General features: G+C 40.3%; 1 protein-coding gene across 1 annotated transcript; it reads left to right on the forward strand.

Annotated features, from left to right (window-relative positions):
• Positions 1–22278: 22278 nt before the first annotated feature.
• On the forward strand, positions 22279–78258 carry TFAP2D (transcription factor AP-2 delta). Its single transcript, XM_026507272.2, has 8 exons — positions 22279–22317; positions 23330–23827; positions 27392–27452; positions 36857–37022; positions 37174–37292; positions 53226–53367; positions 59072–59185; positions 78039–78258. Exons 1-8 carry the CDS (start codon positions 22279–22281, stop codon positions 78256–78258), a joined length of 1359 nt encoding a protein of 452 aa, XP_026363057.1.
• The last annotated feature ends 40988 nt before the right edge of the window (positions 78259–119246 follow it).

Here is a 119246-nt window from a genome sequence, read left to right on the forward strand (position 1 = left end):
CAGGTTCTCTGCTGTACGTGGGATGCAAATGAATTTCCCTTATCAGATCCTTTCTAATTCATTTTCCTTCCACAGGACATTCTCAGAAATAATTTAAGACTGGACTCTGAAAATTGTTCCAATCTTGAATAACATATGTTTGAAGCATATTGTCTCTCCAGTCAGCAAATCACTCCTGAATCATTATTCAAAAGCAGAAATCCTTGTTACTCTACATGAAAATTAAACATGAAATTTTTCTGACATATTATGTCCACAACTAAGCTGCTCTCTGTGTATTTCAGTGTCAGCTCAAAATGAAATTTAAAAATCCCAGCACTGTCTGCCCTATTCAAAATACACCAGATTTTCTTATTATTGGTATGATTATAGCCAAGATTGCAAGGAGATGGGGGATGTAACTCAAGTTTTGCCTTCTTCAGATAGAGAAAAATAGTACTAGTAATACTTCTCAAATCAAAATGAAAATGAACATTGAAATGGAGTCCAAGTCCTGGTTTCAGTCCCAAATCTGTAAGATAACATCGGAAAAGCTACATCTTTGTAAATTATTTTGAGTTGGAAAACAAATGGAATTTTGCTGCTGTATTGATAATTAGGTCCTTTTAAGAGTCATAGCTGCTGAAATGTGCCATTAAACAGTATGAATTTTACAATGTGTTTAGTCTAAAACTAAATCCATACAGTTGTTGAATCTAATTTGGAGATTTAAGATGAAATTTATAAAGTGTTATTAATCATGTGTGGACTTTCTAAGAAAGCCTTAGGATGCATGATTTGTGTCTCTCTCTTTGCTTAGATGTAGGCACTCATATAATTATTAAATGATTTCATTTACTCTACACCAGTGTTACCTTTTCGATCTTTTAATTAAGTTATCTTATCACTGAAGATCAACATTACATTTCGAGTTGGGAAAACATAGTCAATAATTGTCAGTGTCTTTTCCCCCTAAGACAGAGGGTTTTTTTGATCCAGTCATTTTATCATTATATATATATGTATGTATATAATAGATTTTATTATATATAAGATATAGATGCAAAATGGATAACCAGGTGAAATTAACATGTATGACTCCCAGTATTTTAGTCCTATTTCTAGATTTTAAGAATTCCTTATTTTGTAGGTCCTGGTAGGGAGAAGAATCTCCCCTGGGGTGGGGGGCACAGAGAACTAAAACTCTGGATACTTGCTCTTTTGGCCTCTGTTACAGCTAAGCAGGACACATGAACTAGGACTGGCCAATCAGACATAGCTCTTCCAGGTATGATTCCCAGAGCTTCTAGTAGAACAAAACTCAGGAGTGGTGGCGGATAAATATTGGAGGTAGTAACAGTGGTTCCGTGTTCAATAAGCAAAGTGTCTTGCCCTCAGCAGAGTGGTTCTAAGTCATGATTTATGCCTGAGGTTCACCCTTTTCGGTTTCTTTGCCTCGCCTGTTCTCCAAGTCAATTTATCCAATCTGCTGGCAATTCAGTGAGCCACTCAAAATCTTTTTAATAACTTCCTTTCTACACAATCAGCTAAAATCAGTTTGGGTTGCTTGTTACAAGGAATCTTGACTAGTTGCCCCATTTTGTGAATAATGAAAACTTGGGCTTTGCAGGAAAGAAATCAAGGTATGAAATATGTTAGCTGTGGTGTCTGACAATCTTTGAGGGAACCATGGCATACAATCTCCTAGTTGTAACTACCTTAATAAAATAGTAATAGTTGGTCATCTAACATTAAACTAAATAAGTAGTGGATAGCTCTCCCTTGACGTGCCTCTTCCACCATGACTTACTGAGTTCAATAGGCCACTAGAAGTCTGTGTATCTGTTCTATTCAGTAATGAGGGTTGATTTTAGGTAAAGACTTAAAATAAATTTCTAAAATTATATTCTGTCTATCAACACATATGGTCACTGCCCCACTCCCACCTCTTAAAATAGACTATAAAAATCCTGTACTAGCTTTTCTCAATTAGCTTCCTCTGGGAACAAAAAGATTATTCTCGACCCTTCTATGCCCTTCTCTGTACCCCAGTAGGCTCACCCTGTAATCTGGACTCTGTAGCCATTTATTTTTCCCTTTGGCTCGGTCACTGGGTGGCTACAATGGCACAATGTCTTCAGCAGAAGAAGCTCTGTCTCAGCTCCTACTCAGAGCCCTCTTCTATCTGACTCAGCTCTCACCAGTCTCTAATAACACTATTTCCTTGATTTTCTGCTTCAGTCTTTGCAGTGGTCTCCTACTATTACGTCTACTGATTGTTTTTCCTTGGGTGACTCAACATCCTTCGTTCCTTTAATCCTAGCCACATCTCTACAAACAGTCCCTTCATGAAAGTCTCATTATTTGCATCATCTTAGCTGAATTGCCTTTCCCGCCATTACCCCGACTGACATGGCAGTCCAAAGACAGAGCCTGGATCTTCCTCACCTTTTAATTCCAATGATCAGCAAAATGCCTATCACACACGAAGTTCTCAGAATGTGTTGATGGGTCTGAACTACTTAGTTCCCAGACAGCTTCCATGTGTAGACTGTACATGACTGATTTTCAGTGAGCTCCCAAAATCTATTTCACTGTAGCTCCTAGGATTCTGCCCATTGTGTCTGGCACTGGTATGCTGGAGTAAAACGAGCATGGAATTTGAAGATAGGCAGATAGATCTGTGTAATCTTACAATAATCATTTAATTTCTCTCAATCATTTAATTTCTCAGTAATAAAACTGACCTTAAAAGACTGAACTGATTATTTTATAGGCCAAACCATGGTACCAAATAAATATAAAAATACCATGGCTTTGATGAGAGGAGTTTATTTCACACATAATTGTCCACGTGAAAAGTGGCTCACACTAGCGGAGCAGGTCTGTTCAGTGTGGTCATTCAGACCAAGGTTTTTGCCATCTCGTTGTTCTTTTGCACTTGGGATAGTGTTTTCCTTTGCTTAGTAGAAGCTGAGTGATGACTACCATATGAGTGGTTAAGCAAGAACATGGAAAATGCACAATTTCTTTTTAAAATGTTTTCTTCTTTCTCCATTTTTTTATTGTGGTAAAATATGCATAAGAAGATTTAGGATCTTAACCATTTTCAAGTTTACAGTTCAGTGGTATTAAATGCATTCGTATTGTTGTGCAATCATCATCATCATCTATCTCCAAAATACTTCTCATCTTGAAAAACTAAAACTCTAGACCTGTTAAATCATAACTCCTCATGAACTCGCCACCCAACCCCAAGTAACCATCATTTCTACGCCCTAAAACTATGAGTTCTTCTTCTTTGTTTTTTTTTTTTCCCAGATATCATATGTAAGTGAGATCGTATACTCTTTGTCTTTCCATGCCTGGTTTATTTTACTTAGCATAATGTCCTCCGAGCTTATCATGTTGTCGCAAATAGCAGGATTTCCTTCTTTTTTAGGACTGAATAATACTCTATTATATACATGTTATATTAATATAATAGTCATAATTCATACAACAATGGAATATATACAATAAAATTCCATACACTTTATACACACACACCCCCCACATTTTCTTTATCTATCACCCATTGACAGACATTTCGGTTGTCTCCATATCTTACTACTGTGAATAATACCAAAACATGGAGCTGCATATATCTCCTTGAGGTAGCATTTTATTTCCTTTGGATATATACCCAGAAATGGAATTGCTGGATCATATCATAGTTTTATTTTTACTCTTTTGAGGAACTTCCATGCTATTTTTCATAATGGCTATACCAATGGCTCTGTGTGTATGTGTGTGTTGCTTGACAAGATTCTAAGAAAATGAAACAATCCCACACTCTGGAGTAAGACAGTTAAGTTTAAATCCTGACTCCTGTCCTTACTATACAGGTCACCTTGGACAAGTGACTTAATCTCCTTAAGCCAATTTCCTCATCTATGAATTATGGAAAACAATAATGAATACTTCATAGAATTTGAGTGATAAATAAAAAGATAATATACATAGTTAGCATAGTATTTAGAACATATTATGTACCAAACCAATCATTATTAAGAACTGCATTTCTGTGGGAACTGAGTAAGGCAAAGATAGGTCTATTTATTTCCCAGGAAAGGCAGGTTGGAGTGGGACACCATGACGGTCACCACCTCAGTCAGCTGTTAGACCAAATAGCTTAAAAGTGGTATGAAACCTCATAAAGGTAGTTATATTGTTATGTTCACCTTCGCCTAGGCTGAGGATGGTATAAGGACTTTAATATATCTAGTGGAGGGCACCAAAGGAAAGACAGACCTACAAACACGCAAAAATAGGAAGAAACAAAAAAACGACCACCTTGAACTCTAAATTTTTGTCTGGAGAATATTACAAAACTCTAGCATCACTTATTGCTTCTTCCCCCACTTTAATATTTTTTTAGAATACTCTAGGAATTCTTAGGCTGAACAAGAAAAGAAAAAGTCCAAAGTGGGGCGCCTGGATGGCTCAGTCAGTTAAGCTGAATGACTCTTGATTTCGGCTCAGGTCATGATCTCAGGGTTGTGAGATCAGAGCGAGCCCACCTCAGCTCTCCACTGGGCTGGGCATGGAGCCTGCTTAAGATTTTCTGTTTCTCTCCCCGCAACCCCAACTTTCTAAAAAAAAAAAAAAATGCTCCAAAGCAAGAATCCCAGCCCACAGACCAGGTGGAATCTTTTCCAGTTTTGTAAGTCATGCGATATCTCCTCCACAGCATTCTATTAGCTAAAAAGAATAACTAAAGTCAGCTTAGAATCAAGAATAAGCAACACACACACACACACACACACACACACACACACACACTTCTTGATGGAAAGAGTGTAAAAGATTTTGCAGACAAGTTTTAAAACCTCCATATGATGTACTATTATATTTTTGGACTCAGGTCCTAAGTTGTTATATATGTATTCTGGGCCTATGCTGAACATACCACATATTTTGAAATTTTAAGACTACAGCTCAAACATTGTTTAAACAAAGCCATTCTATAGCACATAATATATATTTTTTAATTATTATGGCATCCGTTACCTTAAAATCTCTTTCCAGAATTTGTAAATATATATCAAATGTAACAGACAGAATATATTAGCAAAAAAGTGTTTGTCATAGCAAGAACTTTCTCAAAATGATTGTTAAAAATACAAATTAGATGTAAATGCTATGTATTTTTGTAGACAACAGATGATATTAAATAGTCTTGTAGATGTTTCCCCGAAACTTCCCTCCCTAGAATTACCAGTGCATTAGAAATGATGCACTTGCTAAAAAGCAGTATCCTTAACTTAAAAGCTCATACAGTCAATTTTATGGTTCACATATTTGAATTGTCATTATTTTAATTAGGAGTTATTCATCTCAATTCACTCCAGATCACATCTAATTTCTGAATTCGTGATACTCTGTTTGCTAGATTATTTTAGGAAAATTCAATTTATTGTTCAGTGACAAGAATAGTATCCTTCTTTTAGGGAGACTAGGTAGTAGAGCTGGCCTGAAAATGATCAGATAGAAGCACAATTCACCAAACTTGACTCTAGCCTCATGCTTTCTTTCGGTTTGATTTGATATGATCCACCCTTCTACCCTAATGTAATGCTCTTGTCCAGTTATCCAAGCAGTCCCATGGGAAGTTGGGGTTTATGCTTTGAATGTGAGTATCATTTCCCTCCTTAGAGCAAAGAAAACATGAGATTTTCCTGGAAAGAGAAAGGCTTAATGTAAAGAACAAAATAGAAATGACACCCATGGTCTAATATAAAAGTGGGAGAAAAAATGATCTGTCAAACGAGAGTTAGATGTTGAAAGTGTGATTTAATTATTATGATTCTGTAAATTTGATTTTTTAATGCCATGTATCAATGCTTAGGCTATGACCATGTTGTTTTAGAAAGCTCCTCTCCACCAAGTCCCAGAAAACTAACCTAAACCATTCTGCACCATGTTATGTCACATTTGTTACATTTTGCCATTCATTTAATTGACTGCCATTCATATAATTGATTTTACTTGTGAGTATTATTTCCTCAACTGGATTGTAAGTTCCGAAAATTCTGAAAATTATGCTTTATACACTTTTTAATGCCTTCCTTACTATCTAATGAGGTATTCAGAATAAATAAAATAGGCATTCACTTAATTTTTTTAATTTAATTAAGTTATTGAGAATTAACACGTTAAACTTACATCTAACAGAGGGCAAAATAGTAGGTTTGCATACCAGAATCAGTTTAGTTTTGTATAATCAGTCTCTTCAAATAAAAACAAAACTTTAATGATAAATAAATTATCATGACCCTGATTAACTATTAAGAAAGCAATAATAATCATTTATGTTTTGATGAAGAATTCATTATTCAGTAATAATACAAGATAAAGGAGATGGAAGTAAAAATAACAGATAAACCATAAATTGTAAGAGAAAATAAGTAAAACCTGAAATAATCTGATGATTTCAGCTCTGATTGTTGACCAAAATTTCCATATCATTTATCTGTATTTGAAATAAACTAAAAAGAGTGGCTTAAAGAAGACACCCTTTTTTAAATATTTTATTTTTAAGTAATCTCTACACCAAGTGTGGGGCTTGAACTCACAACCTGGAGATCAAGAGTTGCGTGCTCCAGGGGCGCCTGGGTGGCTCAGTTGTTGAGTGTCTGCCTTTGGCTCAGGTCATGATCCCAGGGTCCTGGGATTGAGCCCCGCATCGGGCTCCCTGCTCAGGGGGAAGCCTGCTTCTCCCTCTCCCACTCCCCCTGCTGGTGTTCCCTCTCTCACTGTGTCTGTCTCTGTCCAATAAATAAATAAAATCTTTAAAAAAAAAAAAAAAAGGTCACATGCTCCTCCAACTGAGCCAGCCAGACACCCCAAAGAAGAAACCTTTTAACTTAAAAAAGAATGTCATGATAAGACACGGAATGAAAACTTCAGAAGTTGAAGATGTTTACTTAGACTCATAGAAGGTCAGAACATCAAGAAATCTTAAAGATGCCTGATATACCTGCTTAACATAAGAGATGAAGATCAAAGACCAAGAGATTTGGTATGGGTGTGAAAATTAGTGACTGAACTAGGAATAGAAAAAACATCTAACTCTGTAAGTGCACTTTTTACAACAATGTGCCCTTTTTACCACAATAGACAGACTTTCACTCATCTATCATGCGCATTGGCTCAATTATAAATGCTGTTATTTTGAACCCCCTAAAAAACTTCTTCTATTCCAAGGAATGCCTCAAATTGTGCATTTATCTTTTTTTTTCCCATTACCTGAGAATATATCAATAGAGTCTTTACTGCTAACCAATTGTCTATGGCATACAGTACATCATGGACAAAGAAAAAACCTAAATTGAAATGGACTCTTGTCTAAGGCTACTTTTCACCAGTAGATAAAGTTTGGGCAATCAAACATTGACTTCATATTCAAATATCTTATTGAATTCTTAAAAATGAATTCTACTAAAATCGATGCAAACTTTGATTTTTTTAAAGAAATGCATTTAATATATATGATAGCTTGTATTTCATGAGCATTCTGGCAAAAGAAAGCAAGAATTAACCCAAATTAAGGACTTCTTTCATTAATTTGGGATGTGTCCCAAATACGTAAACAAAAAATAATTTCAGAAAATATACTAAGAGTAAAAACCAGCAGAGTGCTCACACAGAGTAGTTAATCAATAAACATGTATTTAATGAATAAAATTATTTTTCTAGATAGTGTTGGGGTTTTGATCCCTTTTGCCTGGGGACTTACTGTCCAATGAAATTACAAGGACTGTGTACAAAAATAAGTAGGAGCACCAAAAGGTAAATTATCAGGGCCAGATGTAGATGCATAATACAGACAGCAGTGCATGCTCCAGTAGTTCAGTGAAAGAAGAAATGTTTGGCAGGGGGTGGGGAAAGGGATGGCTCATCTAACTGGACTGGATGCTGTTGCTACAACAGAAACGTCTCAGAAGAAAGTAAGAATGATTCTGCAATTAAATCCTTTGAAGAGTTGTTTCACTGTTTCCATATAGACAGCTTTTGAATGCAGTATGTAGGACAGCATACCCAACTGAAGTGCAAAAATCCTTTTCAAAAAACGCATTTTCCTTATTACCTGAGGATCAAATAATAAATAATAATAATAAATGCAGCTTGAGGAGGAAAAGCCACACTCCCATTTATTCTTTTTTGTGTTTTACCTTAAAAGAAGCTTTGATATTTTTATACATCAGTCAGCATCCATCTCATTTCCGTGCTGGTGTGTTAACCTTCTCCCTCTGGACACTTGGGATATTAATATTATCCTCTGTAACAATCAGCAGAAGAAATAAAGCATTTACGCAAATACTGCAAATTAGATTAAACTGCAGTTCTGATGTAACCCTGTGACATACAGTTTCTTGCGAATTAAGCCAAATGTACAAGCATTTAATGACTAATCCTTTTAGGTATTTTAATGCCCACATGAAGATTTATTGAGGAGAAAGGGAAAGCATATGCGGTTTTCCGTTAGAGCCTGCCTGCGGGCGGAGGATTGAGCAGATTGGCTTTTTTTAATTAATATTTCAGTTCTTTGTGTTTTGGCGGGCAGGTTGCACGTGGTCCTGGTACTGAACGGACAGCTCCTTTCTCTTAGGCTGTGCGCTGGGGGCTAGCTGTCTATGAGGGCAGTGGCAGACCTTGGAGAGAGGGGAGAGAAAAGAGGGCGGGAGAGTGAAATCAAGTGCTGACTCCCCCTTCTTCCTTATACCCCACACAGCCATAGGCTTGTCTCCTCCAGAAATTAACCTACTGATCTATATTGTTAAAATTAGTTATACTAGAAGCCTTCTCAGTTCAGCCACAAAAGGGGAGGAGAAAGCTTGTCAGACCCTCCTCCCTCCCTTGGGCTTACTACAAACAACTTTTCTGATGCTAGGAGGAAACCTTTGAAGATAAAGGCAAGTTCGCCTGCATTTTAGGAATCCCTCCTGCAGATGGGAGGATTCTAACTAATGAAACCTCAAGGATCACATTTGTTTTTAATGTTATGAAACCTTGTTAAATAAAGTAATACATGCCCGTGTGTATGTACACATATATACATATACGTGTGTACATGTATATATATGTGTGTGCATGTATAGACAAGTAGGTATATGTATATAAAGACAGCTGGAAATAGATGCATAGATATAGATGGACATAGAGCCTGATCAACCAACTTAAAAATATGAATGATCTTGAAAAGTTTTTTCTATTTATTCCAATTGCACACTGCTTTCAAACAAAATTTGAACTTTGTTTTAAAGTTCAACTAGGTCTCTCATCTATGGAACATAAGAACTAGGATGATCGGTAGGGGAAGAAAGGGATAAAGAAAGGGGGGGTAATCAGAAGGGGGAATGAAACATGAGAGACTATGGACTATGAGAAACAAACTGAGGGCCTCAGAGGGGAAGGGGGTGGGGGAATGGGATAGGCTGGTGATGGGTAGTAAGGAGGGCACTTATTGCATGGTGCACTGGGCGTTATACACAACTAATGAATCATCGAGCCTTACATCGGAAACCAGGGATGTACTGTATGGTGACTAACATAATATAATAAAAAATCATTATAAAAATAAAAAAAATAAAAAAAAATAAAGTTCAACTAGGGATAAGAAAAAGATGTAAGGAATTGTGAGCTATTGGTAACCACACATTGCATTCATTTAATATTAAGATGTTTTCACAGAAATATGAGTTGGAAAATTTAAGGATCTTTTTGATGGTATGTTCAATATCAGTGCTGATATTCTCCAAGTCGAAGTCTCCAAAATAAAATACATTAGGCATATACAAATATAAAAACACAGTTTTTATAAACTAAAACCTAGAACATGCATGTCTATTTACATTTCTCCCCTTATGGGAGATGTAACTATCACTCCTCATTTGTAGTTCTTCCCTTCTTCTCAGTATATAGGAAAATTATATTCTCTCCTTGCCCTGCATTTAACCACAGCCATGTGACTAGATCTGGCCTGGAACAAAGAACTTATTTACTTGTGCCAGAACCTCCAGACCCCTCCCCAACATAAACTTGTGATAATGCAGAGATGAAGATCTCACTAGATCCCAGAGCTTCCATATGGAGAATAGCAGCCCTGGTGAGGTGTCCAAATCCACAACTGTATGTTTGAGGGAAATAAACTTTTGTTGTGTTAAGCCACAGAGATTTGGAAGTTGCTTGTTACCACAGTGCAGTATGTCCTAATCTGACTAATAAACTCCTTTAAGGAAAAAAAAAAAAAATCCTTCCCATAGTCAGAATTGCCAAGGATTGACCTTTCTTGGGACGTTATAAACCAGTGCTGTTCAACAGAAATAAAATGCAGGTTACATAAGTCATTTTAAATCTTCTAGTAGTTACAATTTTAAAAGAAAAAAAAAGAGCAAGAAAATTTCCTTTTGATAATGTATCTATCAATATATCAAAATATTATCATTCTGATCAATACAAAAATTATGATATGCTTAAAATTTTCTTTTTCAAATAAGTATGTGAAAATCAGGTGTGTTATTTTATACTTACAGCACATCTCAATTTGGACTAACTTTATTTCAAATTGCCAATACCTCCTAGCCAAAAAAATCACCAAACACCCACTTGTAGTTGAAGAAATTCGGTTTATAACCTGTATGCACCTCATAGGGAATCATAGAACATCTTAAAAAAGGGAGTTAGAAAGGATCAATTATAGGATTTGAACTTTGGTTGTGTTTTTTTTTCAGGAATGGTCCAAGTAAGTAGAGGTTCACATTGGATTGAGTGTTCTCAGAAAGAGGGGGAAAATTCGTGATTAGGTATTGCAATAAACGTTGTACACTGAGGGAAGACTAAAGCAAAAGTTGTAGTTAGTAAAGAAGCAGCAGTCCCTCCCATTAGCCAGGAAAGGAGTATGTTGGGTATTTTCAGGTGGAACAATGTTCATGTCTTGTCTGTGTTCAGACATGACTACAGAGTAGTCTTGTTTTCATCTATTTAGATGAGTGGCCCTGTGTCATGTTGATGTTCTGTGAGATGGTTTGTATTCAACAGAACACCAACACCTGACTATGAGTTAGGCCAACCTGTAGCAACACCGTGGTCTAGCTGATACTACTAGCTCAACTCCTGGATGTCAGAAGCCATTTGGGGGGTAATGGGGGGGGCGGTAGTTTAGTTTTTTTCTCAAAGTGCTTTTATTAGTCGGCTAGGGTCGCCATAGCAAAATATCCCAGACGGTGAGGCTTCAATAACAGAAACTTATTTTCTTACAGTTCTGTTGGCTGGAGTCCAAGATCAAAGGGTCAGCAAGCTTGGTTTCTTCAGAAGCCTCTCTCCTTGGCTTGCAGATAGCCACCTTCTTGCTGTGTCCTCACATGGTCTTTCCTCTGTGGGTACACGTTCCTGGTTCCTATTCCTCTTCTTAGAAGGACATGAGTCATATTGGATTAGAGCCCCACTCTTTTTTTTATTTAAATTCATTTAGCCAACATATAATAAATCATTAGTTTCAGATGTAGTGTTCAATAATTCATCAGTTGCATATAACACCCAGTGCCCATCACATCACATGCCCTCCTTAATGCCCATTACCCAATTACCCCATCCACCCACCCACCTTAAAGCCCTGATCTTATGACCTCATACAACCTTAATTACCTACTTAAAAGCCTCATCTCCAAGTACAGTCACATTGGGGGTTAGGGCTTCTATATATGAATTTTGGAGGCAACAATTCGGTCCATAATGGCACTCCATAGCCACATGTAGCTAGGCATAAAACAGTACAGTTATAGACAATTTGAAATTGATTGTGTCTATTTGCTGGAGACTAACATTGACTGGGGACATTTCTCAGTAGAGTAAAAAGGTTTTGCAAGTTTCACTGCTAAAAGGAACTCTGGATATTTTTGTTCCCTCTTTTTATTATGTCCTTTCCCTATAATGTAATGTACTGACTTCATGGTAAAGAGTTCTGTAATTAGGTGTCAAGATGACCCAATTTTTCACATTAAGGTAGAGTTCCATGAGCAGTTAAATAAAGTGAGTGAAGCATCTCCCTATCCTTTAACTTTTCCTGATTTCCAGCCAATGAATCACTTCTTGAGAATAGATTTTATAGTGTCATAGGAACCCTAACTCTGTCATTCCAAGCCACCAAGTGGCATTCTTCCCAACCTAGCAAGAATCATAAAAAAGCCACTGTCTCATGATAGATATACCACCATGGGAAGGGACAGGATGAAATTTCTATATTTATTTCCTAAGAGGCCAGTAGTCTTACTTTTCTGTGGAAACATGAGTAAGTCCCTTGTTCTACAGAAAGTCACAGATTTTGGAGTGATCTTTAGTTTGTTGATTTTGAAAAGGGAGAAAAAAATGTTAGCATGAACAATGTGAAATCCCAGACCTTTTAAAATAACCCTTTTGGGTTATGTTGGCCACCATAATCTATATAATGATGGTAAATAAGCACATTGTCAAGGTCGATAATTTCTACATCTCAAGGATTTTTAATTTTGCTGCCAACTGTACCTGAGACACACTTGACCTTGTAAATGAAAAGTACATTAAAATGATGTCTCTGTGACATTCCGCATTGCTACTCCTCCTGCACTGCCACAGTGCAGGTAACTCATAGAAGAGCTTCCTCCTCTAAGTCAAAACTGAATGTGCCAGCACAGAGCATCTACAAGTGCTTAGTTTTGTCACCATCTAAATCTTAGCATTCAGATTGGAACACACTCCTGAAAGACTAATGCTGTTTCAACGTATTTAACTAGGGAAAGAAACCTGTTCTCCTTAACTGCTGGCACATAAATATATGAGAAGCAGATAGTGTTCAATCATACAAAGAACCTTACACTGTATTATTTATCAGAATGTCTGCATTCATTACAGATATTTCTAATATGTGGTACATATTTAATACATCATAGTCTATACGTGTTTCCAGTGTCTTATACTAGAGAGAAGTCTCAATGCTAGATTTAGTCTCTAATTTTCCAAAAGGAGGGCTTGAGAGTGTTCTTTTTACATCTGAAGATTCACATTAACCCGTACCATCCCCACTTCACTGAACTTCTTCAAACGGACATTCCATGACATGCCCTCTTCCCAGCCATATTAGCAGGATACTGCCAAGAGGTCAAGACTCCAAGAATCATTAGAGTGGGTTGTCTTCTTTTCTGCAGTAATTTCTTTAGTAAAGATGCTTTATCTGAAGACAAAGCAAGAGAAAGGGAGTGGTTGAGAGCAGGAAAAAATATTAATAGTGAGAGGATGAGCAAAGGGCAGCACTGATGATAGGGTGTTCCTGGGATCGCTACTTCCATCTTTTGCAGAGAACATTGAGAGACAGAGGGGCTTTTGGGAGTATGTCTATAGGTTCCTTCAAGACTTTTCATAACACCAGAATGGGGAAGAAGCCTGGGCAAAGTTGTCCCCTCTGAATCTAAACTTCAAAATGATAGTACTCTGACATGGAAATCAGTTGAAATGTTTACAATGAAGACAGACAAACCAGAATTTAGTGTTGGGAAGGATGGGTCACGGAAGAGAAGCAACATTCTTCATCACTATTAGGATTGATACAAACCCATGAGAAGGGTTGGCCTACAAACAGGAAGGTAATTTGCAGAAATAAATCTTACCTAATCATTTTAAAGTGCATTATCAACTACAAAGTTGATTCATATATATTTACCCTCATTTAATATAAACTGGCCAAGAAAGAGAGCAGAGTGGTTAAGTGACTTGCCTGACATCACAGAGCCATCAGTGGCAGAATCTATACACCCTTCGCCATCCTCCACTTGCTCAAAGGGAAATCAAAAGCGATAAATTCATCCTAGCAATTGTCTAATGCCCATATGATGCCTATAACCAGAAGTGACTTGGGAGGAAGGAGCATTACCTCAGGTGACCAAAAGTGGCAGGGCCAAAGTAGGGGGAAAAAAATTAATGGAATGTCCTGTTAGGTAAGATACATAATAAGGCAGAACTGGTACACATTTCTGGACAACATCCCTGAACATTCCAGGCAGCAGACAGATAGCAGGAAACAAAGGAATAAGGTAAATATGGATGGACCAGGAGTTTCAAAACAAAACTATTCAAGGGTAAGTAAAAGACAGACGTGAGGTCTAAACAGCATGCACAGAGCGTGGAGATTCGGCAAGATTACATAATGAAGTCAAGAAAGTGTAAAGACAAACACTAGCACAGCCAAGTTGAAGAATAAAGGGCGATTGCACCAGAGATTAAGATAAATAAAATAATAAGGCATTGTTCCAGTACATAAGGAAGAAAAGGTCAATGGAAAAATAAACGGGACCTCTGAGAGGCTTGCTGGGGTAATTGACAGAAGAGGAAGACAAAGCTGTTTGGAGGGGGGGGAGTAACTGGAGGCCTTGATTGCCTCAAAGCTCCTCAAGGCTACTAACAGGGAGAAGAGGCAGGGGCTTAGGATCAGCCACCAGACGCATCAACAGGGGTCAGTTAGAAGGTAGACAATGTGATACGTACTAAAGTGACCAGAACTTGAAGTATTACAAATGGAGAAGCACGCACACTCTCCCAGCCCCCATGTTACTGAGAAGATGCCCAAGAGAGACAGAAACCTGTGGACTTTGGAAGGGAGGGAGCCAACCAGAGCAGAATCCCAGGAGGGCGTGTGTATGGAGGCCCTGGGACAAAAGTGGGGGGCGGGGGGAGAGAAGGAGGAAAAGAAGGAAGAAGAGAGAAAGAGGAGAGGGGGACGGAGAAGGAGAGGGAGGGAGGCAAAGGAAGAAAGAGAAGAAGAGAGGAAGAAATTAAACTCAAAAATGTAGAAGACCAAAATGCTCATTAATCCAGGAGGAAATACTGGACATAATTAACCATAAAGGAAAAGGAATCAGGGTCTGCGGAAGGAGGAATGAGCTGTCCATTCCCTGGATCCTGATGAGACTTTGGACCAACTGGATGCAAGCTTCTGCGTTCTAGCCCCAACCCTGGCCTTGTCACTTGCTTAGCTGTGTGACTTCAGCAAAGGGTAGGACCCAATGGCCTCCTACATCTCCCCCAGCTGGATTTTCTTTGGTGCCATCTGTCCAAGGGCTGCAAAAAACCGACTCGAGGGAAGCTAGTATGCCCTGCTAATAATGTCTCTCTTCAATCACCTCCTTAGCAACCCTCCTTATTCCAAATAATAATACCCAACATTTCTTAAGAGCTTCCCTCGGTACAGGCCAATCAAAGGGAGATAGATAGAATATATATAACCTCACAATGTCCTGATAAGCTAAGTGTTCATAGTCTTTTTCCCGTTTTACAGGTGAGAAAATTAAGTAACTGGCTGAGGTAGAATCGGAATTGAAGCCCCAGGCCCTGTGGTTGCAGGGGTTAGGAGGGGTCCCGGAGTCCAGCGCTGGATCCACAGACAGGCACTCGCCATCCTGCCGGGGAGCAGGTGCTGAAGGAGACTGGCGGGATGGTCGGGTTGCCCCGGTGGCCTGGCTCCCGCTGCTGCGCTCCCGCGCTCCCAGAAGGTCTGAGCCACTGACTTCCCGGAGTAGGGCCTCCGAGGCCAACGCTCCGGGGCAGGGGACATACTCCGGAAGCCCGGCACACAGTCGCCACCAGAGAAGAGAGGGGCAATATCAGGGAGGATTTGAGGCCTCCGGAGTCCGGCAGACTTCCGCTGGAAGGCGTCAAGGTGGCACATCTCTTAGGGCAAAGGAAACCTGGACCGGGTCTCCAAGTGAGTGGCTTCTGTCAGGAGTCTAGAACGGAACGTAGAGGAGGGATACAAAGGAGAAAATGAAAACTCTGGAAAAGTTTCCATGCAACAGCACGAGGCCAGAAGATGTAGCAGTAGGACACCTTGGCGATCACTCCTGCCCTTTTAAGCCTCACATTCCGGAGGCTTCCTACCTGCCGGAGGCGGGAGAGTGCTGGGCGATTGCCAAGGGCTTCGGTCTCCCCCGGAGGGCACTTACACCGCATTACCTCCAACTAATATTAGCACACACTCTACCTTCCTCATAGGGTTGTTGTCAGGATAAAACGACCTAATGCTCCCAAACAGCCTACCGATAGTAAGTGCTCAATAAATGCTCGCTCCTGCTATTATGCTATTACTTTGTGCTATTCTTTGCTCCATAAAGACAAAGTAAGAACTATGCGAATCCTTCCTCCTTGCGTTGTGGGGAAGAGAGTGTTCTCAGGATCAAATGAGTCAATACCTGTAAAGGTGCTTAGCAAAGGAAGGCTCCCGACGCGGCCAGAACGCCTCTAACACCCCTAGCGCCCGGCAAGGTGAAACACTGAAGGGAGGAGGAGAGGACAGACGGCGGCCCTTGGTGAACTCACGCAGTTCTTTGCGGAAAGGAGCAAGTGTCCCCAGGGGAAAGCAAGACCTGAGCTGAAGAGCCGGCTCCCCGCCCCAAAGAGCGCAGCCAGCCAAGAAGCCTCCGGGGCGCCGCGCCCTCCCGGGCTCGCGCGGCTGCCAGGGGTGAGCGCCCTCGGAGGCCGCCGGGCTGGCGAGGCTGGCTCCCCCGGCGCCCCGGCCGCGCGGAGACGGTGCGCGAGCCCGTGCCCTGCCTGGGTGCAGCTGGGCAGCCAAGGCAGGAGGCCAAGGAGGCTGGCCTCTCACGTGAGGGCCTCGGCTCCAAGTTGCACTGTTATCAAAGAGAAGACTTCAGACGAGAGTTCCTCTATTTAATTTTCGACTAATACATTCGCAAGGCTTTTTAATTGCTTGCAAATGCATCTTCTCTGTACGATTATGGAATCCGTGTTGCCTGTCGGCTGCGAGGCTGAAGCGGAATACAGATCCGCATTAGGCTTTTGACAAACAGCGCGGAGGGCGGGGTAAGGTCGTGCGGCGAGGAGGTTTAAGGGGGAAAAAGTTAGTAAGAAAAAGGAATTTAGAAAAATCAATGACAGCCCTTAAACTGAAGTGACTGGAGAGTCTGTCAGAAATGTTAATTTCCCCTAAACATCCCAAAGCTCTTTTTAAAAATGGTCTGCCTTTTCTCGTTTGGAATTAGGTAACATTTTACGCAAAGTCGCCCTTCTGTTGTTGAAAGTGCAATCGGGGTCGGGGGGAGAGAATACCAAGAGAAGGTAGAAGAGTTACCACGTCCTGACTGCAAAAAGGTCTGGAGGGACCTTCCCAAAGACATCCAGGGTCAGCATCAGCTCGGGCTCATAGAAGTAGGAAAGGCAGGCAACTCATCCTTGGCTGGGAGGGGGTCTGACCTGGAGTGCCTACGCACGAACACCCCTGCTGCCCAAGCTTTTTCTCTTCAAATATCCTGGCCCTTGTAACGGGGCCAAGTTTTAGCTGCTTGGCTCCTGACCAGAATGTTCCTGGTATTTGGAACACTCTTCTCTCTCCATCTTGCATTCGTTACTAAGGAGGAAAAATGAATGAACCAGGGATTGGAATACTGTGTGGTGGACCCAACAAGTCTGCCTTTCAATAACTTGAAGGATTGTCCCCACCCACCTATCTACCCACAGCATCCCTAGCTGGGAGAGATTAGAGGAATCACACCAGAGCAGGTCCTTGGATAAGATCTTTCTATTGTCACTAAAATCCCAAGAGATTGTGAAACTTGGACCCCTCTCCCCCAGAGGGCCCTGAGACCTCCCTCTCTTTGGCTCTAAGAACCCCAGGCTGAAGTCAGAAGCTTATCCAGCCAGGGTAGAGTCACTCAGAGGGCAGGGGACTCAAGAATAGGTAGAAGGGTGCCTAACAGAGGGTAGAACCAGACACAACTAAGATAGGACGGAGCAGAGGTGCCTGGCTGGCTCAGGTAGTACAGCATGCAACTCTTGGTCCTCAGTTCAAGTCCCATGTTGGGTGTAGAACTTACTTAAAAAGAAAATAAGACAGGACACAGCAGTCATTGGCTTTCTTTCAGCTCTCTAAAGGCCCCTCTGCTCTTTATGTGCATCCAAAAACGTGGAAGGAAAGGATTGGAAAGTTTAGGATATACAGATCTATACCTCTTGTTTTGCTTTGTGGAAAGAAGGTTCGCCTACTGTGTTGGATCTTCGGTGCTCTGCTCTTTCCCCATACTAGTACCCTTCCAAAGCTGGGTCTTTGTAATCATGAAAATTATCTCCTATTGTGCAAACTCATGTCTGGGTTATGGAACTGCATGCCCCACTGGAGCAGAAGACACTAAATTTCATTATTAGATAATGTACACACATGCCCTGATATGGCATAAGTTTAATGGATTCAATCGCTAAAGAAGAAGGAAGGAAAGAAAGAAGGAAGGAGGAAAAGGAGAGAAGGAAGATACTCTAGTTGATTCATGTATATGAATATATCCAAGGAAATAATTTTGGTTAAAAGTGTCCAAATAATTACAATAATTACAATCTTTACTCCATTTCACTTAGCATTGTGCAGGCAATTTTGTGGGGAAAATCTATTTAGGCAACAGGAAAACACACCAAATCTGTTTGGAGGAGCAAAGGAAATCCCAAGTAGGAAAAGGAAAGAATAGGAGGAGTGCTGGGAGGAGGGGGAGGGAGAGGAGGAGGAAAAAGAGAAACATGTGTTTAATAAAGTTGGGGTAGGCACTGTTTGCTGGTAATTGTCCACCAACTTCAAATACACAGTAGGTGGCAGACCCTTTCAGTGGAGATGTTTGGGATTGGATGAAAACTGTGGTGACTTGTATTATAACAGCCCAGAAGCTCAAGAAGAGACCTGAGCTTCCCACACCAGCATCTGAACTGTAGGAAACAGTTCATAAACTCTCTCTCCTAGCTCTGGATCCTAACCAAAACAGTAATGATAGATACAAAGATTGCAGATTCCTAAAGCGACTGCAGTAGAACAATCCCTCCTGGGGTGTGGAGCATGGAATCAGAAGGCAGAACAGAAGCGCTGGGTGCTGAGAGAGACCCTTATTCAGCTTCTAGGGTGCGAGGCTGGTGGGGGTTCTCCTGTGCTTTTATGAACTATCTCTAGTGGGTGGGAGCCGGCCGGCCAGGCTGGGATGCTCACTACCGGTTTCCCGAGGGAGGGAGCCCCAGGCGATTGTCACCGTGTCTCCATCTCGCCGAGGCCAGTTAATTCAATTACGCGCCCGCTGGAGAATGTGTGGCCAATCGCTCTCCCGGAAAGGGGCAAAGCAGAGAAAGAGGAATTAGCTTTGCTGAAAAGCCCAGCCTTTGGGTCAAGCAGGATGGCACTTATTAATTGCTAAGGACTATTAATTGGATGGGAAGGGGAGATGGTGGGGGTTGGGGGGTTGTCTGACAGAAACAAATCCCGCGCGCGCGCACATCACACACACACACACACACACACACACACACACACACACCAAGCACAGCCACACACCTGCCTTGATGAGTTTCTTTAGAAAAGGGGCGCGCCGAGCAACCCCAGAGCAGATGGAAGGGAGCGCTGACCAGTATGTGCATATGGCGCGGATGATTTCCCCAACTTTTCTTTCAGGGACAGACAGCTTTTTTTTTTTTTTCTTTTTGTTGGGATGAGGCGAGAGGGAGCAGTTGGCCAAATGGAGTTTCCCTACAGTTCAGACGCTGGTGTGGGAAGCTGGGACACTGGAGCTTTCCAAGGCAGATGTGGGCCCTGGCAAAGTAGACCCTTAAGCCAAGAGACGCACTTTACCCTCCTGGCTTCGTTTCCTTTAAATACAAATACAAATTTGTTTTTCTCATTCTGAGAGATCTTTAGCTTCTTCTAATTCAGCGGGGGTTCGAGAAACAGTAAATGACCCCTGGACACCTTTTGTCTTGGTATCTAGAAGTCACTCAGGAAAAGGAAATGGAGATAAGGAGTGGAATGGAGAGTTAAGATTGCCCGTTTTTCCGTGAGGTCCAAAAGTGTTTAGAGGGAGAAGACAACTAGAGGTCATTCTGTGGATGTACTCAGCTCCAGGCCAGAGCTCATTATCAAGAGTATCAGCAGTGCGGGGGCTGTGTGTGGATCTTTTCCCGGACGGGGACAAACACATGGGCCAAACGCGCTGGCACAGCAGGCAGAGCCGGCGTCCACCCGGTCCTGAGCCTCCTGGTTGTTCCCAGGGGAGAGGGTTTTGCGTCTGCTGCCTGGACCTAAGCCGGGGAAAGAAGGTCCCTTCGCCTTCAATGAAGACGTATCTGACAGTAGGGCAGTTGGGGGAGGGGTTTGCTGCTTGTCTGAGAAGGGGCCATCCTTTTCCGTTTGAGCTCCGACAGGCAGGGAAACCAACATTATCCACCTAGAAAAGCGCTTCTGGCAATTCCCAAGATAACCTGCGGGCTTTACCCGTTCCCGGGGTGGGGGAGGGGTGTGTGAGAGGGGTGTTACACCTTCGCGGAGGCGGGGGTTCCTAGGGTAAGGTCGTGGGGGCAGGCCCCAGCTCCCACAGACGGTTATTTATTTCCTCTGTGGGTAGAATATAGAGGCCTCACTCAGTCCTGACAAACAAAAGATTCCGCTGCAAGCATTTTGGGATTCAGCCCCTCAGTGCCAAGGGCACTCATCTTACCCCCTCCTACTTAAAGATCAAGTTGGGCATTCTTTCTTTTCATTTTCATTGGGCTCTCATTCTCCTGACTTCGTTAGACCAAAATATAGAATTTCAAGAAGGGGGAGCGCTTGCGCACCTTGAAAAAGAGAGCAAGTGTTGGCTGCTGACCCTTGTGCGGGACTGAAGCATCACGGATCTCCATTTCAGACAGTGCATTTCAATTCTTGTCGTGTGCCTTTGTCCATTTATATAAAGCAAAGAGCGCTGAGTGACAGCCCCAGTTAGCCTGCATGAGCAGATCCTAATAAACCCTCCCAAACCCCGACCTAAAAAAAAAAAAAAAAAAAAAAAAAGCCACATGCCTGTTTGCCTGCGGCTTATTATTAAGACACCTTCTCAGCTTAAACACTTAAAAGCTAACCAAATGAAATGGCAATTAAGACTAAATTACCCCTTCTATCTCTGAGATGAGTTCTTAAGAGATAGACAGGGTTGGAGAGCGGACCTTGCAAAGCCTCAGTATTGCGGGCATGTAGCCACCACTACCCCCTCCAGGTGTTAGAACACTTGGTGCAGGAAGCTGAATTTTGAACGAAGTAAAGCTCAAATACTGTTTGAAAGTCGAGAAATCCACCAAAGAGACAGAGATAGATGTGCACTGCCTCCTTCCTGCCCTCTCTGTATAAGAGAACTTTCAAATATTTAAGGGTTATTTTGGGGTAGTAGTGTTCAAATACCTTGTGTCACTGCTAAATGGTCTAAACCCCCCCCAACCCCCATCCAGCACTGTTTCAGAAAGGGAAGAAGGAAAACACAAAAGAGGGGGAAAATGGGCTGGGTTGGGAAGTGGAAGACAACGTTTTACCTAAATGTAGAATCTTGTCACACATCTTTATTCTCTTGTATTTTTCTTAAATATATTGCCAGTTACACCATTTCTTTATGATGAAAAGTTGGGGCTGTCCACTGTGGCTCTTTATTTTAAAAGCTGCTGAAAGTGTAAGCTACCGCAGGGTGTTGCCTTTCAAAAAAGGGAAAAGAACCCAAATTCGATGTAAATATGGAAAGAGCAGTATTGTTTCCACTTGGGCAAAGGCAGACACCCCAATCTGGGTGAAATTGATTTGGGTGCTTGTTGGAAAAAGCAGCTTTCAGCATCTAGGGAGTGGAACCAATAGGAATGAACACTTACTCATGCAAAAGGAAGCTTTAATTAATATATATTTCTATCTCTAATATACACATATCGGGGCTGGATCTTTATCTTCACAATAAAATGTGTGCAAATGCTCTCTGTAGAGATGAGTCCCCACCTCAGTCGGTATAGAAAAGCATGATAAAGGTTGGAAAAAATGGATAAAAATGTTGAAAGAACCTCCAGTTCCTTATTAGGCGAAGATACAATATTTATTCCTTGTCTCCTGGGATAAATCTCTTCTGCCTATTGTCCTCCCAGTTCTCAGTGCTGATGCTTAATTTTCAAAACTTCTATATTACCAAGGGACCTACGACATCAGCCAAAGAAATACTCAGCAAGTACAAAATCTGTTCCAGGGAGCTGCTTTTGTGCAGAGGGAAAATTTTGTTCCTACAGGTTTTTAAGTGGGTACGAGGCAAGGAGCTATCTGATCCGGGCAAAGCCATTACAATTTAGATCTCTATCTATAGAACATTTTTTTTTTCCTTAAAAAAAATTGGAAAATACAAGAAGTTTGGATTTTTTTCCCGATTCTTTTTTTGGAGGGGGAAATTGCATCGTAAGCTTTCGGAGAAACCCAACATGTCAACTACCTTTCCGGGACTAGTCCACGATGCCGAGGTATTATTACTTTTTTTTTTTTTTTTTTTGAGCGCGCGTGTGTGTGGCGGCGGCGGCGGCGGTGGCGGCGGCGGTGGCAGCTTTCCCTGTCTCTAATCTATATTGGACCGTTACGATTAATTATAATCTGGCTTTCGGGGGAAGTTAAGGAAGGAAAGGGGAGAAAGTTCGTTATGACATCTGTCGCCAGGAAGGGCAACTCTCTGCCACGTTAAGAAACATTTGCCATAATGAGGGGGAAAACATAATCCTAATAATAAAGAAAGGGAGGAGGGGGTGAGGAGAAAAAGATAGAGATGGAAAAAAGATAGAAAGGCAAAGTAAAGAGATTGATGGGGGGGCGGTAGGTGGACAAGGGGGGTGGGGAACAACGCACCCCTTTTGGAATGGGCTTATTCTAGGAAAGTGAAGCAGAAAGAGGGGGGTCGGATTCCTTGCCCCAAATGGTTAAGGAAATGAGCAAGTTGAACGATTTGCACAGACTGGATTTTGTAAATATATGGATAATGATTTTGAGCAGCTCTGGCGGAACAGCTCAGCATGGACAGTCGCGGAATCCCGGTGTTGGGATCTGGTTGCAGTGGCGAGGCGCCGGCCCGCGTTCTGTGCGTGTGGACTCTGGTTCTGCTCCCCGCCGCCCCGGAGTCAGTCGTAAACCTGGCTCCCTGCGCCCAGCTCCCTGTGCAAGTTAGGCAGGGGCCGTGTGTGTGTGTGTGTGTGTGTGTGTGTGTGTGTGTGTGTGTGTGGTGTGTCACCCGCACCTATATAGGGTGGGGGATTTTTTTTCCGCCCTCTCGACTGTGAGGACGAGGCTGCCCACCCCCAGTTCGCCTGCTCGCAAAGGCTCTCTGGCAAAGGCGCTGAGCCGGGGCTGCGGCTCGGCCCCAGCCCTGCGTGCGCGCTCTCCTTAGAGAGCCAGAGAAAGCTCCTGGCTCCGGGAGAGCGGCGCCTCGGTTGCAAAATGACAAACCTCAAGTTTTTCTGCTCTCCCTTTTCCCCCTCTTCCTTCCAGATACGTCACGACGGATCAAACAGCTACCGTTTGATGCAGCTTGGCTGTCTGGAGTCCGTAGCCAATTCCACTGTCGCCTATTCCTCCTCCTCTCCTTTAACTTACTCCACCACCGGTACCGAGTTTGCGTCCCCCTACTTCTCCACTAACCACCAGTACACCCCGCTCCACCACCAGTCCTTCCATTACGAGTTTCAGCACAGCCACCCGGCCGTCACCCCCGACGCCTACTCTCTGAACTCGCTCCACCACTCGCAACAGTACTACCAGCAGATCCACCACGGGGAGCCCACCGACTTTATTAACCTGCACAATGCGCGGGCGCTCAAGTCGTCCTGCCTGGACGAGCAGAGGCGGGAGCTGGGCTGCCTCGATGCCTACCGCCGCCACGACCTGTCCCTCATGAGCCATGGCTCTCAGTATGGAATGCACCCAGATCAAAGACTCCTGCCAGGGCCCAGCCTGGGGCTGGCCGCCGCGGGAGCAGACGACTTGCAGGTAAATAAGCATGCAGCGAATTTGTCTGCGCCCTCCCCTCTTTGCCCTCCCCCTCCCACTCCGTTAAAGCTCTAAATGTAAGCCTCCTCTCCTCTCCTCTCCTCCTCTCCTCTCCTCTCCTCTCCTCTCCTCTCCTCTCCTCTCCTCTCTCTGTCTCTGTCTCTCTCTCTCTCTCTCTCTCTCTCACACACACACACACACCCCACTTATTATGGAAAGTTATCAAAACAATTAGAAGAGGCGTGTGCCATTCTGTCACTCTCATTGGATCAAGGCATTTCACCTGGGCACCAGGGAGTCTGGCTAGCTGCAGGGCCCCACTTTCAGTAGTTCTGCACAGAATTCGGTTGTGAATCCCCATTTCTGTCCCTGAGGGGATGGGGTGGAGGACATCACAGAGGCTGGGTTGAGCCAACTGGACTCAGTGAGACCCAATAAGATGATGACCAATTGTACCTTCCCTCTCTGTGTTTTGCTTGGTCTACCCGTGCGTCCCAGGTGTTTGTCCCAGACTGAGCTTGTGGAAACTAAGAATTGGGGGGCTGGTTTGCCCTGAGACTTTGTTGGGCTCTAGCAAAAGTTTTTCCGAAAATACTAGATTGCTGTGGATAGTAAAGAATTGCAAATGAAAGTCTAAAAATTTATACCCATCAAAGAATCTGCACAATGCACTTCACCAGGCTGTGGGGTCGAGCCTAATTCTCTCTAAGGAGCACTCAGTCCCACCACCCAGTTGGGTAATTCACAACTTTATTTTTCTCAGGTTATTAACTTTTACATAAGATCCAACTTCTTAAAAAGAAGGAAATGAAGAATAAAGGAAGAGAGAGGAGGGAAATGGAAAAGAAATAAGAAGGGAAGAAGAAAGGAGAAAAGGAAAGGAGGGATGAGGGAGAGAGCAAAAAGAGAGAGGAGGAAGGAAGGAAGGAAGGAAGGAAGGAAGGAAGGAAGGAAGGAAGGAAGGGAGGAAGGAAGGAATCCAGATACTATGGAGGTCATCAATCAGATGGTCTCTCTCCTACTTTCTTTCTTAATGTATTTTTGCACATTCTTCACCAACAATAGAATTTATAATTTTGCAAACATATTGTCACAGCCACATTTCAAACAAATAAACCCACAAATTTAAAAAACAACCTCAAAAGACATGAATTTGTAGCTTATTTGGGCTGAAAGGACAGCTGTAGCTGAGTCCGTACTTTTTCAGTCTGCACAAAGCTGGCCACCCTCTCCACAGCCTCCATAACGAAAAGGGAGATACTCCAAGAGCACAAGTTGGAGACATAAGAGACCCCTTGTTGCGCACAGAAAATCTTTGCCCCTCATTTACCTCCGAGCAAGGGAGTATTTTAAAATTAAAGTGAAAGCCCTTCCAGTCCCAACAAAGAGCCGTGGGCACGAGATCGGCACACAAGAAAAAAGATTTGGATCCATAAACCTTGACTTTCTACATTTATATTCACAAAATAATTTTATACGCTCAGAACATTTTTACATTTTTCACAAGGATCCTCTTCTGTCTCAAGGGGGAAAAAATCTGCCATTCAATGCTTAGCTCAACTAAAACCTATTTACTCCTTTTAATAGCCGCGTCTGCTGCTGATTTTTTTGTATCTGTACAAATTTTTTTTCTGTGCTAGGCACAAAGCCGGGCATTTTTCAAAAGAGGGGATTAGAACATTTGCAAGCACCAGACAAAGAGCGAATCCCGTGCAAAAGAACACCGTAGTTTATCCAATTTTCGACTTAGTGCCATTCAACTGGTCATTTATGCAATGTCATCCGACCAAACAACATGTTTTACTTATAAGGGGGGAAAGTTTGTTAAGTGTAGAGACCAAGATTCGTTTCTTCTAAGAAAATAAACATCTTAACAGTGCGCCAGAGAATGAGAGGGAGAGTGGTTCACTCCCTTGGAGAGCTTCGAGGCCCTTTACCTTCTACATTTCAGATATTTTGAGACCTTTTTTTCCCCCAGTCTGTGTCTTTTTTATATTTATAGTCTTTTTTCAGTTTATTGCTCGTACTGAGGGAATATTCATACTGAGAGAAACACTCCAAGATCTTAGAAGAAATTGAAGAGTATGATATGTGATGTATTTATGTATCTATGTCTATATACATAACTATATATGTATATATCATTGTGTATGTGTGTATATATATGCATATATATATATATATATATATATATATATATGAAGCAAGTTGTAAATCTGGCAAGTTATTTTCTTCCACTCCTCCTGGACTTAGTTGGCAGAATGAAAAAGAAAGAGAAAAAAAGTAATAGCTACTTTTAAAAAGAGAAATAGGGAGGGGATGTGTGGGAGAAACCCGTCTCTCTCCTTTTATTTCTTTCTTTTTAAAACATTCATCAGCATATGCCTCATTTCAAATGCAACAAATGTAAATATACTTTTCCCTGCACAGAATTTTAAGTGAAAGTCCAATGGTTTGCAGGGCGGTCTAAGTCTGCCTAACAGATGCAAACAGTCTTGTGGCTTCAGTTCCATCTTTGAGTCCCCTAAAAAGATTTGCTATGGCCAACAAAGGAAACTGTCACACCTTTTCCCATCACCGCTTTAATTTATGCTCAGTCTCCAAGTTTTTTTTTTCATATTGATTTGATAATCACTTTAAGGCAGAACATTTAAAATAAGAAAGAGCTCGTGAGTAGGTTGAAAAGGGGGGTCTTACAGGCCTGCCTCAATATGGTGAAAATGGGGAAGCGAAAGGGAGCCAGGGCTGTAAAGGTTGTTTTGTAAAGTGGGTTTTTATTATGCACCGACTCTCTCCGCATTTACTTAACTCTTCACGGGCTGTTGGGTAGGTTAACACCCTTCAAGGCCTCTTTCATGTCCAATACCTCGTTTGTTTGTAAAGGAAAATGAGCCTTTAACACATTTCAACTCAGGGGAAAAAAGACAGAGAGAAATTTTTATTTTTTCTTAGTCAAAAATCAGCAAACCCTTTCCTTCTTCCCAGCTCAAATGATCCTTCAATCCATTAGGAAGCTTGAGATCTACAGTGAGTGAATCTGATGGTGTTTCCTCTCTAAGGCATATTTTGGGTAGGATACTCCTACTTCTGTGGTAAAGCAGAACCAACATCAGATATCTTGAAGGCTGCACTTGAAATGGCTCCTCTGAGCTCCCAAGAAACCCACAGTGCCAGACTTGACGCTTTTAGTGTAATATGCTCCATGCAGAAAGTGCTGTGGAAACGGTCTGTTATATATGCTACGTGCCTTGATGGGGACTCAAAGGGCTTCTCATTCCCTTATGCCAAGATGAAAGGCACTCAGGTGCTTTGAAGTGTAATATTGTATGGTGCTGCAAAATGCATACCTTAAGATTTATACAACTTTTAGATTGTGGTTTTTCTGGCACTTTTTTCCCTTAAAATCATGTGTGCTGCCAAACTCGCTCCAGCTCAATGATTGCTTTTAAATGCCTACTATGGAGATATGGGGTTCAGGAATGGGGCAGATTGAAAGACTTAACTCACGTGGTCATATCTATTAGTATCTATTTGAGTGCTTTTATTTATTTTTCTTTTATTAAGGGCTCCGTGGAAGCCCAGTGTGGGCTTGTTCTCAATGGTCAAGGTGGAGTGATAAGAAGAGGTAAGTTATATGTTAAAATGAAACATTCTTCTCTCATCTGATACTTTGTTTTGAAGATCTGGTAGTGCTTTTAAGCATCAGATTCCTTGTCTGATGATTTAAAAAACAGTTACTCTTGGTCAGTTACTTTTGTCCCACACAGGCATACTGCCTTCCTTCATTAAAGTTGAACCCAGCTTGTGCCCCAAAGAGCTATGATGGAAGAGATTTGCTGTTTTTCATGGAACAGTGACAGAATCAAAGTTAGAGGGGGGGATAAAGAAAAAAGAAATGAAAGGGAAAAATCCTTGTCACACCTCCTTTCCCCATCAGCACATCCTAAAGCAGAATTTCTGGTCTCTGTTAGCCCTGAATGTGCCAGGCACAGCCTGGGTGATTGAGGTGATGGTGTTAGCTTGAGGCTTTGAGGGATTCTATGAAAGGCTAAGATTCGTTGAGGCTTCAGGGAAGGCTAATGAAACACCAATATTGTAGCTGCCCTTATTTTTCTAAGTGTCCAGAACATTTCTTTCTTTAAGGGAGGTGGGAGGAGGAGGTGGTGTTAACTGTACCGGATAAAGCTTTCTTGTTCCCATCTGTTGAGGAAAACATCTGAATCCAGAGTTACCCATGGAATTGGAAGGTGGGGGGAAGGCAAGAGTCGAGATCTGTTGATTTTGGCTTAGACACGGAAGGGGGCTGCATCTCAGATGTTCCATTTTGACAAAAGGTTTTGAACTATGACATTTTAAGGGCCTCAAGGCAGTGCAGACTTTGCTGGCTTCCCCACTTAACTGTACCCAGAGCCTCTGAAGCTTATTTTCCTAGCAAAGCTGAGTAACCCGAGGAGCACACAGGCAAGGGGACCAGCTGTTATCCCAACTTCATACGAATTAATAAGATGTGGCCTATTCACCAGGACTAATTCCGGCTCCAGGGCCGCAGTTTTCTATAGTAACTGAACTGCTAAGAATGAGTCACTTCTGATGGCACCAAATAAATGTCCTTCAGTTCCTGTCCATCCTTTTCAAAGCTTGTTGAAAGATTCCAGTGCTTTTCCAAAGAAAGCAATGGATTCTTTCATATTTAAACTGCATGTTTTACAACCCAGTGTCCAATGTGAAATTCCGTTTAAATTGAGGAGGAAAGAAAACAAAGACGATTGTCATAGTGGATACTTGGAACTTCCACTAAATGTAAAATAGCTATTCAACTCTGTAGTTTCACTCCATGGGGAGTTGAAACTATTTTTCAAAAAACCACTAGTGTTGCTCCATAAGGATTTTTTTTAAATGAGTAATATTAGGCTTCTCCGCCAGGCTAACATTCAGCCATGTTGAAGTGACATGAGATAGGCCCAAGACTAGTGAAATTGAAATAAAATACACATACTGTTGAAGGGAGGGGTGCACAGTGAAACGGGGGTCAGGTGAGATGTGCTGATCCGGGTCTGTTGGGGCGGTCACACTAAAGGTGAGGCTGAGCACTCAGGGCGCATGGAGATGTCGGTGGTGCTGAAGGACAGCGCCACTAATTAGCGCCCAGAGCCGGCTCCTCCCAGAGCCCGGCCGGCGCTACTGCGGTCGACGCGTTCAGTTCCGCACTTGCTCCGCGATCACCTTCTCAAACGCTTGGAAATTGCATCAGATCTTACAATAGCTGGGCAGAGGGTGGGAATTATCTGAGACCGAGGGCGGGAGCTGGAAGGGAGGTGGCTGTGTAATCAGTTGACGTTTTAGGAGAGAGATTTAGGGGACACCCGCTCAGCATTCCCTCAAGAAAGGCCTACGCTCTTGGGTAACTACAAAATGGGAACTGCGGTCCTGTCCTATTAGAGCCACAGAAATCGTCTTCCTTAGGTGATGTTTTATTGTTCTTGTAGAATTCGGTGTCACTTCGTTTCACCTGAAAATCAGCGTGGAGCCTGTGATTTTAAACCAAATATTGATCTTTTAGGAGAACAGCACAGCTCCAAAGAGAAAGGGGTGGTAACTTGGGGCTTCTATCTGTATTGTTTGACTAAATCCTCGTCCTCCCCACCCCCACCCCTTGCAAAGGAATTCAGAATTTAGCTGCTGAGGTTTTTCCATTTCCACATGTCTTAGAGAAAGGCCAATTAACTTGGTTGAGCCCCGGAGACCAAGTGTGAGTCTGTGCATGTCTGTTACTCTGAAACAATCAATGTTCATAACAATTTACGGATGGATAGCAAGGAAGTCTTGCTTTAAAGGTTTTGTACATCCTCCTGGAACCTGCCCAGCCCCTCATCTCAGGACTCCCCATTTTTGAAGAAAACCTAAGGAAGCCCCTTCTTTCTGTTGTCATTGTAGTGCACCAGATTCTTAATATAAACAGCTCAAGTCACCTTCGTTCATCAAACACCAGGAGGGCACTAAGTCAAGCACTCTGCCATATTGCCATACTGTGTAATGGTTTTGTTTAGATAGGAATGTCTGTTTCTCTTCTAATCCACGTCTACAGGTGAGTCTCCACAGGAAACGTGGTTCCTTGAAAAGCACAACTTTTTGCCATTTTTCCTCCCTTGCTAAGTTCTCTGACAAACTTACATTTCTAGTGATTTTCAGAATTTACTGTAGGAGGAACAAAACAGATTTTACTTCCAAAGACTCCTGAGTGCTCTTCTAGAAGAAAGATCCCTAAGTGCCCCACATGAGTTTACCAGGGAGAGGCTGTCCTGGTTTGCAGGGTGTGTGTGTGTGTGTGTGTGTGTGTGTGTGTGTGTGTGTTGGAGGGGGTGGGGAGAGGCATTCAGTTCTTTAAATTTGGCCCTTTCTATTTGCAAAGAACAAAATACCATTTCTCTGACTCACTTCGGTAAGTGGCAGTTACATTGTTTTTGCCTATAATGAAGGCCGGCTAGCCAAAGAAAGCATGGAAAGGGGGCAGCGGCAAGGTAATTACCACCTAGATAAAATATTTGCCACCGCCTCGGAGGTGCAGCTCCTGCGCGCTCACTCTCGCTTAATGGTGTGCGCGATTTTGCCCGCAGCTCCGCCACTCCAACCATCAGAACCAATAATCTTTACTTTACCCTGTGCTCGCGTATCGATAGCTTCTCTCGCCTCCGGCTTCAGCTTTGATATGTTAATATTTCTGAGTAGCAAATTCTGCAGAGATCATATTAATGTTGTACGTACAGAGTGGAGCTTTGCCTTCGTTGAATATTCAGATACTGGGTTTCAAAAGGCGTCTCTTGAAGAAATGAGGCTTCTATTTACAGGAGTCGTCTGTGTTTTTAATCATTAAAAAAAAGAAAGGAAAACCCACTCTTCTTTTCCCCATGAATCTTCTGAGGCTCCCTCATGGCCCCCTCCCCTTTGTCAGGCGCTGGTCCCTTTCATTTCTCGCTCTGAGAATTTAATAGTAGGAGAACAATGTTGATGATGACGATGACGATGATGCTAATAATGAATGGATCCAGATTGGAATGGCAATGGTAGGGGTTCAATTGGATAGGGGGCTGTGGCCTTCAGATGAGGATGGAGATGAGATGAGAACACCCAGCTTTTCCATATTTGGGTGAGAAGTGACATTTTGGCCCTGGTCTTTTTTGAGAAATCGGAATGGCATACTCAAAAAAAAAAAAAAAAAAAAAGGAAGAAAGAAAGAAAGAAAAAAATGAAAAAAGTGAAGAGGGGAAGCGCCCTTGTTTCGCTTTGTGATCACTCTGCCTTGCAGCCCCAGGCTAATTTCAGACGCTTAAATACCGCCATAGCCTCTGGGCCACGCGGAGAGGGAGCGGACCCGGCCATGGGCAGGCGGGAGCGCTTTCCGGATTGCCCGTGGCTACACAAAATACAAACTACTTTGAATCAAAACATTTTTGGGGAATTAATATGATCTGAACTCCGCACGTTTTAAGAGAGCTGGAGTTTGTCAGATCGCTTAGAGGTGACTGGCGCGCCAAGGAGGAGGCATTTACGCTGCGGTACAAACATTGTCAGATCTGATTTAATTTTTTTTAAATGCTTCTGTGAAACAGAGTTTAGCATCAATCGCCCAGTCTGCCAATAACGGGTGGGTGGACCTGACCGCTCTTCCCTTCTGCAGCCCCCGCAGTTGGCTGCCCACAGGCTGCTTGGTCAGGAGAATGAGCTGCTTCTGCTCTTTCAGTTTTGCAAGGGCCCTGAGCTTTGGAACTCGAGTTAGAAAAAGCCTCTGGCTCTTTCAGCAGCTTCCAGAAGGAGTAAGATTGGAGGGGGGAGAGAAGCCTTCTTCCTCTTCTTTTGTCAGGGCCCCCAGAATCTCTCTTTACTAGAATCACCAAAACTCATCTCTAAAGCTCATCCATTTTGAAAATAGAGCAGAAATACACCTCTCCTGCCTCGTTAGTCCCCAAATACAGATGCTGCAGATTCGGAATTCAATGTCCTTTATATGAAAGACTAAAATTCATATACCAAAGGATCTGTAGGCATGGTTTCTTAAAAATCTTTTTTTTTTTTTTTGCGGGGGCGGGGAGCTCCCTTTCCGTAGCCTACTGCTTCCTCTCTAATATCAAAGCAATCCCTGCATTGAGAAATGGGGATTAATTCTCACACACACACACACACGCAATTACACACCCACAGCCACATTAAACCAATGTCTCTCTGTGCAGACCTCCCTTTCTTTTGTTCTGCCTGGAATGTGCACAGGGAGGAGCGCGTTCAAACCTGGTAATCCAGTTATACCTGTAAGGGTATATCCTCCCTTCAAACAGCGCAGTTAGCGGCTGATGCATCATTCGAGGCCTATTTGATTGCAATTAAACCACTATCCCTTTGCTGTTTGATTACAATTAATATCTGTTGGGGGGAGGAGCGAGGAGGAGATTACACGAGGGGTTTGGGATTGAGAAGGGCGAGAGGCTAGAGAGGAAGCAGCGGAGAATGATCTTACTCCACCCAGTTTACACGCGCACCTCACAGAAATGCACCCGCAGAACAAACAGGGACAGGAAACTCCTATAATCGCTTACACATTTTTAATGTGTCAGAAAAAACGAGCGATCACTGGAGATGAAGAAGGGGAGAAAAAAAATCCCTGCCGTTTGTATTTCTTTCATTTGAATTGTAAACATCTGTTTGGCTGTAAGGCGAACAGAACATTTATTTTGCTCTCAAGATTTGGTCTAATTATGTCAACACCGAAGCGGCGGGGAGTGGGGCGGCGCTGCGGCTTTGGAGAGGCTGCGCGCAAGGGCCCCGCGCCCGGAAGCCAGCCAGGAAGTATTGATCGCACCTGGAGAGCGCGTAGGGCCTCCAGCCGTCGCCCGCTCTGTTGTTAGAGAGGAAGGCACCCAGAGGGGGCGCATGGCTTAAAGGCAGCTTTGGGGGCGCCAGGAGAGCCACAGCTCCATGGAGACGGTCGCGGCTGTTTCCTCCGCCCTAATTGCCTGGATAAGAAGAGGAAAAGCTCACTCAGGCGTCCGCGTTTGTCGTTCTATCCTGTAGCCGCGCAAAAGGTGGGTAGGGATCTTCTTGCGCTCCACAGCTCGCACTCCTGAGCCGTGGTAGTTGCTCAACACAGTGGTGAAGTTGGGTGGGCTTTACTCAGGTTACTGAGCACGTGTGCGTCCATTTCCCGTTGCACCTCCCACGAGCTGGGGAAATAAATTGAGTAAGCGTGAGCATCCCCGTTTTTCAGATGGACAGACCAAGGCCCAGAGTTATTCATCAAAGGTTGCATGGATTGCTAGCTGGCCAACCACTTACTTGCAGTCCAGTACTTTTTCCAGTCCCCCACACTGTGCCTGCCAACACAGGGCCAGATGTCTCCAGCCACACCAGGAAGGGCGCAGCCCCACCCTGTTTTTCTTTGGCCTCGTGGGATCTAACAAGGTCTGGCAGGTGAAGGATCTGCATCTGTGTGTTTCATGCCTGGTTTTGTCCCCTGCACAGTTTCTCTGGCTGACTTTTCCCTGTAGCGATGGCGCAGTTATCCCTTTTATGATAGTCATGTTCTAGACAAGTGACCTTAAGTAGATAGTCCCTGATTTCTTATGCTGTTTCTATAGCTACAGATCTGAGTTTGAGCATCACTGGAAATAGGAAGCCCCATCTCCAAATTTCAATTCTGAAACTAGTGCCCTCCATAGAAGTATTACTTCCATGCACTATGAATGGAAAAGAGATGTATTCTAGAGTTCAGCATGAGTAGCCTGGTTCTGGCACTAGGCACCTCTAACTAGAGTGCTGGATCTAGAAAGAATGTTACATAATTTCAGTAAGTTCCCACCTGCAACACAGGCACCATGAAGAACTTCAGCTGGTAACACTGGGGATGAATACTGTAAATGCCTTGGCATGGTTGAATCTCATGGCTTTCCTTTGAAATCTCATCATTGCTATCTGTAGTCCGGATCCCCTTAAAGAAGTCCCACCTCCTTGGACTGTCACTGTAAATGCAAAAATCTGGTTATCTTGACCTATTACTCTTTTCTTCCTCCCCCAAAAATAAACCACTGGGAAGAAAGATATCAGGTGCCCCATGCTGCTGTAAACTCTACAAGTTGCCAAATCTTTAGCCAGGATGGGAGAGTTCCCCAAGGCTGCAGCAATGCCAACTATCAAAGCAACAGAAATTCCCTTTAAAGATGCTGTGACATAAAAAATAAAAGACTCTAGAGTTGATGGCTAATCCTGAATACAAAATAAATCCTCCAGGCAGTTTGTGTGTGCATAAAGCATACTCTTAATATGCAGCCTGTGTAACTTACCTAATAAATGCTTATCTGAGCATAAGCCAGAAGCCTAACCTGGATGCAGGAGAGAAAGACCCAGAGCCCAGGGAGATAGCACTTGGCTTGGTAGCAGATCCAGTGACTTTCCTGGGAGCAGCTGGCTTTCAACACATGGGGTTCACTTTGCCAACAGGGGGCAATTTTCCAATTGGAGAAAACCTGATTAACCCCCCCCTTTTTTTTTTTTACAAAAATCTTTTATAATCTTCTCTGACCCCCTAAATTAGGTTTCTGACCCACTGTAGGTTAATACATGTAGGAAAGGTCTAAAGCTGTGTCCTTCTTTATCCTTGGCTTTCTGGGAAAGTTACACACACACAAACATTCTTCTCCCATAATTTACTTGAGACCCATTGGGTGAGATTCCTTGTGTCCTCAGTTGTGTATTGGCTGTTGTACAAGAGAAGAGGGTTTATGTAAGAATGTGAATTTGCTTATGACTCCATGACCATGGGTGGAGGCCCATTTTTGGAAGAGGGCTCTGTGAATTTTGAATATAGACATTATGATTCCTTAATATTTTTGCTTCAGATGACTCCACAAAGACCTAAATCCTAAAGTTATCAGGGTCCTGATTCTGACAATATGAAGTTAAAAGCCAGCTTCATTGATATCCTGTTCATTCTCTATGACAATGAGAAGTAGGGAAGCATGGACGAATTTGTGTTTGGGGCTCCTGAGGCAGGCATTTGCATGGTTTTCCACTTTGTTGACCACAAGTTTAATGCCAGGAAAAGGATTGCAGTTTGACAGTTGAGATTGTGACCTCTCAGATTTCAGACTGAGGGCCAGTTTCCAGGCACTAACATTGGGAATTTAGCCAAGTGTACAGGACTCATCTTCCAGTCTGGAGAGGGCTGCCTACTCTAATGTTCTCAATATCCTCTCTTCTGTTTTGGGGGGTCATTCAGGGTGATCACCAGCTTCAGAATTCTGAAGGGGAAAGACATTGGTCCCAGTACTTTCAGGGGAAACTTGGATGACTCTAAGACAGTCTGGAAGAATTCCAGGTAGTACAGAGGTAGAAACACTTTAAGAGTGAGATAGAGCTAACCTGCTCTCTCCACCCAGGTCCAGGACCCCTTCACTTTTTAAACATCCTCCCAGGTTCCTTAGCCACTGTGCTCAGAGAACACACCCCAATCTGAATGCCAGGGACCCCAGCAACACAACATTCTACCTGAGCAGCTTAGTAAAGGAGGGGAGGAACTGTGTGGGAAGCAAGTGGTGAGTCCTAGACCAGGGCCTCTCAAGCTTTAACGTGCTCATGAACCACCTGGGAATCTTGTTAAAATGCAGATTCTCACTCAGAAGGTCTGGAGTTGGGCCTGAGATTCCATATTTCTAACAAGCTCTCAGGAGATGCCAGTGCTGCCAGTTGAGGACCACCCTTTGAGGAAAAAGATTTTGGACAACACTCTCCTGCTTGTTTTTCTTCCTCTACCTACTTTTCTCTCTTTTCTGTCATAGAACTTGACCTTTTATGGAGAGGAGACTTAAGATCTCCCATAGTTGAAGAAATCAAATGTATGCTCAGGAAAGCAAGCCTTGAATTTGAACTTACCAGTAAACCTATTAGCTTTGCCCTGAGATTGCTCAATGTGGGAGGAGGCAGCCTTGAATGCCAGGGCTGCATGGCCGCCATGTTAGCAGTATGGACATTGGCTCGGGATTTTTGCAGTATGGGAGCATTGGGCAGCAGGAAACCCTCCTGAATGATTATCATCTTGGGTCCTCAAGTCTACTAGGGGTGCCTGAGGTTAGGGAATGTACTCTGTTGTCCTGGAGGAGAGCAAAGCTCAAGGGACTTTCTGGAGCTTGGAGACCAAAGACTTCTGCTCTAGGAACCCAGCATAGCAAAACTGCTTTGGTGATTTTGCTATTAGCAGTTATCTTTGCTTTGTTCCCTAATAGTAATAATGACAACAACAACCGAAACAATAATATTATTGGCCACTAACACTTAATGTGACTGTTCCTATGTTCTAAGTCTTGTGCAACATTTGACTGTGTGTGCCAGTCCTGAGGGCTGACATGTGGTAGAGAGATGTGACCTATCATCCACCCACATGGGTTGAAAGTTTATGACAATGGGCAGATTATTTTTGGTGATACCTGGGGACTGAGTGATTCCAGTGCCTATAGTTCGTAGGTGGATGAGGGAAAAGAGATGGCAGTTTTCAAACAATTTGAAAAACAGTTTTCAAAACTTTTGTCTATATAGTAAGTCACGGATAAAATACATCCACCCATTGTGTATATTGTACATACATGCACACACATATACAGAGCCATGGAAAAATCATACATCCCCTCTGTAGGGTTAACTGGTGGAGTTTGGGGTTTTTTGAATTGAAGTGTTTTTTGGTGTGTATGATGTCAAAATTAGCACTGATGGGCCAGCCAGCACTACGTAGGATGCTAATTTTTGCTTAAATTAAAAAATTGTACCCCCACAAACATGTTCTATATGATATCTGAAAACTAAAACCTTCATTGTTATTTGAAAGGTCATCTTCAGGCAGCTTTCTGAGAGGATCCAGGTCATGTATACATGAGAACAATTGTTGTCGTGTATTCCCAAATCTCAAGTAGTGCCTTGATCTTAACTGTCTTTTATGCAATTATCTTCTCTCACTGTCGCTAATATGTAATATACTTCCCCACCCCCCTCCCCAAGGTGGCACCTGTGTGGTCAACCCCACAGACTTGTTTTGCTCTGTCCCTGGCCGTTTGTCCCTTCTCAGTTCAACTTCCAAATACAAGGTGACGATTGCTGAGGTGAAGAGACGCCTCTCACCACCTGAATGCCTCAATGCTTCGCTCTTGGGAGGCATTTTGAGAAGGTAAGACCATTGTTTTCTGGCACGTCGCGTCTTCTAACTAAGCCCTTAGGCCTTCTGTCTCATGTTGAATTCCCCATCTGGTCAAATCTTCTTATCATTTCCCTCGGAATGTGAACTTTCAAAACATAGTTTTTATTTTGTTTTTGGACAGAGCAAAATCCAAGAATGGAGGCCGCTGTCTGAGAGAGAAACTGGATAGGCTTGGCCTGAATTTGCCAGCAGGAAGACGGAAAGCAGCCAATGTTACCCTCCTTACTTCCTTAGTTGAAGGTATGATTTTTCAGCTCTGCAAAGTAATGATACAAAGTTAGCAATTCGTTGGAATTCAGGTTTGTTAGATTATGCTGTTTCATTTTTGTCTGTAAAGCAAGGCAGTTTACAGTTACAGGTGAATTTCCCAATTAATCATGATAAAGATGGCTAAATTAGACAACATAAGTCTTAGATAATTCATAAAATGTCATTTAATATACTAATGTTGGCAATAACGCAGAAGAAGACAATGCAAGATTTAAGTACTTCAACCAGTATTTCCTAAATAACAGCAACAAATAAACTGGCTGTGCTATTGTCATTTTTATTATTGTTTATTTTAGAGTTCAGATAAATCTAGCTTAACTCATTATTATTCAGTGCAACATGATCTATAGGATAAATAATCACCCTTTATACAGGGTTCACAGAAGCCTAGGCATGATACCAAGCCTGAGAGCATATTGTGTTAATTCTATTAGGCATCTCTTAAAGTACAGTGATGTTCCATGGTTTTCTGGGTTGATAAGCCGAGTCACAGAGGGGTTAAGGTTAACCGGTGATACAGAGACAGAGGTAAAAATATATTCCCAGAAGTTATTTTTTTCCCACCTCACCTTTCCCGTTTTGTTTCTTCTGTAAGAACTAAACTATATAATCTTATTCAAACTTCTTTCAAGAGGAGGTATTATTGGAGACTTATTTTAGACTTTGTGGGGGAGTTTTGAATGCCAAAAGAGAGTTCTTCCATAACCCAGAAATGCTATTGTTTTCAATCCGAACAAAGGGTCCTTTCTACCAAAACTCACCTGAACACACCTGTGAGTGACAGTTTTCTTGCATTGGTTACTCTCTTGTCTATAAGGCGCTATAGGAAGTGAAAAGTAAGGGAAACACAAAAACAAACATCTTGCCTTTATCCAGAGTATCAATTCCTCCCATTAACTGTACAACTTTGTGAAGTAGTGTGTTCTAGACATCGGTCTTGGCAAAATTGCTTTGGTGATTAGAAGAGTTATCTTTACTTTGTTCCCTAATTGTAATAGTGATAACAACAATAATATTATTGACCACCAACATTTAATAAGTGTTACTGTGACTGTGTTCTATGTCTTGTGATGTGTTTGCTTGTGTGTGCTGTTACAGAGAACTGACAGATGACGGAGGAAGTTGACCTATCATTCACTCATATGGGTCGGGGGTACTGGGGGAAGGACAAGGTAGGAAAAATGACACCCAAGTTGATTCTAAGGGAAGACAGATTCCTGCTTAATCTAAGTAAGAAGATAATTATAATTATAGCTATTTAACAATAGAACAGAACACTTATTTCGAGTATAATGAGGTAGATTCAAGAATCCTATCGGTGGTAAGATTTGATTGGCTCTTAAACCCAACTCTGCAGGAGAATCAATTCAGGAGGTTTATTAAAAAATGCCTGGGCCCCTTCCCTAAACCAACTGAAACTCCATCTCTGGGGGGGGCGGGTTGTGACCCAGGCATCTGTACTTTTTTTCAACATCCCTAGTGATTCTGATGTATAATGAGGTTTAAGGATCATTGGTCTAAATATTTCTTGAGATCCTTTCCACTTCCTAGGATGGACTGACTGTGAATTCTCATGAAATTTGTAACTGGTGTGAAAATTAAAGGCCCTAAGAAAGACTTTTCTGTGGTGTCCATGAATATACTGGCTAATAGAAGCTGAAGAGCCATACATAAAAGGGTATATTCACAACTCTTCTGACTGATTTTTTATGGTAGCCACACACTGAATTATCCTGTGTGGGAATCATCAATCAGTGCTAACAGAAGAGGTGAAAGTTAAATATGGGACCTCCTAGGGTGATCTTTGTGGTCTTGCCATCTACTCTTCAACATATGTCTCCTACCATAGAAGTATCTATGTGTGTCCTATGTGTGTTCTATTAATTCGGCTTGTGTTCATGGAGGAGTTACATCAGCCTTGGCTGATAAAACCTAAGATTTAAAGCTTTCCAGATACTTTAATTGGATGCTTTTGAAATCCCCCAAATCTTCATGATGTAGAGAAATACATCTTTTTTGTTTAATTCCAGACACTGTGGTGGAACTGAGAAAAAGACATTTAGAGGCAAAGGGATCTTTTGCATCCCTTAACTCCCCACCTATTATAACCCTCAAATGCACACGCAACTTTCTCTCTGTCTCTCTGTCTCTCTGTCTCTCTCTCTCTCTCACACACACACACTTTAAAGTTTTATTAGCATGCGTTACATTCTCTGATTTTTATTCTAGTCCATATTTTTGTGTCCTTTTTAAATGCTGATGATAAACCTACTTAATTTATTTCAAAACTCACGCTGAGTCATGACCCACAGTTTAAAAAACTACAAGTTGTCTTAGGACATGAAGAGAACCTAATATTTGAAGAACAAGGACAGTCCATCTAAATTAAAATAGGCTTTATTTCACCCTGGGCTGACAAGAAGAGCAGTTTTACTGTTGAGGACTCTCCTGTATATTTTTATTCCCACATTTTGGTTGGATTGGTGATGACAGCTGATAACTCTTTTCCAGCCAGCAAGATGCCATTTTCTGCATTAGGCTCATGTCTTTGGAATCCTGTAGATGATGCTGGATGTATACAAAACAATGGTGACGCATTTCTGATTTATCAAGCCCCTGGAAGATTGCCATAGTTAATGCTTCTTTTCAGTACTTTTGGAATCTTGATCCTTTTTGAACTAACATGGGTCTGATTCAGTTCTTTCAGATTTAAGTGGTAAATTAAAACTTCCCCATACTTACCAGTTGGTGTTGATAAGACTTTGAATTGACCATGTATTTGGGTGATACTTTTCTTCTTCTTCTATCAAATGTATTTTGTAAGAGCCAGCAACATTTCAGATTAATTTTTTCAGAAATTTCAAAACTAGATTCCTAGTCCCCAAAAATGGTCCATCAACTTTCTTATAAGTCTGTGGTCTTATGGGAAGGAATAATATTTTTCTTATCATTTTTACTGATATCTCCCCTTTATCTCCTCGATTTTCTGCAATAACCTGTATATATTTTTGAATACCAGTACCTAGTAATTTAGCTTCTCTTAAATGGCTCTCTTTTTTAAAAGTTTTTATTTTAATTCCAGTTAGTTAAGATACAGTATAATATTAGTTTCAGGTGTATAATATAGTGATTCAACAATTCCATACATCACCTGGTACTTATCACAACAAATGCCCTCCTTCATCCCCATCACCTATTTCACCCATCCCCCCACCCCCTCCCCTCTGGTTACCCTGTTTGTTCTCTATAGTTAAGAATCCGTTTCTTGTTTGTCTTTCTCTCTTTTTCCCTTGTTCATTTGTTTTGTTTCCTAAATTCCACATATGAGTGAAATGATATGGCATTTTGTCTTTCTCTGACTGACTTATTCCCCCTAGGCTATACTCTCTAGCTTCACCCATGTCGCTGCAAATGGCAAGATTTCATTCTTTTCTTTGGCTGAATAATATTCCATTGTGTATCTACCATGGCTTCTTTATCCATTCTTCAATCAATGGGCACTTGGACTGTTTCCATATCTTGGCTAGTGTAAATAAGGCTGCTGTAAATATGGGGGTGCATGTAATCCCTTTGAATTAGGGTAGTGTGGTTGCTGGATGGTAAGGCCATTCTATTTTTAACTTTTTAAGGAACCTCAATACTGTTTTCCACAGTGGTTCCACCAGTTTCCATTCCCACCAACAGTGCACCAGTGTTCCTTTTCCCCGACATTTTCTCCAACACTTGTCGTTTCTTGTGTTGTTGATTTTAGCCATTCTGACAGGTATGCGGTGATATCTCACTGTGGTGTTGATTTGCATCTCCCTAATGGTGAGTGGGGATGAACATCTTTACATGTGTCTCTTAGCCTTCTGGATGTCTTCTTCAGGAAAATGTCTATTCAGGTCTTCTGCTCATTTTTAAATTGGATTATTTGGTTTTTGGGTTTTGAGTTTTATAAGTTCCTCATACCTTTTGGATACTAACAATTTATCAGATATATCATTTGCAAATATCTTCTCCCATTCTGCAGGTTGCCTTTTAGTTTTATTGTTTCTTTTGCTGTGCAGCTTTTTATTTTGATGTACCTTTTTTTGAAAAAAAGATTTTATTTACTTACTTGATAAAAAGAGAGATAGCCAATGAGAGAGGGAACACAAGCAGGGGGAGTGGGAGAGGAAGAAGCAGGCTCCCAGCAGAGGAGGGAGCCCAATGCAGGGCTTGATCCCAGGACCCCTGGGATCATGCCCTGAGCCGAAGGCAGACGCTTAATGACTGAGCCACCCAGCCTTCCCTATTCTGATGTATCTTAAATGTCTGTTAAGAGTATTGATTGAGACTCTTATAGAGTTATTTCTCAAACATCCTGATGGTCTAATATATTATTAGCATTCAGTCACACACCCCACCCCAGCCCAATTTTGCTACAGGACTTAAGCGTAAGTGTGATAATATCTAACTGGCTTTATTTCTCATACACCAGATGTAGAAATAAATTTCATGAACATCAGCCTACCATGGTGTTACAGCACTTGTCAGGCCTTTTCGGGGGAAGATTTGGATACGGCCTTGTCAATTGTTTCTATTTTGATAGAAATCCCCCCCCAAAAAAAGTAGTGCATGAAAACTCTATGCACAGAGATGATACAAGCTTGTAAATATCCAGTCAGTGAACAGCAAGGTGCTTTTTATAATGAGGATTGAAATTAGCAAATGAACATTTGTTTTTCAAAAACTACCGCTGTTACTGACATAACAGTAGTTTCATTATGATAGTCCAAATTTCCATGCTTGCCTTGGGCTTTCTATCATTCTGTTTTTAATTGTTTTATAATAATTTCCCCCTGTATTTCTTTTAAATGGAGTCACTCAACTGACAGTGCCATCCTAACATTGCTCTCAAATCAACATATTAAAGTAATTATTTAGGGATTATTTTAGGAACTTAAAGGAGAGGGCTATTTAATGAAAATTTATGTTTAAATAATTTACAACATTTCTGTTTACAAATATCATTGTACCCAGTAACCACTGGGATGAAGAACTTGAAACTGACTTCTTTTTACCTCACAAAGTTGTTTGAAAAGTGAACATTTTGGTAAAGCAGATATTTAGAGTGGGGACTTTTTGGGTCTATCTAACAAACATTTGAGCTAAAATGAAACATGAATATTTGAATTCAGAGTCCTCAGAATGTAAAAGTAGATCATTTCCCCTTTTTATCCATATGTCTTCATCTAATGGGCTTTTGATATGTAACTAATGGTTGATACAACTTCTTGTTTCCCACTTTATCATAAACTTGATGTTCTTTTTGTATCCCCTTGTTTTAGTCATATTTTGTGACTTCCCTTTTGTCTCATTCGGGTTATCTGTGACATCAGAGAGATGTTATTCTCTGGAAAATATGGTGGATTAGAGTTGTTTAACCTAATGCACATATCTTCCTGAGATCTTGGGATAATCCCAGCCTCTTCTATAGTGGCAATAATTCTATCTTTGGAAAACATTCAAAGAATTTGGCCAATATTATTGTTCTGATTCTAATACTCTTACTATATATTTATTATTTATGAATCAGCAGCTTCTGTTAGCTGCCTTTTCCGTATTTTATTCCAGAACAATCTTTGCAGAGTTGGTGGTTGTTAAAACAAACATGAGGAATCAATGATGTAGTTATTCCTACCCATTGCTCCCCCCTCACTTGAGGTTTTTCCAGGATGGCCAAAGTTGCAGAGTGTTCACTGGAGTGGGGTGTTTTTCTGGGACAGTTGCGCTGAATTTGCAAAAGTTCATGTAACATTCTCGGGCAACACTGGGAGTTCTGAAAGCACCATTTAAGTACTTAAACATAAATACCTTGACTTGCAGTTTATTGTGACAAGGGGTCAAATCCTCTGTGTGCGTGTGTGTGTGTGTGTGTGTGTGTATTTCAAAACAGTGTGGGGCAGAGAAGGGTGTGAATATACACCAGCAAAAGAAAGGGGCTCATTTACAAATAATGTGTATTATCTCCATTTACTCTTTTCGAGTTTAAATCCTTTGTTGCTGTTGTTTCGTTCTTCAGTTTCAGAAAATGTAAGCTTCCAGACCCAGCCCTGCACGTCTTACTTCATATGAACTAGTTGTCTCACTTGCAAAATGTATTTTCCCTTGGGCAAGTACGCCTCCCCTGCCCCGAATAAAGTTACTGTTGAATTTTTTTTTTAAAGATTTTATTTATTTATTCGACAGAGATAGAGACAGCCAGCGAGAGAGGGAACACAAGCAGGGGGAGTGGGAGAGGAAGAAGCAGGCTCATAGTGGAGGAGCCTGATGTGGGGCTCGATCCCATAACGCCGGGATCACGCCCTGAGCCGAAGGCAGACGCTTAAGGACTGCGCCACCCAGGCACCCCACACTGTTGAAATTTTGTCAGACTTTGAGCTGGTTACTTAACCTGACTCAGCTTTATTTTCTGAGTTTATAAATAAAGATCATAATATCTGTAATGGTTAGGATAATGCTAGCTGTTATAACAGTTAATTCCCAAATTTTCAGTGGCTTTCCATGATAGAAGCTTCTTTCTCATCATAGTCTGACGTGGGCATTCTTCACCAGGGGCGTTTTCTCACAGTTTAGTCAAGGACCCAGAGTCCTTTCATCCGTAGCTATTCCCTTCTCTAGGTCCTAGGAGCCCCGTTCATTGAGCTCGCAATAAAGAGAGACGTGGTGGCAAAAGTACACAGCTTCTAACCCCACTTGGCCAGGAAGTGACCCACATTACTACTGTTCCCATTCCAAGAACTAGTCATGTGGCCACACCCAATTCCAGAGGTGGGTGTGGGGGCTGCTAGAAAAGTAGTCTCTAGCTGGGCAGAGTCTTCTCAGCAGCCATGCTGTGTCGTGTGTAAAGAAAGGACAAATCTCTGATGGTCCCTCACTCATCTCTGCCCCATCTGTCTTGCACATCTTACGTAGGATTAAGTACACTCACGCAGACAGGGACAACTGACTTGGCAATGAACTTTCCTAGAGATGAGGTATAGCGAATGAGTATAGGTATACCAAGTTTTCTTGATGGGATTAGTCCATGAATTTTTATTTTAGGAAGAAGTATTGTTCACTGCTTGAGGCTCATAGGATTCAAACACCAAAATCCTTTGCCAAGTATTAGTGATAATACACGCACGGGGCATGCTCAGCTTCGGTTGTTCTTCTCATGAAATTTAGAACAAAACAGATATTCTCATTACTTTCACATGGTACCCCAGTGGTGTTTCTATGGAAATCTGGAGCTGAAAGCTAGCCTTCAGGGACCCATGGCATGATTGTAAGCCTGAAAGGACCTTCATCCCCAAATAACTCCTTGGCTGGCCATTCCAGACTCATATTCCCACATTAGACCCTCCTTCAGGATGAAGGTTTCCAGCTTCCTTCTTAAACTGTGTGTGATATAAAAAGAATAATAAACCGGCCCTTTGTGATAATAGCTCTAACTAGTGCTCACTGTGGTCAGACAGTCGGATGGAAGAGCTCCATCACTAGCAGAACCTAGTGTGCCCTTTTGCATGCAAACACCCTGGCAGGGACAATGTCTTGGGCACAGTCTTTGTATTTCAGAGCTGTCAGCGGCATTGGGCTCAATAAAACAAACGCTAGTAGAGCCTATGTGAGTCATTTTAAGATCTGTCTTGGAAAAGCTTTTTTTTTCCCCTCTTAGACTAATAGGTCCCACCTTATCTGTAAACTACTTATTCTAAATTGTGGAAGAGTTTCTGAGAGCCTCTGCTTTGATAATTGGTAATTAGATAACAATTAGATATTATATCTGAGAACTAGTACTTATCCGAATTTTCAAGAATTGATCTCAGTGAACGAAGATTGTATCAGACAACGTTGTGGACAAATAGATACCATCTTAGGAAACGTGTTCTTCATTTGTAATATTGCTTCCCTGACCTGCATCTTATGATTTCACTCGCCTTTGGGGGAAAAGTGTGTACATGTAGGGACAGAGGTAATAGGCTACTATCCATATGCCTTTGTGTCTGACTATGTGCTTGGAGTGTGCTTAAATTCTTGCTTTTACTCATTGCAAAAAGGCAGTGTCTCCAAGCCTATTTGGCCGAGTCCTGCCTGCCCTTGCCCACTTTGGTCCATCTCACTGCTCACTCTTGCAAATTGTGCTGCTCACTTAAAAACACGTCTCTGCATTATTTCCCTCATGATTTTATTTTCTTCTTTCCATTATTCTCTCTTTCAACGTATATGTCTCGACTAAAGTCCTTTTCAAACACTCAGCTTCTACTTTACTTCCATGATTTACATTTATCAAAATTCATAGGTATTTTAATAAAATTATAGACTGTAGTTCTCCCTACTGATGTCTGTCTACATACTGCTGAATAACAATGGCAGTTTGGGAATTGCTTGTGTTTTAATTTACAACAAATATTTGAGTTTAGAATTAAATCTAAGAACGGGGGGCGCCTGGGTGGCTCAGTTGTTAAGCATCTGCCTTTGGCTCAGGGCGTGATCCCGGAGTCTTGGGATCGAGTCCCACATCAGGTCCTCCACTGGGAGCCTGCTTCTTCCTCTCTCACTCCTCCTGATTGTGTTCCCTCTCTCTCTGGCTGTCTCTCTCTATGTCAAATAAATAAATAAAATCTTTTAAAAAAATAATAAATAAATCTAAGAACAGAGTCAGAGTAATTTTAATTTTGAATTAATATAATTTTAAATAGATAATTTATTCAAATAGAAGAAAATTTAGAAGTTACAGAAGAGTGTATAGTAAAATGCCTGTTTTTCACTCTATTCCCTAGTTGTCCAGTTCCCCTCCTGGAAGAAAACAAATGTTCTGTTAAACAAACGGTTTCTTTATTTCCTTCCAAGGATTTTTTAACTTTTAAAAGAAATTATAGTATTCTATACATACTATTCTTCTGTTGGGTTCTTTTTTTCACACCTTATAATAGTGTTTTTTCTCAGGGCTTACAAGTTGTAAGCCCTTTCTTTTAAACACTCATGATGTTCCCTTGTTTGAATGTCTCATAATTTATTTAACCAGTTCCCTACTGAATATTATATAGAAGTTTTCAATCTTCAGCGATTACAAATTGTGCTACAATGAGTAACCTCACACTTACATAAATAATTCTGCAAATATGTAAGTACATCTATTCAATAAATTGCTAGGAATGTTGCAGGGTCAAAAGATATTTGTGTTTGTAATTTTAGCAGATTATTGGAAACCTGTTCTCCATAGTGGCTGTATATTTATAACCCCATCAGCAAGGGGGGGCAAGGAGCATATATGATAGTACTGCCCTGTACTTGAGCCCAAACAGAGTGCTATCAACTTTTGGATCTTTGCTAATTTGATGGGGTAAAAAAAAAAAAGGCTACCTCACTTACGAAGGAGGTTGAGTTGAGTATTCCTAGAAGAATTTAATGAGCTTCTCTGTCTGTTTATTTACTTTGTCCTTATGAGGTATTTTTAAATGTTTTTCTTATTGATTGGTAAGTGCTCATTATATAGCAGAAAACTGGCTGTATGTCTCTGATCTGCATTGCAAAGCCTCCCCACCACTAGCTTTGGTTTGTCTGTTTGCTGTTACGAGTTTTCTGTTGGTTTGCTTATTTGTTTAGGTCTATGTCATACGGACTTTTTGATATGAGTATAATCATATGTCTCATATATTTTATATCATGGTTTTTAGTTTTAATTGTAATATTTTAAAATACTTCTTTTATTCCAAGACTATAAAAGAATTCTGCCATGTTCCAATTACTTTGTGGTTCTATTTTTTTATGTTTAAATTGTTGATCCATCTGGACCTTGTTTTGTCATTAGATGCATGGTATAGATCCAATTTTATTTGTTTATTTCCAGATGGCCACCCAGTTGTCCCAACACCTTTTCTTGAAAACCCATCTTTTCCCTACTAGTATGAAAAGCAAGCTTCATTTCACACCACATCTCTTTGTACAAATACTTTTTTAGTAGACTGATGACTTTGTTTCCTTAACAGTGCTGTCTGTCTCTACTTCTACCACATTTCTGTTTTTTTTTATTTTTTTATTTCATTTATTTATTTGTTTGTTTGTTTATTTATTTAAAGTAGGTTCCATGCCCCGTGTGGCGCTTGAACTCATGACCCTGAGATCAAGAGTCTCATGCTCTACCAACTGAGCCAGCCAGGTGCCTGTCCTTTTTTTGTTTTTAGAGTTTATACTATGTCAGCCAAATAAGGCAGAACTCTTTATGCAAGAGCCCAGATAGACAGAGGTCTTTAGAGTTTAAAATTGACTTGATAGTGACTGCCTTCCTTTCATATAAGCCACAGACTTCTTGTATTTAGTGAAGCTGTACAGTTAATCCCTACATGATGCTTTCCCTTCACCTTAGGACAGCCGTTCTTAATGTTTCCTGAGATTCCTTCAGCAGCTTCAAAGCATGCACATACCCAGAGATTAACTGATATGGGGTGACACTTGTACATTAAAAACAAAAACAAAAAACCCCAGGTTATGGGAGCAGCAAGTGTTGAAAAGTATAAATAGACTCTATTTTATAAAATGGCTCCACACTGATACAATGATATACTCTTTCTTTTTTTTTTTTTTTTTTGGATTTTCTATATAGTTCATTCTTTCTAGCAACTCTCTTTGTTCTAGTTTTTCACCATTTTCTTTAGAAGTCTTCACAAGACTATTGTTTCATTAACCAATAACATATTTGGAAGCTTTGTCGTGTGACCGATGTTTACTAAGTACCTGTTATGAATCAGGTGCTGTGCTAAGTGTGTGTGGAATGGGGAACAAAATTATTGCTTCGAAAAACAAAGTGTTGGTGTTTAAGCAACATCATCATTAAACTAGGGAACTACCACATTATAAGGCACTAATTTCTACCATAGATCGTGTTATCCGTAGTGCTATAGAATACATTCCTTGCAGAATAGTTTGGGAAACCTGTAATATATTAGTTTCGTCCTTCAGCTCTAGCGTTTGCAATAGCTTGATATTCTGAACAGTTTATTTTATAGAATATCTTATTCAGGTTTGAAAATATTCTCAAATTTGCTTTCTTTTCTTTTTAAGACTTTCTTTTTAAGTAACCGCTACATCCAGCGTGGGGCTCGAACTCACAATCTCGAGATCAAGAGTCACATGCTCTACCTTCTGAGCCAGTCAGACACCTCTCACATTTGCTTTCTAATAGGTACTTCTTGGAATAATCCCACAGAGAGATTTCAAAGTGCTAGTTTCCCATACATACAAATCAAATTGAAATCATGGATATGTGACTAGAAGTTAACACGTATGAATTGTTGCCTTTATTTAATAACATTGGGTATTGCAATACTAAGTTAAACAAATCATTTTTAAGGCAATATCGCTACAGTGGCAGGTGGTATGAATTATCTGGTGGTAACAATGTAGAAGTATCCTTTAGTGCAAATTAGTGCACTAGGTGTTGATTTTTAATTGTCTCAAGTACATCTTCCCCTAAAACACAACAATTCTAAAGGGAGGAAAAATCCTGAATGACTTATAAAAGGCTGAAAATCAGGTCTATTTATTTCTATTTAAAAATACATTTAGATCTTCTTGTAAAATAATGTGGGAGCCCAGAAACTCAGTAAAACAAGTGATCTGGAGAACATTTTCCCACTAACCTTCCACACGTAGGCTGCATCAGGATGGACGTTTAAACTTTTCCTAATATTTTCCCCTACTGGTTCACTTTTTTGCTTTTGAGTGTGGAAAACAAGTGCCCTGACATCAGGGAGCAAATTTTTTTTTATGCTCTTCTCATATTTTGTCATTTTACTTCTGCTAGGTTTTTGAGAAATTTACTCAGTATGACTCACCTACTGCTGATGTTATTACTGAAAAAATGAATAGGGGTTTTTGCTTTTCTGGAAGGGGGGTAAGCACTAGTTGGCTTATAGACCCTAAAGCCTTGCACTTAACATACTCCTGTGCTAGTGATAACCCTACCCCCCAAACATCCATCCTCCTTCTAAAATATTCTTGGAATGACATGATATAAAACGGTCATCCACGCTGAAGCTAGCGTATTGCTTCAGTTGTGTAAAAAAGAGTGGAGCGGGTACTGGTTTGTCAAGTGACACGATGCATTAAAATGTAAAAATGACTTAAACCTGTTTTGCAAACGAAGACCTGGGGCATCCTACCTCATCTCACAAGGATATGCAGTGACGCAGCAATATTTGCCGTACGGAAATAGAAGGAGAACGTTCTCAGCCCTTCCTGAATCACCCTTCCACTACAGATTACTGCACCTGCTTCCTGTTCACGTGGGCATTTTGTCCCACCACAGAGACGGAGAAGCTCATTGATCTTTATCTTCATGAATCAGTCAGATCCCCTAGAATCTTATTCACATGCTTTTAAAGATTTATCTTATTTCATTTTTTAAAGATTTTATTTGTGTGTGTGTGTGAGAGAGAGAGAAAGAGAGTGAATGCACAAGCAAAGGGAGCAGCAGGCAGAGGGAGAAGCAGGCTCCCTTCTGAGCAGGAAGCCTGATGCAGGACTCGATCTCAGGACCCAGGGATCATGACCAGAGCCAAAGGCAGACACTTAACCCACTGAGCCACCCAGGTATCCCTAAAAAAATTTTTTTAAGGTTTATTTATTTATTTGAGAGACAGAACACGCACGTGTGTGGAAGCATGTAAATGGGGGCAGGGGCAGAGGGAGAGAATCTCAAGCAGACTCCCCACTGAGCTCACGACCCATGAGATCATGACCTGGGCTGAAACCAGGACTCCGATGCTTACTTGAACCACTCAGGCACCCCTTCACGTGCTTTTTTGATCCTAAAATTCCTATTTTTCTTAAACTTCTTAAACTTAGACTCTAAGATACCTGCTGTACAGGATTGAACTACAGATTTGTCCCCCTTACTGAATATCATGTATATTTTAATTCATGGATTCATTTTTTCACTCATTCTTGGGCCCTTACACACAAAGCTTTTGGGGCATGATACACATATCTTAACTACGTATCAGAGTGTCTTCACTTGCCACTTCTCTGACGTAACATCGCTATACATCCAGGAACAATGTTACATTGCAAGCAAGAGAAAGCAGTAAACAGAACTAAGGGAAGGAAGGATCTGGCTGTCAGTGTAAATGTAAATAGCAGCTGTTCCATTCAAACTGTTTTAAAAACTACCACTACGGTGAGAGCTTTGCATATAATGGGCCAGAATCAGGTTTTAGAATAAAATTTAAGAGACATGCTGCCACCTTCCTGTTTCCACTGTTTCACTTCTCCCACTACTGCACAAGCAGTGGAGGACAAATAGATATATAATAATGTCTGTGAAAACGTTACCCAAGTATCTTTCTGTGACAATATTGCAACATGCAGCTATATCAATAATCATAACTCAAAGAGGACACTGCGAACGGGTTATTGTATTACTGGCAAGATACTGGTAAGTCCCAAGATCACGTGAGCTTATCCTCGGTCATGTGCTGTGGCCACTGTTTCAGACTTTATACCTCCAATCTGAAATGATTTGAATTATCTCCCTTCTGTCATTTTTCTAGCAAAAGTGACCATCCTATATGGCATTACACAGTCCTTTTTAAAAGATTTTATTTATTCATTTGCCAGAGAGAGAGAGAGAGTACAAGCAGGGGGAGCAGCAGAGGGAGAGGGAGAAAAAGGCTCCCTGCTCATGACCCGAGCGAAGGCAGATGCTTAACCGACCGAGCCACCCAGGCATCCCACAATGTCTTCTTCCCCCCCCCCAAAAAATCTTTGTGTCATTTTTCTGCCAAATATGCACACATTTTCTTTCCCAATCGGTTAGGGGGATAAACTGCTGGTAATAAGCACTTAAGAATTTTCCTTGTACATTGCAGCTTTACCTAAAACCGTGACCCTTCATAACTAGCACTATCCAGGTTCATCGATGTAGGGACCCTTTCCATATAGTTATGCCCTCTTCCTATTCAGAATGGACGGCTAACAAGGATCTTTCCTACCATGTGAATATGAAAATCTTAACTAAAAACCTGCCACTGCTTTGAAATGGGGGGGGCGTTGGAAATCATGATCCATAATTCACAAAACATTATCTGATCTAATTCCCCATGTTGAGTACCTTGTCTCCCTTTGAACATCTGTAAAACATTTTCCCTGTAATACTCATGTGATCCTGGTCGTACAATACCTTGTGTTTTATATAATATCAACATAATGTCAGTAAACATGAGCAGATGATAGTGTTCATATCCATTGCAATGTAAATTAGAAAGTGCTACTAACGTGTTTTTTTTGCTACTATTATGGGGATGATTGTCATCGTCCTAGAAACAGGGATGGCCCTTTTATATCCCTTATTACTCCTATATAGCACTGCACCTAGAACAAAGTGCTCAGTATATGTGCTCAGTACACGTGCAATGAAAGCTTGCTCTTTTTTTTTTTTTTTTTTTTAAGTTTTCATGCTCAGGTGAAACTTGGCTTGAGCTTTAAAACTACTGTTGTTGGGCACCTGGGTGGCTCAGCCATTTGAGTGGCTGCCTTTGGCTCGGGTCATGATCCCAGGGTCCTGGGATCGAGTCCCACATCAGGCTCCTTGCTTAGCAGGGAGCCTTCTTCTCCCTCTGCTGCTCCCTCTGCTTATGCGCTCTCTCTCTCTCTCTCTTTGTCAAATAAGTAAATAAAATCTTTAAAAAAATAAAATAAATAAAACTACTATTGTTTTTTGGGATGCCTGAGGGGCTCAGTCAGTTAGCATCTGCCTTCGGCTTAGGTATGATCCCAGCGGCCTGGGATCGAGTCCCACCTCGGGCTGCTTGCTCAGCCGGGAGCCTGCTTCTCCCTCTGCCTGCCGTTCTCTCTCTTTCTCTCCAACAAATAAATACATAAAATCTTTACCAAATTAAATAAAAAATAAAACTATTGTTTTCAAGGTTGAACTATATCGCCAAACCTTCCTTCGCGGATAAGCCATTTTTACTTCATTTCTAACCTAGTGACTCAAGTTTAAGATTTTTGTGAAAGACTAAAAGTGATTTATGATTTTATTGTACTTAAAAAGCATTGTGTTTTTACTAACGTAGATAAGAAGCATTGTGCACTGTGCTAAAAGGCACTGAAGCCTGCCATGAAGCCGGATAATGCTGGCACTGTAATCACACACTATAGCATCCTTGCCAACAGAGTGGTACGAAATCGATAAAATTCATTGCCTCCCCCTTTCCAAAGTGTTCCAGTTTCTTTGGAAAGTTACTTGGGCCCTTTGTCAATATTTTGATCAATCTCCTGGGAAAGATAGCTGAATATTTCCAGTATACTACGGATAGATTATAGGTCAAGCCACAACAGAATGGCAAGCCCGTGGAGCTTTTTCCCTTGGGCATTAATGTGTAGGATCTGAGAAGGCAAACTGGTCTAGAGCCCCGAGGGGGTCAAAACTCCTCGATCGTTGTTCTGGTTTTCCACTCAGTTTTTCACATACCCCTGCGTGGTAAGTAACTTCTCTGTTCCTCATTTTCTCCTCATCCTACTCCATCCCCCACCCCAAAAGTTCTCTCCCTATGATTATTTATTTTTTTTTAAAGATTTTATTTATTTATTCGACAGAGAGAGAGACAGCCAGCGAGAGAGGGAACACAAGCAGGGGGAGTGGGAGAGGAAGAAGCCGGCTCATAGCGGAGGAGCCTGATGCGGGGCTCGATCCCATAACGCCGGGATCACGCCCTGAGCCGAAGGCAGGCGCTTAACCGCCGTGCCACCCAGGAGCCCCCCGTGATTATTTAGAATAAATAGGAAAATATGATCCATCTGAGCACAAAGAGGGATGAGGCTTGAGGCAAATATAAAGTGTTACTCTTCCTGCGTTTAGACATTTGTGGAAAACTGACTTTTGTTGTCTGCCAACAGGGGAGGCTCTACACTTGGCTCGGGATTTTGGCTACACTTGTGAAACAGAGTTTCCAGCCAAAGCTGTAGGAGAACATCTTGCCAGACAACATATGGAACAGAAAGAACAGACAGCAAGAAAAAAGATGATCCTAGCAACCAAGTAAGCAGAATGGGAGGTCTCTATATGCCTTCTCTCAGGTTTTCCATTTTCTTTGAGTGACAGAAACAGTCTAGAAAGTACCAGTTCTCGAAAGCAGGGGGTCTCACGTTGCAGCAGTTAGGTGAATTACACAAGGACATACCCCTACTCCCGGCCTTGTGCCCATAGCAGGATTTACAAACTGCTTTTGTTTAGTGATGATGAAAGTTTTTAGAAAACCTCTCCGGAATACGCAGGAGTTCTTGGGAGAAAAGTATGTTTAGGAAATGTCGATTCCAGGCAAATATGTCATTAGCTGCTACTTGGTCTAAACCACTCACTGCGCCTTCACACCTGAGGGTGAAGATCTCAAAACACTATGAACGTTTGGAGAATATGACCAAAGAGGACCCAGGTGCGTGAGAAGTAACACGGAGACCTCTGGGACCAAGGATCACCATTGGTGCCCCCATCTTTTCTGGTGTATAATTAGACAATAATCCCTATACTGCCCCACCTGCGGTGCTGATACTGTCGAAAAGAAAAGGTATAATGTATGAGAAAGCTTCTGAAAATTGTAAAAAGCCCAACAGAAATGTGAATTAAAATAATGACAGAGATGCTGTGGGAAAGGGGAAGAGTGCCTGAGATGAGCTCAAATTCCCACAAACTTGAAAGCTCTTTGATCAGGAATAGATGAACTGTCATTGATTGTGTGAAAACCCAACAAAACAGTCAATGCTGCTGCAAGTCATGTTCAAATTTTTCGAGAAAAATCCTTCAGGTGGTAGCTAATTCTTGCTCTCTTCTCTTTGTTAAAATAAGTTATGCTACACAAAAGACTATTAATAATCTTGTCTAATTTCCTTACTATATATTCAGACCTTAGAACTAATAGTCCCAGGTGGGTTAAATTATCATTTCTAAATTGGTTTCTTATTTGGGGAAAACTTTCAAAGTAGTGTTTAAAACGTTGATTCTTAGAAACTGATGGAAAAGGACTTCACAACAAGTTGGCTAAAATTTAAATGGGTTCAAAATGCATAAAACCCAAACTAAATATTTCTTCTACCAACTTCTAATGTCACATAGGTCTTTTCGTGTGTGTTTTTTTACAAGTTTAAGAGTTTAAATGGGATACCTATCAAGCAACAGTCTTGCCCATGATACGGAGTCCCTTATTTGGGATTTGTGCCGCTTGTGGCTGACACTGTTTGGGTTAGGACCTATCTGGGTATTGCCCTTCCAAGAATAACTTAGATGATTCATCTTGTCCCAGAGAGAAGGAAAACAGAAGGTGGTGGCAAAAGGAGAAAAAAGGTAAAAACAAGGAAATGAAAGGGAAAGGAACAGCTGAGAAAGAAAATAAAAACCAGGAGTTAGAGAAAGAAAATTATAAGGCTGGTATAAAATGTGGAGTTAAGATTTTGGGATAGACCTTCTGCTAGGCAAGCACGAAAACTTGCTGGTCAAAGGAGCTGATCGTGGGTTTTTTTGTGTGGCTAATCTCCTGGGGAACCTTTACTTCTGTTTTGCTTCTACTCTTGTCCTTTGCAAGTGAAGACCCAGAGGGGTCTGCATCAGTAATATTTTAGTTTCTCCAGGAGGAACTGAGAGTACATGTAGTCAGTCTGAATCCTTAATATCATCTTGGGAGAACTATAAAGACATGTTACAGATTAAGAGAAGAATATACTGCTAAAAGTTAGGTAGTGTCCTCCAGGTGTTCCCAAAGCATAGAATCCTTCTAGCTGGCAGGATTATACAGATTTTCCCAATATGTGTACGCATGTGACACCTCTGAGTGACACTGTTATCCCCAGATATGAATTATCCAAGAGAAGACACCTTTATATTTTCTATAACAAAATTAATTGGTTGTAGTTTCATCATGCATATTCTAAGACTTTCACTCCCTAATCCAGAGAAATCCTTCTTCTTGTCCTCCTTTCCCCAGGATGGTTCCATAGCTGCCCACCTCTACCACCCACAGCAATGCCACCATTAACATTCAGAACACAAGGACCCATTTTCTTGAGAGTTCCCATAACTCTGTTGAAATGTCTGTGCATTCACACTGATGCAGAGATTTTGTTTTCACAGAAGTCCAATGTTAGAAGAACTTGAGGGGATTAAGGGAAGTACTTCCATATTTGTCAAAGTTATGCTGAGACGTCTATTTTAGACGTCTCAACTCAAGAGTGTTATTTCTTTTTAGCTAGGATCTCAATAACGTCTATTTTTAGATGAAATTTGGGACTTTGATTTCATAAAATATTGTGAGAGCATGTACTTTGATCCTTCTGTCCACAGCTGGACATTTCCAGACCATTAAATAATCAAGAATTGGGTTCACTGATTCCAATTGCCTTACTTTATATAAGCGTAATTAGGCCATAAGCATCTAGAAATTAGGAGACAGCCTGTATAATTTTTTTGTCTTTTTGGTTGTTTATGTCCATCCCCTCTTCTTATCAGACAACGTGAAACAAGAATGAGAGACTATGCAGTCGTAGCAAATATATAGAAGACAAGTAGTCATCGATTTAAATGGATACATTAAGGGATGTGTAGGGATATCATGCCTTTCTTGCAATATATGAATGGATCCAACGTGTTCTGAGCAGTTTCTAATTTTCTAATAGTAAAGCATTGGCTATTTTCAATTAAAATGCTCAACGTTGAAATTAAGTAGCCTACATGGATGCTCATTACGTTCTAGTCAGCTCACCTTTGTTCACAAGACTGTGACAGTTGCATCAAAAATACGTATGAAATCCGAAATCTTTGGATGAGTGAGCCAATAACTGATCTGCATTGTTGGATTGGCTTACACGTGTCTTTTTTACCTCTAGGAATAACAGATTCAGTTGTATTTAATTATGTTGCCAACTGTATGAAAGGCCCATTGACTAAGGGTCTAGCCCCCAATTCCTCTTAATTTGTGTTTAGTTGATTAACCAAACATCCTGGTGTAATTAGACAATTATATCGGAGGGACAGAAACTGAATTAGACCATTTTTGAATTCTAAATATGTACTGGACAAAACATTTGATTCATGGAAAACATATTTAAACTTCTTCATTGAATTTAGAACTAAATATGCTTAACATTTGATCTGCATTAGGGTAAAGCAGAATCGTTAACACGTTTTAATTGTTCCCATAACAATAATTGTCAAAAGGAGAAACACAGAACTTGACATTCAGACATCAGCTTAAAAATTATGTCCTTAAGAACAGTGACGTAAGTGATAAAGTTAGAATTTATGATTCACCGAAGATCATCTTATGTTACGTAATTCATAATGTGACATTTTGTTTTGAGAAATGAGTATTTCTTATCATAGCTTCATAAATAAAACTTTAAATAACGATGAAACTAGTCATAAAAATAATAACTCCGTAACTGTCGTAATGAAATGATGATCATAACTGCCTAAGGGGGTCTACAAAATTGTCATCTGTTTTTAAGTCGAGAAGCTGTCCTAAGTCAGTGAGTTAAGAGCAGCGGAATCAAATACCAGAGGTTGAGAATTCTGGAACTTCTCCCAATACAGCTTCCTGTGTGGTGTAGCCGAATTGCTTAGCACGAGTTAAATTTTTCCACACTTTGCCTTTTCCTCACCTCTTCACCAACTTTAAGTTTATTGCAACTTGCTGTAATGTTTATACAGTAAGGAAGTTGATTTACCAGCTTGTAAATTAATTTATTCAATTATCCAAATAATACCAATATCATACCACAAGAACTAAATCAACGTTTCAAGCTTTATTTGAATTTTTAAATGTCTTTTGATCTGATATAAAATTGAAAGACTCATCTTTAAACAGCTCCAATATTTTTTTGTAGGAATGGATCATACTGATGTTCTACCCAATAGTAATTTATATTGCCAGTCTGAACAATGATAGCAAGAATCTGGATTTAAAATTTTAGTTAGGAATTTCCTAAAAAAATAAAGATAACAGTAGATCTAACTCTATCCAGTAACATAAAGCATAACAGATAACAATGCCCTGCCAAATGCCACCGACTAGCATCAAAAACTTAGTTTAAATTGTTATTCATCTGTTAAAACATAGGCAATACACCTGGAAGTCGATCAACCAAATCTAACTCAGAACAGAAAAAAGTGATAAATTCAGATCAAATATTCTCAATGAAAGTATACACATGCCGTTGTTAAAAGCGTGCACTTAGATGCTGTATCTCGGAGACCCTAAAACATAAGCAGGAGGGTATGGAGAATCCTGTTTGATTTAGAGCAGATAAGAGCTAGCTTATTTGTTTGTTTTTCCTCTCCTTATGACCCACTTTCACTTTCAACTGTGTTCACAAGGAAAAAGGCAAATTCTATGAACTCACATATGAAAACACAAGCAATAAACCTGAGGATTTTTGCTCATTAAAAAAAAGTCACAAATGATCTTTAGAAGAAATTTTTGGCACCTAATAATAAAACTCCACTGGTTTTAACTCAGTGGTAAATTATTTGTGCTTCAAGACATTTTTGTCGCTTTTTTTTTTTTTTTGTAGTTATTTGTTAATGACACAAATGCTTTGGAGAAAAATTAGTGGCTGGGTGCCTGGAGTGACATTCACTTGGAATAATTTGACTCTTGTACTTGTCTTTGGCTACACTGATAATTATAATCAGAGCTAATGATTAGATTTTTACGACTACCTGTTGTAAATCCAGACCAAAGAAAACCCCAAATCACTATCACTTTATCCCTTGACTATGGAGTGGCCTCACATTGGATGATGTATTCTTTTGAGCAATTCCTTGGCTGTCCTTTACTTCATTCTTCAATTACTATATTAATCTAGTGTTTTGTTGTTGTCGTTGTTGTTTAAGAAAATCTGTTTTCTTTAGATGTTTTGCTTCTTTAGAATTATATCATTTGGACTATATATCACAAAGGCTTAACTGTTATTCAATATATATATAGTAACGTGGTAATTAAAACTGACCAGAAATCACAATTGTTTAATGTAAGAAAAGCAGCAGAAAAATTGCTCTTAAGGGTACCTTTTTGCAAGAAACTTTATTACATGGGACGTAATAATCATCGTTTGTGAGGCTAGCAGGCTGAATTGTGGCAAATGATTATGCACTTTAAATATTAAAATATAAATTCAGTTCACAAGAGTCTGAATTCTAATGAAATGCTGGGAAACAGGATTTTCCAAAGTCTACTTGAATCACGATGGCTCTGAAAGAAGACTGTAACTTGATTTAAGCTTTTTACAAATGTGGTATCCCCTCTAAAAATCATATTTTAAGTTTTTTAAAAGCAATGATTACGTGTGATCCTTTATGTAGATTTTTCCTTATGCTGAGGTAGAACTGTGAATGTTCACCTTGAAAATATACACGGTTTGTCAGTGCTCGTGGGCTATTAATCACTTCCAAGGTTTTACAATCATCCCATAGTGCTTGGGAGCAAAGTGGCCATTGTGAACCTCACCTGTATGTTGTAGATGGAACTCTGGAGGTTGCTTTATGAAAGATGACCTAGTCCTATCTTATTTTACTTTATTTATTTATTTATTTATTTATTCATTCATTCATTCATTTATTTATTTATTTATTTATTTATTTATTTATTATCTAGTCCTCTTTTAAATGAGAAAACAAACCTTTGGTAAAATATCATGGGATGAAATTAAAGCCCCTTGTTAAGACTTCAACTTCAACGGTGAATCTTTCTTTTTAGACAAATTTGTAAAGAATTCCAAGACCTCTTGAGCCAAGATAGATCACCCCTGGGGTCCTCCAGACCCACTCCAATTCTAGACCTTGACATCCAGAGACACTTAACACATTTCAGGTAAGACTGGTTTTCCAATCTCCTCAGACTCTTTTAAATTCTTAAACCATCTTTATTAACCCGGACATTTTTGTATTCCTATCACAGTTCCGTTTAGAGATATCGCTTATATATTCATATAGTGACTGAATCTTTTGAAATTGTGAGCATCTTAGATCAAATTATAAAAATAGCTAATGTATGAAGCACTTTAGATCAGAAAATGTAGTGTCTTTGTGCAATTTTCAGGAAACTGTGACTTTGAAAATGAACACTGTTATTTCAAGTAATGGCATTTTTGAATCGGGATTCTGAAATCATTTAAATACTTCTTTATCTTGGTGAGGCACATTGTCGAATGGACAGATGATATGATACAAATTAATGGGATATCATACACTGATTTTGCAGGCATATGTTAATAATTTCTGCCCAATTAGAAACTGCAAATGGTTCTTAAATTAGACCACACAAGTATATTTTAAAGCTCCTGGAATGTGTTATTGAAAGCATATTTAAAATGTTGTCTTCTGAGATGCTTTGGAAAAGAACAGAATATTTTTTTCTGGTTAATTTATGCCCTAGATGCAATGTGGAAAAGAACAAGATAATTTCTCAGGTAACTTCCAGTTTTAAAGCTCTAAAATTCTAAAGCCTTACATGATATTTCTCATCAATGTAAAAAATATTTTATTGTCTTTTAATTGTCATCATTTAGTTTAAAAAACAATGTTAAGCAGGGGTTCCTGGGTGAGCTGGCTAAGCATCTTGATCTCAGCTCAGGTCTTGATCTTAGGGTCTTGAGTTCAAGCCCTGCCTTGGGCTCCACCTTACTTAAAACAAAACAAAGCAAACAAACAAACAAATTAAAACAATGTTAAGTAAAGACTATTATATGCTAAATTTTAAAATGTTTTTAGCACTTCTCACCGATTATAATGCTGTTGAGGAGGATACTCCATTATATAAAGTAATGGATATTTAAATGAGCTGGAATTTTATCTGCAGCATCAGAGACTTTTAAATAGAATATTTTATTTTGCATCATCCACAAGGCCCCTCAAGATGTAGTAGATACACCCCTGAAGACTAAATTTAGGGTTTACCTTCGAAAAATGCACCAGATATACCAAAAATCTATCTCACAGGACTTTTCTCCTAGCATTCAATTGGGTTAGTGAAAGTGAGTGTAATAAAACTGGTAGAAATTACAATGCCCAGAAGTTAGGAGGAAAAGGCTTCGGAGTCAATAGAACCATCTTCAAATCCAGACCCTCCTACAGGTGAGCTGGGTGGTTTTAGGGTAACATGCATTCTTTCCAGCCCTCGATTTCCCTAGCTTTGAACGGAATAAGAACCCTTCTATTATATGGTGGCAATGAGCTAACATGACATAATAAATATAGGGGTGCCAGGCTGGCTCAGTCAAGCATGTGACTTGATCTTGGGGCCGTGAGTTCAAGCCCCACGTGGGGCATAGAGCTTACTTAAAATAAGCAAATAAATGAAAAATAAAATGAGATAATGAATATAAAGTAAGCATTCAGTGAATGATGCGTTGTTTACTCCGCCACTGATCCAGATGTAGAAGGTATGGTTTGCTCCACTGTCATACCTATACAAATATTTTTCATGTTTTTGTATCCACACTAAAGATATTTGTAGTTTTTACAGAAGTTCAATTCAGAACTTAATTTTTATACAAATTCAAGTCTTGATTTAAGGAAGTTTGTTAAGTTACAAATATACTCTAAGGAAGAATTTACTGTTAAAACATAGACAATTCAGATTTTATATCATAGCTACCAGGTTATTTCCAATTACAGGTGCCACAGCCTTCAGACAGTGAGCTGTCCTTTTTCAGGCTCAAAACAAAATACAACATCAATGTGTAAATTGAATATTAGCGACACTGTGAAATAAATAGGCAAACCGTGTGTTTGCTCAGCATAGGTGCAATCTGCTAATTTGTTGATACTTCAGTTAGTTGCCAAATTAATGCCACAGAACTCCTTAGAGAAAACCTTTACTTCTAAACTTGAGCTGAATGTTTCCTTCCTGGGCTTTATTTGCTCTTATTTACTTCCCCCCATGCAGAATATGGTAACAAGCTAGTCCCGTGTTGTCCAGGAAAGAGCTAAATATATTGAATATTGCTCCCCCCCTTCCTCAGTTAAAAAAGAGATTATATTTTGGGTGTAAAACTCTCAAGATTATGTATGGCTGCAGATTCTCAATCACAACAATTTGAAATATACAGCCATACCTTAAAACAATTTAACACTACGTGGTGTATCTACTTATAAAAGTATCATCTATAAAATTTTGGTATTATTTATATATGAATATATATGGGCATACATATTATAGTATTATAAATATTATTAAGTATTTTGATATCAGAATGTTATGATTTCCTATTTATTATGCCTTTTTAATATTTTCCAGATTTTTTATTTACTTTGCCTTAATTATATTCTAGATTATTTATTTTGATGAGATGTTCTGATTTCATAATGGAAGGTGGTAGGATGATAGAAATCACTTAACTGAAGTTCACTTTATAGCAAACTTCCTAAATCATATCTTTTTTATTGTGATAAAAAGCACTTAATATAAAATTTACTATCTAACCATTTCTAAATGAACAGTTTAGCAGTGTGAAGTGTAAGTGTATGCACATTGTTATGCACCAACTCTCCAGGACTTCTTCATTTTGCAAATCTGAAACTCTATAACCATTAAACAACTCCCCATTTCCCCCTTTCCCCCCTTCCCCCAGCCCATGGCAGCTACCATTCTGCTTTCTGTTTTTATGATTTTAACTACCCTAGATGCCTATTCATATAAGTGGAATCATACAGTATGTCTTTTTGTGCCTAGCTTATCTCACTCAGTGTAATGTTCTCAAGGTTCATCTGTGTTGTAGCATGTGTCAGAATTTCCTTCCTTTTTAAAACTGAATAATATTGCATTGTATGTCCGTGTCACATATGTTTATCTATTCATTCATTAATGGATACCTGGATTGCTTCTGCCTCTTGGCTGTTGTGAATAGTACTGCTATGAAAATGGGTATGCAAATATCTCTTTGAGATCTTGCTTTCAATTCTTTTGGATATATATCCAGAAGTAGAATTACTCTATTATCTAGTAATTATTTTTAATTTGGGGGGAAGTTGTCATAGACTTATAATACATGAAAGAGATTTTATAATAGAGGATTAAGCAGAGTACGGGTAAACCTGGGATAATTAGGAAATGCTTTCGTCTTTCCATCCACAGTACTTGGCACATGGTACGTACCCAATAAATATGTTAATTATTTTTTGATAGCGGCTATCTTAATGGGTATGAGGTGATATCTCGTTGTGGTTTTGATTTGTATCTCCCTAGTGATGAATGAAGTGAAGTATCTTTGCAAAAGCTTTTTGACCATTTCTATGCCATTTTTTGGACAAAGGTCTATTCAAGTCCTTTACCCATTTTTAATCTGGTTATTTGCTTTTTTTGTTGTTGAGTTGTAAGTTCTTTATATATTCTGGATATTAGCCCCTTTTAGACATATGATTTGCAAATATTTTCTTTCGTTCTGTAGGTTGCCTTTTTATTCTGTTGATTATGTTCTTCGATGCACAGAAATTTTTATGTTGTTCAACTTGCTTTTTTTTTTTTCACTCTTGTTGCCTGTGCTTTTGGTGTCATATCCACAAAATCCTTGCCAAATCCAAAGTCATGAAGCTTTCCCCCTGTTTTCTTCTAAGAGTTTTATAGTTGTAGGTCTTATGTTTAGGTTTTTGATGCATTTTGAGTTAGTTTTTATATGTAAGGTAAGGTAGATGTCCAACTTCATTTTTCTGCATGTCTTAAACTATGTCCTTTTAAACAAAAGATATATGGTTGACATTTCCAATTAAAACCCAATTCAAAGTCTCCTGATATAGATCAAGTTTAAATGTATGTCTTTTTTTTTTTTTACTGTGCATTTATTAAAAGAAGCCTCAGTAGTATAGCTTAGTAGGACAATAAAGGTCAGCTTGTTGCCTGACCTTGAAAAAGACGTCGCACTTTTTTTTTTTTTGAAGATTTTATTTATTTATTTGACAGAGAGAGAGGCGCCAGCGAGAGAGGGAACACAAGCAGGGGGAGTGGGAGAGGAAGAAGCAGGCTCCCAGCGGAGGAGCCTGATGTGGGACTGATCCCAGGACTCTGGGATCACGCCCTGGGCCAAAGGCAGACGCTTAATGACTGAGCCACCCAGGCACCCCAAGATGTCACACTTTTTAAGTGTAATCCTTGAACCTGTTTTCACAGCAAAATCTCTCTTGGAGCTTTTTAAAAAATCTCAAGGACAGGAGTACACTTCAAAAGATCTAATTTAATGGGTCAAGTCTAGAATTGGATTTGAGCATCTGTGCTGTTTGCAGAACTCTGAAGTTGATTCTGATAGTTGGACAGCTTTAAGAACCACAGCCCTAAGATGTTTCTAGACTATTAGTTTTTTTTTTAACTTGGGAAGAAAAACAATTCTAATTCATTTTTAAAGTGACATTGAGAATTATATAAAGTTCTGTCTTGTATACCAACGTATTGAAAGGATTCTACATTTATTATTCTGCCAGTACTCTGGGTAAAAAACATGTCAGCATGGAATGTGTCTCTTTCATAATTTCCTACTTAGTTTTTATAGAAGCATAAGCTCAAGAGAAAAATGAGTTAGAAAGGAAGCAGAACACATCTGACTCTGAAAACAGTCCATTGGCAGAGTCTGATTTTTCTACTGTTTTTGCTGGGTCCTGGCTGGGAAAGAAGTAAGGAGAGAGTGTGATTAGATAGGCATAGAGAACACTCTAATTAGTAACATCAACTTTTCTATTATTTTACTTGGCCAAAATATCCATCCCAGTGTAGACAATTTGAATTACGCCTTACAACGTGACTGATTTGGTACCTTGCGGACTGTGGCTTGCTTTTGGCCCATTGAATATGTCCAGGTAAAGCTAGGGAATGATCTGACCTCGTAAAGCACAGATAACTACTTCCAGCCTTCTGTGGTCATTGACATATCCGTGTGCTCTGGGAAACCGTACAGCAGTGACCCTTCTCACAATCCATAGCCTGGAAAGCTGCTTGTTTCCATCAAAATGACAGCAGTCAGGCTTATTCATTATTTATAATTTACTGAGTACCATCAAAAGTGTAGAGAACACAGCAGACACTGTAACACCTACTGGAAGGGGGAAGAGAATTGATTGACATCTGCACAAGACCCCGCAGATACAATTCCCAGGAACAACGGTGGCAGTTAGACCAAGGTGGCATGGGGCCTCATGCACAGAACAGACTCAGCTCAGACAGAAGCCCAGGGGCCTCATTTTCTGCAATGTTAGGAACTCCCCTCTTTGCGATCTCAGGACGTCTTAGCAACCTTTCCCTTCTTGGTCTCTTACTTTCTCATAATCACCTTGAATCTGAAGGCAAGCAAAAGCACATCTGACAACATAAGTAAGGGGAGGGAGTTAGACTCTCTTTAACACTCCATTCAGAAAGAACAGCCTATCAGAGAAATGAGGAAGTTTTCTTTCTCAGCACCCACCTTTGGAGCCTGAAATGTTATTGTTTCTTGTGTTTTACAGTGGTGATGGCCAGTGGTGAAAGATTGGGACTCAAGGATTGTCCCGTTCTTTAGGAACTTGTAATGGGGCAGAAAATTACTTTCAAAAACTTATAATATATGAGAGATTTTGTAAGAAAGGATTAAGCACAATATAGGTAATTACCTGGGGTAATTAAGAAAGGCTTTCATGTATCTATCCATAGTACTTAACACATAGTATGTACCCAATAAATATGTTCATCGATGTGGATTATGATAATATCTCTATTAGGTCTTGGATGTATTCTCCACTGGGTTATTCCCAGGGCCATGGTGTTTTAATTGAACCTTGGGCTAGGGAAGTGAAATGATCAATATGCTTAATTCTTCTGTTGCAGTCAAAAAGTGAATTGACATCACACCTTCTTAGAAATAGGTCTTCCTACTCCTCCCATAATTCCTGGAAATAGGAAATGTATAGACACTTCCCAGATATCTGTATATTTGCTGGTGATGACATCTTCTTTATTGATTCTCAATGTTGGAAGGCCCCTCCCATTTCCCACTCCCCTTCAACATTTGGATCTTCTCGCCAGCATCCTTGTCAGGTTGTCACCCATTCCAGGCTTAAAAACTTTCAATGATAGACTGCTCTTTTATTGCCCAGACAGCCCTTCTATCTCCGACAACTCTATCTGAAACGCCTTCCTTCCACTGAGGCAACATCTGTCTCCCTAATGTCCTACTCCTTGGGGGTCTTCCATAGTCAGTTTAATTCTGTTTCCCTCCCGATTTCTAAAGACAGCTCTGGTGTCTGAGTTTTCTCTTGCTGGGCTATTCATCCCCTTTTCTTTATGTTCCGCATGTGACATGAATTCCAGTCAACTCAGCTACTGTCTTCTGAGAGCCGTATGCTCGGCAGCTCACTCAGGAGAGCATGTGTGTCTCTACTTGAACGTGACATGTTTGGTTGTCTCCAAGGAGCCTAAAGTGTGTATAGGCTTTGTTTTTTGTTTTTATTTTTCTCATTTGGGGGGGATGGGAAAGTGGTAGGGAAGGTAATCAGTAGTGGATGATTTTATTAATCCTGTGAAAGCATTCTTTAGGTCAGAAGAAAAATGGAGAAATTTCAATTTAATCTCTAATCTCAAAAGAAAACATCATGAAATGAATTATACAACGAGATTTAGCATTTAAGAAATAAAATTATTAAGCCTCCTTTAGGATGTTCCGCCAATTCAAGAGGACTTCTAGAACCATTTTGTTTAAGAATATTCAAAAAACATGAGCCTGAATTGTGAAGAAAAAAAAAATCCTATATTTCCCACTTCAGTTCCTTTATGTAGGGTTGAAATTCAACTTAAACTTCAAAACCTGAGTGCAATTCCCAGGTGCAAAGAAAAACATACCTGTAAATGGTCAGGTCTTATTCACTAGTTAAATACGAACAGTTTCTATTTACATAAGAGTAAAAATAGTCTCCCTTGAAAATTTTCACTAGTAAAATTTAGACTAAAAATAAAACAGGCAACAGTTTTCACTCCCTTAGCAGACAAGTGGAATCACGATGAACTTCTTGTATGAATCTACATTAAAGTACTTACATTCATTTAACATTAAGCAGGAAATTGAAGAATTAAATCAGTTGCCAATATTTATTATACTTAACAAGTTGCATGGCACCAAACCAAATGCTGCAGGAGATACATATATAAAAGCATCCCTTGAAGGTCACTTGATGACATCTTCATGGATTTGTAGGTGCAGCACGTAGGAGACTAGTAATTCAAACAACAGAAACCAGAGACAACTGTTTCTAACAAGTTTCAAACATGGCGCTGTAAAAACAACATGTGCGGATAATTGGGGAATGCATCATTGGTAAAGAAATTTGGTAATTTTTATTTAAATCATTTCTATCTTTGTTGAGCTATGAATTGGGGGACAGTCTGGGGAGACAGCACAGGATTGTAGGAAGCACTCAGGATTGGTTTCAGGGATCTAACTCAGTCTCCTCTTGGTACCAGCTGATAGTATGGATTTAGAGGAGACATTTCACCAGCCTGGCCTCTGCACGTTCATCCATAAATTGATACAGTTAAGCTGGATGATCTCGAAGGCTTCTTCTAGACCAATGATATTTTACCCCATTTTCCATTTACCACTCCATGTTAAATCATTATTTATGTTGCGTTTCCATATGATATCATTTTTTCTCTTTATGTTTCAGAAATGTATTCATTTTAAAAAGCCAACAACTGAATAAAATTCATCCCAAAAAGCACAAGAGCCCTAAGCTCAGCCTTTCCATTCCCTTATTCTAAATAGAAAATATGAATTGCCTGGGGCGCCTGGGTGGCGCAGTCCTTAAGCGTTTGCCTTCGGCTCAGGGTGTGATCCCAGCGTTATGGGATGGAGCCCCACATCAGGCTCCTCCGCTGGGAGCCTGCTTCTTCCTCTCCCACTCCCCCTGCTTGTGTTCCCTCTCTCGCTGGCTGTCTCTGTCAAATAAATAAATAAAATCTTAAAAAAAAAAAAAGAAAATATGAATTGCCTGATAGGGAGAAATATAAGGAGATGGTTCATTTATTCCTAAAAGCTCTATTCCTATATGCAAAAATAGGGTGCAGATGTCAAAAATGTCTTTACCTTCAAAAAGTTGACTTGGACGTGATTGACTTTGGTGTTGACTTTGCGTGTGCAATGATTATATCCGTAGCCTCCTTTGCTTATGAGCTGGCCTGAAGTAAAAGGGAGTCATAAGGACTCAATCCCTTTCGGGACCTGAGTAGGTGGCTGAGAAGAACAGGATGAACGTGACCTTAGGGCAGTAGATGGGCAACACATATCCCAATCTGGCAGAGATTCAGGGCAGTCGTAAATAAGCTTCTCCAAAGTGAGTTTTTGAGTTTTGTAGAACTCTAATCCCATGAGATGCTCCTTGAAAGTGTCTCCAGGTCAAGGGTTTTATGGCTCAGGAAACCCTGCCTATTATAATCTGCTTGAAGTATGCCAGTTACACATTAGCATATCAAAAGCCCCCCAGAACCCTTTTTGGATGGAAGAAATACTCAGCCCCATGTTTCCAAAACGTGATCACAGAAACTCTTTTTTTCTCAGAGTCACTATTAACATCCCATGAAACTAAGGTTCTACAGAGGATCTTGGGGGAAATGCTGAAGTTCCTCATTCTCTTTTTCCTGGGGAGGAGAGCAGACATGGTACTTACTTAGGTGTTACTTCTTGGTCCTGAGGGAACATACCCAGCTCCCTGGCTGCATTTAAATTGAATAGGTACTGTTTAAAAAATACTGATGTTTTGGACCCATCCCAAACTAATGACATCAGGATCTCTGGAGTGGGACCCACATATGGGTTTTTTTTTTTTTAATAAGCTCCCCAGGTGACTTTTCTATGTTATCTGGGGTTGAGAACCACTAGCGGAAGGAAGCACAGAACGTTTGTGAGTGCTGTCAAGGCCTTGCTAATCAGTAGATTTCGGTAATCTCTCACCACCAGAGAACTGTATACCTTAATTATGCACTTGAATTAAACTTCATTTTAAAAGCACTTGGGGCCATGGGACAACATAATCTATGTAGACAATAAGCACGATCAGACAGTTTTTCTGTTCCTCTATGTCCCCGGCCAGTTAGGCTGGGCTACAAAGGATAGATGCCATCATGTTTTGGGAGGATAAGCCCCAGTTACTTTCCTCAGGGTGAGGTCTCTGTCCATGGCCTATATTCAGGGTTTGTGCTGCTTCCAAGAGATGAAGTGCCTTATCCTCGTAGCTCTGAAAAGAAGGTTTTGCAGAGAAGCCCACAGTCCTTTGCTGGTGTTCTCCAGGGGCCGTTCCCCAGCCTGCTGCCCTCGCCACTGTTCTCAGGAGTGGAAGAAGGCATTTTGCTGGCTGCCACCTAAAACCATAGTGGGGAGCACAGACTGAGCCGCAGGCTACATTTGGACCTAAGCCTGCAGTAGCTAAATAATCCAGGAGGGAAAGAGAAGGAGCCTTGTCTTCCTTTTAAATCTTGCTGCCTGCATGCCTCCCGGAGGCCAAAACACAGAGCTGAGGTTGGTGACAGTGGCATCTGTATGCAATTCAGGAAATCAAAGATGCATGATAGCAAACACCCACTGGAATGACGCAACAGGACAAAATAATGAGAATAACAACCCAAACTATTTCAACCTTTATACATACCGAAAGAAGTGCAGGAAGAGATCTTTGCTTGTCAAACATTTTCCAGGTAGAAAGTTGAAATTTGACAAAATGAAATCAGCTTCTAGTCTTATTACCTAAATGATGGCAGTGGGCTAGTTTCTACTCATGTCCAGTGTCCTAGTTTGCAGCATAATAGTATGTAATTACGTCCAGCTTTTTTCATCCCGAAAGAAAGCTAGAAAAATTCATCCTTGGTTGTCAGACACACCCAAGCGACCTAGTCTTCAGTAGCAACTACTAGCGAGGCTGCCATTTCCTTTTCAATACATTTTACTAATTTTTTATCTTTTACTTTTTTTTTTTTAATCAAGTAGACTCCACACCCAATGTGGGGTTTGAACTCACAACCCCGAGATCAAGAGTCCCATGCTCTACCGACTAAGCCAGCAAGGTGCCCCACCTTTTCAATACATCTTAAATCAGTGTTTCCTTAGTATTTGGAAAGGGTGTGCTGGATCCTAGGCCCAACTCTTGCCCAGATAAGAAGAATTCAGGGGAAGATTCCATAGGCGTTTACTTTAGGCTATGTTTTAGAAAATAGCTTTAGTGTTTTAATTTAAATTAGTGTAGACAAATCAATGAAAAGTAACGATAAAGCATTTCTGAAGGACACCTGAAGCCATATGGAAACAACTTTGTAACATCTCTCAAGCTTACAGCAAAGCTCGTGAAGTATAAACCACATTTACTTACATTAAGGAAAGTAAAATAGCTCTTGTTCCTTCGGTAGTTGTCTTTTCAGAATCCTCTATTAATTTATATTCCGAGTAAGGACTGAAGCTTTGGAGATTTTCTTTTTTTTTTTTTTTTATTAAAGATTTTATTTATTTACTTGACAGAGAGAAAGAGACAGCGTGCACAAAAGTAGGGGGAGCAGCAGGCAGAGGGAGAGGGAGTAGCAGACTCCCCGCTGAGCAGGGAGCTGGAGGTGGGGTTCCATCCCAGGACCCTGGGATCATGACCTGAGCCAAAGGCAGACGCTTAACCAACCGAGCCACCCAGGCGCCCCTGGAGATTTTCAAGATAAACTTATAAGGCCTTAGCCACAAGCAAAGAAAGTACTTAATGAGAGATCACAAGGTGTAAAGAGAAGTTTGTGAAATTTCTATTATATTTCTATATATTTCTGTATATTTCTATATACAGAAATATATTTCTATTATTCTCATCATTCACAGCAAGTAGTTTATAAGCATAAACACTGAGTTAAAGCTGGATTGTTCCTAATGTCTTATTATCAAAACCACACAGGGAAAAGGAAGAGAGGATTATAACTTATTCTCTTTCAAATAGCAATTTCTTCTTTTCCATCTTCTATTATTACCTCTGTCATTTCTGTCTCCATTTCTTCATTTTTAACACTACTGATAGTACAGTTTGAACTGTTGCAATACATTTTCCCTGCAAAGTTGAAGTCTATAATCAGTAGAACTTATACGAGTCAAGGCCCATTGGTCAAGAAGAGATCAGAATGCTACCATATATTTTTATTTTATTTAATTTTATTTTTATTTAATTTATTTATTTATTCATTCACTCATTCATTTATGTATTTATCTTAAGTGGGGCCCTGAACCCAACGCAGGGCTTGAACTCACAACCCTGAGATCATGACCTGAGCTGAGATCAAGAGTCAGACGCTTAACAGGCTGAGCCACACAGGCGCCGCCAGAATGCCACCTTATAAAAGGACAAAAGAACAGTCTAAGTCCACAGGTACATGCGCACACAGAGACATACTCGGTCCCTAAAAAGGGTGGTTCTGCTCTGAGCTACCCCTCCAGTTGCTGAAATGCAAACCTACCCTAACACTTACCGGGAAAGTCAAAAGTGGAACTTCCCCTTTGGATCCAGCATAGTTGCTGTCTCCCTGAGCTCAGCCACTTTGCAAAGATGTTTTATGTTGCAGAAAGATGCTCTTGAGAATGCTAATTGGGGGATCTAGCAGAATAGGAGTTTTTAAAACCATGAATAAAATTAAGACAATGACTATTAAATAGAAGTTGCATTTTCTCTGACATCAGGTGCCATAAACTATAACAGTCTGGATTTTCTCAGCGGGTAATTGTGTTGTTCACAGTCAGTTGTCAGAACCTTCCTGCTCCTCAGTGTGAAATTAGTAATAGGAAAATGAAATCAATGAGCTGGAATCTAGTTAGAGAGAGAGAGAGAGAGAGAGAATAGTTCAAGGTAAATATAGCTTGGAAGCCTGACTAGCTGTGATGCGAATCTCAGATTTTGACCTGTTGTTTTGTTTTTTTTGTTGTTGTTGTTGTTGTTTTGAGCTTAGATTTACTGATCTGGGGAGCCTTTCCCTAAGAATTACTCTTGGGTCAGATCTCTCCGTCAGCATATTGCAAATGGATATGTTTTCCTAATCTCCCCTAAATTTCACACCTTTGATTTTGGCCCACCACCAGTGCTTTTTCACCACATTAAGGTATATAAAAATTTAGGTTCCCTTATCTAATGCAGGAATTTTCCTCTCTCCCTTAATGCCAGCCCTTAAATCTAGGACGCCTTCAAACACATTGTCAGTTAACAGGGCAAGCAGAGTGGGATGAATGGGAGAGTCTGGCAGTACTCCACTGGAAACACCCTTCAAGGCTGACAAATGCCCTAGGCCTACACTTGGGGCACCATTGCCCAACCAGCTGTGGGTCTCCCTAAGTCAGCCCTCATCTAGTTCATTTGTCCCCTCAACTTATCATATGGTATTTGGGGAGATTTTGTCAGATGCATTGCGAAAATCCTATAGTAAAGTACATTGTTAGTCCCTTAATAACACTTTAGTTAAGAAAAAACACAAGTACTGGGGAGTCTGGCTGGCTCAGTCAATGGAACACACAACTCTTGATCTCACGTTGGGTGTAGAGAGTACTTAAAAAAAATTTTTTTTAAATCTTTAAAAAAATGCGGGGCGCCTGGGTGGCACAGCAGTTAAGCACCTGCCTTCGGCTCAGGGCGTGATCCTGGCATTATGAGATCGAGCCCCACATCAGGCTCTTCCGCTATGAGCCTGCTTCTTCCTCTCCCACTCCCCCTGCTTGTGTTCCCTCTCTCGCTGGCTGTCTCTATCTCTGTCGAATAAATAAATAAAATCTTAAAAAAAAAAAATCTTTAAAAAAATGCAGTTACTTTATTGGGTTCCTTACTGAACCCTTCTGTGATCACTTCTTTTAAAAATATTAACACTTCAGAATGGTAAGGACCCATTATATGAACAAATGGTGATAAGGAGCACTTAACCAGCAATAAAAAATAATCTATTGATAAACACCACAACATGGATGAATCTCAAAATTATTATGCCAGGTTATAATAGTCTATAGACTTTATTGTTCAGTTTATATGACAGTTGGGAAAAAGTAATAACTATAGGGATAGAAATTAGAGTGCTTATTCCCAGGAGCTGAGGGAGAAGGGGTTGACTGACATGGAACATGAGAAAATGTTTTGGGTAATTGTAGTGGTTACACAACTGCATGGGTTTGTCAAAATTCAACGGTCTGTATTTCTAAAAAGGATAAATCTTACCCTATGTAAGCTTACATTCAATGTACCTGATTTTAAAAATGTCCCATTACAGGGACTCCTGGGTGGCACAGTCCGTTAAGCATTCCACTCTTGGTTTCTGCTCAGCGTCCTAATCTCAGGGTCCTGATTTCAGGATGGTGAGATGGAGCCTGGCTCCAAGCTTATCCTAGCGCAGATCTTCTGGAGCTTCTCTCGCTTCCTCTCCCTCCTCTTCTGTTCCTCTCTAGTCTCTTTCTCTCTCTAAAATAAGTAAATCTTTTTTTTAATGTCCCATTGTAAGAAACTTGTTAAGGGATGAATTAAATGTAATTTAATAAGCTAGAGTGCCTAAAATCTTTCTCTTTCCGTCCCCCCATTTTGATTATTAAGGCAGTTTATTCTGTTCTATTTCACACCTTCTCTCCCATCTTTCAAGATTTTTCAAAGATTACCTAACAACTTCGGTGTCTCAAAAACGCATGACTGTTTTCTTTATCCTGAAATAGGAATTTCCTATACTTAAAAAAAGTCTCAACTCCATTCTTTATCATTGCCAGTTTTAAACATTAAACTGTCTGAAAAGAAAGCCAAGTATCTTAATTACCATTTAATCTTTTGTCTGCTAACATAGCACCATCTCCCTTCCCCACCCCTCCCCGCCCTTCTCTGCAGCGTTCCTCTTCCCTATTCTTGGAACCTAACTTAACTTTGAATCCTACTACCCTGGGCTTCAGAAACTCCTCAATGAAGCCAGGGAAACTTTAGCCTTTTGGTAAGTCAGTCATTCCAGACACTGAGGTACCCCACCCCCTACCACCACTCTCCCCTGACGCTCCTGCCTCAGGAGGTCACCAGTAGCCAAGTGCTGGCGGCTGACAGTGTCAGGAAGAGTGTAGGTTGATGCTGATAGTGTCCCATCTCAGCCCTGCTTGTTTTTGTTGTTGCTGTTCATTTGTGGTTTGTTTTTTATTTTAACAGCTCTTTGTATTTTTTTTAAGATGAGACTATAACTTTAGATTACCAATGTATAGTAAGAGCTCAAACCACAAAGTTTTAGAGACACGTACAGCATCTTCTTTGCCTCTCTGTGAATATCTACATACTTTGATTCTCACTGGGCTATAAGGCCACGCATATGGCTCCCAGTCCTCTTCCTCCCTTTGGTGACTGAGATCTTACCCTCCCCTGTCTTTGTCTTCCCATGGTCTTTCCAGGCTCTGGTTGTACAATTTGGTGGTGGGGGCAGGGGGGGAATGTTACTCCGTTCTCCTAAAAATTCTATTTAAGTTCTTTTATCACTTTGGCAAGTTTCTATCCTTTGGCGGGAGCATATCTTTTTCAATGTCTTAATCAAGGGACCAGGAAACTAACACTTTTTTCCATATCATCCAAGGAGCTTTGATGGGTCAGTGGACTTTAGAGCAGCTGAGAAGAGGGAGGACAAACGAAGGTGCCCAAGTAGGAATGACCATCACAGGTTTGGGGATAGAGAAGAGAGGAGCCTGAGATAAGCCTTTTAAAAATAAAGAATAGAACACATGATTGCAAAGGAGGGAGGAAGGAGGCCTGAGAAATGCAAATATGATAGGAAATCTGACACAGCATCAAGCCTGGCTGCCACCTTCAGCGACAATGTTGAAACTGTGGCATGAAGAGGACACGTTGAACACAATGCTAGTTGTCGCTTTCACTTGTCTCGTTCCTGAGGATACACTTTTAGATGAATTTGAATTTGGAAGAACTTCTGGGGCGCCTGGGTGGCTCAGTCATTAAGCATCTGCCTTCGGCTCAGGGCGTGATCCCGGTGTTCCGGGATCGAGCCCCGCATCAGGCTCCTCCGCTATGAGCCTGCTTCTTCCTCTCCCACTCCCCCTGCTTGTGTTCCCTCTCTTGCTGGCTGTCTCTCTGTGTCTAATAAATAAATAAATAAATCTTTAAAAAAAAAAATTTGGAAGAACTTCTAAATTTTGACTACCTACTTCAAACCATTTATGGCTACTATCTAACCCAGGTAATATTTGCCTGTGAAATACCCTCTCCTGTTAATCTGATGAAAATGTATGCAAATGCAAAGAATGTGGCTGAAAAATCTTTATCCTGAAATAGGAATTTTAAGTCAATATTAAGTCTGTGGCTGAAAAATAATATTTTCTAAAGGCAAAAATTGATCTCTGTTATCAAAGATTTTAGAGATTTGACTAACAGATGACCTCAGTTTATTTTCTGTCTAGGACTGAAAGTCAGACTTATTATTTCAGTTTTTTCTATTATTTTTCTGTAGATTCTACATTATTCCTTTTCACCTTTTTGTATGTTACTGTAAATGAGATATACACTTATTTTTCTGGAGTGGTTGGGGCCAACAGAATAACATGATATTTCCAGAAATTCCTTTTAATCATCCTGTGATTTCACACTTTTTTTCTGTGCTCTTTTAATACAATATTAAATTACTTGAATTACTTGAATTAATAAACCTCACTGAAAACTGCTAGAATAGAAGCTATCTTTTGTACCTATTATCATCCTATGCAGTGTGCCACGTATGTTTTTTTGATGTGCGGGAAATGTTAAATGAAGGAAACTAACAATTTACGTGATGTCTTCCATGTTGAAAGATAACATTTCAAGCAGTTACTTTACTTTTTTTTTAAGTCTTGTTTATTTTTATTGAAGTGTAATTAACATACAACGTTAACATTAGTTTCAGGTATTCAACATGGACAGTTACCTTTCTCGTGTTGAAGATTCCAAAATCAATTTCAGACTTTTCTGTTCAGCTCAGTGGTCTTCCAATATCCATAACCTTCTTTCCATGTCCTGCGTTTAAAGAAGAGCATTAGCAGCTGTGGATAGAAGGTTAGGGTTGGAAAGAACGTGCAGATGTCCTAGTCAGACCCTTGTCACCTTATGAAGCTAAATAACTTCTTCCTTCCAGATCACAAAGTGTGTAAAGTCAGAGCCAGTGTGAAGACTTGGCATGCCTGGTCCTCAGGGCAGGGCAGAGACGAGAGTGCATCCTGCTAACGGTAGTGCACAGTGGAGAAGTAAGCAAGGCCGTCAGCCAAGAAAGGAGACCAGCTTAAGAATCCTTCATTACGGGGACACCTCCTCTCCACCTGGAGAATTAAAGCCCTTCTGTAGGCCTACCCACTTTGTACTTGATTTTTAAAAACCCCAATCTTAGAAGAATAAGAAGAATTCTCATCTTCCAGGCCTACAAGTCTGCCGACTGAACAAAATTTGAGAAATGAAGCTAAAACTGCCAACAGAATGTGATTTCTAAAAAAAAAAAAAAAAAAAAAAAAAATTAAAACACGCCCACATCCTGAGAACATAAGCACAGAGGCAATACAGAATATTAGATTTCTCAGGCAAATTACTTAACTTCTCTGAGCATTGGTTTCTTCATCTGTAAAAATGGAAACAACAATACTTAATTTTTAGTGTTGTTTCCAGAATTGTAGAAGGTGATACAGAAGGAAACACATAGAACAGGGCCTGGCATATGTTCAGAACTCAAATATCGGCTTGTTAACTTTAATATTTAGCCTAGTGAAAGTAAATTCTGCATACGCCGCCGGAGATAAAGAGGGTGGTCCCCACCAGGAGGACATGGCACTCTGGAGGAAAATAAAATTCATCCAGTGGTACAAGGAGCTTGAAACAGGAAGAAAGCGTGAGCAGAGAGGCAGTGTGTAACCAGAGCCAAGGATTTAGACATTAATGAATGGCTTCGCTCGTTTGTGTTTGTGGCTGCGGCCACAATTAATTCCTCCACCACTCCAATCCATACCATGTGCGGGCCAGATTCCCTGATAGATCTTAAAGCATATGGATTCCCTTCTAGTTATCTCATTGAGAAATGGAGCTGAGGTCAGTTTTCTGGCTCAGCAATGCAAGATACTGTAGCAAAGATATGCAGGTGCTTGAACTATGATGATGTCTTATACTTCAGATTTTGGTGTGCATAGTTGCCTAAGCACTAACCATTCTTATTTTCTAAGTAATTGGAAGACTGAAGACTTTTCCCGTTTTAATATATGTTGATTATGACCTAGGCACAGAGCAGGCTTTGTAAAATGTTCAGATGAAAGATGCTAACAACCCGTGGAGTATAATGTGAGACATGCAGAAAATTTTACCCTTACCATGAATATCCCATAGCCAACAGTATCTACCATTTATTGAACACTTACTATAGGTCTGGCATCATTCTGAGCCCTTCTTATGGACTAATATAAGCAATCCCATGTGATAGATCCTATTATTATCACCACTCAGGCATATCAGAAGGCTGCCTTAGACTGTAAATCCCTCATTTGCATTGTTTTAAACTCTTCTTTTTGCTCCTAAAGGTTACATACCTTACAAGGGGTAACAAGCTAGTTAACATATTATGGAAGATGATACTGTCCGATTTAAAAACTGCTAATGTCATAACAATGATACTAGGACTTGTGAGCAGTTAATAGCGCTATTTATTGAGTGTGTAATATATATACTATGTTGTATACATTATAACATGCATAATATATGTCAAAGCATATCTTTCTATACTATTACAAGCTATTAATTATGGGAGCAACCTGACAGAGTCTCACTTCAGAAACAATTGACCAAATGAACAATCTGGGGGGGGGGGCGCTGTTCACAAGACGGAATCTACAATTACGTATTTGTTCAGCTAGAGATGGTATTTGTCATGACTGGAAGGGTTACCTGTGCTGAAGTTGCCAACAACGCTCCCTACATTTTCCATTATTTATGATTACTAGTTAATTAGCTAGCTGCTAAAACCCAAACATAGAGTGGCTTACATAAGACAGAATTTTATTTTTCTCTCATTGAGGACACTGAAGGTGAGTGGATTTCTTCAGTCTTATTCTACCCCCACCAGCGGCAGAGCTGCATAACTATTTTGAGAGAAAAATAAAAGGCAATCAATTTCCTTTTAAGCAGGTGGTAATCACATACAATACTTCCCCTCATGTCCTACCATGGCAAAGTCGGTCCCACGTCCAAACATAACTGCAAGGAATGCTTAAAAATGTAGTCTCCAGCTAGATGACCGTGTAGCCAGATAAAACTTTGCTACTATGAAGAAGAGAAGAATGAAGTTGGAGGAACAGCTAGCCATCAAGCATTCTCAGCCAATCTTTATTTCTTCTTGTGCGACCTATGCTCATACAAGCATATATGCCGTTCTTAAAAATGAGATGATTCCCACACACAGAAAGTTGTAGTTTTTGGCTCTTTTAATGAGATAGAGAATCAGAGCCAAATCACGTGTTAAATACTTAGGCTTGCTGATCATTAGTGTATATCAAGTCTATCAATGACAAATCTAAATGCATCCTGAACTTCTTACGGTCAAAAGCGATACATTGACTTGTGTTCTATCTTTCCTAATACTTGACACCACTTAGGAACACAGTAAATGCCTGTTTAATTGAATGTTCTGGATCACATGCTTGCTCTGTATCATACTATAAGTTGTTCATTTCTTTTTCCCTACCACTTCTCATTTCCAGTTTGATCACTCATGGCTTTGGGACTCCAGCAATATGTGCAGCCCTAAGCACTTTCCAAACAGTCCTCAGTGAAATGCTGAACTACTTGGAAAAACACACTACCCACAAAAATGGCGGAGCGGCGGATTCTGGCCAAGGACATGCCAACTCGGAGAAAGCCCCCCTGCGGAAAACTTCAGAGGCTGCCGTGAAAGAGGGCAAAACAGAAAAGACAGACTAGCTACATCAAACAGAATCTATTTCTAGAGAGTCTTGCTGCTGATATTTTTTCTAATATATATATCATTGAGGGTGATTAATCTTCAGTGGACCAAATCTCTACCCTCCCCCAACTCTCCATAAAAAACAAAAATGGAAATGAAAAATGAAACAAAAAGGACAAAACGCCCCCAAAAAAAAGAAAAAAAAGGAAAACAGCAGTGTAACCGTGTGATGAAATTGTCACTTTTTAATTTTATGTTATGATAAACTCTTTGTGCACGTAATTTATTGTTCCGGATTATATACATCACAGTTTTTAAGCACTTCTGGACTCTGGAGAGGCAGCCCATGCTTTTTCACATCTAACTGATGCACTTTCTTATCCAACTACGTAGTTAGGGATTAGAAAGCATGACCAGCTGGAATCCACCACCAGTGCTACAGCTCCAGTCTGTCTTCACTTAACTCCCTGGTAACAGAAGAGTGCCTCTTTCCATTAAATAGACCAGTCTGGCAATCAATCCATCAATAAATGCTTTGGGAACTGAAAAGGGCAGTTACGAATCTTTGTCCTGTGGATTGACAGAAATTCTGAAATTTTGGTCACCCCTAGCCCACTTAACTACCAGTGCCTTGGTGGTCTTTAAAAATTCCAGAAAACTCTGCCCTCTTTAGGTATGAACATTCCCACTGCACCTTAGGACCTCCCCCCACCCATAACTAAGAAAAAACAGCATAATATGGAAGAGCTAAGAGATGAACTCTTCTATTCATTTTCTTCACATTGCCAACCCAACAGTTCAAGGAAATAGACTTGCACTTAGTGGCTTGGGGCAGGATGGACACAGGAAAGGGTAGCTTTGCCACTCAGGCTCCCGAAGGAAAGCAGTGATATTGTGTTGCCTGGAAAAGAACAGAAATAGGAGCAGTGATGTTTCCAGGAATCCTTGCCCCTCAGAGACAGAAGAGGAGCGCAGGGGACTCGTGGAGGCGCCTTGAAGCGCTGGTGGCCAATGATTGTATGGTAACAGTAAGAGCTGTTCTCTTTCTACCTTTGTGCTTCTACATGCCTGATGGCTGTGTTCTAAACCTTTAGAGGCACAGAAGCATCCAGGTCTGTGTTCAATAAAGAAAACAAAACCAGGATGATCAGAGAAGACTTTTGCTTTTAAGATCCCTCTTTTTTTTATAGCTTGTTCTTATACCTTCACTGTCCTTTAGTTAAGACACTGAGAACAAGAGGTTCCTGGCTGCAAAAGCCAGGGGCTAATTGAATGAAAGTTTGGTCCATTTAAACCTGAATGTGTCAAGAAACCTGATTGGTACCACATTGTACTGACCTTTCTATTGTTAACAATGTTCAGATTTCTAGGCAAATAAAGATGTAGGTCATCGTCTATGAAAAAAAATTATTTTAATAATATATGGATTCCTGATACAAATTTAGCATGAAAATATTGTCCTCTTACTAACACATTTCAATTACTTTCAAAAAGTCTCTGCCATATTATAATCCCATGGGAAATATTAGTATTTTTAATTGAGAGGAAATTGCTCGAGATTTTTCATGGAGAGAACACACAAAATATTTTTGCCTAACAATAATTCTTAAAATTATCTGATCTTTATCTTCGATCTTGTACAGAAAAAACCATAATCAATGAAACTCTAAATTTGCTAGACTAAATTCAATTAAGAGAAGACACTACTAAGGAACTCTATGATAAAGGCATTTTATAGTGATACCATAGAAGAGCTTAAAATAAATGTGAAAGTAATGAATTGTGATTTCATGTGTTTATCTAGTTCCATTTTTTAAATTTTACCATTATTCGTGGATTTAAAAGTTTTTGAAATAAAGTAGAATAAAGCAGGGATTCTACTGCAGTTCCAAATTTCATCACAAAGTAAATGATTCCATTTTACATGAAATTTCCCATATTGTAAAATATACACATGAAACAAAAATGATGACTATTTCAGTTTAATAAGTAATAGGAAGGCTCTATACAGATAATACGGGCTATTAATATTTCCTTAATGAAATTTCCACATTAACTTTTATTCCTTTTATTATTAACAATTACATATGTATTTAATATTGGCATTTTGATATGCATATCTGCTAGATATTTAATGTAGTTATATACCATGTCAAATGTTACCAATAATCAGATGAAAAATTAGATCTGGCTTATAGTACCAACTTCTCCACCCATAGTTGTGACTAGCTGGGGTTCTTAACACCTCGGTGGGGTGTTATTTTCTATTAGCCTTGGAAACAAAAGTATAACTATAAATAACTACAGTGCATATTATTTACCAGGATTCTGGGTGTCTTAAGAGCCTTAAATGGACAGCACCCATTGTTTAACTTAACCAGCCATTAGGCCATAAATGAATTGATGGACTGGTCATGTTTAGAGTCATTTATTATCATATTCTAATAGACATTGTTAACATACCAACTTTTGCCTTGTATATAAAAGGTACTCAACACTTTCTAAATAAATGAGTAAATGAATGTGTGTGTGTTCTTTGTCCAAAATGGGCCAAAGGACCTATTACTTTTGATTTTTCCCCCCAGTACTCAGTGTTTGAATCTGGCTTGCTTCTTTCATAGTAATTTATAAATAGCTCTTTTTATTTGAATAAGATAACATTTCCTCTATTTCATATTGGTTTCAGGTAGATACACTCAATATAGAACAATAAAGAAAACTAGGTAGGTATCCGAATTTTAACAAAAGTGAAGTTATAATCAGTATCCTAATTTATAGTAAAGGAAGGTAGCTCATAAAAATTTATTTTATTTTCAGTGTTATAAGAAATAATAAGGCAACAGAAAAGTTTTTCAGGTTACTACTTGCCCAGAAAAGTTGTCCAAATCTCATATTCACCCACAATTAATAAGTGTGCAATTTTTATATTTAAACTTGTGAAAGATTAAGCCAAATTCCTATGAAAAGGAATGTCTACGGCTGTTTCAATAACCAATTTAAATGCCACCTCCATGGGTATTTCATTAGAGTTACCATTTGAGTTAAGCTTAGTGGTTCTAGAAAAAGAAATGAAACTGAACTACTCTTTATTTTTCTCCTCTGGAAAGATCAGAGCACTTGGTAAGATTTCTAGTCTATTCTCCTGCTCCCTTCTTTTCAGATGCTTTAAAAATAGGGATAATTCTTTCTGGCTTTGCAGTTCCTTTTTCCTTTTCCTTCTTTGAAGGTCTATTCTCTTTAATGTCTAGGACAGAACATGTCCCTTTGGCACACCTATGAGCATCCCGACCCTACTGTGGCAGTGGTAAGAATTTGACCTTCTGTCACCTGGTGCTTTTAAGGCAAATGTGTCGGTAAATTATCCTTGTTAATGATAAGTAAAATAATAGAATTCCCTTGCCCCATATGTTCTTCCTTTTATGCCTCATTGGAGGCATTTTAGAATGGCATGACTTAAAAGATGTATCAGAATCTTTTACACAAGGAGCATGCCGTGTCCTTGTAAAAGCCAAGTCAATATGTGCAAGGTGGCCTGGCCTAGTGACTAAGAGCATAGACTCTGAAGCCAAATAACCCAGCTCAAATCATGGCTTTTTCTACTTGCTTTTGCGTGACCTTGACCTTGGGCAAAGTGCTGAAGCTCTCTGTACACCCACTTCCCCATTTGTAAAGTGAGAACCCTAATAGATACCTACTCTCATAATCACTGCCAGAACCAAAGAATTAATGCATCCCATCTGCTAAGAGCAAACAGGGCATAGTTAGTGCTATGTGAATGTTAGCTATTGTCTCTAATTCTTAGTTTGGGCAAACAATTTTTAAAATCTAGATATCAGTTTCTCCTCAGTTTATTGGACAGTTTCTATATGCCAGGCTCTGTCCTAGAGGCTGAAGATACAAAGTAGAATAGAACTTTTTTTTTTTTTTGGCAAGCTTCTCACAGTCTCCCGTGAAGACCCCAGCCATCAGAATATGGTAAGTGTCATAGTGAAAATGTGCACAAGTTGTCCCAACACAAACCAGAGCACCGTCCAGGAAGTTGGGAGGAGGGGTGGGGGTTACAACCAGGGACAGGGAAAGATGATCAGGAAAAGAGACGTTATGGTTCTGGGTGAGTTAAGACCATTTGGGGCAGGATGCTATCTTGAAAATTAACATATACACCTTGTATTTCTGGTTATTCCTACCTTCCTCCCCCATTCTTGGGCAGCTAACATTTTGCCTTACTGCCTCAAGGCGGGAATGTGACCCAGTGGAATGCAGGTCACAAAAGAGTTGAACTTTTGTGTAAGTTTTTGGTTTTAAAATTTTAGGCCCTAAGGAGGAATTGAGGTTTAAAAGCATCTCAGTCAGGAGCTTTTTTTTCCCTATACACACACACACACATGCACTGGAGACCAGAAAATAGTCCCTATGTTGGGGAAAGAAGGAGACAAAAAAGTAGGGAAGCTCACCTGTGATTGATCTCTCAGAGAATGGGGGTGAGGTTGGGGACTGAGGGAACTATGTCTCCATCCCAGAGGAAAGGCCAGGGAGGAAGAACTCCTAGCAGAGTGCAGAAACAGCAGAGCTGTCTATGCGGGACGTGTGTGTGTGTGTGTGTGTGTGTGTGTGTGTGTGTGTAGGCAAATGGGTCTCAGCACCACGGGCTTTCTCCCAAAGAGTTTCTCTTCAACATAGCGCAGAGGTAACAGGACAATGTGGGTGCAAGCAGGCAACAAAGCAGCAAGAATTCCCGCAACCCCAGGGGGATGCAGCAGCAAGGGGATATTTTGGGTGCCCCCAGGAGCAACCCAGGCAGCCAACAAGTATAGGGAGGCCTCACAGCTTGGACACAAGCATGCCCAGGAGAAACCTGAGACGTGTGCCAAAGACCAGATGGGAATTCAGGCACATCAGTTAGAGTCCATTTAGGAGAACAGAAACCTACTAGGGACTTCAAGGAGAAAGGACTTATTAAACAGAATAGGTTGGACAGGTGTTAGAAGGCTGAAAGAGTGAAAAAATGAGACACAGAAACACCCAAATGTTAGTAATTGAAAAAGCAGCGACCACCCCTATAGATGGAAGGACACAAGGAAGGGGGCGAGGTTATCTGCATCTGGGAACTCCTGGGACATCCCTCCCCCCACAGTTGCTATTTGAACCTCAGAGACTGATGCTGGTGGTACCTCTGAGAGGACAGAGCATGGCTAATTCTAGGAATACGAAAGAAGTTGGGGACTGGAGCCAGAACCTTCTGCCTCCACTCCAGGGAAGCTGACAGAAACTAGAAGTACATGGAGCATCCTTTTCACCTCCTCCTTCCTTTGAATTCCTACCAGTGTCTTCCACTGTCAGAGTCCAATTAGAAGCCAGCTGGCAAAGGGTTGTGAGGAAGATGGCTTGCAGACTTCCACCCCAGCATCCCGTAATACAGAAGAGGGGGCTTCTCTGCAGGTGCCAGTAGACGAAGCATCAGTAGACAAAGATCCAGACCATGTGTTCCTCCACACAACATAGTTCTACATAAGCCCTCCTCCCCCAACTGTGGAACATCGATGTGTGTTTAGCAGATCCTTGGCTTCTATGCACTAGTTGCCAGTAGCATCTCTCCTAATTGTGACAATCAAAATTGTCTTCAGATATTGCTAAATGTCTCCTGGGGGACAAAATCACTCCTAGTTAAGAACCGCTGTCCTAGAGATGTCAGAAACACAAGATAGAAAGTACCTGGATCCCTGAATGACCATGTGGAAGAGAAGTGAATGTTACTCCAACCTAAACTTCTAGTATGTTAAGCTGCTGAAATTGGCAGGGGCGGGGGGCAGCAATGTCTATTTGCTGCTATTCATTAGCTTACCTTAACACAATGCTGATGAATTACAAATCCATAGCTTCATCCCAGACTACTGCTGCGCTCCAGATCCATGTAATCAACTTTCTGTGGGTATCTCCTTATGAAAAACAGTATCTTCGGGGCACCTGGGTGGCTCAGTTGGTTAAGCATCTGCCTTCGGCTCAGGTTATGATCTCAGGATCCTGGGATCAAGCCCCACATTGGGCTCCCTGCTTAGTGGGAAGCATGCTTCTCCCTCTCCTGCTCACCCTGCTTGTGCTCTCGCTCTCTCTCTTGCTCCCTCTCTGTCAAATAAATAAATAAAAATCCTTTAAAAAAAAAAAGAAAGAAAACCAATATCTTCAAATAGATAGATAGAGATACTGATATATATATGTTGATATATATATATCAACATATCAATATCTCAATAGGGATTTCTAATCAATCCCCTCCCTCAATCTCAATAAATCTTCCTCCTCCTGAGTTTCCCCTTTCTGTTAATGATGCCCTTATACAGTTGCCTAAGATGTAAATCTGTGGGTTACCTTAAATATTTCCCTATCTCCACCCCTTCCTACAGTCCATCACTAGGTTCTGATAAATTAATACAATAATATTACAATAAATTAATTTTTCAGGACCAAGTGATCAACTGTATGAGGCAGCCATTTTCCTAGTTCAAGACAACATCAGTTCGTGATTGCATTATTGCAATAGCCTTCTGTCTGTCCTGCCTACAGTCCTGCTCTTCTTTAGACTTACTTTAAAAAGGTACTCTGATTTGCACATCCTAAATAAAACTCTCCAAGGCTTGCTATTCCCTTAAAATAAAGTCAAACTCTTCTAGAAGATTTATAATATCCTTCTTACCTGGCCTTTGCCCCCTCCTCCAGCTTCCTCCGGCTTTATCTTATATCCAGCCTCCCTCATCACATTGCCTCCACAGGTCCACCAGACACACCTTCCATGGTCCAGTCACATCAAGTTTCTTTGAATTCCTGAAACTATCCACGAGCTAAGACTGACTATATAGTCATCTAAGCTTGGAATATTAGGTTCTACCTAACCTCTTTAACCAAGCCAGCTTCTACTTATGTTTTAGGTCTCAGCTTAAAAGTCACTAATTCATTGCAACTATATGACTTTTCTATTGCCACATAACATATTACCACAAACTTAGTGGCTCAAATTAGCATCCATTTATTAGTGCCATTTCTATAGGTCATAAATCCAGTCAGGCTCAACTAGGTCTCTGCTTAGTCTCTCATTAGACTGAACTCAAGATTAACAGCCAGGCTAGGCTCTTATCTAAAGCCTCTAGGGAAGAATCCACTTACAAACTCATTCAGATGGTTGGCAAAATTCATTTCCTTGTGGTTGAAGAACCAAGGTCCCACTTTTCTTGCTGGTTGTCAGCCAGGAGTCACTCAGAGCTCCCAGACTCCACTCTCAGTTCTTTATCACATGGCCTCCATATCACATCCTCCATGTTCAAGGCCAGCAACAGTGCACTGAATCAGCAGTGAATTTGACTTTCCCTTCAGCTATCAGGGGAGAAAACTTCTGCTTTTAAAAGGCTCACATGATTAGATTGTGTCTACCTGAATCATCTCCCTTTTGATTTACTTAAAGTCAATTGATCAGTCGTATTAATTACATCTGCAAAATTCCTTTATCACCTAATTTGTAACATAATTATGAAGGTCATATTATGTTATATTCCGAGTCCCAGGGATTAGATGGGAAATCTTGGAAGTTCATCTTTCAAATTCTTCTTACTAAAGAGGCCTTCTGTCATTCTCTAAACCAAGTTGCTTTTCTCTCCTTTGTGCTCCCCTACTACCATTTATCCTAGGCATGTCCCTTATTAATGGTTTTTTAAAATAATCATTTACTTAATTATCTTTCCTATTAGATGATACCCGGTTGCCTTAACTGTAAAATGAGGATGATTATAGTATTTACATCATCGGGTTGTTATAAGAATGAAATTAAATTTTCCATGTAAAATAAAAATAGTGCTGAGACATAATAAGGGCACAAATGATGTTAGTTGTTAATATATTACTGCACATAGTGGAATTGTGTTGCTTTTTTAAAAAGTTCTATTTATTTAAGTAATCTCTGTACCCCATGTGGAGCTCAAACTCACAACCCCAATATCAAGAGTCCCATGTTCTTCCAACTGAGCCAGCCAGGTGCCCCAGTGGAATTGTTAATACTAAATATCTTAGGTTTTGAAGAGGGAATCCATGAATCTTGCCTATCTTTGTAATTCCAGCCACTAGCCCACTACCTACCTGGCAAATTCCTATCCGGCAGGAATAACTGATAGACAAATGAATGGATATGATATTCAATGCCAATCCAAGTCCTATAGAGAAAATACATCACATACTCTGGAAGAAATAGCTACAAATCATAAATTACTGGAAGCCCTAGGAGCGTTTTCAGATTCACAGTGCCAGAGTAGGGAGTGATAGGCACAAAACATCTCAGGCATTAACACAGAAAGTCATTATCGCACTCAAGTCTCCAGTGTATAAATCCTGAAAGCACATTGTTAAAAACCACAATTTTAAATAAAAGAGTAATGGAAAATAAAACTGACAACTTATTGTCTCATCTACAGCAAAGCATTCTTTGTACAAATTATATCCTCAAACAGCACTGAAATCGGTATAAATGCTTATTGTTCCTAATTATCCTAATTATCTATTTGAAGCCTATTTACTAACACAGTAGAGTTTTTTGTTTTGTTTTGTTTTGTTTTTTTCTGAGGGTAGTTGAGGGGGTATGGAAAGGCTGCATTTCCTTTCTGGCTTCATAAATGTTTTCGCTAATTAGTTAACTTCCATTTTAGAGTGGATAAGTTTTTGTTTCTTAATGAATGACAGAATTCCACTGGAAATTATAGTCTTTTATCCTAGAGGTTATAAAGCTATTATAATGACTTTGAGACAGAAGACTGTTATAATGGTTTTACGGAAAAGGATTTGGAAGAGATTGCTTGTAACTTCCTTAGAATGTGGAAGAAATAGCACCCCTGTGCTCTGGGCACACTGTGTATGTTTTCCCCCTGCTGTCTGGATAAACTTGCGTTATATGAAAGTGTGTATTTAACTGACATATGGACATATAACTCCTGAAACACATAATGATTACTTTGGAAATTCTGGATTTCTTTGCAAATTGGTCAAGCTAAAATTCTAATCATCAGCAACAACTTATATTTAATCAACAATGACTTTCTTGAACCCAGAATTTTTTAAAGTAAAATCCTCTCGCAGACTTTATCAGAATGGAGACCAATTAAATTCATTCATTCATTCAACAAATATTTATTGAGAACTCGGTATATGCCAGTCGCTATGCTAACCATATCACAGAAGATGTTCCATACGTTCGGCACTAGAACTTTAAAACTTTTCCAGTCCTTTGTTTTCGTTGGTCTTTTTCTTCAAGATTCGTATTAAATTTCAAGTCCTGGATCTGAGAGCTCATGCTCATTTCCAGTGACTATAAATAGCAATTCTCATTATGTATTTATTGTTAAGTAAGTCTTGAAGTGCTTTATTTTGTTTTATGCATTTATATTGTTTATGCATTCATTTATGTTTCTAGACTCTTCAAAACTGAGATTTAATACAGCTTTCAGGAACTTATGCAAATCAAAAAAATACAATAAATTAGAAATAACTGAGAAATAAAAAGGCAAATAAATGGTAAGGTGATAAAAAAATAGAGCCAGAAATGAGGTTAATAAAAATAGAATCATGAGTATTTGCTACATACAAATGTATAACAAATTTAACTCTGAGCTTTCTTTTTTTGTTGTTTTGTTTTGTTTTGTTTTGAGAGAAGCGGGGGAGAAGGGGCAGAGGGAGAAGGAGAGAAAGAATCTTAAGCAGGCTCCATGCCGAGCATGGAGCCTGGCACAGGGCTTGATCTCACAACCCTGAGGTCATGATGACCTGAGCCAAAATCAAGAGTCAGACACTTAACCGACTGAGCCACCCAGGCACTCCTTAACTCTGAGCTTTCTACTGTCCACTGAAAAATGGAAAAATTGATCGCTGATTCAATTCACTGTGTTTGTGTTGAAGATGAAGCCAAAATAATTGCTCAGCAGAAATACAACTATTTCTGACACTTAGAGGGCAAAGAATTTTCAAAGGATTCTTTGGAAACAGGTCTATGAACAACATTCTTTCAGCACACTAGAGTTTCTCAACCTCAGCACCTTTGACATGCTGGCTGGGTAATTCTTTGCTGTGAGGATATGTCCCATGTATTATGGGGTATTTAGCAGCAAATCCTGGACTCTCTCCATTTAATGACAGTAGCACTCCTCCCCCAGCTGCGACAACCAAAAATGTCTCCAGACATCGCTAAATGTCCTTGGAGGCCATGCCCCCTGCATGCTTTGCCCATTAAGAACCACTTTAATAGATCCAACAAAAGAAAGACTGTTTCCTACACAAATGGCATTATATCAAAACATAGTTCAGTGAAAACAAGACCCCCTTTGGTCAGAACAATAGTCCAGTTACTTAGCCTTCTACTGACCTGACTTAATCCTGGGTTATATTTAGAGTAACTAACTGATACCCATCAGTCAGGATTTTAAGAAGACCATTCTTCTCAGCTGAACTTCTAATGGATATTGGGTTGCAGTGACTTCAAAATTGTCCTTCTCGGTAAATACTATTTGACATTTTGCGTATTGATATACTGATGGTTCTAATTTTCCCACCTTCCTGTACCCACACCCTATACTCACACTCCTGCCCTCCCACACTAACTCTGGGCTTAGCCATGTGACCTTCTTTAGCAAATAAGAAAGTAACAAACTTGATGCAAGCAGAGCCTTAAAAAAGCACTTGCTTGTTCTCTTTCTCCATTTCTCCCTCTCTCTCCCTCCCCCACCCCTTCAATTCCTGCCTCTGTCTAGCTAACTAGAGAAGAAGGAACTTTATGGAAAAGAGATGAGCCACCAGGCAACCTACCAGGTGATCATCTGCTCATGCCAACCTGCTCAAGCCAGATGCACGAGTAAGACCAACCAAAGCACAATGGAGCTGAACTCAGATCAGTGGGATGGCCCCGGCAACCCTCAGACCTATTAGAAATAATGAAGAGTTGCTGTTAACATCCACTAAGTTTTAGGGTGGTTTGTTACCCAGCAATACGTAACTGATACAATTGCCAGTTAAAAACTGTTAACATCCTTTTTGAAAAACTGATGGACCAAGAGGGGATGCCTCACTTTTGCTCTGAGTGAGATGATTTTGATTTGTCTATTAGAAATGCTCCATAGAGTTATCCAAAGCATTGGACCAGTGGTCAAAGGGAAGAAACTGTTTCAACAGCTTAACATAACAAATGTATTTGTAAGTTTCTGAAGAATAATTTCTGATGACAAAATATATGTTGATTTAAGCAAACAAAATTTCCAACCATGATTGAAAAGACTAACACCGTCTTTTCATTCATAGGACAAATACATGTTGATTTACTCCTCTGACCTTAGCATTGTGCTGGGTAGGTGGTGCTAAACAAAATTGATACCGTGGAACCAGAGTTGGAGAGCAGCAGTGGGGGCCATATATAAGACTGGTTTAAAGCAGAAACTGGAATCAAGTTGTCTGGATGGTGATCTGGGCTTGGCCACCTTCCAGTGAGGTCTTTTGCTTGTGCAAATATTCACTTTCAAATTGGGTGTAACCTAAGGCAAATTATTCTCCATGCCTTATTTTTTCTTATCTATGAAATGAGGATGTTTATACTAATAGTACTACCTGCCAGGATTGTGGTGAGGCTTGACTAAACAAATGCATGCAAATTGCTTACCGAGGGCCTCACACAGAGAAAGATATTTTGGAGGCAGTTTTGCAAAGGGTTAGGAGTGACGGGGGTGCTGGAGTCACACTGCTTCAGTTAGAATATGGGCTCAACCACTCCTAGCTGTGTGCCCTGGGGAGTTCCATAACCTCTCTAAATCTTGTAAGGTGAGATAAATAATATAAGGAGAATTAAAAGAGATAAATCAGAATAGTACTTAACATATGCCTGACTCACAGTAAATATTCATTTATCTATAATTTTATAAAATTAATTAATAAACAAAATGGCAGAGATTTAATTTAGACAAAGAGAAATAGGGCAAAACTCTCTAATGGATGGGAGAATGACCTGAAGGATGAGTGGTAATTAACCAGTCTGAGGGGGTAAGAAAGAGCATTCCTGGTGGAGGAGCAGTATATGTGGAGCCCGAGTGGGGAGAGAGCTTGGAGTTTATAGGAACGGTCAGAGGTCAGTGAGGTAGCCATACAGCAAGCCAGTGGCAGGTGAGCGAGGAGTGGGGTGAAGATGAGGCTACAGAAATGTTCTGGGCTGTGTGGCCCCACAGAAGATCTTGTATTTCATCATAAGTACAATAGGGAGCCAGTGAGGGTTTTAATTCCAGAAAGTGGGGAAACCAGTTGAGATTTTCAGTCCTTGAAGTCTCTTAACGTCTACCCTCTAGACCTCTTATCCCAGTCTTTCTTTTTCCTCCAGCTTGCTTCTAGCTGGAGAGCAGATGGGCGATATGGGGAGCTTGGAAATAAGTGTTTTCAAATCCTTTTTCAGTAATAACACAACTACAGTTTTTTTTCTGAGAATATCATCCTACTAAAACCAATGTTCATACCAAATTAAAAAATCTACAGAGTAGAAGTGGATTTTGAACTGGTTGTGATGCAAATGCGGTTCACATGGTTCCAAACAAATTGCAATATTCTAAAAATCAAAAAAGAATTTGCGAATGCCTGAAACTAATATTAAAAAATAAAATAAGGGGCTCCTGGGTGGCACAGCGGTTAAGCGTCTGCCTTCGGCTCAGGGCGTGATCTCAGTGTTCTGGGATCGAGCCCCACATCAGGCTCCTCTGCTAGGAGCCTGCTTCTTCCTCTCCCACTCCCCCTGCTTGTGTTCCCTCTCTCGCTGGCTGTCTCTATCTCTGTCGAATAAATAAATAAAATCTTAAAAAAAATAAAATAATAAAATAAAATAAAATAAAATAAAATAAAATCTTATTAGGAAAGCAGGTGTGTGCCCATGGGACCAGGAGGACAAGGAGCATTGGCAAGATCCCAAGGGGAGACTCTAGTATTTGCCCAGCCCTCAGCATCCACCCTAACCCTCAAACACAGAGACACAGATGTGAGCAAGATGATGCTTGCCTTCAAAACCAGGGGTTGCTGATGCCCTCGGTGGCGACACCCAACCAAAGATCATCATGGAGCTACTCCTTTCGGTGTCCAAGGTTTCTAATTCCTGGAAAGATGCTTGTTGATAGTGGCTCTGATAATCAATTGATTTGCAGACATTGGCAACATCATCTTTTATATTCAGTGTGGATTCCTTAGAAAGCAAACTTGACATTTTAGACATATTCCAAGTATTTCTGGAAACAATACTCAAGTGTTTTTTGTGTGATTTTGTTTTGTTTTTATTTGGGATATAATTGACACATAACATTATATTAGTTTCAGGTCTACAGCATATTCATTCCACATTTGTATAGACTGTGAAATGATGACTATGACAAGTCTAGTTACCATCCATCACCATACATAGCCAAAGTTTTAATTGAACTTAATTTTCCATATAGACAAGGTCAGGGAGGCTGGGTGGCTCAGCTTCAGCAACCCACTCTTGATTTCAACTCAGGTAATGATCTCAGGATAATGAGATGAAGTCCCAAGTCTGGGCAGGCTCCATACTCAGCGTAGGGTCTGCTTGGGATTCTCTCTCTCCTCCTCTCCCTCTCGTGCTCTCTCTCTCTCAAATAAACAAATAAATAAATAAGATCTTTTAAAAGAATGCCAACCCTATCATCTTTGAGAGAAAAAATGGAAAAGCTGCACCTGTTTAAATACTTTAGGTAAAAGTCTTCAGGATTTATCATACAATTGTTTTTCAACAAAAAAAAAAAAAGAGAGAGAGAGAGAGAGAGAATGTAAAGTTGGATGTTGCTTTCAAGTGTGATTTTTTTTTTTTTTTCTAAAAGCTCCTATGCCTGGGGCACCTGGGAGGCTCAGTCTGTTAAGCTTCTGCCTTCAGCTCAGGTCATGATCCCAGGGTCCTGGGATTGAGCCCCATGGGCTCCCAGCTCAGTGGGGAGCCTGCCTCTCTCTCTGCCACTCTCCCCTGCTTCCGTGCACTCTCTCTATCTTCGTCAAATAAATTTGAAAAAAAAATCCTATGCCTACCTAAGTAAGTCATTGGTCTTGTTTCCTATAGTATTTTGAAAATACTTTTTGAATCATGGAACACTACATCAAAAACTAATGATGTACTGCATGGTGACTAACATAATAAAAAAGAAAGAAAATACTTTTATACAGGCAACCCAAAAACTTGGATGTTTCTATACGTTTCACAAGTGTAGCATTCCTCCTTTTAAAAATTCATAATAATGGGGCACCTGGGTGGCTCAGTCAGTTAGGCATCTGCCTTCAGCTCAGGTCATGATCCCAGGGTCCTGGGATGGAGACCCGCGTCCAGCTCCCTGCTCCTTGGGGAGCCTGCTTCTCCCTCTGCCCCTCTCCCTACTTGTGTTTTCTCTCTCTCTTTCTCTCAAATAAATAAATAAAATCTTTAAAAAAGAATAAAAAATAAAAATTCATAATTATTGCATAAAGAACTATGTTCTATGAAAATATTATAATATTGAATTTCAAATTAACTAGACTTCTAGAGTTAAAAGTAATTATTCATAATTAAAATACTATATATAAGATTGAAAATCACTTAAAGGCACTGGCAAGTAACCATAAAAGGACCCCCAATCTTAAATATCTATTAAAAGTTTGACCAGGGGCACGTGATATGATGAGCACTGGGTGTTACATTCAACCAACGAATCATTGAACATTATATCAAAAACTAATGATGTACTATACCTTGGCTAATTGAATTTAAATTAAAAAGAAAAAGTTTGACCAGAAAATTCTTCATGACAATTTCTGGAGAACTACCACCTTGGGGGCACCAAGATGGCTCAGTTGGTTAAGGGTCCAACTCTTGATCTCAGCTCAGGTCTTGATCTCAGGGTTATAGTTCCAAGATAGCTCCAAGAGACCTACCTTGACCATTTTACAAATTAATTTTTAAGGAGAAATTTATTTCTGAGTACATTTTATAATACCTAGTTTTTATCATTTTACATAAGCACACAAATTCGACATAAACAGAAAAGGCAAACTTGAAGGGTGCTAAAAGATGTAAAAAATTCCGAGTGGTCATAAAAGGGAGTATACAGAACCCTCAAATCTTTTTGCCTCTCTGGGAACATGACTGTGGACAGGACTAAACTGTACAGATCTAAGGCACTGAGGCCAGCTATGCAGCTCGCCTTTGTAGGCCCACTAAGGCTATATCCAGATATACTATTTCTAACAAAAGAAGCAGATGAACTTTCAGTCTTACTTTGGCCATATGAAAATTCTGTGGCCCATGCTTCGAGTCGACTAAAACAAATACAAACCTGTTGGGAGACAATTCTGCACGGGTCTCTTGCGTTTTCACACATTTTTTGCACTCACTACTTTCATCTGAAATAGCTCAGTCAGGATGTTTAAATTGTGAACAGGCCTGGAAAATAGAGATAGTGCCTCCCTCTGGAGCAAAGAGCAGGTTTGCCAACAGCCTCGGAAAACAGAGGTGATATCTCCTGCTAGACGATAGGAGAGATGTTTTTTTTTCTATTGCCCTTAATAAAAGAGTTATGTTTCATCATCTTAGATTTCCTCTCTGGTAACATGACCCACTGTACGTATAGGTATCAACTGGCTCTCTTCACATTGTCCTGGGGTCCTAGAACTGGCACAGATGATGACATTCTGGCTATTGCTATTACCACACAAAATAAAAGTCTTTTGTCTCTGACCTAGGAGTCTCTTGTCTTTTGCCGGCTTCTGAGAAACTGTCTTAGGCTAAATTATTAGCTGCCAAGTAAAGTAAAATCTCAGACCATTTACAGTTCTTGACAAAACTATCACCACAGTAAGTTTAAGTTACTATCTGTTACCATATATTTCTTTATTTGCTATTCTCTATATTGATTTATGATCTCTGCCTGGCTGTGAAGTCTACAAGAGAACAGAAACCTCATCTACCTTATTCCTACAGCACCTGGGATGGCAGAAAAAGTTGATGACGATTGTTACATCGAACTGCTCAAACGCTAAGGTAAGAGGAGCTATTTAGGGAATTTGAAGTTGGGATGAACCGTAGATGAAATATGATCCAGTCTCTTTGTCCTATAAAAAATAAGAATTCCTCTAATATTTAAAGCGATCTAACCTTTAAATCTTATCCAGGACACAAGCTGCTGTATATATGACGTTGCTCAGCAAACCCTTCTTTCTCTCCTGTTGTGGTCCCTCTTTCCCCATTCGTTTCCCCAAATTCCAATTTCACCTTCACGGTGGCCAAGAAGCAGCTAAGTGTCTCCAACTGTTACCATATATTTTCAGATACCAACTCAAGGAGTTGGTATCTGCAGGAACGTTTGGATCTTCTTACTTCTTTTACTTTCTATCTTCCTAATTGAAAATTGGCACAGACAGGGGTAACCACAGTGCGAGGAAGGACAAGGGAGGTGTGGGTATTTGTGGACTATAGAGATATGTACACGTGAGTGACAGAATATGAAAATATGATCTAACCGGTAGTGAGATCAAAGGGCGAGGACTGAGAAAACTGTCTGCATTTCCTATCACATTGACAGGTCTGGCATGAACAAGTGAGGTTCGGAAAAATAATTATCTATAGAGGTGGGGCTCTGGAAAATTATCTCTGCCCTAAAAACATTTTTTAAGGTATTTTAAAGTGTTTCTTGAATAACTAATAAATAAACGAATAAAAAAACAAATAAATAAATGAACTTAACCACTAAATATTTTAGTAACCATAAGGCACAGTTTTGCTTTATTAAATAAACTAGTAACACTAGGGGCAGTTTTATATTCCCTATAACCTATTTCACCGGGAAATACAATACAGATAAACTATTATCTAAATATAGAAGATAATTAACAAAGATACTTAAAAAGTACAGGAGTATGTGGTGATGAATGCTTTTGAATGACACACCAATTACCGATTCCCTAAAGAAGAAGAAAGTTTACAATGAGAAATAATTTTTTGTTTTGATTCATAACCCCCACTTTTCTCTAAATTTGTTTTCAGCAAAAACTCTCACATTACTCTCTTCAAAATATATCTGAACACTGTACTTCCTTTCAAAATACCAGCAGTGGCTCCAGAGACCTTGATAAGCTAGAGAGCGTATTCTACTGCCCTCTGCTGGAAGATGGGGTGAGTTATCACCCATCAGCCAGATCGCTTGAGCCAGTGGAAAAAACGGCTGCTCTCTCTCTATTTCATTTAACAACTTGTCATTTATCACCTGCTAGCCATTGTATCATTTGATATAGATTATAGATAGGTAGATAAGAATATTATTTAGAGACAATACTGAGTATCTATATTCTGCAACTATATTAGATGTATCTACAGAACCAGGCTAAACATCTACAAACCTGCAGAATAAAACTAGGATAACACTTCAAATGCTAAGCATTTGATGAGTAGAGAACGTGGAAGAAGATGATTCTACACAAGCCCAGATAACTGATAAGCTGTGGCTGCTCCACAGAGGGCAGAGAGCTAGGGTAGAACACAGCAAAATTGTTGTCAAATAATATACAAATAATAAATGCGTGGGTAAAGACCTTACCACAACAATTCTTTAATACATTTCTTTATTTACTTATGAGCCCTACTGGACTGTTGAGTCCAAGAGAACACTTAACATTCAGGAAATAATTGCATGGTTTTATGACTCAGTTTACTGACCTTTAAAGTTTCTACTCCGACATTACAAGCCGACCGAGGATGACCAACAGTGTCTTGATGTGTGTGCGTGAATTTTCTTAAAATATGGTTTTTAGATTTAATCACATAATTTTATCTGAACCATGGGTTTCATTCAAAGTTTCCAGATGGTTTTTATGAAATATAATGGCTTAAAATTTTAATCAGTCCTACTTTGGGGACAGGTTGTATGCTCCCTCACCAGCTACTGTTGACTGTTCGCTTTTGAATGATGCATCTTGACTCACTGGGGTTGTGTTTGGGCTTGGACACTGGCTCAGCAATGTTATTCCAATCACTGGGCAAGGAACTAGCCTGCGTTTCAGGTTCAAACAAACTTGGGTTTGAATCTCAGCTCTAACAAAACATTTAATCACCGTTAAAGCAAACACTTGCGTAATATGTATCGTGTACAAGAGCCCTCTTGAGGGAACCGCCATTATAATCCTCACTCACCAATGAGGAAACTAAGGCACAGAAAGTGTTAAGTAACTTTTCTGAACTTAAGTCCCTGAGTCAGTAGGTGGTGGAGTCAGGATACAAGCCCAGGGTTCAAGGTTCTAGAATGCTTGCTCTCAAGCCCTACATTATGCCACCTCTCTTCCCTGAGTCATATTTTCCTCATTTACAAAATGATAGTAAAGAAACCCAGCTTGCTGGATTTGGGGGAGATTGGGGGAAATACACATCAAGGGTGAAACACTGATCCTGGTACCAGATAGAGGCTGAGTAAAATTGTTGCTGGTATTTTGTCTTTTAACAAGTTGGTGCCTGTGGACTAACCTGACATCCAGTTTTTAAAAACAATGGATCACTCAGTAAGGCCACTAAAGAATCTTTCTGCAGAATTCAGCGCTAGAAGAGAACCAAAAGACCACCTTTCCCAGACTCTTCATTTTAGAGGTAGGAGTAATGAAGCTAGAGAACAATTTGCCCCCAGCAGCACCAAAGCTGGACCCAGAACTCCACACTGTCAGATCAGTATGTCGTTTCCACCACTCTGTTTTCTCCAAAAATAGCTTGTTGTCTGAATGGCCCCACTGACTGAAAGTTTTGTGAGGAAGCCTAGACTACCGTTTTGGTGAACTCAGATTCTCAACCTCATCACATCACGTATGTCCGTCGAAAAAGTACAGCAGAAAAATAATTACAGTACATCTCCCCTATTTGATAGATAAAGAAAGTTTTCCCTTCCTTTTTTGATTTGGACATCCTTTCTTTTTTGTCAAAATAACTTAGCCCTGAATTTCCAGTATGGTCACATTTATTTCAAATTAGGTTTCTCTTTCTCTCTCTTTCACACACGCACACACACACACACACACACGCACTACCACCTACAAACTTTCACGTAGGACCACCTGAATCTGAATTTTCTGAAGTCTTTGTTAAGAGGAAAATCCCTAGGCCCTACTCCTGATTAACAGAACCATGATGTTTAGGGGTGAGCCTGGGAATTCATATTAACTGTGCACTCCCCATTAAAGCACCTTCAAGTTTGGAAATTTCTACTTTAGAACAGGGAACTAGGGTTAGAACAGAGAGGACAGCCAAGTACACCTCTGATGCCTGCACCCCCAGGACTGGGTCTGTTTTGATTCCCTAATTTTCTTCTCTTCTCCCACCATCCCTCCACCCCCATCCACCATAATCTCTCTCTCTTCCCTCTCTGTCTCTCTCTCTCTCTCTCTCTCTCTGTCTCCTTTTTGTCTTTTCTTTCCTTGGTGAAAATGGGAACTGTGTAGGCTAGAAGAGACCTATGAATTTCTGAGCAGTATTTATGGATGCGTATGAGTGTGCTAAGGATTGTTGGTTTTAATCACATTGCTTAATTTATTGCGGCATACTGAGATTCAGTATCGTAATACCTTTCCAATACTGGCAAAATCTCCATGGAAATCACTAGGCAGTTTGGGGTGAGTAAATCACATAGAAGGAGGTCATCTCAGGACTTTGTAGTGTCAGTGGGTTTCAAGGACTCCTCTCTGGTCAGTCTGCTGAGAAAATAAATCAGAGGACAGAAAGAAGCACAGAGAAGCATACCTGTGCCAGAGAACCCACGATAAAGGAAAGATGGGGGGCAGGAGATAGAAGGGCTAACTAGGAGCATTGTGGAGGACCATGAGAATGTGACAAGCTGAGAGAACATGGAGTCCCCATGGGCCATTGGAAAGGGAGAGAAAAATACCCTTCACTTCACATGTGCCATGACATCCCTGGCTCTTCTTTTCCCCCTTACGTATCCATGACCAAGATGGATGACATGACACAGCCCTAAGATGGTCTCCCCTCCCCTACCTGAAATTCTGTATACAACCACAGTGGCTGTAGGGGTGACATTTTTCTACCTCTATCCTAACGAATGGGGCAAGCCCATGATTCACCTCGATCTGGGCAGTTGACTCTAATTGAACTAATCACTTATATTGTAAGAATCTACATGTCCCAAACGCATAGAAAAAGTGCGAATCCATTTATTCTCACGAGTTGTTATTTAGAAGCAACGTTAAGATCCGGAGCCCACAGTAGAGATGTGTTAGCCGCCATTGCTGGCTCATAGAGCACTCTTGGGCAATGCGGGTGTCCTCCCTGAAGTTTCTGTGGTATTAGGAGACATGTCTGTTGTTTCCTGGCAGCCAGTCTTCATCCCTGGTTACTCCGGTAACCCTCCCATAATGTCTCCTCCTGTAGAGAGCGTTTACTCTCCTTGGTTGCCTCCACCATTTGATGTGGTTCCTCCAAAGGATCAAAACGTTCATCTTCAGATCTTTCCTCATGTGTCTGCTGCTCCAACCTGTAGAAGCAAAGAACCAGAGGGGAAGGTGTCATTACTCTACTGACTTGGGAGCCACAAAATTATATGGTTCATTTATAAAGCCTCCGGTGAAATAGGCTTTTATGACTCTAAGATGGACAATGTGAGGGCTGTCCATTTGACTTCAGGTTAGTTTCCATGGTACTAAGCAGGGCATCCCAGCTGCATGTGATATCCCTATCTATCTATCTATCTATCTATCTATCTATCTATCTATATAAATTCCTACCCCTGTAAATATTTCCATCTAGGAGTCCCACTGTTCATCAATAAGGATAATTAGTAACAGAGGTGTGATGTTTGTGAAAGGTTGATTCCCTCATCGTCAGGTTGCTGTTCTTCAGGCAAACCTGTCGTATGATGATACAAATTTATACAGTGATAAAGTCACATTTATAGAGAATTCTTCACCTCTTCAAATAAATTGTTAGCTTCCTTTTTTATAAAATGATTTCTCTTCATGTTTCAAAAATAGGCTTTGTTTCACAAATACAAAAAAAATAGCCTCATTTAATCAGCTAAGAACATGAAAGAAATAGGTGCTTCATATATACTTATGAATATTTTTCTTTGTTATAAATGATACCTTCTATTTTTTTATTTGCTTCTTGCAGTCAAATAGACTACAATTCTTCTGGCACCTTCTTGAAGATATGTCCATGGTCCTTTATAATAATGAGCCAAATTCTTGTCTAGGCTCAAAAGCTCCCCATTCAGTTAATCCATAAATGTTCATAGAGGACCTACTATGCTCCTCCGTACACTTCTAAGCACTGAGGCTCTATCAGCAAATTAATGCCTGTGTCTGCCCTCATGGAGCTTGCGTTCCAACCTCCGTTAACTAACGGAAGAGGAAGATCTAGGAAACAAGTTTTAATTCTTATTTTCCAATTTATTTTCTATTAATTGTTTCACTTCTGTTAGCCTCACAGCTTTCCTTCCTGTTAAGTCATCATTTTTTTAAGATTTTTTTTACTATTATTTGACAGAGAGAGCACAAGCAGGGAAAGCAGCAGGCAGAGGGAGAGGGAGAAGCAGCCCCCCCCCCCCACCACAGGGCAGGGAGCCCGACACAGGCCTCCAGGACCCTGGGATCATGACCTGAGCCGAAGGCAGACGCTTAACCAACTGAGCCACCCAGGCGCCCTATGATTGTTTTTTGAAATACTTTTACTTGCTTCATTCAGGTGTTTTGAAATCTAATAAAACAGCATGGATACAGAAAGTCATGTACACAAAAGAATATACCCCATAAGCCTGTGGGATATATTGAGGGATAGAACCGTGTTGTTAAGGAAGTGTTAATCTTGTCCAAGGAGATGGCTACACCATGAAAGATATAAGGATGATTAATTACTAAACTGTGTGCTGCTGACCCCACTGCAGTTGGAGAAATCAGTAGCACTCGACTAACTGGCCTGATTCAGGAAGGTGAAACTTGGACTGGTTCCCAAATAATATTAAAATTAGGGAGATTAAAAAATAAAACCTGAAGTAAAATTAGGCAGAGAATAAGAAAAGTCTAGTGATGGGAACTGGAATGATGTAGCTGATAAACAAAGATGAGAATTTCTTGATAAGATTGAGAGAAGTGATCAACCAAATAAAGGGCAAGGGAAAACATTTTGGAGGTCTTCCAATCCCGACAGAGGATTTGATGCATTAGAGAGCCAGTGGAATGCTCCAGCATGAAGGAGAGCCATTGACAGTGCTGTCTTAGGATGATCTGTGCTGGAGACTGATTCTACTATAAGTTTCTCTTAAGAATAGGCATGGCCTGCCATTGTCAGCCTCTTGCAATGATTGGAAGCCTTCCCTTTCCAGACATTGTGAACTTCTAAAGCCTTGGAATAAGAGAAGAAACATATGTACCACCTGTGTACTAGAAGAAAACCATCATCACTGCACCTCTTGGGTCCTCCGTTGGTACTTATATGGAAAGATGCAAACGGTGAAGCAAAAGTTTTAACTCAATCTTCCTCCACTAAGCTGAAGAACAATAACTTAGTCTTCAGCATATACTCACTCCATAAGGCATTCCAAACTTGAAGAAATTCAGAGGAGGCCAGTCCACAGTTGGTGCAGTAACTCCAGTCATCAATGGCCAGGCTCCCTCCATCCTTCACTTCCACCATCTGAGCCCTGGCTTCCATCTTTAAGATTCAATTCATGGTCCAAGATGGCTGCCATCATACCCACATTGCAGGCAAGAGGAATGAGAGAGAGAGAAAAGGTTAAATGCGCCCTCCTTGGCTGAAAGTCTGCTATCTTTGAGCACCCTTCCTGAAGTGTCACACCACACGGCACTGACAGTTCACTATCACGTAGACTCTATGATCAGCTGAGCCTGGGAAAGATAGCCTTTCAGCAAGGTTTATTCCTAGTAGAACTGAGCTCACCAAGGCTACAAAATAACTGCATTTGAAAGTCTGAGAAAGCCTTTACAAATGGGAACAGACCACAGTTCAAAATAGTGAGAGTGATCGTTGAGGTAAAGAACAAGATGTCTCCGTATTTTTCCTACAATTAGGCAAGAAATCAAAACAAGGGCCAGCTACCAAAACTGGGCCTTATTTTCCTGCCTTATAGATTGCTGAAGAATGTGTTAATATACACTTAACTCATATTTTTCAAATATTAACATCATTCTTTAAAAAAGGGGGGGCGCCTGGGGGGCACAGTCATTAAGCGTCTGCCTTCGGCTCAGGGCGTGATCCCGGTGTTCTGGGATCGAGCCCCACATCAGCTTCCTCCGCTATGAGCTTGCTTCTTCCTCTCCCACTCCCCCTGCTTGTGTTCCCTCTCTCGCTGGCTGTCTCTATCTCTGTCGGATAAATAAATAAAATCTTAAAAAAAAAAAAAAACAGCATCGTGCCTCATGTGCTTTATATATATATACATATATAAATCCTTTTAAGAATAAATCGCAGACATAATGTTTTGGGTTTTTTTTTAAAGATTTTATTTATTTATTTGACAGAGATAGAGACTGCCAGCGAGAGAGGGAACACAAGCAGGGGGAGTGGGAGAGGAAGAAGCAGGCTCATAGCGGAGGAGCCTGATGTGGGGCTCGATCCCAGAACGCCGGGATCACGCCCTGAGCCGACCAGGCGCCCCCAGACATAATGTTTTATCCTTAAATACTTCATTGTCTATTTCCTAAATTCAAAGACATTATTTTATATAGCCACAACACAATTCTCAAAATCAGGAACTGAGTACTGATAGAATACTATTTAAAATCTACACCCTGGGGTGCCTGGGTGGCTCAGTCCTTAAGCATCTGCCTTCAGCTCGGGTCACGATCCCAGTGTCCCGAGATTGAGCCCCACATCAGGCTCCCTGCTTAGCGGGAAGTCTGCTTCTCCCTCTCCCACCCACTCCCCCTGCTTGTGTTCTCTCTCTCGCTGCCTGTCTGTCAAATAATAAATAAAATCTTTAAAAAAAATAAAAATAAAATCTACACCTTATTTAGATTTTGCCAATTACACCAACAACATCTTTTATACTAAAAGAAAGTGTCAGATCTCGCCCTGCATTGTTGTCATATCTCTTTAATCTATTTGAATATGGAACAGGTCCTCTGTCTTTCTTTCACGATATTAGCAATTATTTTGTAATATGCTTCTAAATTCTGTCCAGTGTTCCCTCCTCATAAGGGAAAAAGAGTGACTGCAGCGGAGACATCCGGCAGACAACATTAGAGCCAAACGATCAACATTAGTATCACAAGCCATAGCACAGATTGACATCATTTGCTTTCTCATATGATGCAATAAGAACACATAATTTCTGTGCTATTCTTGCCAAAAATGCATAAACTGAATCTAATGTCATTCTTTTATTTCTTGTAATATGCCAAAACCTTTCAAGCAAAATGACTTCTTTTCCATGCTTCCCTTGCCTCTCTGTCGTAACTGCATGATGAACCATGTGAAATTATATCACGAGTACTGAGTTCAACTACCTTATTTGCTTTAAGAACTAGATCATTTGGGGCGCCTGGGTGGCACAGCAGTTAAGCGTCTGCCTTCGGCTCAGGGTGTGATCCCGGCATTCTGGGATCGAGCCCCACATCAGGCTCTTCCGCTATGAGCCTGCTTCTTCCTCTCCCACTCCCCCTGCTTGTGTTCCCTCTCTCGCTGGCTGTCTCTCTCTCTGTCAAATAAATAAATAACATCTTTAAAAAAAAAAAAAAAAGAACTAGATCATTTGCCAGAGAGGGGTGAGTGCTACAAAAAGAATGCCAAGTATGTTTTCTTGCTCACGTTCACATACGGGTTTCTGAGTTTCCATAGTGTGCTCCACCCTTTGTGTCCTACCAATTACGTTCTCACTATTTCTTTGTATAAAAATACGTAGACCCAGAATCCAGGAAGTTGAAGGGAAAATTTAGTTCCCATCCAATGTTTCAGAATTAGAAAGACACAATATTGTTCACTGTGTTATTTCTGAACCAATTCCTGAAATTGGGTTAGGCTTCTCACTCAGATCAAAATATTTTAAGAAAACCTTAAAGCATTTGTTAAAATTAATTTTCTGTCTCTTTTTCCCATGAATACCCGAGTATAATACTGCTATTATTTGCATCGAGAATGAAAGCTGTATTTTTTCCCATTGTCTAATAGCAAAGTATGCCAAAATGCAAATTTTTGGAGCCATGTGAATTTTCATTCCTCGTGAAACCCAAGCTACATGGAAATGAGAAGAAACATGTTTTCTTTATCAGCATTTGTTATTTATCGTCCTTCACCATATTTCATTCATTTTATTCCTTTCATTTTCTATCAGGGACTAATCTGGAATGTCTGATTTTAATTATAAATCCCCTTTATACAGAACTTTTTAAATATGATTTTTCATATAATTTATTCCTGACTTCAAATCCTGTGGACAGGGAATGTCAACAGCTTCTAATAACTTCCTTTTAAAGATTACATGAGTAATGATCCAGGGAATGGGGCAAATGAGAACCACTGGGAAAAAAAATCAAAGAGGTAAAAGCAAACATAGATCAGTAAGTAAAAATAGAGCCAGATTTGCTTTCAAAACAGAATGGTCTCCTCCCTAATGACACAAGTGGTGCTTTTCACTGACTGCATGGGCCCAGAATTGTCCCTTAACCTTGCCATTCTTCCTGTTTTCTCTACAGAACAAGATGATAACCAGACCTCTCTTGTATTAGGTCAAGTTTAGGTAGCCTTCTCCCCCAATTATTATGGTAAATTAGTAGACTGTGTATTTTAACATCTTTTTAATGAACCACATAATGAAATTTCATATCTAGGCTTTAGTATTTTGTTACAATTTTTCTAGAATATTGTTTTAGACTAATTAGGTAGTGTTATTAAAACAAAGGTGGTGTGATTGCTGTTTTTTTTTTTTAATCAATTCACTATACGTAATATTTGAGTGAGTTACTCTGCAGACCAAAAATATTTGGCTACATCAGGGAGCCAATTATGCCATCATCCTATGCACATTTCTGGTCACTGAGAAAATTGAATTGTGTGGGGTTTTTTTTCTTTTTTACTCCCACAGAGTGAGATTGTTGCCTAGATGAAGAAACAAATTATTAGATGCACTTTGGAGGTATGGACTGTCTCCATAGCACAATCCTGTTAAGAAAATTCCATTTATTTCCACATCCCTGAAGATCTGCAGTCTCTCTGCTCAGAACCCCTCCCTAGGAGTGCTTGGGTGGCTCAGTCAGTTAAGCATCTGCCTTCCCAGGGTCCTGGGATCGAGCCCCACATCAGGCACCTTGCTCAGCGGGAAGCCTGCTTCTCCCTCTTCCACTCCCCTACTTGTGTTCCCTCTCTTGCTGTGTGTATCTCTCTCTGTCAAATAAATAAAATCTTAAAAAAAAGAAAAAAAAAACCCTCCCTAGCTCTGGCCGGCTTCCCTCTGGCCTTGCACACAAAGGCTTCAGGTCCCAAGTTCAGAGGGGGTCAAGTTGAATCCAATTCACCTTGAGTCATTTCATTAGCTTAAGAATTCCACCTTCAAAAGGAGGGCACATATTGCATGGTGCACTGGGTGTTATACACAACTAAGGAATCATCGAGCCTTACATCGGAAACCGGGGATGTACTGTATGGTGACTAACATAATATAATAAAAAATCATTAAAAAAAAAAAAAAAGAATTCCACCTTCAAATATAGCCATAAAAAATATCAGCCCATTAAATGCACATTCCAATACCGTTAGCATGGTTTCTCAGTTGCCGTCCGGAGGGTTGTTTTGTTGGTTTTGTTTTTTTGGTTTTTTGTTCTAATTTTCACAATGCCGAGCACCTATTCCTCCTGTGTTTCTGTGTTTTTCTTTCTCCCCTGCTTCCCTTAGGTCTAGCTGTACACCCACCTTTTCCTAGGAATTCTCTTTGATTAAAATCATGTCCTGACTAGTACTGTCTTTCCTTCCTATCCATGTTCCTTTTAGAATGAGTCAAGCATTTCCATATATAAGTGGATTTCAGCCTCATTTCCCTAATAAAATACACATTCCCAAAGGGCAGAGGAATCCTACTGCAATGCCTCCTCATCTCCAGATTGTACAGAGGCCAGTGCAGGAGGTGAGATAACACGTGTGACACATACCCCTAGAACCTGGCCTGGCACAGAGAAGCCCCCGGGAAGCGTTAGCCATCGTCATCACTACCTCCGAGTGCTGGACACAAGTAACAGGCAGCGAACAAATGTCTGTGTATCGGTGCACGTATTTGACTTTAATTTTTGAGCTCCAGTCTCCCACGGTTAAGCTACATCATGAGGACGTTATACTCATTTGAAAACTACATTAAATGACGAGCAGCAGCGACTTAGTAATATTTTTGTCAGTTCTTCACAAACTCCCAGGGCACCTAGGCGGCTCAGTCGGTTAAACGTCCGACTTCAGCTCAGGGCATGATCTCAGGGAGGTGAGATTGAGCCCCGCATTGGGCTCCCCACTCAGCAGGGAGTCTGCCTCCCCTGTCCCTCTGCCCCTCCCTCCCCCCACGCCTGACTCGTGCATTCTGTCTCTGAAATATATAAATAACGCTTTCCCTAAAAAGTTCACAAACAACCATCATCTCAAAGCTATAATCTGGCTCAATCAAAAACAGTCTAGTACTGGGGCGCCTGGGTGGCACAGCGGTTAGGCGGCTGCCTTCGGCTCAGGGCGTGATCCTGGCGTTATGGGATCGAGCCCCACATCAGGCTCCTCTGCTATGAGCCTGCTTCTTCCTCTCCCACTCCCCCTGCTTGTGTTCCCTCTCTCGCTGGCTGTCTCTATCGCTGTCAAATAAATAAATAAAATCTTTAAAAAAAAAAAACAGTCTAGTACTTCATCCTTATTCCATTTCTCAGAGGAAAGAGCCAATATTTTATCAACCATCGACAAAACTTTCAAGAGAGTCTGTCAATGTTCATGTGTGTGTTAGGGGTGTGCTTATGTCCTTGTGTGCTTTTAACTAACAGACCTGAGGAATCGCAAGGGCAGATGCCTAAGTGTTTCCATGGTGTATGTTAGCAGTGAATTGCAGGAGCAAATTTGGTGGAGGGGAAGAACTCAGAATTGGAAGGTAGAAGAGCTGGAGTTTCGTCCCAGCCCAGCCACTTACGACCTCACCTTTCTGAGCCCTAACTTCCTCCTCTGTAAAATGATGGGCCTGGCATCATGGTTCCTTACGTTCCTCCCAGTTCTAACTGGAGGCTTCAAAGTCCCCTAGCAGAACAGTTAGAACATTGTTCAACCCAGTTCTGCCTCCTTAGCGTTGCCGGCATTTAGTTGAATTGCAATTTATATTAAAAAAAATTATATAGATTCAATTTATAGTAAGGATATAAAATGTATCACTCCAAAACTACATTATAGAACTTATTTTCTCTCTCAGACCTTCAGGGGAAGAAAGAGAGTAACAGTACTAAGACTTCTCTCATGTTTTTGTGTACCCCAGACTTGTTTGAGGATGATGATGTAAGATCTCTTAGAGAATTAGTTATTCTAAATTGTCCCATCTTAATGGTTGGACCATCAAACCCTAGACCAGGGTTTCTCAACCTCAGCACTATTGACATTTTCCTAATTCTTTGTTCTGGAAGCTGTCCTGGGTATTGTGGGCGGGGGTTAAATATTTTATTTATTTATTTATTTATTTATTTATTTATTTAAGAGTGAGTGAGAGAGCGTGCCAGCGAGCTCAGGGAGGGGCAGAGGGAGGGAAAGGGAGGACTCCACACTGAGCGCTGAGTGCTTAGTGCAGAGCCCAACTCGGGGCTCCATCTAACGACCCCAAGATCACGTCCTGAGTGGAAACCAAGAGTCCGATGCTTAACCGACTGAGCCCCCAGGCGCCTGTCCTATGTGTTATTTAATGTTTAGCAGCGTTCCTGGTCTCTACCCACTAGAGCAGCAGCACCCCCACACCCCAAATTATGACAATTATAAAATGTCTCCAGATGGGGTCCCTGGGTGGCTCAGGCAGTTAAGTGTTCGACTCTTGGTTTTGGCTTAGGTCATGATCTCAGGGTCCTGGGATCGAGCCCCAGCTAGGGCTCCTCACTCAGCATGGAGTCTGCTTAGGATTCTCCCTCTCCCTCTGCCCCTCCCACTCATGCTGTCTAGCTCAAATAAATGATAAATAAAATATTTTTTAAAAAAAGAAAGAAAGAAAATGTCTACAGTTGTTTTCAAATGTCTCCTAGGGTTGAAGGTCACCCCCACATTGGGCTCACTGCCTGGACAGAAAGCCAAAAGCCTACCACATGCTGTATCTGTTTTCTTTTCTTCCTGTTCATTTTCTCTCTTTCTCCATCCATCTTTCTTTTCTTTCCTCCCTTCGATTCCTTTTTACTCCTCTTTTTATTCTTCTCCTTTTCTCTTTTCTGTCTCTAATACATATGACCTAGTATTGCCATCGTCTACACCACTGGCCCCTGGAAGCCAGAGAAAAGCTGACTCTGGGCCTCAATGAACACCCATAGACTAGCTGTCAGGCTAGAGGGACAGTTCTGAAGTCAAAGTGGGACTCAAAGCCTATTTCTGTCATTTACCCATTTGATGACAGTTTGGGAAGGTTGCTAAATCTCTTTGGGCTTTGGTTTCCTCATCTGGAGTAATAATGCCTTTTTCATAGGGCTTGCGAAGAGTAAATTAAGTTAGCTCAAGTGCTTAGTGTGCTTAGCTTAAGGCATAGGACACGGTGAGCTTTCAATCGGTGGCAGCTACTATTGAGCAATACTAGGTTACTAGAAAGAGGGAGGCTGTGCTTTGATCACAGTGAAGAAATTTAAGAGTGGAAGAGCTCATAACAAAAATTGAAGCATTATTAGCTGTCAAATACAAGAATCTAATCAGTCTAAAGAAAATAAATGTAAAGGGCAAAGTTAATGACAGTTATCCTTTGAGTCTTTCTGCCCAGTTAAATCCACAAATTGCTAATTTAATTGAAGTGTCTGTAATGTGACCATTTCACAGAGGAAAAACTGCATTTATTCTCAAATGTAAGCTGGCGTTACTAGAATTTATTAATACTCTTTCCAAAAGCACTGATTCCCTTCTTCTTTTGAAGAAAAAAAACAAGCATTGGCTGGAAACAATAACTGAACTCACCAAATAATGGTCAGGGAAAATTTTTGAGACACCCTAATTCCAAAAGGCTAGAGCTGGTAGGGTCCTACCCTGTAGATCGATCAATATGGCGAGGAAGGCCTTAGACCTCTTGTCTCTGTAGCCGAAGTCAGTTTGTTCTTTGGAGTCACTTGGGGAAGAGGCCACTTTGCATTATCATCACATTCTCTAAAATTGTGTTTCTTATTTTCTGGCACTGTCCTCATAACTAGGTCTGAAATGAAAGGTATTTGCAAAAATAACATCAAGCTCACCGATTTAAAAAAAAAAAAAAAAAGCCATTGCCCCAAGAGACCAGGTTAAGAATAAATAATGGTCAGACTTTTACAGATTTGTGAAAATCAGAAGTGTGTCTGCCTGGTAAAGCTGTAAGTCCTGAAACAGACCCTTTTTAGCATCTCCAAGTATCTGACTAGTTGCGGCCCCTTCCAGCTGGTTCCATGAGCTGTCATTCAACATGCCAGCACACTCACTCACAGAATCTCATTCCTGGATGCTGAGACCCAGGGAGGGAAGAAGACCTGCCAAAGCCAGAGGATACATTAGTGTCCAGATGAAGACTTGCCCCCTTATCATTACACAATCCAGTGCTCTTTGTTTCAGAAGCATCAAGGGCTAAAAGCTATGAAGTCACGTGATACAGATGTGGCCCTAAAGATAGGTTTCCACTAGTGAGTGCGTAAATCAAGACCTGGGGACACTCAGGATGAAACTTTATGGAACAAAGTCCCCACTGGCAGAATATGGAAGTTTCTCCTGTTAAGAAATGGAAGAGGGGCACCTGGGTGGCTCAGTCTGTTAAGTGTCTGCCTTTGGCTTGGGTCATGATCCTGGGGTCCTGGGATGGAGTCCCAAGTTGGGCTCCCTGTTCAGCGGGGAGTCTGCTTCTCCCTCTGCCTGCCACTTCCTCCTTGCTTGTGCTCTCTCTCTCTCTGTCAAATAAATAAATAAATAAAATCTTTAAAAAATTAAAGATAGGGAAGAGTCTGGGATCTTAGCACCTGAGAGAGAACAAATAGACCCCTCCCCACATACACATACACACACATACATTTTATTTACTAATCACTGATCATGATTTTTATTTACGATAAAACAAAACTCTTAAGCAAAAAAGTAAAATTTGTCAAAAATAGGACGCCTAAATACTAGGTAGAACATGCTAAGTTCCTTAAAAACTTTAACTTCGAAACAAAATACCACTAGATGTGTGTAGTTTCATAGTCGAGATCACAAACTCCCCATCCCATAATAATTCATTTTCTTTACTAAGACAGCAAAACGTTCTAAGCCATTTCCTTCTCTGCTTTATCTTCATATCTACTTAATGCATTGCAAAGACAATAGGCACTGAATACATATTTTTTTTTGAAAGGATGAGCCCCAGAAAGTCATCAAATGGCTTTGGAAGCTGCAAATATGACCTCACTTGAGTCAGCATTTCAATTCCCTGGAAGCTTTCAGGTACTTTTCATAATGAAAAGTCCATATTTCACATATTGACCAAAATTCTGAAGGAAATCAGAGGACTAAAAACTGCCCATTCTTGGGGCACCTGGGTGGCCCAGTCAGCTAAGCATCTGCCTTCACTCAGGTCATGATCTCAGAGTCCTGGGATCAAGCCCCACATCAGGCTCACCAATCTGCAGGGAGTCAGCTTCTCCCTCTGCTTTTGACCTCCCCCCAACATGCGCTCTCTTCTCTCAAAATAATAAATAAGTAAGTAAATAAATAAATAAATAAAATTAAACCTGCCCGTTCTTAATTAGGTCTTAAAACATTTTTTTTTTTTTAAATGTGACATAGAGAGACAGCAAGAGAGGGAACACAAGCAAGGGGAGTGTGAGAGGGAGAAGCAGGCTTCCCACCGAGCAGGGAACCCAATGTGGGGCTTGATCCCAGGACCCTGGGATGGATGGAGTCCATCCTGAGCCGAAGGCAGACGCTTAAGGGCTGAGCCACTCAGGCTCCCCAGGTTTTAAAGCATTTTTTTTTTTTTACTCTTTGTTTAAGTCATAATGCTGGAGTTAATAAAAATATTTTACAATACAACAGGAAAAGAACATACTTCATAATTTCTTTATAAGGACCAGTGAAAGTTTTATAAAGAAGCTTCACGTTCCTCTGCAGTTAAGGCAAGTTTTGGAAAGGATTGCTTTTCTATTTGTTGTGCGCTTATGAAATCACCTAAAGATTTTTTGGTTTTATTGTTGTTTTTAAATTATTTATTCTCTTAATATATCTTTCTGTGAGTTAAGATGACTCAGTGTTACTGTAATATGGAGAGCAAAATGATTTGCTTATACAAAAGAACCCAGAGAGAGGCGCCTGGGTGGCGCAGTCGTTAAGCGTCTGCCTTCGGCTCAGGGCGTGATCCCGGCGTTATGGGATCGAGTCCCACATCAGGCTCCTCCGCTAGGAGACTGCTTCTTCCTCTCCCACTCCCCCTGCTTGTGTTCCCTCTCTCGCTGGCTGTCTCTATCTCTGTCGAATAAATAAATAACATCTTTAAAAAAAAAAAGAACCCAGAAATAAAATTTACCATACATTGTTCAGAGCAACAAACCTGTAATACCTTAAAGATTTTTGAAAATTGCTCAAAGGGAGTCTGACTTGGAGTGGGATCATTGGATAAATCTTCTACAAAGGATTTATTTCTTTTAGGGATCAAACAAATGTTTCTAAAAATGATTGCAAACGAATTTCTAAAAGGCCCTTCATCCATACTCTAAATAAATAAATTTCCTTTTTTTCATTCTATAAAACCACCCACAGAAATTCTATTAAATATGGGGAAAAAGTGATAATGACGGAAGCAAAACAATCAGAGACTGACAGACCAATAAGGCTATTGAGTATAATTACTGTGATGTTATTTCTACTAATAGAAATCAGATAACATACGCAGTACATGGAAACATGGGCTCAGTGAATGTGTACAATTCCCCAATCAGATAAGACTTATGCAGATGCAGAAATAATGGATCATCCACGTATACCTCTCACTGCCAGTCCTTTACAAGCGTTAATCTGCCAAACTCGAAACGCATCATCAAGCTGAGCAGCTGGACTAGAATCACGATATGGTGGCCTTGGAAAGGACCTCCCGCCCAGCCTTACGCAGGCAGACCTCCTGCCCAGCGCTCCTGTATCCCTGACAGACGTCATCCAGGCTCTGTTCGAATCCTATAGGGACGGGCAGTTCTGCAAAATCAAAGCTACTTGGTCCAGTTTTTCGAAAAATGTTTTTTTCTCACACTGAGTTAAATCAACCTCCTGGGGTAACATCCCTCTACTGATCTTTGTTCTGTATCCTTAGAGGAAGAGAATTATTTCACCTAAAATGTGTTGCGCACATGTGGGCCAGCCACTTTGCTGTATGCTGGCTACATAACAATGAACAAAACCAACAGCAACTTTTTTCTCCCTCCACTCCTTCTTCCCCAAGACCAAGCCCAGATATTGGAAGACAGAGTTCAGATCCCTACTTTTTCTCCGGTCTAGGATGACTATCCCAGTTTTCTCAACTCTTTGTCCTTTGGTGTGGCTTCCAAGACTTTTAAATATCCGACTGCTTTCTTTTAGAGACCTTTTGGTTTAACAATGACAGTCTCAAAGCAGGCTACTCGAGTTGAACACAGTGCCCAAAATGCAGTTTGTCCAGCATATGGGACTATGGGATTGGGATTTCTCCAGAACTGAACACAAGAACTTTACTAATGGGGGGCGCCTGGGTGGCACAGCGGTTAAGTGTCTGCCTTCGGCTCAGGGCCTGATCCCGGCGTTATGGGATGGAGCCCCACATCAGGCTCCTCCGCTATGAGCCTGCTTCTTCCTCTCCCACTCCCCCTGCTTGTGTTCCCTCTCTCGCTGGCTGTCTCTATCTCTGTGAAAGAAAGAAAGAAAGAAAGAAAGAAAGAAAGAAAGAAAGAAAGAAAGAAGAAAGAAAGAAAGAAAGAAAGAAAGAAAGAAAGAAAGAAAGAAAGAAAGAAAGAAAGAACTTTACTAATGGAACCTGGGAGGTCACTCACTCTCTGTGTTTACCAGTCTCAGTAAGTTGTCAGATAGAACGCTGACGTGATCACTGTGCTCCAGACAGCATGAAGACCCTGAGGAACGGAAAACGGTAATTTGGTTGTGTTTTTGTTTTTTGTTTTTTTTTTAGGTGGGGCAGAAGAAGAGAGAGAATGGCAAGCAGTCTCCATGCCCGGTGCCCAGAGCGGAGCCTGATGCGGGGCTCGATCTCACAACACTGAGATCATGACCTGAGCTAAGATCAAGGGTCAGACACTTAACCGACTGAGCCACCCAGGTGCCCCAACTGTAGGTATTCTATTATCTTCCTCTGTCAGTCTCTGATTCTCCCCTTCACACTTACGTTTTTGTTACTTTTGTGTTTGTTAAAATTACAGATTTGGGGATTTGTTCCAGAGTATTATCCTGTTGAAATGTTGTAATTCCTTATCCCATAATCTAGTGTATTGACTGTTCTCCCAAATGTTTAACACCTGAAAAATAAAGAACACATCTTCTATTTAGTCTTCTGATTCACCAATTTTTAAAAAAATATATTGGGATAAGACTAAGGACAAAGTCCCACGGAAACTATTGAAACTACTGACTCAAATTGGTTTCCATTAATCAATCAATCACTTTGGGAGAGAATTATTCAAATAGCTGTAAATCTGTGATGGTCACAGTAGATATAACATACCAAGTGGTTTCTTTAAGCTGGAGGCCATGACACATATTTTATATGTATTATCTCATTTCATCATCATGACAACCCCCTTGCAATGGTTACTGCTGTGTGCATGTTTCATATAATTAATAAGTCTCATATACGAAAATATGTTTCAAACATTTCACATAAGGAAATTGAGGCTGAGGGAGGTTAAATAATTGTCCTGCTATCCAAGAGAGTAAGTGGCAGATCTGGAATTCACACACATCAGTCCCACTCCAAAAGCTCACATCCGTAGTCAAAAGACAGACTGCTTCCAAATACCACGGCATCACTCAACTCAGATAGGGGAGCCAATGAGAAATTCTTGACATGTCTCTGTGAGCTCCAGAAACAGTATGTCCCTGATACTTAGTCTAGTAAACCTGTAAAGAAAGGCAGTGGGAATGCACTGAACAATGTGTTCTTCCTGAATCTTTGTTGGTTTCTAGGGATTTCCTCTTTCCTTTACAGAGTACGTGGCTAACCACTCTGACAGCCTAAACTGTCATTTTTCTGGCTAAACAATAGCACGAGTCCCTACCTGTGGTTTCTAGTACCCACCGTTTCCTCTCTTTCTGAAAAATGAAGTGTCTTCCAGCCTCTGCTATTAGCCATTGTTTTCCTTTTGCATATTTTATCAAAGGTTACTGACCATAATTTCAAGATCAAAACCACAAACTCTTTTAGTGCATTAGGATGTAATTCTTCCAGACGTAGATGCTTGACCTCTTTCAAAGTGCCAATTAGGTGCTATTAAAATTACATCCTCTTCCTAGAGCTGTATTCTTATCCTTTCTCTGTTTGCTTTCTTCTCAGATGATACTCCTAAAAACTCTGTGTGTGTGTGTGTGTGTGTGTGTGTGTGTGTGTGTGTGTGTGATTAGTATTTATTAAATATCAGGGTCAATTCTCTCAAACTCTCCCCCAGAGAGTCCCGGATAGTTGAGATTTTGCTGTAACGTGTTCAAAAAGGAACACTTGCATTTTAAACTTTTCTTTAATTACTATTTGATGCTTTCATAAATCTCATAAAGTCCATTTCTAAGGAAGAAAATTGGCTCTCATCCAGTAAATTTGCTTCATTTTATAGATAAGAAAACTAAGATCTGGAAAGGTCAAAGGACATCCCATGGTGACATATCTGATAAGTGGAAGAAACATGTTAAGGGAAGAAAAAGTCATAAAACAAATATCATTTTCTATTTTTATCAAAATGCATAAATGTGAATTTTAGCAAGTAGTTCCACGGTAATGTTAATTTCTCCCAAATGTCCCTTGTACTTAAGAGACATTTCAGCCCTGATGTTATACATTGTATGTGTTTATTCATGCTTTAAAGGTTATATTTCTGCTCTACATCTTTCCACGTCTTTATTTGCAAATTTTTACTCACAGATCTGTATTGGTCTATTGGTTACATTTTGAAACCAAATTGTTTAGTGTTCTCACCCTTTGAGATTGCTCCTTCTTAAAGCAATAATATGGAAAATGTCCACAATGATGGAAATACCTGTCCTTCCGCATTAGTCACGCCAGGGAAAGCGCGCACCTCTCACATTTTGTATATGAAATATCCCTTGGTATTGGGAACAACTGTGCTGTGGCTGTTTGCGTCATTTACTCCAATCCCCCATCTTCCATTTCTTAACCTCTTTATCTCCAGGAGATAGAAACTTGAAAATTGTTCCCTTGGCAACTTCATATGCCCACAATTAAACAGAAAAGCCTAAAGACTTCAGAACATCTAAAATATGCGATAAAATTACTACTGCTCCTCAAAAGTCCAAGAGAAAGTAGGAGTTTCTACAGTCACAGTGATTTTCGTTCTTACAAGTGATTTCAACTAAATATCACTTTACAAATTCACAAGTGCACAACTGTTTTAATATTGCAGTTAAAATAATAAATGCTATTTCCTTTCCAATGTTTGCCTCACTCTACATAATCACAAAGAGTCAATAGTCACTCTATAGTCACGAAGAGATAATTTCATCCTTAATTTTTTTAAACGTTCTTGTGGAAGTATTAGGTCCTCCTATTTTGGAGGACCCAGACCACTGAAACTTATGCACTAGCAAAGACCTATAAATCCAAGGGCAGGTGTTTGAATTGTGTTCTCACACATTTGACAGTAATTTTTCCAAATTGATTATAAAAATATATGATCAGGGGGTGTCCAGGTGGCTCAGTTGGTTAAGTATCTGCTTTCGGCTCAGGTAATGATCCCAGGGTCCTGGGATCGAGTCCTGCATTGGGCTCCTTACTTAGTGGGGAGTCTGTTTCTCCCTCTCCTTCTGCCTGCCACTCTGCCTGCTTGTCCTCTCTCTCTGTCAAATACATAAATAAAATATTTAAATATATATATGTATATGTGTGTGTGTGTGTGTGTGTGTGTGTGTGTATGATCAAGATTCTCAAAAAAACGTGGTCATGAGAAAGCTTCAAGATAGAAACATGTTAGAAAAATAGAGCCAGGCTGTCACCAAGAAAAAGTGCAATGTCATGTCTTATTAATCAACGTGGTGGAGAATAATGGTTCTGATGGGTGAGAGGTGGGAGTGGAATCTACACGTGGCAGAGTAAGTCAATGCTCCCTTTTCTCTCCTCCTTTGTCTGTTTGTAAATCCAGGACAAAAACAACCCTGGAAAAACTTAATCCAGAAATACCATCGTCTTAATTTCATAAGGAAGAGAGGAACAAAGAAGACAGCATCATGGTGCTGTGGGAAAAGTGCTCAGCACATAGAAGACCCAACTTGGTATTCCCACCCCCATTTTCTAACTGGGAGCTTACGACAGGCCCTGGCACATAGACTGAGAAGGGTCAGGGTCTTGACTTGGCACAATAATCGTAATTCTATGTCTTAGCTTTTTCCATTTCATTATTCTTGTGTTAATGGATGATTAAAAAAAAAAAAAGGTGGGGGCGGGAAACGCGGGTGGCCCGTGTAATGTGTAAAAGAGAAGGTTAGTCCATCAGGCAGCTGCAAAGGGAGATAGTTTATGAACCTGAAATCATAGGTGCCAAGGTGAAGAATAGGGGAGGGAAGGAAGTCTGAGAAAATTAGTTAATTCATAATTAGACTTTTAGAAAAAAGGAGACATAGAGTGCTAGCAGTTGATCTTGATTTAATATAGTGGTATTTTTCAGTAACATTTTTTTATGTTATAAACCTACTCCGAAAACCACCAGCAGAGGGCGCTATCCTAGGTGCGTTAGCTTTCAATGAACTGTCGCCTACGTTTATCAGAAGATACTCCCTCCATTTGAGACCGAGAACAGGAGGGCATTATTAACTCTCCTCTCTGCTCTTATAAATTGAAATAAATGTAAGTGAAAGGGGGAAATGCGACTATAACTATCTTGAATGTCTCCAGCAAGCTTTTTACGTAGGAGACTGTGTGCGTGCCCTGAAATAGAAATACAGGCATAAGGCAGGACGAAACGAAAAGTGAAATGATGAAAATGCCTATTTTACTCGTTTATCTTCCTTTTCAAACCAGAGTTTGTTTCGCCTTTATGTTTGCTTTGTTTTGCATTTGTTAAGTCCTCCCGGGATCTTTTCCTACATCACGTGATTGGAGGTTAAAGCGAAATGCCGCAGAAACTTAAGAGCAAAGCAAAGCTGGCTCAAGTAAGGAAAATTTTCTCAGTAGAGACTGAGCTTTTATTTGTACATTTTTTGAGACTTTTGAACTTTTATATCTTGAAACAATCGTTTCAAAAATTCGTCGTTATTAGTAGATATAATGACAATTGAACTTTTAAAACGCTGTTAACGATAACAGGTTTTCAAGAATGGAAATAAATCGCTAAAAAATAAATCGAGCGGCTGTGCAGGATCTGCTTGCATGAAGTCCCGACAGAGGGCGCTGTTGCCCGTTCGATGACTTGAGCGTCGGCCTCCTAAGGAAAGATTTCCCTTGCAATTTCTAGGATTTTTTTGAATAATGCCCATGTTGAAAAATTGACGCGGGTTTTAATTATGTTTACGTATTTCTTTGCATATCTCTTTATATATGTGTATGTATTTTTAAGTTTATGCTTCGTTCTTAAAAAAAACCAGATTTGGGTTTTTTTCAGTTTTCCGAAAGAATTTATATAAATTTTAACCAAATATTTCAAGATGTTTCTAATCTTAAAAATACCTAATATTAGCAAAAAATAAAATTACATATGCAAATTTTGAAATTATACATATACAAAGCTATAAAATAGCTATGCTAATAATACATTTTAAATAGTTTTACATATAAAAGTATCTTCATGGGTTTTTTTCTTGTTTTAAGATTTAGAGTTTATTTACTTTAGACTAATCAATGATATACCAGAAAGATTTAAAAAATTTTAGAGGAAAAAAATTAAGATTTTTTTCAAATGCTTTTTATTTGGGTAGGAGTGATCTTTAGATTTAAAAAGATAATGGAGTTATTGACTTGAAAGGAAGAAGACGATTATTCTCATTAATAAATGTGTGTCTACCATCTGAATTTCCAAGTCTATAATATTTGTCTTGCAAAATATTGATCTGGGACTGATTTTAATTCTGGAAAGGGTGGGAAGGAATGGTAAAACCCGTTTCAAGTCCTACCACACAATGAAATTAGAAAGAATGCTTTCCCATGTCCAGACCAGCTCTGGGGGCAAAGAAGAAATCTTTGCTCATGCTCCCAGTGGGAAATCTGTATAGATTTTGTATGGTTTAAGGTGTTAATATTTAAAGTAGAGGAAAAGAAGAAGGAAGGATAACAGGATGGAAGGAAGAAAGGAAGGAGGGAGAGAGAAGGGTAGGAGGGAGGGAGAAAAGGAGAGACGAAACATGAAAATTACAACTGGAAATGAAGAAAAGAGGGTTTATTCCTGAAGTTCTTTCTGAAGCACCGTTTTTGTGTTCCTTTCACTGGACTTATCGTTAAGAAATCAAATTAAAAGCCTGCAGAATTGTTCGTTCTGCACTATATGAAGCTTCTCCTTGGTTTTTATCGGGTCCACCGCGGTTGTCCGGAGCCCTCTCCTGGAAGAGCATCGGTCCCCGCGCGCACAAGGCAGTGCTCAGCAGTCGTGAGATTTACAGACAATCGCCCTTTGCAGATTCACTCTTATCAGGTTTAATAACTTCCACCCCAAATTGCCCCGGTCCTTCCTCATTCCCTCCTGTCGTTTATTTTCTGCCCCAGGGGCAGATATCCTCCACTGGATTTCCCTTCTGGCTGTGGGAATCCTTCCGTACCCTGAAAGGGAGTAGAAAAATAGAGGGGGTGGGAAAAAGAGGAATGAGGTGAGTATTCACTTCATGATGAAATTCGGAAACCCTATGCCTTAAAGGGGGCCCATTTTCAAGGTTTGGTTAACTTTGTTATTGTTGTTTATGTGTTCCTTTTTGGGAAAAAAAAAACTACACAATTCACCTCACTAAGGAAAAAAATACATTCAAAACAAAAACAAAATCCATGCATACTAAAATATTTTTTTACTATCTCTTTGAAGAACATTCTGCTTAAATCTTCCAAAGGTTCAGGTGAACATTTCTTGACTGTCCATGATTAAAATCACTTAAAAGTTATAGACAACAGATGCAAACAGAATGTTCTATGCCTCCGCAAAGAAGGCTCGGAATTAACAGCGTGTGAATGTGTGTGTGTGTTGCTCCCAACATTGGGAAAAAAAAAAAAAAAACTTCATAATATGGAGACTCTGGCCAAGGCACAAGGAATTCGTTGGAAATGCACACAAACAACCCTTAAAATGACAAACAAGACAGGCTAAGGTGTTCATACGGTATTTAAGTTTCCAAATGTGTAGAGCAAAATGACCGAAAAATATTAGAAACTGTCACTGTGGTGAGCTGGCTTTTTTTGTTGTTGTTACACACTGACAGAGGTACAGTTAAAAAAAAAAAAAGTTTGTAGACATCAAATACAGAGAGATTGCCCTAAAAAATCCCCAAATCCAGCTTTCAAAATACCTTCCTGCTGAACACACATGAATAGGAGCTTTTGTGTCTAAAAAACTCAGTAATGGTCCCCCTTTTAAAATCTACATAGAAAATGGGGGACCGTTGGCCCCCTGGTTTCTCATTATGAATTGTAAAGACTTTAGT

The sequence above is a fragment of the Ursus arctos genome, unplaced genomic scaffold (assembly GCF_023065955.2).
Source record: "Ursus arctos isolate Adak ecotype North America unplaced genomic scaffold, UrsArc2.0 scaffold_29, whole genome shotgun sequence".
Taxonomy (NCBI): Eukaryota; Metazoa; Chordata; class Mammalia; order Carnivora; family Ursidae; genus Ursus; species Ursus arctos.

Excerpts from the sequence above, each read along its gene's own strand:
- TFAP2D (XM_026507272.2), top strand. The coding sequence starts at position 22,279 with ATGTCAACTACCTTTCCGGGACTAGTCCACGATGCCGAG. Across the intron at positions 37,293-53,225 it reads CCTTACTTCCTTAGTTGAAG|GGGAGGCTCTACACTTGGCT; the intron begins GTATGATTTTTC and ends GTCTGCCAACAG. Across the intron at positions 59,186-78,038 it reads AGACACTTAACACATTTCAG|TTTGATCACTCATGGCTTTG; the intron begins GTAAGACTGGTT and ends TCTCATTTCCAG.